At 38.6% G+C, this 115,269-nt stretch overlaps 2 protein-coding genes and 1 pseudogene across 2 annotated transcripts; 2 read left to right on the top strand and 1 right to left on the bottom strand.

Moving 5' to 3' along the window:
* Positions 1-10,966: 10,966 nt before the first annotated feature.
* RFTN2 (raftlin family member 2) lies at positions 10,967-71,261 on the bottom strand. The gene is made up of 9 exons (XM_060015608.1): positions 70,426-71,261; positions 57,504-57,687; positions 55,819-55,933; positions 51,830-52,109; positions 48,649-48,852; positions 39,851-39,972; positions 38,181-38,284; positions 24,375-24,453; positions 10,967-12,616 (listed from the first exon to the last, which is right to left on the bottom strand). The coding sequence occupies exons 1-9, from the start codon at positions 70,562-70,564 to the stop codon at positions 12,344-12,346; spliced, it is 1,500 nt and encodes a 499-aa protein (XP_059871591.1). The 5' UTR covers positions 70,565-71,261; the 3' UTR covers positions 10,967-12,343.
* On the top strand, positions 13,378-14,241 carry LOC132428071 (small ribosomal subunit protein eS1-like; annotated as a pseudogene).
* Positions 71,262-81,079: 9,818 nt separating the features above from the next.
* Positions 81,080-84,206, top strand: MARS2 (methionyl-tRNA synthetase 2, mitochondrial). Its single transcript, XM_060015607.1, has one exon. It carries the CDS (start codon positions 81,080-81,082, stop codon positions 82,859-82,861), a length of 1,782 nt encoding a protein of 593 aa, XP_059871590.1. The 3' UTR covers positions 82,862-84,206.
* Positions 84,207-115,269: the final 31,063 nt, after the last annotated feature.

Raw genomic sequence — 115,269 nt, 5'->3', positions numbered from 1 at the left:
GGGAAAGTAGCTGATTTTTAATAATTTATGTTCCCATGGGTATTACAGTTCTTTTGTGTGTGTACATTTTCTTTTCTCTGACTTGAGGTGTTAAATTTGTATTTCTAGAAACAAGTTTCTCAGTTATATATATATATTTGTGGGTTTTTTTGTTTTTTGTTTTTGGCTGTTCCACCCAGCCTGTGAGATATTAGTTCCCCAACCTGGGACTGAACCCGGGCCCTTGGCAGTGAAAGCGCAGAGTCCCAGCCACTGGACTGTCAGGGAGTTCCCTAAATTTTTAACGAGTTCCCTAAAATTTTAACTTAGTATCAGCATAAAATTTAAAGTCTATGATTAATTGCATTGTTAGCAAGAACTGTATTACGGTCTCAAACACATTTACTGACTGATGTCAAATTCACTGTAATAGAACTAATTAACTTTTCCCTGGGTACTCTGCCCTAGTTTTTCCTACAGGCTTCCTATAATTTTATTGCACAGTTAAATGCTACATTTTGTATACTTCATTTTTTAGCTACTTCTTGAATGTACTAAAGGTTTCTTGGTATAGTTCTTCCATGCTAGGCATGAAAGATTTTCATTTTTTGAATGCAGCTAATTGTTCACTAAGCAGAACTATGGATGTATCGGTACAACGTGTTTAGCAATTTATTTGAGGTTGTCAAAACATCCAAATTTTTTTTCTGAAAAAATATGCATTATTAGTGTAGGGTACACTATAAAACCAGGTAACTACTAAGTGAATTCACTAGCGGGTTAGATTACTCATCTAAAAGGTTTAATTAGGAGCCTCACTCCTAACATTTGGGGATGCATGGATATTTTCTCTGGGCTAAGAATCTGATTACAATACTTCATTTATTTGATTTTTTTCTGCTATTTACATTTCTTTTTATAGTACGCAACGCTTTATATCAAGTATGAGAACCTATTGTAATTAAGCAAAGAGATTACTGAGTTTTCATAATAACCCAAATTTCCAAAAGAGAAATACAACTGACATCCTGAACTTGTATCTATGAAGATAGTATGTCAAATGTTATGTCAGATAGAGTCCATGATTAATTACAGCATCACCATTCAAAAATTAGTAAAATATTTATTCATTTTTAAATGAAATCAGCATTTTATCCTGATCTGGACTTCTGCTATAAACCTTGGTAAAAGTAGTTTATAATTCCATAAATAGTGTATTTGCCACTTTATTTTGAGTGGACCTCATGAAAGCCATCTGTATCTTATATAACAATTGTAAATCTTCACTTAAAAATTGTAGTTTGGGGCTTCCCTGGTGGTGCAGTGGTTGAGAGTCCGCCTGCCGATGCAGGGGACGCGGTTTGAGCCCCGGTCCGGGAGGATCCCACATGCCGCAGAGCGGCTGGGCCTGTGAGCCATGGCCGCTGAGCCTGCACGTCCGGAGCCTGTGCTCGGCAACGGGAGAGGCCACAACAGTGACAGGCCCGCGCACCGCAAAAAAAACAAAACAAAAAAAATTGTAGTTTGTCACAGATAATAGGATTTTCTCTGCCTTTTTTTGTAACAATGTCAAAGAAACATTCTCATTTAATATGATACTTTATGTAAAAGAATTTTCTACATCTTTGTAAGCATTTGCTGATCTTAATATTTTTGGTTTTATTAGTGTCTAGAAGAAAATGTTAGTTTCTGTAAAAATAACAACAAAAATGCTTTATACCTTGTTCTAAAAGGGGGTAAATGAAGTAGGAATGATAGGATTTTGTGCTCCTAGTTCCCCTACCTCCCTCAGAGATAGATTGAGGGGAGTCCAAGGAACAAGGCAACCCCAGAGAAGAGGAAACATTGGGTATGGTCGTTATTGCACTAGCAATGAGATAGCCCCTTCATCCAATTCCAGAAATTCAAAAGAATCTTTTTTGAGGGTAAATCCTTATTTAACTCCCCTAAAAAATGTCATCATGGGGCTTCCCTGGTGGCGCAGTGGTTGAGAGTACACCTGCCGATGCAGGGGACACGGGTTTGTGCCCCAGTCCGGGAAGATCCCACATGCAGCGGAGCGACTGGGCCCGTGAGCCATGGTCGCTGAGCCTGCGCATCCGGAGCCTGTGCTCCGCAACGGGAGAGGCCACAACAGTGAGGCCCGCGTACCACAAAAAAAAAAAAAAAAAGTCATCATGTTTTAAAACCTGGTGTATATTTATAGAGAGAAATTGTTCTTGCCTTGATTTCGATTAGTATTTAAATCACTTAAAAAATATTTGGTGCTTTTATATTTTTAATATTTTACAGGGACTTCCCTACTGGTCCAGCGGTTAAGACTGCACTCCCAATGCAGGGGGCCCGGGTTCGATCCCTGGTCAGGAAACTAGATACCACATGCTGCAATTAAGACCCAGTGCAGACAAATAAATAAATATTTTTTTAAAAAAGAAAAAACACTTTACCAAAAAAATGCAGACCTTGGATTCTGATTATTGAGAACCATATTAGTGATGATATTAGTTTTCAGTGTCTGCTCTAGTAAATTACCACAGACTTAGCGACTTCAAGCAATGCAGCTTTATTCTCTTACAGTTCTTGAGGTCAGAAGCTCAAAATAAGTTTTACTGGGCTAAAATTAAGTTCCCGTCTCTTTCTGGAGGCTCCAGGGGAAATGTGCTCCTTGCCTTTTTTAGTTGCTGGAGGCTGCTGGTATTATTTGACTTGTGGCCCCATCATTCCAGTCTCTACTTCCATAATCTTATTGCCTTCTCTTCTGTAGTGATAGCTCTCTCCACCTCTCTAATTAGCGATGCTTGTGATTGCATCATTATGCCCACCTGGATAATCCAGGCTAATTTCCCCATCTCAAGATCATTTATCAGGGGCTTCCCTGGTGGACCAATGATTAAGACTCCACACTCCCAAAGCAGGGGGGCCGGGTTCTATCCCTGGACAGGGAACTAGATTCCACATGCTGCAACTAAGACCTAGTGCAGCCAAATAAATAAATATTAAAAAAAATAATAAAATCATTAATCATATTTGCAAAGTCCCTTTTGCCATATACAGTAGCATATTTGTCTTCGGGGGCCTTTATTCAGCCTACCACAGCAGTCTTCTTGAATTCATATTGTTAATGTCAAAAAGTTCTGCATGCTATGGACTTAACTTTTACTCTGATGGTGGTTCTTTTTATTTCCTGCATGTTATCTACTTCTTTATGCCTCCCAGTCACACATGCTTGATTTAAGTCTCTGACTGAAAAAGTTGAACTTGGAATCATTTTTTGTAGCTTACCATTAACTACATCCTTGTATTGATCCATTGATAGCTAAATTTTTGGCATGATCTTTTAGTTGACTCATAGAACTGACCATTCTGTGGTTCAGAAACCTTGCTTACCAGTTTGTGAAAGGCAGAGTAGGAGAGATGGAAGATGAAACATTTTAAGGAGTATGATTTTGGATGCAAATTAGAAAATAAACTTTAGGTAACAGCTTTCTAGAAGAGCTGTTAGAGCACTGCTTTCTAGAAGCTAGACATGAGACTACTGGAGAAGAAGGAAAATGTGATGTTTGTGACCTTAACAGGAGAGGAATAAGCTTTAAAAAAGTACATCTTTAACTATAGATTTTCAATTTCTTCCTAACTAAATTTGGAATATCTTACCATTTTTAGTTCTTCAATTCTACATTTTAGTGTTAACTTTGTGAAAACTGTCTCTAAAAAGTTAAAAACATTTCACTGGATAACATATAAATTGTGTTTTATAATAATGGCTTATATTAATGTCATATGTAGTTAGAGAAGCTGTTAAGTCTTGGCAACAACATCTGTGAAAACATCCGTTTTGCTTATTCACATTAATAAGTTTTTTTCTAAGCTATATTCACAACCTGTCTATTTAGTAATTAATGAAGGTTTTTGTTTAGTGCTGTATTTATGTGTAGTCATTTTGATTATCTGAACATAGTTAAATGTGTTAATACAAAAGGATTTAAAATAACTTCGTGATGATTTGCGGACATTAGGAGGAGAGGGGTTTTTCAAACATTGCTTGGGGCAGGGGAAATGTTATGGTGCATGGCAAAATGAGCTTAGTTGTTGGTGAGAGGATTATGGCTGGAATGAGTGGGGTTTGCTATTTCTGAATAAGATGCCAACTTTTAGGGCAAGGGTAGAGACTAAGTCCTTGTTATTTTAATCACTATGGGAAGAATCCATCAGTACAGAGTAGAAAGCTCAGATTTAGCAGGATAATACCAATTAAAATGTGACCATATTGATTGGTGTCACATTTCTGGGGTGTTAGGAGAGGCCACAGTCTGTGAAGTGAGGTCTTAAGTGTCAGAAGGAGAGGCCTCTCAAATGTGTCTTTCTGGCTCTCAAAGCCCTCCAAACCCAAGATATCATTTCCTTTGTACTCTTCAGACTCCACTCATGTGTGAGACTCAAGGGTTCATATACTCACTGAGAATTAAAAATCATTACTCGTGTAGAATCAGAATGGAGTGCGAAAAGGGGCCAAGATGTGACCTAGAAAGGCAGTGATGATGGTGAAAGGGAGGCCAGGTGGAGAGCGACAGATAGGATAGATTTCTCCTGACGCAGATGTTCTCTCGACCTACAGAAGAATTTTTCACCTTTGAGTTCCCTATTTCCTACTCTCTCCCAATGCCTGTGACACCCTAGATCTATTGATAAGAGCCCATCTGTACCCCCAATCTCACTCAGGTCCTGGCACACCATTTGCTGCTCTGCAAGGTTTGAGGTTTGAGATGCTTTGCCCCGAGCTTCCCAAGACCTTAAAACCAGACAATTTTCAGACCTTTGTGGGCAGTAGAGTCCACCCGCACATAAGACCAAATATATTAAAATGTATCCCCATTTCACATTAAATATTATTTGTATATTAAAAAATATAAATTTGAACAGCTTTTTGTAATTGATTTTAAGAATTTGTCTCGCCATTGGTCACTTTACAATTGGCTGTGTTTCTCATCCATCATCACATATGCCTTGGAAGTGAGAAAAGTTAATCTACAAGTTACGTTCAAAGTTAACGACATTTTTATGAATATGAAAGGAAATAACGTTTTTATATATATTACGTTTATTACAGCTATTTAAATATTTAAGTTTGGCAGTTTTCATATTTTGGAGCCAATGTATTTTTTATTTTTGTTTTTTTTTGTTTGTCTGTTTGTTTTTTGCGGTACGCGCGCCTCTCACTCTTGTGGCCTCTCCCGTTGCGGAGCACAGGTTCCGGACGCGCAGGCTCAGCGGCCATGGCTCACGGGCCCAGCCGCTCCGCGGCATGTGGGATCTTCCTGGACCGGGGCACAAACCCATGTCCCCTGCATCGGCAGGCGGACTCTCAACCACTGCACCACCAAGGAAGCCCCAATGTATTTTTTAACAGGTCTCAAATATTTTGGAGCACCCCTGAGAAGTTCATAGGTCCTCAAGTTTAAAATGATCTGCTTATGGGACTTCCCTGGTGGTCCAGTGGATAGGACTGCACTCCCAATGTGGGGGACCCGGTTCGATCCCTGGTCAGGGAACTAGGTCCTACATGCATGCCGCAACTAAGAAGTCCGCATGCCGCAGTGAAGATTCCACATGCCAAAACTAAGACCCAGAGCAGCCTAAATAAATATTTTTTAAAAATTCACTAAAATGATCTGTTTATAATTTTATAACACAAACAATCTATTACTAGAATATTATTATTTATCAAATATCATTTGCTCAGGGAAGCCTTCCCTGACCTTGAATATATTAGGTTCATCTGTTATATGCCCTCCTAGCAAACTTTGCTTCCTATGAGTATTTACATCAACTATAATTACATAATTATTTCTATTACTGTTCATGCACTATCTTTCTCCTCCGTTCGCCTATTGATTCCATAAGTGCAAGACTGACCAAGAGTTAAGAAATATTTGTTAAAGGAACGAATGGGTGAGAGAGTGAACCTGCGTCTTCTCACAGGGAATCTGTTTCAGGAGGAGGGTTTCATCACTGACAAGAGACTGAATGCTGAAAACTAAAAAGCATTCTTAAAATATATCCTCCCTCCTCTGCCTTTTGTTTGGGATATCTGCCTTTAACATGATCTGTACCTGTAGAGGTAGCAGCATGGTCTTCCGCAGACATAATGGCTGCTTAGCGTCCGGTCTTGGGTCTCTGGCTCTTCTGGAGACCCTGTGAACTACCTACTTGGCAAAGTAGTGGTGAATCTTTTGATTTACCACATAGAAATATATTTAAATCTTTAGCTGTTATATTCATATTTAAAAGATGCCCTGTATTTGTTCTGGAGTTTCCCCAAACATAGGATTGTTCACCTCACTAAAAAGAACTTTGCAAACTTAAAACTGGACCTTTTGAAAAAAAATAATGGTTTCAGTTTCTTGAGCACCTAACCAGGTGTCAGGAACTGTGGTACATTTCCCACATAATTGCACTAAATCCTCATACGATTAAATTTGTTTGTTTCTATCCCCACTTTACACATAAGTAAACTGAGCTTCAAAGTAGCTGTTCAGTGTCCACAGGAACAAGTAGCAGGGCCAGGGTCTGCACTCAGTCCTGGCTCCAAAGCTCAGCCTTCTCTGTTTTGATCGGCAATTTCATATGTTTCTGAATATTGCCTGCTACCTATGCTTGGGACACTTCTTTAATTCTTACGTTGAGTAGGATTGTGTTAGGCAGCATGTGTTGGAATGGAGTGGCTTAACCAAATAAGGTTTTGCTTTTCTTTGTAACAAGGCCAGAGGTCAGCAGTCCTGGGCTTGTGCAGTGGCTCCAGGGTCCTTCACTGGTGTCCCAGGTTCTTCCTGACTTTCCATCCCACCATCCTTGGGGCATGGCCACCTTCCTCACGGCTATTTCTTGGTTATAAGAAGGCTGCTCTCCTCCGGGCTGCACACACTGGCCCACACTGGGTATTAGCAATCTTTTGAAAACTGCTAACCCAATTTAAAACAAAAAAAGTCATTTTCTTTTTTTGTTGTTTTGCAATTTTTTATTAGTGAGTTTAAACCAGGGCATGTTTATTGGTTGTTTATGTTTCTTTTTAAAATAAACTACTTGGGAATTCCCTGGCGGTCCATTGGTTAGGACTCTGTGCTCTCACTGCTGAGGGCGTGGGTTCAATCCCTGGTTGGGGAACTAAGATCCTGTAAGCCGTGCAGGGTGGCCAAAAAAAAAAAAAAAAAGACTTTTAAATAAACTACTTATTTGTGTCATTTGCAGTTTTTTCTACTAGGTTGTACATCTGTTTTTTATTAACATCCTTTGTATACTTAGAATATTAGCCCTTTGTTATTTGATCATTTCTTGATTACAATTTTTTGTTTACTTTTTGATGATGTTAATGGAGTGTTTTTCTGTGTGCAGGTTTTAAATGTGCAGTCTTAGTATTTACACAGTCTTTTCCTTTATGGCTTCTGGGTTTTGAATTATGCTCTAAATATTTGCTCATATATTATTACAGTATTTTTATAGTTTTGTTTTTTATATTTAATTTTTAATTCATCTGTAAGATATTTTGGAATAAGGTATGAATCCCATTCATTTTAACTCAAGTCTGTGGCAGTAGCTCTTTACATGAAGAGGTGGGAAAAAAGGGAGAAACATACATAAAATGTCAGTCTGCAGCTATACCATAAAGCTGGAAGTTTTAAAAAATGGAATCTTAACTAATACTTTTGGAGGGGGTTAGACAAGGAGAAAAATCTTGAGTCACATGGTTTCCCAAAAGAACAAATTCAGAAGAATGACATGTGGCTAAGGAACTAATGTTTACAGGAAAAAATATTGAAATGTTAAAACCCACTTTTTGTGTGTGCTGTATAAACATTCAACTATGCCTATAGTCTGAGAAAGAATAAAGGAAATGTAAGTAAAATATCCAAATTTGGTGTGTCTCAGTTTTCTATTAATTTACTGAAATTAGAAGACATGCTATATTCTCTTGTGTTAAATAAAAAGTCATTTTACTAACCACATCTATTACAATGATGTGAGTGGTTCTACTTTTGAAACTTTAACATGTTGAAAACGACTGTCCCTGAGGATTAGTATCCCCATTAAGACACAAAGGAGTTGAAATGTGTGTATTTAACAGTTTTTCTGCATAACCAACCAAAGAAATTCTTACATTAGAAAGCCTGGACTTCAGATTTCCCAGGTGTCCGTGTGGGTGGTTCTTGGCTAGCCCGCCCAGAGTCAGGTCTCCTGGCAGCTCAGGCACAGCAGTGATTAACTGGGAGGAGAGAGTGAACACTTGATTGAAACATGGAGGGTCAATTCAAACTTTTTTCCATGTAGGCAAATCTTCTAATTCCCCCAGCTGTTTTATTTAGTGATTACATTTTTGATGAGAAGATAAGAATAACTTGATTTCCATTTCTTATTGGTTTGCTTCACTGGCCTTTTATGCCTTAGTGTACACTTTGGAACTTCATTTTCAGCAATTGAGATACTGTTTTGCAGGGAAATGACTCAACAGGTAAAGGAAGTTAAAGAAAAAAAATGTTACCATTTTACCAGAACTGACTTTCCTTTGAAGCTGCTGTCTAGGTATACAACGACAACGGATGGGGGTGAAGTCCAGACTTCTTACATGACCTCCACTAACTCTGTGCGGTGAGGGTGGGGAGCCTCTGACTGGCCCGCGGGGATGAAATCCCCAGTTCCCTACTGTCTTTCCCTGACACCACCCTGGCCGCGGTGTTGGGCCCCTTTGGTATAGCCTTGTGAGGGTGGAAATCTAGGCTTTCCACTCAGTCTGTGCTGGTGTAGGTCCAGGTGAGGTCACAGGTTTTTCTGTGGTGGTGTTTGGCTGGAGTAGAACAGTTATTGTCTAAATATGTGCCGTCTTTCTAGGCTTTTCTTAGGGTTTTCTTGGTCTGCAACATTGGCATTTCCTGATTGCTGGTTTCTTCAGCTTCCAAGCCTGAGATACACGAGGCAAAAAGAAAACCAAGAAACTCACCACTGGTCATCTTATGTTTATGTATAATCATTTGTCAGAACTGGCTCTATAAACTTTGGGTTATTGCACAAGTAAAACTCACTCTCAAGGTATGATAAATTGCTATAATTAATATTATTTAAATGGTTCTGATGGCTTGCATTTAGCTGGTTTTCCTACATACCCACCAGTGTATTTTGAATTAAAATGCTTAGTTATAGACTCTCCCCATTGCTAGCACCACTCCATTTCAGTGCTCACTTGAAATTTAGTCTTTCCATACAGGCGGCTGCTGGGGCCCTGAGGAGTCGAGAGAAGGAAATCCTTTTTAGTCTTAATGCTGAAAGAGCCACAGTCCTTCTAGCCTAGAGGGAATGGTAGCGAGGAGTTAAGGTAGTGAGGAAAGGCTGGGAAAAGAGACAGTTCCTTAGCTGTTCCAGAATGAAAGAAATGAAAATGCAACTGGTATATTTATAGTCAAATATACAAACACCTGCTCCTGATAAAACAAATGATTTGGAGATGATAGTTGTGATTCGGACTTACCACAGCCCTGCCTCCTGCTTCTATAGGTGTCTGAAGGCTCCTGGAAGCCCTCAAGTCTCTTAAAAAGAGTGATGTTTCTGTTGTCTTTAAGTGACATTGATAGAACTGCTCCCCAGCTCAGTGGCAATTTCTCTGGTAATTAGGTGCTAAATGCTGTCCATGGAGATAACAGGTGACATTCAACCCAAATGGGATGGAACTAACAGGTGGTTATGGAAACCTAAGACAAGTGCCATAGATGCTGTACCAAGGGGAATGGCAGAACCTCACACCCACATCTATGATCTGCATATTTTTTCATCATCATAATTTATAGGTATTAAAAATTCACATGCCAGAGCCCCTAAGGAATTACACAGCGTTATGAAAAGAACTGAATGTACAACTGGTAGATAATGATAAGGTTACTCACATTTAACTTCTTAGGCATATAGAGTCCAAATTTTGTTACTTTTTCTTTTTTAAAAGAGACTCAGAGTTACTTATATATAATTAAAATGCTCTAGAACCATTTGGTCATTGTTTATTCACTATCATACAAATTTGCCACATAACTTAAGGGTAACTGTTGGAGTAACTGTTTATAAAATAGGTTTTAAGGGTATGACCACTAAGTTTATCCTAATAAAAAGATTTTTTTAATAAGAAGAAATAACAGATTAGAAACAAATTGTGAAAAGAAAGTATTCTTATACAAATTTTTAAAAAATTAAAAGAGATTTCTGAGTTTTCCTTTAGTCGATATAAATTTCTTTCTCTGTTTTTTTTTTTTTTGGGGGGGGTGTTACGCGGGCCTCTCACTGCTGTGGCCTCTCCCATTGCGGAGCACAGTCTCCGGATGCGCAGGCCCAGCGGCTCACGGGCCCAGCCGCTCTGCGGCATGTGGGATCCTCCCGGACCGGGGCACAAACCCACGTCCCCTGAATCGGCAGGCGGACTCTCAACCACTGCGCCACCAGGGAAGCCCCTTCTTTCTCTCTTTTTAATACTTCAAATCCCTTCTTTACACTAACAATATACCAGAATCTCTGCCTGTTGTAGACCCTGGCATTAGGAAAAACTGTCTGATCTTTCTGAGTTCATTACCTGTGTTTCATAACTCATGGCATTTTGTGGGCTCCAGAAGTAGTATTTATTTCTACCAAAAGTTCACCAACTCATGAATATGGAACTCAGGTTCATCTAAAAGTCAAAACCAAAAGCACTTCTGCAAATACTGTTGATAGCTATTTCCATAGAATAATACGGAGCATAATATTCTTCAGTTCCTTTATACCTATAAAGGTAATGCTTCTGCACGGTAGAAGTAGAATAATTCCATGTCAATCTTACCAACAATTCATGGAGATCAACATAGTTTAGTTACACCATACATTTTTTTTTGAAGTATGGTTGATTTACATTTACATAACAGATTTACATAAAAACTTTATTTATTTATTTTTTTGGCCACACTGTGCGGCATGCAGGTTCTTAGTTCTCCAGCCGGGGATTGAACCTGTGCCCCCTGCATCGGGAGTGCAGAGTCTTAACCACTGGACCACCAGGGAAGTCCCTAGTTACACTATATATTTGATAACATGTAATACATATCTGTCATATGTGTAAAACATTAAGAGCATTTGTGTTCAATAAAACAATAGCCCAATTACAAATGACATTTTATTATTCAAATGACTTTATAATGTCAACACCAATGCTAATAAAAATAATATAATAGGCTGAACTCATCAATGGCACAGTTGTAATTCATTTGAAGTAAACCACATTTCAAAGTAAGCCTTTCGTAGATAAATGAAAATCCTCTATTTTGTAAAATTTTAATCTTTACCTGTTAAAGGCTGGGCAAGGCAAAGGCATCCCTACTAGCAGAGCAAGAAAAGCAGAGATGGAACAGATAAGTCACTGTACACGTTGCATGTGCTATGAGCACCTTTTTACTCCTGCAGGACTGAAAATTCTGGGTTTCCACATTCTTCATGCTTTAGCAATCAAAATAAAAGCGTAATTCATATCTAGGCTGATAAAAGACTTGTTTCCATTTAAAGTTGATGTTTCCCTTTTCAGACTACTTACAATTTAAAAGAAAGAAAATTAATTCTGTCTATTACGGTTTTTAAATATTGAGGTTGTGGGTTCTTCTCATATTGAATTTTAAGGGATGGTGCTTTGCTGTGTTTCTAGGCTATCAGACACAAGAAAGTTTAAACTCAATGAATTAGTACGAGGTTGGTAACATGGTGACCCTTTAAAACCAAAGACATACAAAAAGGATTTTTTTTCAAAGAATATTTTAACAAATAAGGGTTTGCTTTGTACATACCTACCATAGTTAAAGACAAAATTTAGATTAATTGTTATATTCAGGAAATAGGTACTTTATTAATTAGCCGTGTGTGTGTGTGTGTGTGTGTGTGTGTGTGTGTGTATGTGAAAGAGAGAGAGAGAGAGAGAGAGAGGAAGAATTTTCAGCTTAAGTAAGGCTCTAACCTGTGAATTTTCTAATTAAGTGAAAATACTGGTTGAGATATTTAGTTGTCTTACCAGGAATTGTAAGAAAAGTATACCTTACACATTCATGAGACACTGAAGTACATTGGTTAATAACCTCATAAGACATCTGCTTAAACAGATGTTTTAGTTGAGAAAACTGTAAACATGATTCTAAATTTACAAATATGTTGGTTATTCTTCCTTGCCTGGAAGGTTGAGCCAAAGTTTACGTAGATTAGAGGAAAGCCTGAGTCTGGAAAAATTCAAAGTATTCCATAAATGCAGATAAAGCAATACAATAAAGTAACTTGGCAATTATTTTAATAATTATTTACAAGGCCTCTGTTCCTTCTTTGCTCACATACAAGTGACCTGAGTTACTCCATCTTCCTGGTCAAACTGTCCATCATCTATTTCCCGCAGGACACTGTCACTGTTGCTGAACCCGGAGAAGCTGCTGTGCTGGGCCGGCCTCTTCTCCTTCATCCAGCATTCTCGAGAAGGAGCGAGGAGGCGCGCCTCGGGCGGGCTCCAGCCCTCTGCAGGGTGTGACAGGGCCGTGTCCAATCCGACGCTCCTACTCGTTACTTTGCTCCTGTCTTCACCTTTCACGTGCCGGCCGCCTTTCCTCTGAAACACAAGAGATTGGCAACCAGGAGTTAAAAGAATGGGCGCCGTCTTGTCCCGCTGGTCTAGTTCCCTGCCCGCTTCTCTTCAAGGGCCAGCTCGGGCCGCCCTTCACGTTCCCTCCTCCCCGCCCTCCAAGCGAAGGTGCGCTCCCCCCTCTGTTCACACCACTTGGTGGCTTCCTGGCCCATCGTTCTCCTCATCGGCGGGCGGGCTGTGTGCCCCTGTCTGGGTCCTCAATGACACCTCTGAGGAGAGGGACCTGCTGAGATCTTATCTGGGGGAGCAAAGCAGGTAGAGATACGCTAAAACCTCCATTTTCCTTCTAGGTGTTTGTCGGGATCTGAGCAGCAGAAAAAGTACCCCAGAGGCTACCTCTCCCCCATTTCTATAGGAATAGACTGCACAGGTGATTCACACTGAGATCATATTGGAATAAGGGGCACCTTTCTAGGTGGAGCAGACCCCTGTCCTTGTCCTGCTACAAGCCGCTTCTGCCTGACACAGTGGGATTGCTCAGCGGCGGGACCAGCTCCTGCAGACTGTCAGAGAAGCTGCGGGTATTTTCACTATGAAATATTGCTGAGGCCTGACCTCATCCTTGCTGCGGTTCGCAGTAGAAAGACGTGGTCTCTGCCAAGGTAACTTAAGTCAAACTAAGATATCTAAGTCAACAGACGGAGAGCTCAGGGAGAGAACTGTGGATCCTCAGACTCCTGATGAGCCTACAGGGGCTTCTTTAATACCGATAACATCCTTTTGGCTCTCGGAGCAGCGCCATGGCGGTAGGAAAGAACAAGCGCCTTACGAAAGGCGGTAAAAAGGGAGCCAAGAAGGAAGTGGTTGACCCATTTTCTAAGAAAGATTGGTATGATGTGAAAGCGCCAGCTATGTTCAATATAAGAAATATTGGGAAAACACTAGTCACGAGAACTCAAGGAACCAAAATCGCATCTGATGGCCTCAAGGGTCGTGTGTTTGAAGTGAGCCTTGCTGATCTGCAGAATGATGAAGTTGCATTTAGAAAATTCAAGCTTATTACTGAGGATGTTCAGGGCAAAAACTGCCTAATTTCCATGGCGTGGATCTTACCCGTGACAAAATGTGCTTCATGGTCAAAAAATGGCAGACCATGATTGAAGCTCACGTTGATGTCAAGACTACCGATGGTTATTTGCTTCGTCTCTTCTGTGTGGGTTTTACTAAAAAACGCAACACTCAGACTCGGAAGACCTCTTATGCCCAGCACCAGCAGGTCCGCCAGATCCGCAAGAAGATGATGGAAATCATGACCCGAGAGGTGCAGACAAATGACTTGAAAGAGGTGGTCAATAAACTGATTCCAGACAGCATTGGAAAAGACATAGAAAAGGCCTGCCGATCTATTTATCCACTCCATGATGTCTTTGTTAGAAAAGCAAAAATGCTGAAGAAGCCCAGGTTTGAATTGGGAAAGCTCATGGAGCTACATGGTGAAGGTAGTAGTTCTGGAAAAGCTACTGGGGACGAGACAGGTGCTAAAGTTGAACGAGTTGATGGACATGAGCCACCAGTCCAGGAATCTGTTTAAAAATCAGACTTTTAATGGTGACAAATAAAGACCTCATTTGTGCTAAAAAAAAAATACTGATAACATGACAGATATTAGATCATGATCATATACTCAGGCACAAAAGCTGAGTAAGGATAAATAAGATAAAGATAAAATTTAAAAAACATTAAAAAAGCCCAGTAATTTCCCAGATTACAAAGAGTTTATTTGCTTAAAGCTCATTTATATGTTAGTTGGGAACTAGGATTACATTTTCTCAAATGTGAGAACTAAATTTACTCAAAAAAAACTCAGAAAAATATATAGAAGTCAGATGCCTAGGCTAGTCTTACGAAAGTTTGTTAATCCATAGGTTTCTTGAACTATAGTGTATAAAATAGAAATGCATGGACTTCCCTGGCGGTCCAGTGGTTAAGACTCCATGCTTCCACTGCAGTGGGCGCGGCTCTGATCTCTGGTCGGGGAGCTAAGATCCCGCATGCCGTGCGGTGGGGCAAAAAATTAAAAAAAAATAAAAGTAAAAGGATTTCATACTGGCTTTCATGGCAAATATACCATGCAAACAGTGGTATTAAACTGAATTTTGCGGGCTACTGTGGAATGTAACCACGGTTGATGGCACTGTTTGTATAGGAAGATGCAGGCCTCAGTGTGTTGCATTGAAAGGAGTGTGTTGGCAGCTCATCTTTTTCTTGGCTGAGTTACTGGAGTCCTTGGACAAGTTGAAAGGAACAAGTCTGCAGTGGGTCCTGCCTCAATAAAGGCCCACTCTTACAGCCCAAGTCAGACATAGCTTGATGGTAGGGACATTTTCATTTGCATTCATCAAGTGCAAGTCTCAGATCTCAAATCTTTTCCCTTTTTATTCCCATTCACCAAATGTACTGAATTTAATACAAGCAGTGGAACCTGACAGACTTACTCTCAGGGTAGAGGATTTGAGAATGTCTCGTTCTCCCTGGCATTGGGACGCTGGTCAGTGAGGATATAGCCTTTTGGCTGCAGGCGGGGCTGACCGGTACTGCTCCTTTCTCAAGCCTAGCTACTGGCTCCTTTCCCACAGGCACAAAGGATGCATTCACTCCTGAATGACCTCTCCTGTTGACTGAATGAAATGGGAAGGAGGGGGAGCCTGGGAGCACTTGGCAGCCTGGATCTTTCCTTTTTCACCAGCCCCAGGGCCAAAGGTGAATTTTGCAATAAATTCCTTCTTGTACATCAGCCAATAGAGGCCAGCTCTCACATACTCAATGAGAATTTTCTTAATAAAAATTGGGTATTAAATAAGATAGTGACAGTAATTCACTTTTAAATAAGTATTAATAAGTAAACAGCCACCAAAATTTAAATATTAGAAGATGACAAAATACCTAACTCTATAAAAGATTTCAGAACAAACTCTATTCTTTTTTTACCAAGTGACTTTTAATAAATACATGTTCAGCAGTGATGTCACCTCCCTCACTCTACATGAAATAATAGCTTTTCCAACAAACCAAATTGCAATGTTCTTATAACTTAGAGTGTAGGAGACTGAAACATGACCAAGTCCTTGGAGATCATCTACTTTAATCCCTCATTGTACAGAGGTAAGACCCAGAAGGAAGATGGTATTTGTCCAAGGTCAGGGAGTAGCTGGCTTTGAACTGGAGCCGGAGTGTCTTACCTTATTTTTTTCACATTATCTGCTCTGCAAAAATATGAGTAGATTTGTGGTCAAAGATTTGTATGTTTCTCAAATAAAAGTTTCCAATTACAAAAATAGTACACGCTCAGTGTAGAAAACCAGGCAAAAATAAAGAAAAAAGCAAAACCCACCCACAAACCCATCTCACAGAGATACCACTGTTTAAATTTGGCATGTTTTACTATGTATTTGCATATGCACACATGGATGTGTACAGCTAGCTCACTTTTGCACTTAACACTCACTATATTTTGAGTATTTCACTATGTCAATAAAGAGATTTTTCATGCAACATTGCCAGACTTATTCATATAGGGTCTCACTTTCTTCTGATATTTTCACTGTAGAATGAGAGCAGATTCTACCAAGAGTTGCATGCAGATCTAATGCTACCCTTTGATAAAATCAATCAACTTCTTAGAATCATCCTCATTTACTAAAAATGAATGACCCATTTCAAATACACGAGACTCAGTGACAAACCAGTCTCAGGTAGGCTGTCCTACCAATGTATCTTTCATTTTCCACTGTTGACATCTTAAAAACAAAAGTAAAAGAACAAAGTCAGAATTATACCAGCAATCGTAAGACTTTGCATTGTCTTGGACAGTGTTATGATGGATAGAGTGGAAGAGTAGCTAAAAAATATGGTTTATAAAGTAATAAAAACATGGAGTGGACATTCAAGATTTCTCTTCCTTGTGTGTCTCAGGGTTGAAAGAGGAATAGGAAGCCACTGTAAGACTAAGTGTGACTCCAGTACCAGTTAGAAGAGTCCGAGCTTTTGAATCATGCAGAGAAACCCCAACCCTTCTTGCTCACAGAATATGTTCCTGAGTCATCCAAGCTTGGGGCTGTCAAAATCATTCAAACCTGGGAAGGGAAAAAGGTGTCGTGGACAACCATCTTTCCAGCTAGCTTTCCTATCCACCTTCCTCTCTACTGCAGTGTGGGCATGTGACCCAATCAGATCCAATCAGAGTCCTTCCCTGGGATTGCTATATTGACTCTAGGATAAAGAAGTTCTTTCTAAAAATTGAAGTATAATTGATTTACAATATTATATTAGTTTCAGGTGTACAACAGTGATTCAATATTTTTATAGATTATACTCTATTTAAAGTCATTATAAAATATTGGCTATATTCCCTGTGCTGTACAATATATCCTTGTAGCTTATTTATTTTATACATACATACATACATATTTTATATATACATTTTATACATAGTAGTTTGTACGTCTTAACCCCCTACCCCTATCCTGCCCCTCCCCCTCCTTTCCTCTCCCCTCTGGTAACCACTGGTTTGTTCTTTATATCTGTGAGTGTGCTTCTTTTTGTTATATTCATTTGTTTGTTTTATTTTTTAGATTCCACATATAAGTGATAACATACAGTATTTGTCTTTCTCTGTCTGAGTTATTTCAAGAAGTTCTTTCTTTTTGATGAGGTGGCCATACTCACCTCATAAGAAGCCCTCTGCACATACATACGTAGAAGCTGAAACAAACAGAACATCCTGGGGCTGTTGAATCTCTGGAATCAGTCCCTGAGGCACTGTTTTTGGTAGCTCTCTTTTTGATATTATGAGCTATGCCAGAATCCTTCCCACCTAGAAGCCAATAAATTCCCTTATGGACAGCGGCTAATCTGAGCAGGGTTTCTGTCCCTTACACCCCAAGGGACACCAATAAGTCATGTGGAAACAAGTGTGGGTGGCCCAGAAGAGGGCTACTCTCCAGCCTGAACACTGCTCTGTGGCTGCGGTTGAGCCCTCGTCCCTTCTGCACACACCAGTAAGAAGCCCATTTGCTTTGAGTGAAAAGCATTCCCTAGATGAAGGACTTCATTAATGATAAAAGCAAAATGCTTTCATTTTTATCTATACATGATGTTCTTTGAGGTACCTGACATCTTCTATTTATACTGCCACCAAATTAGATTTCACATAGACTTCAACTGAGGATACTAACAGCTAGTGAATGAAATATGACCCTATGACTTTCCAATAATTTCAAATGACTGGAAAAGTAAGAACAAAGTTTGATTAAATAATTATCTTACCATGCAGTAAGGAAAGAAGTTAATGTATATGTTAAACATTTCTTAGTATTCATGTGATTTTTTTTTTATTATTATTATTTTAATTTATGAATTTATTTATCTTTGGCTGCGTTGGGTCTTTGTTGCTGCACACAGGCCTTCTCTAACTGTGTCTTGGGGGGGCTACTCTTTGTTGCGGTGAGCGGACCCCTCACTGCAGTGACTTCTCCTGTTTCAGAGCACAGGTTCTAGGCACACAAGCTTCAGTAGCTGTGGCACATGGGCTCAGTAGTTGTCGCTCGCCGGCTCTAGAGCACAGGCTCAGCAGTTGTGGCGCACGGGCTTAGTTGCTCTGCGGCATGTGGGATCTTCCCGGACCAGGGCTCGAACCCAGGTCCCCTGCATTGGCAGGCAGCCTCTTAACCACTGTGCCACCAGGGAAGTCCCCATGTGATTTTATTTATAGTTACCGTCAAAAGATCTAATTCAGAACATTTCTGTGACTGCAGCTCCTTCACTTCTGGGTTTGTATTAGAGAAATGATTCAATAGATGTGCCCAAGAAGTCTTTACCACTTGAAATCATTCGTTTTGAGATACATTTTAAAGATAAGAAAATAATTTGAATGCAAAACTTCTCTAAAGGAGAAAAACAAATGTAAATTGGAACCATTTAAATTTAACTCCTGTCTCCCAGGGTCTATTCTCTCTATCTTTCTTTTAATAACAGAACTCTGCACCCACCTCACCACCAATGCCTTGCAATTTTTAGCTGGGCATGTAGTATTTCACTATGGTACCAGCACATGGTTGCCCCAATTACATTTCCCAGCCTCCCTTGCAGATGCTTGTGGTGACATAAAGTTCAGGCCAATGGGATGTGAGAAGAAATATGTCTGTGACTTGGGGGTCAGTGCCTTAGAAGCATGCCTGGAATTTCCTACTTCTTGCTGGCTGGACACAGCAATGAGTGAAGAAGCAGTCCTGGGTCCAGAGGCAGAAGCCAAATGTTGAGGGTGGCAGAGCTGACCAGTCATGATGCAGAGCTTTGCCCACCCTGGATTGCCTGCCCATCTTTAGATAATTATGAGAGAGACCCTTCTGTTGTATTTAAATCATTCTAATTGGTCTTTTTGGCATAGCATCTTAGTAACTAATTAGTTACCACTTAATAACTAACAAAAAAATTGTTGGCAACTAATTCTTTTTAGCTTAATTTTTCCCAACTTTCCAATTATGAAAAATTTCAAATATACAGAAAGTTTAAAGGATACTACAATGAACCTACTACCTAGTTCAAAACTTGTTAATATTTTCCATATTTGCTTTATATATATATAAATATGAACATATATATATATATGTTCATGTGTGTTTTTTTGAACGTCAAAAAGCATCAATGCACTACATTCCTACATATTAGCTGAAGGTAATTTTTAGCTGGAGAAAATGGAGGGTCAGTAGGAGTTTCTGGATTTTTTCTTCAGTTTCTCCATAGAGTTAGTGTTTAATCATCTAGTATTGAAAGAAAAACATTCCTATGAAAACAAAAGCAACATTCCATGTGACCAGGTGCTGTGCCCAGCCCCCTACGTGTTTTCTAACTGAATCCTCCTCCCAACCCTGTGGTAGGTACTAACATTGTCCATTTTACAGATGAGGACACGGAGGCTTGGACAGCCTGGCAGAAGCTGTTTGTACACACACACACACACACACACACACACACACGCACGCACACACACACACACACACACACACACACACACACCCATCCCCTGGAATCCCTTTCATGGTTTGTTGTCTACCCCTAAGAACACCACTGGATGGAAACCCTACTCTGAGTCAGGGGAAACTAAATACTTTTAAATGACCTGTTGTTTCTTATAAATAATTATCAAAGGGAAATGGGCTGAAGAATTTAACTGAAATAAAGATTTTTAGGTAATAGAAAAATCTGATGAGTTTTTTACTTGAGTCAAAGAAACAGAAAAGTTAAGAAAGAAGATCTTGGAAGAAAAATTGAGAACATTTAATAGATGGAGGTAAAATCCTGGTCAGAGTCTCTTACCCTGCTTAGCGTAGCAATCACTTCCTTGAGTCTATCAAGAGCCCTCCCCCCAAAATAAAGAAAAAAAATTTTAAATAGATAAAAGGAAGAGCAAGATAAAAAGAACCTTGCTTTCGGGGCTTCCCTGGTGGCGCAGTGGTTGAGAGTCCGCCTGCCGATGTAGGGGATGCGGGTTCGTGCCCCGGTCTGGGAAGATCCCACATGCCGCAGAGCGGCTGGGCCCGTGAGCCACGGCCGCTGAGCCTGCGCGTCCGGAGCCTGTGCTCCGCAACGGGAGAGGCCACAACAGTGACAGGCCCCCCCCCCAAAAAAAGAGAAAAAGAACCTTGCTTTATTTATACTACAGAGCCTCATGTAGAGGAAATGGAGGTTAACAATCTCATTATACTTCATAAAAATTCCATTATCCAAGGAGAGTTTTTACTGAAGGACAAAGGTATAAAAAATATAGCCTATGTGATTTATAAAGCATGCAATCTTTCATAACATTTTTATTTTATTTTTAAATTAAAAAAATAAAATTATAAAGCATACAGTCTTTTAAATTTTAAATTTAAAAGTAAATATGTAAAAGTGTAAAGTTCTATGAATTTTAATACATGTGTATAAATTTGTGTACAAATCATAATCAGGACACAGAACAGTCCTATTATCCCGCTCAAAACCCCCCATGCTATCCCTTTATCACACCCTTCCCCAAACCCCAAATCCCTGGCAAGCCATGATCTGTTATCCACAGTACAGTTCTGTCTTTTTGAGGATGTCATATAAATAGAATAGCACAGGGACTTCCCTAGTGGTGCAGTGGTTGAGAGTCTGCCTGCCAATACAGGGGACATGGATTCGATCCCTGGTTTTGGAAGATCCCACATGCCTCGGAGCAACTAAGGCCATGTGCCACAACTACTGAGCCTGTTCTCCAGAGTCCGCGAACCACAACTACTGAGCCCACACACCGCAACTACTGAAGTCCATGCGCTCTAGGGCCCAAGCACTGCAACTACTGAACCTGCGTGCTGCAACTACTGAAGCCCAAGCTCCTAGAGCCCGTGCTCTGCAACAAGAGAAACCACTGCAGTGAGAAGCCCATGCACCACAATGAAGAGTAGCCCCTGCTCGCCACACCTAGAGAAAGCCCGCATGCAGCAACAAAGACCCAATGCAGCCAAAAATAAATAAATTAAAAAAAAAAAAAAAAAGAATAGTACAGTCTATAACCTTTTGAGACTGGCTTTTTTTTTTTGGCTGCACCATGCAGCTTGCAGGATTTTAGCTCCCCAACCAGGGATTGAACCCAGGCCCCGTCAGTGAAAGTGCCAAGACCTAACCACCGGACCACCAGGGAACTCCCTGAGACTGGCTTCTTTTAATCAGCATGCTTTGTGAGGTTAATCCACGCCATTGTGCACATGAGAGTGCATTTGTTAGTGGTATTTCATTGTATGGAAGTACCACAGCCGTTTGTCCATACACCTGCTGAACACATTTGGATTTTTTCCAGTTTTTGGAGATTATGGATAGAACATATAAACATTTATGTGTAGCTTTTTGTGTGAACGAAAATTTTTATTTCTCTAGGGTCCATGCCCAAGAGTGGGATTGGTGGTCGTATGTAAGTGTATGTTTAACCCCATGAGAAGCTGCCAAACTCTTTTCCAGAGCGGGTGCACCATTTTGCATCCCCACCAGCAGCGTTTGATAGTTCTGATTGCTCCTCATCCTTGCTAGTTCTTAGTGTTGTCAATATTTTTTAATCTTAGTCATTCTAGTAGATGTATGGTAGTGCCTCATCATGGTTTTTATTCGCATTTCCCTTAATGACTAATGATTTAAATGTTTTTTTATGTGCTTATTTCTCATCTACATATCCTCATTGGTTAGATGTCCAAGACTTTTAACTATTTTTTACCTGCATTGTTTATTTATTTTTTAACTTTTGAGAGTTCTTGATACCTTCTGGATACAAGTCCTTTGTCATATACGTGATTTGCAAAGTTTTTTTTTCCTCCCAGTCTGTGGCTTTTCTATTATTTTCTTAGTGTTATTCACAGAGCAAAAGTTTTAAATTTTGATAAGGTCTAATTTATCAATTTTTTAAAATGAATTATGCTTTTGGTGTCATGTCTAAGAACTCTTTGCTTAGCTCCAGTTCAGAAGATTTTCTCCTATTAATTTTTTTCTAAAATTTTTCAATCCTAAAACAAACTATCTTTCAATAGCTTAAAGAAAATTGAGGCAGTAATTAGGAGTATAAATATTTTGAATTGATATTTTCCGTATTTAAAAAAATTCTCAAGCTATCTAGAATATTGTATAAAAACATATTTGTGGACTATAAACAAATTCCAAACGTAAAGGTCTTTATAACTTCAGAAGAAAAAATTCCAATCACATGATGTATTTCCACTAGAGAAAATTAAAAGAATTTACAAATTGGTTTCCTATTATAGCTATTACATACTTCAGCTCCAGACTGAACCACCTACATGTTCTGCCTTGAAATAATCTCAATATCCTGAGATTTCCTGCTAGGAAAATTAAAGATTTATCAAAGGAAGAAATAGTAAATCCCTTTAGAAGTAGAATTCTAAGCTATAAAATATATTACTCCTGGGCTTCTCATTGATGAAAACTGACCATTTATGTACTTCCTTACTATTATATAAATGAGCCAGAAATTTTATATTACAATGGATATAAATATAAAGATTACCCAAAGAAAAGCTACCACTAGACTACTGAATGGTATTTAAAGTTAAACAAAAAAAGCTCAAATATTTTCAGGGAATCAGAGAACTGATATCTAACCCTAAGAAGGGAGACCATGAAGCAGCTGAATTTGGGTCTTATATCTTCACAAACACCAATTCCAGGGCCCTCAGTTAGTCAAAATCCCATGAGGCTGTGAATTCTGTTGATCTTTCTCAAAAATGATGGCTGTTTGCAGAATATTTAAAAAAAAAAAAAAGAAAAGAAAGAGAAAAGAAAAGGCTGTAGCATGGTGAGAAGTTGCTTTGGGGAAGGAGAAAGAAGAATGAAAACCTTTTCTGGCCATTCTTTACATAGATCCACCTTGCTTCTTCTTAACCGAATATTTCTTAATGAACTCGTGAACTTGAGCCACTCTCACCGGGGTTGGGAGGCCCTGCTCACCTGTGGGCTCTAATTCAGTCTTTCTAAAATCTGTGTACTTGATCACTCTGCTCTCCTCCCATGGGAGGAATATCCTATCCACCTTTCCGCCTCTCTACCTGCTTACCTATGGAACCAGCTAGAGTCTTTCCAAAATTAATGTGAGACAACGTAGCATGGCTGCATTACATACACTGTCAGTCTAGCTTTGCTAGTTTAGAAAACTTGAAAGTTTTCTAAAACAATATTTTCTTGATATACAGAAAAAGAATCACTTCAAATAATTTTCTGGTCTATTTGCAAACTTCCTGTTTTGAAGGTTATGCTTTAATTAATTAATGCACAGATTGCTTCATTCAATGATACTATTCTAGGTGTGAATCTGGTAGGGGTCTATTAAGGATAAGGTGACTTGAGGCTCAGTAGAGCCCTTCAGCAAAGGGCTGAAAAATTATGACCTTGAGGAGACAATACAAAAGTGCTGTCAGAAGTCAAGATAGACAAGATCACACAGATATCACGCACATTCACTTATAAGGCTTATAACTGTGGAGAGGAAAAAACTTTTCCTCTATCATCTTATGTTCAGTCTCTCAGACCAACAAATTAAACTAAAAAAAAAGATTAATAGGAGAAAAGGTTTGTTTTGGGTGCACATGGCGGCTGCACAGAGAAGTGAAAACCCAAACAGGCAGTTAGACCGGGAGATTATATATCATTTTACAAGGGGTGATAAATTGTGGTGAAGTGACTAGACAAAGGAAAAGGGGTTTGGGCTTCTAGGGGCAGTAGATTGTGGGAAGGCAAGTATTTGGGGAAACTAAGGGAAAAGAAGGCTTTAGTAAGGTTTGTTTGTGGGGACTACAGTCTGTGTTGTTTCCAGTGATAAGAGTCATCTCTGGTACAGGAGAGGGAGGCAACTTTACAAATGGAAATTTCTTTCACCTTTTAAAAGGGAAATTTATGCTCTGCTTTTGTCAGAAAGGGAGAGGGTAGAGAGGTCCTCCTGTGTCTGCTGTTTTTTAATTGCCTTTAGCTCAAAATAGTAACCCTTATGCCCAAGTGGCATATTTTAGAGTAATATTCTGGTCCCCTTCAGAACTGTCTCACATGCCTGTTTGCTGGCACATTTCCCTTGTTATATGCTGGTTCAGAAGACTGTTTCCTTATCAACTCCACACTTCCTCATCTGTTCACCATTTAGAATTACAAAGAGAGTTTAAGGCTTAAATGCTTCAGTGTAACATTTAGTTCATAAAGCATCAATTTTACTCACTTCCGGTGTTTGAGTGGCTGAATTCCACATAACTGGTCTCTGAAGGAACACAACCTGCTTTGTAGCCAAATTCCCTTCACTGCAAATTAAAACAATAGCATTAGTATTTGTAAATTAGTAATTCTCTCTATATTTCACACTTGGCTAGAATGTTCCCCATGTGTCCTTTGTAGAATAATCTTCTGATCCAACAATAACTAGGAAATATGATTCTATATAAGTTGCAGCAGATAAAACAGGGGAAAAAAATCCCTAAAAACTAAATATGGTCGTTACAAAAGAAATTTTTTTTTTTTTTTTTTTTTTTCAGCACGCAGGCCTCTCACTGTTGTGGCCTCTCCCGTTGCGGAGCACAGGCTCCGGACGCGCAGGCTCAGCGCCCCCTGCATCGGCAGGCGGACTCCCAACCACTGCGCCACCAGGGAAGCCCCACAAAAGAAAATTTTAACGTTTAAAACTTGTCATCTTACTGTGCTAACATACTTAGTTTCATCTCTTTGTGTCACCTCCTACTCTTTTATCAACATGTGTATTTCTGCATGTCTATAACTTCTGCGTATTTGCATTCTGTATTCTATGCTTACCCTTTTTCTTGTTTGTACAGTAGGATGATATTCTTAATAGCTGCATGATATCCCAAAGAATTAAGATACCAAAATGTACTAAGCCTTTCCTTTATTATTGTAAAATTAGGCTGTTTCCAGTTTTCTGCTAATTATAAATAATGCTGTTATAAAAATATGTACAGTCTTCCTTATTCTTTATGACTTATTTCCTTGAGATAAATTCTCAGGAGTGGGATTATTAGGCCAAAAGGGTATGATTTAAGCTCCCTGGTATGCACTGTCAAATTTGTCTCATAAAAAGAAGAGACCAGTGTGGGCTGCCACGTGTGAGAAATTTTATATACACTTTCCATTGAGGGACTTCAGCCACAGCTATTTTCATTTTCAGATGCTTCTTTGTAGTCAGCTACTCAATATTCTCCTTATTTAACTACCATCATGGCAAATTACCCCTTGCCAAAGACTACTTGGGGTTTGGATTTCTCTGAAATGCTTTTCACAGAGTCTCCATGGATTTATGGGGAGGAGTGTCTGTAGTTAATGTTGCTCAGTTACGACTTTTATTATGCAAAAAACCCAAACAAAACCTCACTATTAGCTGCATTTTATGCTGAGCTCCTTTTCTGGAAAACAAATGCAACATTGAAACTCTGGCCTTAGTGGTCAACCCCACACCATTTGAAAACCCCAAACTTACTGATACTATTGAATTTTGAGAAACCGCAAATCTTCCCACAAAGTGGTAATGAGAGACTGCTACTTTTTTATCTTTATTTTAAAAAGACTGCGTCTAGTCTAATCTTATTTTAGTTTGACTCAATCTCTGATTAGAAGAAAAGACTTGTTGTGAAATATATCCTAACTTTTGGGAACAACTTGAATCATCAGGAGACATCAGTTATGACACAGGTAGGGACTAGCGGTGTATAGAACAGGCTGGTTTATTTGGGAGGCTGGGAGGATACTCGAAAGGCCAGTGGCTTTGGAACCAGATGAGCCCTGGGTTCAAGTCTCAACTCTACTGTAAAACAAAGAATGTTGCCCACCACCCAGTTCTACAAGAATCAAGTCATTAGTCACTGCAGCCACTAACCTACAATTCACCGTGAAAGGAATTCCGGTGAAGGCACTCGGTGCTCTGGAAAAACAAGCCCTTACATAGCTAGAAATATTTCAGGAGAAATTTTTTTATGAACCTGGATTCTTACATCTTCCCATACTTAGAAAAGATCTAACGTCATTAACTGAGATACCTGTTCCTCATGACTAACCTTCTACCTGATGTGTGTCTGATTGCACGTGACCCTTCTCCAAAACAACAAATATATACTGACCTGCCCGCCTCACCTCTTGGGAGCAGTTCCTCAGAGCTCTTTGAGAGACTGTATCCTGGGCTAGAGTCCTTAGTAAGTCCCCAAATAAAACTGAAACTCACAGCTCTCATTTCATGTTGGGGTTTTTTTTGCCATGACACTACAATAGCCGACGATACCACCTCATAGCTGGTGACTTTGGCAAAGTTTCAAAATTCTCTTACATTTCCTATCAGGGCCTTTGTGATGGTTAAATAAGTCAGTGTGTATGAAGAGCCTCTACCGTGCCTGTCACTGGAAGGAACACAGCAAATGGGATTTCCCTCCAGTTCCTCCATTCGTTTAATGAAATGTGGGGTGGGTTAAGTGGGAGGAAAATATCTCAGAATTAAGAATATCTTCCAGAGAAAATAGTCAAGGGAAAGGGGACACAAGAATAGAGAAGACAAAAGGCTTCCTAGGTCTTTTTACCTCTGCGAAGCTCATTGACACTCAGTATGAATCTTTTAAGATTTAGCTCTTCCTTCTCCTCCTCACAAAACGTATTACTCAGGCACATCAGCCTATAACAACTCTAGCTTACAGAATTTTATGTTAATTAAAAAAATTAAAATGTCCCATGTTATGCCCAAATTTAAAAACAATTCACTCCTTGCCTCCCCCCATTGCTTCAGTGAAGGGAGAGATTTCTTAAACAATACACCAAAAAGGGTAAAAATTGATATATTTGCATATTTTAAAATTAAAAACTTCTGCTAATCGAAAGACATCATAAAGAGTAAAAAGACAAGCCACAGAATCAGAGATCATTGCAACACACGTAGCAAATAAATTAAGTCTCATCCAACATCTATTTAAAAACTCCTATAAGTACAATTTTAAATGTGGGCAAAAGACTTAAGCAGGTACTTGACAAAAGAAAAATCTCAGTGGTCAATAGACATATGAAAATGCGCTCAATTTTAGTAGCAATTTGGTAAATACAAACTAAAACCACCCTGAGATCATACTATCTATACAGTTACCAGAATGACAAAATTTAAAAGTATGACCAATTTTTTGTTGGAGCAATGGGAACTTTCACATCCTGCTGGCGGGAGAGTAAGCTGCAATATTCAACTTGGAAAGAGTCTGGCATTTATATCTAATAAAGTTAAAGAAGTGCCCTGTGAGCCAGCAATTCCACTTCCTGGTCTACACCCTGGAGAAACTCATACCTACACACGACATGGATAAATCTTACAATGCTTTTCTTTTTAATTGAATTTTTAAAATTTTATTATTTTATTTATGGAAGTATAGTTGATTATATGACAATATTATGTTAGTTTCAGGTGTACAACATAGCAATTCAATATTTTTATAGGTTGTACTCCATTTAAAGTTACTACAAAACAGTGGCTGTATTTCCCTGTGCTGCACAATATATCCTTGTTGCTTATTTATTTTATACATAGTTGTTTGTAATCTTACAATGTTAAGTGAAAGAGGCAACATGTGGAAGAATATATATAATTCCATTTTTAAAAATTCAAAACAGGCAAAACTAAATCGTACTGTTTAGGGATTCAAAGGTGAGTGGTAAGACTATTAGGCAAGATAAGGAAGTGATTATCTTAAACGTTGGGGTAATATTGCCTCTGCGTGAAGGGAGTGGGTGTGATAGGGAAACACATGGGGTACTTCTAGGGTGCCAGCAATGTTCTCTGTCTTGCCCGGTGGTAATTACACAAGTGTTTGTAGAATTATAATTATGCACATTTGTGTTTTATGCACTTTCTATATGCATTTTATTAACAAAATTGTTTTAAGAGTATATGTAATGCTGATATGTAGGAGAATGGTTGTGGATTTATACATGATAAAAATTCTCCCTCCCCTTTTACATTTATTGTTTTGGTAAAATCTGTATTGAATTCTACTTTTTTTTAAATTGAGGTATAGTTGATGTACAATATTATGTAAGTTTCAGGTGTACAACATAGTGATTCACAATTTTTAAAGGCTATACTCCATTTATAGTTATTATAAAATAACTTGGCTATATTCCTTGTGCTGTACAATATGTCCTTGCAACTTATTTATTTTATACATCGTAGTTGTACCTCTTAATCCCCTACCTCTATCTTGCCCCTCCCCCTCCCCTTCCCCCTCGCCGTCCCCTCTTCCTACTGGTATCCACTAGTTCTCTGTATCTGTGTGAGTCTGTTTCTTTTTTGTGAGACCTATGAGTTTTAAATTAGGAGAGGTCTTTAAGAATTCATTCACCTGTACCTACTTTTCCTTGAATATATCCTGCACTTTGCTGACTCTGCTATGTGCTTATGGTTGCCAGAACGAGGAGATACTTTGTGGTATTCATACTTCCACTTTACATCTTCTGTGCTCATAGCAGACATCATTAACTGATCACGTTCTTTTCTGCTGATCCTGGTTTTAGAATCCTTGTTTTTATGGTGTTTAGGCAGCCACTACCCACAGGCCAGTGCTGCTGGTCTATTTATTGTTTGACACCTATTTATTGTTCCTGGTTAGCCCTATCTGCCACCAGAAATATTCGCTCTAGAACTACTTTTGGAAGCTCTATTCTTTCTTAACGGTGCCTGCACCTCAGACTTCTCAGCCCCCACAGACCTCCTCTCCTCTTTCACTAATGTCCTCTACCATGTTCACCTGCCTTACACTCCACTTTTTTCATTATTGCTTCCCCAAGGAAACTTTTTATACATTTTCTCCCGAATTCCTTCCCCTTGCCCCATTAAATTTTAATAACAAAGATATGCCATGTATCTGTCTATGTACTGTGACCTTTTGGAGAGCCACAAACCTTTGTAATATCTAAGATTTTTTCACCTCCCCCATAACCAGTTTTCACCCTCTTGTGGTAATGTCACCTCTATTGAGAATATATGCTCTAGACCACTGTTCCACATTCGTTATTTGTGACTGTATTGTCTCTCCAAGTAGATTATGAGTTCCTGGAAGCCAGGGTCTGCCCCTGGAGCAGGTAAAATATTGCCTTATACATACCAGGCACTCAATAAATATTTGAGTTGAACTGAAAGAACTTTGTTTAAAATAAAATGCAAGAATGTGAATCGGTTTGAATACGAACTGATCTGGTTTCAAATGAGTGGCTTATTTGCAAGTGCTTAGTCACTTGTGAAATAAAAATCTTGTAAACAGATTCCTTTATGGCTTCAAAATCCATTAGACTAGAGAAAACAAAATTGTTAGGTTAATTTGTATTTTCTGATTAGTTTTGCATCATCTTATACATTAATTAATTGCCATGGTTTAAAACTGAGTTCCCTTACTGAGTTTATGATTAATTTCTCTACACAAAACTTCATTCGTTTTCTTGTCCCAACCCTGTTCCCCTCAGGATTGAGGCATATCAAGGAAAGGGGCAGGGGGGCTTCCCTGGTGGCACAGTGGTTAAGAATCCTCCTGCCAATGCAGGGGACACAGCTTCGAGCCCTGGTCCGGGAAGATCCCACATGCTACAGAGCAACTAAGCCTGTGCGCCACAACTACTGAGCCTGTGCTCTAGAGCCCGTGAGCCACAACTACTGAAGCCCACGTGCCGCAACTACTGAAGCCCACGCACCTAGAGCCCGTGCTCTGCAACAAGAGAAGCCACCGCAATGAGAAGCCCGTGCACCACAACAAAGAGTAGCCCCCGCTTGCCCCAACTAGGGAAAGTCCATGCCCAGCAATGAAGACCCAACACAGCCAAAAAACAAACAAACAAACAAATAAATAAATAAAATCTGTAAAAAAAAAAGAAAAGGGGGGGTGAAACCAAGCAGGACCCCGTGGGGCCTTTTAGGTACAAAAGCCCCTCTGTGTCCCCTGTTTCTTGTTTGTAGAACAAAAGGCTTTAGTTTTCTAGGTCTTTCCTGAGTTCTAGAGATCAGACACAAGCAGTTAAAGATTAGGACAAGAGGCACAGGACTCTTAGTTCTTCCAGAAGGGATATCTGATGCATATCTTTAAGTTGTTCTGTAGAAATTAAGACCCCCCCACCCAGGTGGAGGATGGTGGCCACATGCTGACCACAAGCAGGGAGACCCCAAACTGGTTGGAACCAGAAGGTTGAGATTCCCAAAACATCGCCCTGTTACCTCACCACCAACCAATCAGAATGTCCATGAGCTGATCATGCACCCTACAACCCTCTCTCCTAACACTGTCTTTAAAACCCTTGCCTGTGGGCTTCCCTGGTGGCGCAGTTGTTGAGAGTCTGCCTGCCGATGCAGAGGACGCGGGTTCGTGCCCCGGTCCGGGAAGATCCCACATGCCGCAGAGCGGCTGGGCCCGTGAGCCATGGCCGCTGAGCCTGCGCGTCCAGACCCTGTTCTCCGCAACGGGAGAGGCCACAACAGTGAGAGGCCCGGGTACCGCAAAAACAAAACAAAACAAAACCCTTGCCTGAAAGCCATCGGGGAGTTCGGGTCTTTGGAGCATGTTCTCCTTGCTTAGCACCCTGCAAATAAACTCTTACTTTGCTGCAAACATCTGCTGTTAGCTTGGCTTTCTGCACCATGGGCACATGAGCCCTTGGCTCGGTAACGCAACTCAGAAATAAATGAGTAAAATCCTGCTTTTAAAATATGAAGTAGGGCTTCCCTGGTGGTGCAGTGGTTAGGAGTCTGCCTGCCACTGCAGGGGACATGGGTTCGAGCCCTGGTCCGGGAAGATCCCACATGCTGCGGAGCAACTAAGCCAGTGTGCCACCAACTACTGAGCCTGTGCTCTGGAGCCCGTGAGCCACAACTACTGAAGCTGATGCGCCTAGAGCCCGTGCTCCGCAACAAGAGAGGCCGTGATAGTGAGAAGCCCGCGCACCGCAACGAAGAGTAGCCCCCGCTCGCTGCAACTAGAGAAAGCCCACAAGTAGCAACGAAGACCCAATGCAGCCAAAAATTAAAAATAAATAAAAATTTATTTTAAAAATATGAAATAAACTTTACTTTTTAAAAGTAGAATTATAAAATTAAATTTTAGCTTGCACCTTTGTAAGCTAGTCCTTAGTCACGAAGTTCCTTTGCCTTATGACCTTCATTTGTTTCTCAGGTATCAGTGCACATGTTAAAGACAAAAAAAGGCACTTCCACAATTTAGCTCCTCCCAACCCCTCCTCCTGACAAAATGTTAGAAATTTAAGTTCAGATAAAGAAGTGTGGTAACTAGAAGTATATGTAATAGACAAATTGACTATTTCTAAAAAAAACGTGGGCCTTATAAAAATGCTGCTCACTGCAAGATTGCTACAAGCTTAACTCACAATGGAATTACATAATACTGTGTCCACAGAAGTTAAAGCAGAAAGGGAAGAGACTGTCATGAAAATGGACCAAACGTGAAACCCTCGACTCTCCCTCTACTGTATATAAATAAACAATTCCTGCCTTGGCTGCCACTTGGGACTTAGAGGAACTTATTTGTGCACTTAAGTGTCTCAAATAACTGCAAAGACTTCTAGTGCTTCTGAGCTGTGGTGACCACAGAGCTGTGGAGCCTTTTCCCTCAGGGGCTGCAGAAAATGGAAGAGGGGGCGGGGCGCCTGACACCACAGTGAGCAGAGGATTTTCTCTTTTTGTTGTTCACATCTTGTCCTTTATGACTAGAATTTTTTTTTTTTTTTTTGGCTGTGTTGGGTCTTCATTTCTGTGCGAGGGCTTTCTCTAGTTGTGGCGAGCAGGGGCCACTCTTCATCGCGGTGCGCGGGCCTCTCACTATCACGGCCTCTCTTGTTGCGGAGCACAGGCTCCAGACGCACAGGCTCAGTAGTTGTGCCTCACGGGCCCAGTTGCTCTGCGGCATGTGGGATCCTCCCAGACCAGGGCTCGAACCCGTGTCCCCTGCATTGGCAGGCAGATTCTCAACCACTGCGCCATCAGGGAAGCCCTATGACTAGGCTATTTAATATTCTCTGTACAGTGTAACTTGATTTATTGTACCAAAAGCCCCCGCCTTTAAATTCTGTCTTCTGAGATATAAATGAGCGTGTACACTTTTCTTCTATCTTGTGTTCTAAAATGCTTTCTTTTCCAATGTTAGGTTATAATTCCATATTTCTGCACGTGCATCAGAATCACCTTGTATTCTTGTTAAAATGCACATTCCCCATTCCCTGCCCACCCCAGATTATTACTGGGGAGAGGGGAGCTGATCTGAGGTGACCAAACAGAGGGAACTTTGGCTTCTCCTTCCATTTTCTTCTGGAGATTATTTTAAGGTCAGCAATATTAGCTGCTTGTTCAGCTAATTTGATCCTCTACCAGATTTGCCCTGAAGAATTTAATGTAAATTTTCACCTTGATTTTTTTGAAAAGGATTGGGCCTATTTGTATAGTTAATTATATAGTGATAAGGATTAAAAAGGGATTCTGGCAAGTTTTCAGGGCTGATAACAATAACCCTTGAATAAGGTAGTGGTATCAGATTACCACATCTTGATGTTTCCATGGTAACACAGCTTTAAACCTCAGTGGTATGGTCTTGCCTAAGGTAATGGAGCCAACAACCTTAACCTAAAGGACACTCTGGGAAAACAACTTTCTGCAATCTGATAACAGGATGTATTTGTTTGTTTTTATTGAAGTCTAGTTGCTTTATAATACTGTGTTAGTTTCAGGTGTACAGACAGTGATTTAGTGTTTTTGTGGATTACATTCCATTATAGGTTATTACAAAATAATGAGTATGTGAGCAGATAGGGTGGTTGGGGGGGGTCCCCAGAAAAAGAGAACCAGGCACAACTTTCTTGACATAAGAGAGGCCATTTTGTGATCTAAGCCTGGCCGCTATGCTTGCCCTTGAACAGGTCTCAGCAAATAATGACCTTAAGGGAAAAAAGGAATGCAGGAACAAATGAAAAGCATTCATGAAACAAGAATTCAGCAACAAAACAGTCCTAGGTCCTCCTCAAGGGATGTCCATAACAATCTTATACAGATCTTTGAGTTCTGCAGGAACTAAGGCCCCACCCAGGTGGAGTATGGTAACTACAGGCTATGACCTCAGCCTGGTCAGAACCTAAGGAATGATGACATTGACCTTTTCTGACTCTTGTGACGTCAATCAACTAAAGTTTAGACTCTGGTTAACCTTCCCCCCCAATTCTATGCAGAATTCTCCTCTGCTCCAGCCCCTTCATGAACACACACGTACCCTTAGCTTGAAACTCCCCTAGTTTTGCTGTTCGGGGGAACACTGCTTTGGGAAAGATCCCCCATGTTCTCCTTACTTGCTGCAAGTAATAAATCCTTCCTTCTCCTGATCTTGGCTTGGTTGTATATTTTGGCTTGACACCTACCAGGAGGCGAACCCAGTTTTCGGGTAACAGGTATAATTCCCTGTGCTGTACAGTATATCCCTGTTGCTTATCTATTTTAAATGTAACAGTTTGTATCTGTTAATCCCATAAGCCTAATTTGTTCCTCCCTCTTTCCCTCTTCCCTTTGATAACCACAAGTTTGTTTTCTATATCTAACAGGATACATTTGCGTAAGGAAAGAAATGAGAGGAAAATACATTACGTAGAGACCATTCAAGTTTTGGCTTAGGTGATAGAAGAGTAGAAAAAATTGAAATGACTTAAGACATTATGGTTTTATATGAGTCAAAAATATTTAAGGAAGAAAGTTTTCACTGGCAGTAGTTCTAAGTTATGTTTTAAGACATGTGGGCCCAAAAAGAAAGATGATAACATTAGTTTCTCTGGGTATGAGCATAACGTGTAAGCATGTATCTTTATAGCGTCATTATTTATTTCTGTCCCTTTTATTGGCTTGTAATACTCAGTGATGATTTTGTATACAGTGAACTACAGTATTGACATTTTCTGAAATATCCTGATTTAGGCCAGGCCAAGCCATCATGCTTTTACAATTGGCTTCAACTTCTTAGGGATTCTGGTTCTGCGAAAGGATTAAATCCTGTCTAATAGCTCTAATTTATTAGCCTAGTATGCACAGGCCCTGCATTATCTTGCTTAATCATCAAGATAATCCAGTGAAGTTGATATTGTATCATTTTCCAGATGAGGAAATTGAGACTCAAAGAGGTCCCCAAAATCATATGGCTGGTAAATGGTGAAGGTGTAATTCAAATGAGATCTGCTTAGCTCAAAGCCTGGACCATTCTTCTAGTTTCAGAAACTAAAAACTTTCAGGCAATATCCCCCACCTGGACCAAGATGAACTGCACGTAATTTTTTTTTTTTTTTTTTTTTGTGGTACGTGGGCCTCTCACTCTTGTGGCCTCTCCCATTGCGGAGCACAGGCTCCGGACGCGCAGGCTCAGCGGCCATGGCTCACGGGCCCAGCCGCTCCGCGGCATGTGGGATCTTCCCGGACCGGGGCACGAACCCGTGTCCCCTGCATCAGCAGGTGGACTCTCAACCACTGGGCCACCAGGGAAGCCCACACGTAATATTTTTATTTACATTTAAAGATGACCTGGCTCATGAAAGAATGCTGGTTGTGGTCCATGAACTCACAGAAATGATAAACCATCTTTGAGGAAGGAATCAGTCCATCTGAAGAGTGTATTAAAGGGAAAAATAAGACAAATAAAGACATGGAGCTGCAGCAAGGGAACAAAATGGATGAAGAGGAAAAAGAGAAGAAAACCATGTCTCAAACCCCAAATTCCGCAGGACAGGACTATGGTGCAAAAAAGGGTTTACCAGAAGTTGCCCTCGGTGTTCCTTTTTACCTGATATCATCTGCACGAAAAAGTTGTGGTGGAAAGTATTGTGGTACCTGCCCTATAGCCCTGCATCCTTGAGGGGTCCCCTGGCAGGACTCTTGCAGTTTACCAGAAAAATGTTCCATAGTTCACAGTATCAGGGTCAGTTCTTCTGGATGCTGGCTCTTAAGAATTCACAACCTTCTAGATTAGAAAAGAGTCTGGAAAAATATGTATCAGCCTTTTATCATTGGTTATTTTATAGTTATTATATATAGTGGTATTAAATGTTGAGAAATGTTTACTTCCCATGTTAAAAAAAAAAAAAGATGACCTGGCTGAAGGTGATTCCTATCCTGTGTGCACTGGAGCAGCTAAGACCAGCATGTGACTGTCATAGGGTCAGCATATTTGGACAAGAATAAAAAGGCCCTGCCTTGTGTGGAGGCTTGTGCCAGACACTGGTGGGTGGGGCTGGGTGACGAGGCTGCTAGCTGCAGGGCCTTGGAGGGTCCTGGTAGCCCCTTTGCTAATTTTTTTTTTCTTTTTTGGCTGTGCCCCGCACGGCTTTTGGGACCCAAGTTCCCTGACCAAGGATTGAACCTGGGCCACCACAGTGAAAGCGCTGAGTCCTAACCACTGGACAGCCAGGGAATTCCTGCCCCTTTGCTATTTTAATTGCACGTAAGATGAGCCTTCACAAGGAGGGCCTGAAAGGTCCAGTCTGCCTCCATGGTGTCTTGGTGGATACCAGGGGTACTGAAGAAGCTGGGAATGGTGGTGAGGCAGTGGTGCTACCTCTGCTCCAAGGATAACATACAGCCACTCCTCACTCCAGTGAGCCGCCTAATCACTTGGTCCAGCCTGTGACCTTACGCAGTTTGACACGCAGGACAAGGTGGTCAAGCCAAGCATGGCTCCAGGCTCCACCACCCTTCCCCATCACAGTATACTTGAGACCTCTTCCTTCCCACCTTTGGTCTCAGTCTTGTTCTCATTCCCAAACCAAGCAGGAGATGCTCAAGGAGTGCCAGCCCGTGTTCTATGGCTCAGCATCCAACCTATTAGTCTTGCCATCTAATCTAGTGCCTAGTGAGTCATTCTCGTCACTTTAGGAAATATTTAGACTCATGGGAACAGAAGCCCTGAGTGAATAGGAGGGAGGAATGAAAAATATATTTTTCATTGGGGAAAAAGGAACATGAAAGGTTCAGAACTCAGAGCACTTTTAGAAACGGTTAACTATAATGGGCCAATGAAACCCTAAATGTACACCTAGGAGAACCACCGAAAAGAGGTGAGGAGGCCAAATACACAAGTTATTCGGAGGGAGGGTAGGGAGTGGGATAGACCAGTGGCTTGGCAGATGGAAGATGAGGGGTGGCAGCGAAGTGGGATTTCTTTCTCTCTCTCCTGCAAAGATCCTCAAATGTTGATGAGCTTCTGAAGCTTGTGAAAATGGAGATTCATGGACCCTACCCTCAAAGCTTCTGACTGTCCCATTGGGATGAGCCTCTGGCATGGGTGTGTTCCTAGGTACTTCAGAGCATTCATATAGCTTGGTCTGAAGACCAGATCTTGAGAATTACTGCTGTACTGTGATCTGACAGGTATGTCACAGATTTTTAAAAGTTGGGTAATAATTCAGAGAGTTGTCACTCACAGTTTGAGAACAGTTACCAATAAATCTCTGAGAAGAAAAGCACATTAATTGCTTTGCTTACTTCTAACTCCTCCTTTTAAAGCTTGAGTGTCTTTACTCTGTATCCATTCTTATCCCTCTCTCCACCTGAAGAAGGTGTGGCTTTATTATAGAGCCATGTCCATCAAATGTTTTTAAAGTCTGTGGGGAGGTAGGGTTACTGGCCAGGGGTAAAGTTGCTAAACTAAAGGGTGGATGAGACTGAGGAAAGGGGAGCTGCTTCCCTTAGCTATACGTGACAATCAATGTTAAACCGTGGTCGACTCTGCTTAAAGGGAAGGCCCTTTATTGTCCTCTACTGTACTGTCCTCTACTATACTGTCCTCTGCAGGTAGTACCAGCCAGGCAGGGCAGCCTTGGCAGTCAGTCATTTTCTGGATGTTGCAGAGGGAACATTGCAGGGATGTTGCAGAGGGATGTTGCAGAGGGCAGAGGGAACATTTCTGAGCCCAAGGCACAGCAAAGCACTTTATACAGAGGGCTTAATTGGTCTCTCTCTCTTTCCAGACAAACAGACACAAAATAACAACTCAGTCTTTTCCTTTCTCAGGAAAAGGAGAAAAGAAAAAGCCGATATTTGTGAAGTGTTGGCATTTTGGTTCTAATGTAGGTATTTATTTTAGTGGAAATAGCTGACAAGTCCATGCTTCAGGGGAAAGCTAACCCCCCACACTGGAGGGGAGGAATGGAAGTGGAAGCACTGACGCCTCTCCATGCCACGCTCTGGGCCTTGCTGCCTCCCTAACCCCAGCTGCGTGCTGGCCTGAAGACAGTTTCACACAGGCAGGGCAGAAGAGCAGGACAAAGGGTCCTACAGAGGGGCTGCATTTTCTGTTTGCAGATTCACATCGGCCCAATCTTCACGCTAGGGAAGAATCGGAATCTCAAGTTGGAAAAAAGAAGGTATAGTAGTACAGTCTTTGAGGGGAGAGGCAGCTTTCTGAGTGCTGGAAGCAGCACTGAGTTGGGAGTTGGTCTACCTTGCCCCTGCTCTGGCTCTGTCCTCATGATCTCATATGCCCTTGGGAAGGAGATGCAATTAATAGCTTGTACATACACAGTCAGCCCTCTGTATCTGCAGTTCAGATTCAGCCAACTGCTGATGGAAAATATTTGAGAAAACAGTTCCAGAAAGTTCCAAAAAGCAAAACTTGAATTTTCCAGCAACTATGTACATAGCATTTACATTGTGTAGGTATTATAAGTAATCTAGAGATGATTGAACGTATACGGGAGGATGCGTGCAGGTTATATGCAAATACTATGCCACTTTGTATAAGGGACTTGAGCATCCCGGATTTTGGTATCCATGGGGGTCCTGGAACAGATCCCTCATGAATACTGAGGGATGTATAGAACTCGAGGGCGTTAGATTTGCTGATCTCCAAGGCACATGAAATCAGATTAGAAGTTCAGTGAAACGCTTTTTGTAGGCATTAAATGAGCACTGTTAGGTTGAATTATCTAACAGATGAACTCTATTTGACAAGGAGATGAGAGTGTGTCAGGATACTTTCGGCATTACCTGTCATGTCTCAGTATAGGTGTAGGCAACACGCTCGTCAGGAGCCATCCAAACTCAGCCAGAGTGTGCAGGAGAGGGCCGTAATCCGTTTTGATTTCACAGCCCTGTGTGAATAAGCACAGAGTTCATAGTCTAATGACAAAGATAACCAGCTACACAAGTGATGACAATGAGGGTGAGAAGTGTTAGGATAAGGGGAGTTCACGCTCCATTAAGTGCAATTTCACCGGCTGCAGTCTTCCTGGGCTTCTTTTCTGTTCCCTCTGCCTTCCAACCATTCAACCAAGTTAGAAACACTGGGGATCGGAGCGGAGAGAGGTTTCCATGTGGTTCTCTAAGGTTGGGGCCTACCTTCCCTCGGTCTTGCTTGGGCATCAAACTTTAATATGGGGGGGGGTCTGGGAATCTGCATTTTAAAAAGCTCCCTGGGTGATTTGGATCCAAGTAGAGGCCATACACTTTCAGAAACACTGGTGTAGGGGCTGGGAGTGAGGACAGGAATAGAGAGTGAGCACTGGGGAGTGAAAGGTGAGAAGAGCAGAGAATCTTCACTGCTTTTTACTCACTTGGAATTGATTCTTACTTGGAGCTTTATCTCTTACCCCAAATCCTTTTCTCCCCCTCAACGGGATTTCCAGTTTCTTTTTCTCTTTTTTTTTTTTTAAAATTAATTTATTTTATTTTTGGCTCTGTTGGGTCTTCATTGCTGCGCGCGGGCTTTCTCTGGTTGTGGTGAGCGGGGGCTACTCTTTGTTGCGGTGCGTGGTCTTCTCATTGTGGTGGCTTCTCTTGTTGCGGAGCATGGGCTCTAGGCACGCAGGCTTCGGTAATTGTGGCTTGCGGGCTCTAGAGCTCAGGCTCAGTAGTTGTGGCGCACAGGCTTAGTTGCTCCGTGGCATGTGGGATCTTCCCGGACAAGGGTTTGAACCTGCATCCTCTGCATTGGCAGGCGGATTCTTAACCACTGCACCACCAGGGAACCCCGGATTTCCAATTTCTTTGAAAATGACCTATGTCTCTCTAACCTTTGCAAGGCCAGAAAGGGCAAAAGTGTCCTTGAGAGAGGCTGTCAGTGAGGGCCTCGTGCACACAGCACAATATACCTGAATTCAGTCTGTACACCTCAACGGCAATCCATTCGGTGACATCTGAATTCAGAGTGCACAACAACAGCAGCAATGTCATCTCTGATTAGGAAGGACAATGCTGTGTGTACATATTTGGCCTGGTGAGAGAAAGAACACCTTTGGATATTTTTGCCTTTGAAAGTCAATTCACATGGTTAAAAAAGTCAGTCACATTGGTTGCTTGGGTATAAAATTGACTGATTTGTTTTTTTTTTTTTTTCAGTTTCAGCTAGTTGTCACGGCATTGTGTAAAGAGAATCTCAGTGCCAGGGGAATTTGTTTAGGACTAGAATGCTAAATCTTTGGGAATCTACTGTTATTTATGTATAGATAATTATTTTGCTATCTTTTAACAAAGCTGAACATTGAGTAAAACAAACCACCTTTAAATAAATTTGAAAGTTTGTGATGCATTCTGATGAAATTTTGAACATTGAATAAAAATGTGTTTGAAGAATACTGTATGTGTTAGGCAATGAAAACCTTTAACATGTAAAACTAAATGCAATAGTAAAGCCAAATTGTCAGAAAACTTCAGTTTACCTCAATAACCGTCCATTGTTCTACTACGATGGCATCATTTCCTTTCCTGCTGAATCCTGGAACTCCAGAGCCTTCTTCTTCATAGATAAAGAATCCTTCCAAAGATTTCGGCAAATGGTCCCCTGTGAGGAAAAACATACAATTAAGAAGAGTTGTAAATGCTCAGAGTCTCTTGGGATCATCTAAAACCTTAAATAACCCTTGTAGGAAGCTGAAGGAAAAACATATCACCTAATAAACACTTGTTTTAGGGGACTTCCCTGGCGGTCCAATGGCTGGGACTTTGCCTTCCAATGCAGGCAGGGGGTGCAGGTTCAATCCCTGGTCTGGGAGCTGGGATCCCACATGCCTCGCAGCCAAAAAACCGAAACATGAAAAAAACCAGAAGCAATATCGTAACAAATTCAATAAAGACTTTGAAAATTGTCCATATCAAAAAAAAAAAAATCTTAAAAAACCCCCCACTTGTTTTAGGTGAATCTATGACGTCTCCCTTGAAGGTAATTTTTTTTCAAAGATCAAGACAGTTTGTTTTTTTTAATATTTATTTACTTATTTTATTTTTAGCTGTGTCGGGTCTTAGATGCGGGCTGTCTAGTTGTGGCCTGAGTGCTCAGTAGTTGTGGCAGGTGGGCTTAGTTGCCCCGTGGCATGTGGGATCTTAGCTCTCCGACCAGGGATCAAACCTGCATCCCCCTGCATTGGAAGGCAGATTCTTAACCACTGGACCACCAAGGAAGTCCCTCAAAGGTCAAGATAGTTTTATACTTAACTGAATTAAAATTAAACTGTAAACATGAAGACTACTATAACAAAAACAAGATAAAATAATATCATACAGTGAGAAGCAAGTGGATTTCCTAAGCTTAAAAAGCATCTGGAAATGACCTTCACCTTGAAATCAAATTTTGGTTTCTGTTCTATATGCTGTATGTGTGTTAATTATACTATTAAGAGAAACAACATCAAAAATCTTAATCCTTGGAATTACAGGTGTGATATTAAAACCAAGGTGACGTAAGATTACTTAAAAAAATATAAACACAGAACAATTCTTTGCTTCAATGATGCTTAAAAAAAAAAAAAAAAAAAAAGAATGGTAACAGGAAGATCCTAAACAGAAGTCATTGTCAAAAGAATTCCTGCTGGGAAGGAAGTTTTAAGGGAGGGCCTCTCTGACATTTTTTTGAATAGCTGACAAAAACCAGCTGGCCAAAACTAAACTGATTTTATGGAAGTTCTTTTGTCTCCTATTTTGCAATAGGAGACAATTTCCCATGGTCATGTGCTGGTTAAGCATTCTAGTTTCATACAGCGTAAGGTCACATCAAAGTTTCCCTTGTTGACAATTATCTAAATAATAACCTACAAAGTTTTCAAAAGATCTATTAAGCTTAAAGATAAAAAAGACAAAAGTAATTTAAATGTAATTTTTAGTTTTCATTTTTATTAATGGGCTATAGGCTTTAAGAGAAAATCACTCTTATTAGTATTTTTACATCAGTTACAGTTAGGGCAGAATATCATGAAGAATTTACATTATTCAGAGCGGTCCCCAACAATCCAGTAAAGTTTAATTGACTTGTTGGAATTGTTTTTCTAATTACAGTATATGTTCCACTTCCTTTAATGTACTTGTCTACTGTCATACCAAAGTGACCGGTGGAACTAAATCTGTTTTAGATTGTAAGTTTAGAGCATCACAAGACCATCTTTAAAATTGTATATTTGGGGCTTCCTTGGTGGTGCAGTGGTTAAGAATCTGCCTGCCAGTGCAGGTTTGATCCCTGGTCCAGGAAGATCCCACATGCTGTGGAGAGCAACTTAGCCCAAGAGCCACAACTACTGAGCCTGCCTGCCACAACTACTGAAGCCCGTGCGCTTTAGGGTCCACGTGCCGCAACTACTGAGCCCACGTGCTGCAACTATTGAAGCCCACAAGCCTAGAGCCCGTGCTCCGCAACAGAGAAGCCACTGCAATGAGAAGCCCACGCATCGCAAGGAAGAGTAGCCCCCACTCTTCTGCAACTAAAAGAAAGCCTGTGGGCAGCAATGATGACCCAACGCGGCCAAAAATAAATAAATTTATTTAAAAAAATGTATATTTGCCTCAAGTCCTTTTTTAGAATGGGGGTATAAACTTTAAAAATAATTATATACTGTGATAATTATGTAGTTAATTGTAATCTGCTTCTTATTCACTTTAGGATTATATAATTGGAGAACTATGGGTTTTGTGGCTTTGTGTTTTTCTTGTTCTTGGTATTGAGAGTCCCTAGTACTTCTAAACTTCTTTTGGTTTAAAAGAATAAAAGTATGGTAGACTCATACACTGCAATACTACCAAGAATAAAAAAGAAAGACTCACCGGTATGCAACAACATGGATGAATTTCAGAGATATTATGTTGAGCAAAAGAAGTGAGATGAGAAAGAATACATACTGTATATTTCAACTTACATGAAGTTCAAAAACAGGCAAAATTAATCTATGGTGCTGGAATTCAGAATAATGCTTGTCGCTGTGTGGGAGGGTATTGATTGGGAAGGGCCATGAGGAGGCCTTCTGGGATTTTGGAAATGTGTATCTTTTTTCTTTTTTTCTCATTTTTTTCAATTTTTTTGAGATATAATTGACATATAAGGAAATGTTCTTATCTTGAACATTTGTGTTCTATTCTGCGGTACACATAAGATTAATGCACATTACTATATGTATCTTATACTTCTGTTAAAAACAAAAGACCTGCCTTCTCACTTTAGAGCTCCCCAGGTTCCCTGGCTAGCTTTCTTAGGGACCATGCCAGTCCTTAGAGCCACAGAAGAATGATACTTCCACAGGAGAGAGTATTTCTCTCTTGAGAAATTCTCCCTAACAGAAGTGGCAGCTAAGGAGGGTGGCAGGCAAGGCCTCATGGGGGCTGGGGGGGGGGTGACAATTTGGGTGTTTGATGTGTTAAATCTTCCAGGTATTGGGGTGAGGTGATAATTCTGAACAATTACTTAATAACTGTCCAGAACTAAGTCATCTCTTTTTTTTTTTTTAGATTTATTTATTTATATTTGGCTGCGTTGGGTCTCTGTTACTGCACTGGCTTTCTCTAGTTGCGGCGAGTGGGGGCTTCTCATTGTGGTGGCTTCCCTTGTTGCGGAGAACGGGCTCTAGGCGCACGGGCTTCAGTAGTTGTGGCACTTGGGCTCAGTAGTTGTGGCTCACGGGTTCTAGAGCGCAGGCTTAGTAGTTGTGGCGCACGGGCTTAGTTGCTCCACGGCATGTGGTATCTTCTCGGACCAGGGCTCGAACCCGTGTCCCCTGCACTGGCAGGTGGATTCTTAACCACTGTGCCACCAGGGAAGTCCCGTGAACTGAGTCATCTCTTAACATCACTTATCTCAGAGCTTCCCACCTTGTGTGCCTTGGCCCATTGGTGTACTTAGAAGGTGTACAGGTGTGCTAAGGCACAGGGCACCCCCTCCTGCCCAGAGCAGCCTTTCCGCTTGTACCCATGTGCCCTGCAATTTTACCATTTGCTATGGATGCATAATATGAAAAAGTAACAAAGCATTGGTCTGACCCACTGCTTCTCAAATTTTTTTTTTTTTTTTTGGCCAAATACCATCAATAGCAAAGGAAAGTACCCTTGTATCACTGAAGGATGGTCTCCAGGTACAGTTTGAAGTGACTTGGGGCAAAGCATAAGCTTTCTTTAAAGTCTAATGTTATATCTTAAAAACCCATGCAAATTTTGCATTCTATTCAAATATGTTCATATGACGTGAAAAAGCAATATTTCCTCTTCTGCTTTCTCCTACCCCCAATCTTAAAGGAATATTGACACTCTAGGAAGAGGTTTATCCTGTGAAGTTGTGTACTCCCTGGCACATAGCTGCATACCCCTAGGGTACTTTGACCCTGGTTTACGAAGCACAAGTTTGAAGAATTTCCAGGGAATGGTTTACTTGTCTGGAAATGTGATCTTACACATTCATTTCAGCTAGATGTGACATTGACATTTCTGTAAATGTGAGGAAATGTAACATCCCATTTTAGTATTTGGGGCCAAGTGTCATTTTTGGCATTAAACTGCCCAGAGGGTGGGCCTGGGACCACGTCTGAGAAGTGGAGGGCAGGCACATATGGGAACTCTCATTCTGTATCTCTTTTATGAGCATTCTGTCTCCAGAATGCATCTCAGTCTGTTTACTGCTGCCCATCCACCAACATCTCTCTGGATCACTGCAACAGCCTCTTAGCAGCCTCCCCACTTCCGTGCTTGCCCTCCATGATCCGTTTCCAAAAGTGAGGCCAAGTAAGTTATTTTTAAAATGTAGGTCAGGTCATAACTCCCTCCTTAAATCTTCAACAAATGACTTGGAATAAAAATCCTGACAGGATGGCAAGTTGGTTAAGAGCACACACTCCACCTACCTCCTACCCCTTCTAGCTGCTTGAACATGAGCCCATTATTTAAAATCTCTGTGCCTCAGTTTCTTCATCTGTAGAAGGGGAACAATCATACCTACCCCATAGGGTTGCTGCGGGGATTAAATGAGTGAATAACTGTGAAGTGCTTAGAACAATGCTGGCATAGAGTAAGTACAAATATGTGTTAGTGCCTGTTGCATCATTTATATTGTTAAAATCTAGGTGGCGTGGCTACTGCTCACCTCTCCTACTTTGTCGGGAGCCATTCTCTCTTGTACACCCTGCACCAGCGACACAGACCCTTTCCCAGTTCCTCTCTCGCATCCTAGGTTTTTTTACATTTGGGGGCGTTTCCTCTGGTTCCTGAACACCAGCCCTCTCCAGGCTTCCAGTCTCAGTGTGATTGTTACCCTGTCAGAAGGGACCTCGTGACCACCCATCTAAGCTGGTTCTTCCCAGTTACTCTCATTACAATATCCTGCTGGGTAACGTCACACACTATTCTCAATTTTGAAATTAGGTATATATGTTTTGATGTCCATTACAGCCTGATGCCATGTGACTTTTTTTTTTTTTTGGCCTTGCCCTGCGCTGCCTGCAGGATCTTAGTTCCCCAACCAGGGACCAAACCCATACTCTCTGCAGAGGAAGCGTGGAGTCTTAACCACTGGGCTGCCAGGGAAGTCCCGTGGCTAGCTTTTTGAGAGGAGGGAAGATGTCCATTTTGCTCATCAGTGTAAACCCCTCATGCCTGGCCTAGGACCTGGCATATACATATATGTGAAATGAACACATACATGTTCCAGTTCTAACTGCTCATTCTGATACATCTCCCCCGCCAACTCCACACAAGCATTTTTATAGGAGTGAAGAGATTGAAATGAATATCAATTGAAGTCTGAAAAGAATTCACAAAAAATGAAACTGTAGCCTTCAGATGTGGGTATACTAAAGGTGGGAAGAGGCTGTGCTCTGAGGGTGATGGGGGCATTGGTAGGCCAGTGAAGTGTGAGAACCTCAAGTGTTGTGTGTGTATGTGTGTGTGTGTGTTTTGTATCACCTGGCAAAGTTGCTTATCTCATCCCTGTCAGCTGCCCCCCTGGATCTCTATATGTTCTGGTAGAATAAAGTGTTTTGTCTCTGTTGGCTCAATTGGGTAAGCCTCTTGTAGCCTCCCTTGGGTTCATTTGGAGCTTTTTGTAAGTGTGCAGAGAATTCAGCTGCAGACCAGTTTGGTGAAGGCTGGGCAGTGCTGGAGAAGGTCAGGAACAGGAGGCCACTGCAGTGAGAACCCTCAGGCCATACGAACAGCAAAAGGGTCCCTGGGTGCCTCTGCCTATGGGACTTTTCAAAGCAGAAAAGGCTTTGAAAATGGGTAGGAAAGGGCACTGAAGAGGAATTTCACAAACCTTACAACTTTTCCACCATGACTTTCCTGAAGGAGAAAACTTTTAAAAGTTTTTTTCCCCCTCTGTCTCCAGAGAATTTTATAAAGTGAGATTTATAGAATGAGATGTGTGGAGTAATATGTTTAAATTTCTGAGCAACGTTTGGTTTTTTACTTCTATTCCTCATGGTGGGCTGACTTCTGACAATATTTTGGAAGAGGATGGAAGCAAGACAAAACAAAATATGCATTGTCCCCTATGTGCTTTAGATGTCAGGCATCAGATATCCCGGAACAAAGCGACCAATTCAGCCCTGCTTCCTCTGACTTGCTTCTCACAGTGACACAGGCATTGGTCACAATTTCCCCTCCACAGCTTCCCTGTGTACTCCCAGGAAAGTCTCGAGTGACACACCCAATTGCCAGACTTTACAGACCGTGGCTCGTGGCTTGTTAGGGCTTGGCAAGGCCTGCAGAACGTCTAATGAGACATTCCAGGGCTGCTGAGAGGGAAAGACTTTCCCCCGGGCTCTCTAAATAGCTTCTGAGGCTTTAAGAACAAAAGCCCTACAGAGCCTCTGGCTGGCAACTGCTGTGGCTAATTTTATTTTCATCATCAGGCAAGGCCCAAGGCAGGGGTGCCTGAAAGACACTGTCAAAGGAGGATTTTTTTGTCTTTCCTTCAGCAGTTAGTCACAATCCAAAATTTGGAATGGATGTTTTTTTTTCTGCGGTGCCTTGAAACTTGTGAGATCCTAATTCCCTTACCAGGGATCGAACCTGGGCCCACGGCAGTGAAAGTGCGGAGTCTTAAGCACTGGACCGCCAGGAAATCACCGCCCCCCCTCTTTGTTTTGAACAGCTCTAACTTAGAGTATTTGGAGTGAAGAGAAAGAGATGGGGCGGGAGGGAATATATGAAGCATAAACTGATCTTTAAAGAGATGATTCATACTAAAAGTAGTGTAGGGACTTCCCTGGTGGCTCAGTGGTTAAGAATCCGCCTGCCAATACAGGGGACACAGGTTCGAACCCTGGTCTGGGAAGATCCCACATGCCTTGGAGCAAATAAGCCCGTGTGCCACAACTACTGTGTGCTGCAACTATTGAAGCCCGCATGCCTAGGGCCTATGCTCCTCAACAAGAGAAGCCGCTGCAATAATAAGTCTGAGCACTGCAACAAAGAGTAGCCCCCGCTCTCTGCAAGTAGAGAAAGTCTGCGTGCAGTAATGAAGACCCAACATAGCCAAAAATAAATTAATTAAAAAAAATGGAAAACCTGCAGGAAAAAAACAAAAAAAGTAGTGTAAGTGCATCTAGCAAGTGGCAGGAGAAAAGATCAACCCCAGAAAATGAACTCTGACAGTGGGCAAGGCACGTGGGAGTTACTTTGTACGTACTATATCTTATTAAGTTCTCACAACAGTTAGTAGGAGTGTTTTTATCCCCCTTTTAGGAAACTGAGACTCAATGAGCTCAACTAACTTCCCCAGGTCACACAGCTCTAAGTAGAGGACACAGGATTTAAACCCTGGTCTGTCTGATGCTGAAGTCCATGCGCTTCATATCAGGTCTGGCTATTTCCATAAAAGATCAACTTGGAAGAAGTTTCCAGTAACCAAAAATACTAATAAATATTTACTGAGCACTTGCTAAGTGCCAAGCACTATGCAAGGTGATGTTTTTTGGGGTGCTCCATGGGGTGCTCCAATGAGCTAGATCCTTACTCTTGGTTGCTACTTAAAGGGACCTATTGGAACATGACTCGATAATTTTAAATAATCATCCAAAGTCTTTAGTTGTATTAGTTAAGGTATCACTAGGCTGATTTAATAATAATAGGGTTTATTGAGATCTCATTTTATTTTCTTTTTCATTCCTTCCTCTAACCTCGAGTCATGGTCCCTAACTATCCTGATTTTCATAACCTCCATCCTTCCTAATGCATTTTTCCAGAGTCCTTACTATCTTTGTTCTTTTTTTTTAGCACTAATCTCTTTTATTTTTTAAAAATAAATTTATTTATTTATTTATTTTTGGCTGCGTTGGGTCTTCCTTGCTGTGCGCAGGCTTTCTCTAGTTGCGGAGAGCAGGGGCTATTGTTCATTGAGGTGTGCGGGCTTCTCATTGCTGTGGCTTCTCTTGTTGCGGAGCACAGGCTCTAGGTACGTGGGCTTCAGTAGTTGTGGCATGCAGGCTCAGTAGTTGTGGCACACAGGCTTAGTTGCTCTGCGGCTTGTGGGATCTTCCCGGACCAGGGCTCGAACCTGTGTCCCCTGCATTGGCAGGTGGATTCTTAACCACTGCGCCACCAGGGAAGTCCCAGCACTAATCTCTTTTAAAAAACACTTTCTTTAGAAATAATTTTTGGAAAGATTTGTTTGTTTTTATGATAGACATGAATGATTACATATCCCATTGTAACTAAAAGAAGAAGGTTAGATAAAGATGAAAGATAAGGGGAAGGCATAAATAAATATAGATCAATATAATTTTCTGAACCAAAGTTTATTTTTCTATACGAATTTTAGAAGAAGTCAGGTTTAGACTGGAGGACATGGTAGGTAGTCTCCAAAATTGGGCTAGTGTAATAAATTTGGATAGTAATTGTCAAATGTCATCATAACCTCCTGATTGGGCTGCTGTAGTACATCTTACTTGGAAAATCCTACTAACTAATCACACAGGGGTTTGTCCATTTCTGATAGTCACAACCCAACAGCAAATATCACATTATAATAGTACCACATAGGATGGTTAAGCTTCTAAATTAAAGCTACAGAGTTGTGTAATAATTAGAATCTATTTTCTTAGGAATAATATCTGTCCTTTTAACTTGCTGTATAAGAAATAAGTAAATAAAATAAAATTCAAAAAAATAATATCTGTCCTTTTAGCCATTGAACTTGAGAGGCAAAAACATTTCCACCAACTCTGACACAAGGTCAAATTCTTTAGATATCAACATATCATAATATAAAACTTACCTTTAGATGTTTCCCAGCATACAAAAGAATCGATTAAAGACAAGCCTTGTTTATAATAAAATGTAGTTAACTCCAGCCAATCGGCATCAAGTGTACTAACGACAGAGCCTTTTCTCGTTACTTTCATTGACAAGATGCCTTCCTGATAGGTCCAGCAGGTTGATTCATCCTCAAAATCATTGAAGACTGTATACAACTTGTTATCTGAGGATAGGTGTTCAGAAGGAAGAAAAAAGGGGAAAACTATAATTTTATTGAAAAGATTCCTAAAATAGTTTCTTTTTTTTTTTTTTTTTTTTTTGCGGTACGCGGGCCTCTCACTGTTGTGGCCTCTCCTGTTGCGGAGCACAGGCTCCGGATGTGCAGGCCCAGCGGCCATGGCTCACGGGCCCAGCCGCTCCGCGGCATGTGGGATCTTCCCGGACCGGGGCACGAACCCGTGTCCCCTGCATCGGCAGGCGGACTCTCAACCGCTGCGCCACCAGGGAAGCCCTAAAATTTTTTTTTTTCAAATTAATCATGAGCTATTTCAAGCACACAGACAAGCATACAGAATAATAAAATTATCCACCGTTCAGCTTTATCAAATGTTAACATTGGGCCAGGTTTGCTTCAGATTTTTTTCAAGGAAATGAGACATGGATGTACTTGAGGCTCAAGATGTATCTCCCCTAATCCTATTCTCCAGAAAAAGCTACTGTAATGAATTTGGTGTTTATTATTCTCATGCAAGTTCTTTTATTCTTTTAATACACATTTCTTTACACATAAATGATGTTTTGCAGTTTAAAAACAATGTTTTGCAGTTTAAAAAGTTTTTAAAAAATGGTATTATACTGTATGTATCAATCTATAAGTTGATTTTCCTGTTCAACATTATGCTTTTGAAGTGTAATTAATACATATAGATCTTATTCATTTAGTTTAACTGCTATATAGCATTCCCGTTTACTTTTCTCCTGTTGATGGACATATACATTATTTCTGAATTTTTGTTATTACAAACATTATTCATTCCTTGGACACATATGTGAGAGTGACTCTAGAATGCATACTTAGACATGGAACTGCTGGATCCTATACTTTACAAGTTAGCAAATTCTTAACTTGGGGGTCTATGGACCCACATTTATGGTTGTGTTTTAGGAAGTCTAACACTACTTGTGTCACAGAGTATTAGGGGTATGTGTGTTATGTGTGTTTTTCTGGGTGAGTCTCCATGGATTTCACCAGACTCTCCAAGAGGTCTTTTGTTGGTCTCCCCCCAGCCCCCATTGCTATTGCTCTCACTCCTATCCCCCAGCACCAAAAGTTAAGAACCAACCACTGCCATAGAAAAGTTATGAAAAAATACAGGGTTTTAAAATAAATAGAAAGCAGAATCTAAAGACTGATAATTAAATTAAGTAGCATACTGGATTTGAAACTTAAAAAACTTGGAACAGACACCTGATCTAATCAAAGTTAGGATGGGAACCAGCAGGAGTTTATAGGTAGCTGTGGGTGGAATATAGTGGGTAGCTCTCTGGCCACAACTCCAACAACTCTTACATTCCTAAATTTACATTCCTAAATTTTGCACTCTGCAGGAAAATCAGCGTGGTTGGTAGCTAGGGAACTGGTAGAAAAATGGGAGGGTGTTGGTGGTGGTGAGGTGGTGAGATGATGAGTTGGGAAATGCTCTGGGTCCTTTCTTTTTGTTTTGCGGTCCGCGGGCCTCTCACTGTTGTGGCCTCTCCCGTTGCAGAGCACAGGCTCCGGACGCGCAGGCTCAGCGGCCATGGCTCACGGGCCCAGCCGCTCCGTGGCATGTGGGATCTTTCCAGACTGGGGCACGAACCCGTGTCCCCTGCATCGGCAGGCGGACTCTCAACCACCGCGCCACCAGGGAAGCCCTGGGTCCTTTCTTAAGGAGGCTGTGTTGACCGTGGTCCAGTGGGTCTCTGCCATGCACGAATATTGAGCAATCTCACCATAACCCAGAAAGCCGATGCCACCAGTGTGTGTGGCCTTAGCACCAACACTGATCAAAGGATCAGTTAATAGCAGCTAACTTAATAGTCTATTCTGTGCCAGGCACTGGGCTAAGCACTTTGTAGACATCTCATGTCTACTCACAACAACACCCTTTCTATTAAAGACACTGAGGCAGTCTGGCTGCAGACTCTTAACTCTAAGGTGTACATAATCTTTGATTTCCTTTATTAGTGCTTTTTAAAGCGTGTCTGTAAATGTATCAGAAAACTTAGAACAGTCCGAAATACATTAAAAAATACTCTCAACTTCTTGGAAGCCTTGCTAGCTGCAAAGAAGAATAAAACTATTGTTTAAAGTTATTTAAGAATGCAGGCACGGGCTTCCCTGGTGGCACATTGGTTAAGAATCTACCTGTCAATATGGGGGACGTGGGGTTCGAGCCCTGGTCCGGGAGGATCCCATGTGCCGCAGAGCAACTAGGCCCGTGAGCCACAACTACTGAGCCTGTGCTCTAGAGCCCACAAGCCACAACTACTGAAGCCTGCATGGCTAGAGCCCGTGCTCTGCAACGGGAGAAGCTACTTCCATGAGAGGCCCGCGTGCCGCAGCGGGGAGTGGCCCCTTCTTGCCGCAATTGGAGAAGGCTCCCGTGCAGCAACAAAGACCCAGTGCAGCCAAAATAAATTAAAAAAAAAGAAGAATGCAGGCACTATTGTTATATTAGTTGTTTCATCATGATGTGCATTTTAATATTCTAACTGGTGATCAAATAAAGCCAATTAACTTCAAAGGTGAAAAGTGCCCATGAAATGGGAAAGGCCAAAACTAAAATTCTCACACACTGTTTATAGGGAGAAACATAAATCAGAACAGCTTTCTTTACAGAATCACTTTTTTGGTATACATGCACACCCTCCATTTTACAGAGGAGTTGGTGTATGACTAAATGGGAACCAATTTTCAACACAAAGTTTCGTTATGTGGATGGTGTTGTATGACCATGCTAGGGATAACTGTTCGGAAAACTGCCCTACCTTATTCCAGGTGCAATAATTAAAAAAAATCAAGAAAAGTTTATACTAGTTTTTTCATCTTTATAATCATTAGAGATTTAATTTGCCTCATATTTGTTTAAAAACCCTTAAAAACATATTTGTGCTAAATTTAAACTAATATTTCTATTTCTACTCATCTTGTCTGTTACCTTCTCCCTTTCTTGATTTAGAGAAACTGGGGCTGCCATCTCGTTCCATTTGACACTGTCCACTTTCATGATGTAGTTCTTCCTCAATTCCACTTTCAGATGATTGCCCACTTAACGTTCCTTCATTCCAGATTTTACAGTTTTCCTCTGAACTGTGTCTCACATGTAGTGCTGATTCTGTATCTCCATCCTGGTTGGTTCCATTGCAGAATTTAAGTGGTGGACAGTGCTGTGATATGAATCCAACAAATTTCATTCCTCTTTTAGCACCTCCATTAATCTGAAGTTTAAAAAGACACGGTAGAACAAAATGTAAACTTCATTTGCATTGATCGCTTTATCAATTAACCTTCAGGCTTATTAAGGAAATCCATTAGAAAAGGAGTAAATGGACCAGTGAAGACCCATTCATAAACAAATTAATGACCTCTAATATAGCAAGAATCCTAAAACCCTGTCACACTGTGTTGGTGGTTTCTTCAAACAGAACTGATACATTTTAGAAACTGTGAAAACAAGAATTATATTTTCGGGACTTCTCTGGTGGTCCACTAGTGAAGACTCTGCACTCCCAATGCAGGTTTGATCCCTGGTTGGGGAACTAAGATCCCACATACTGCAGCTAAGCCCGCGCGTGCCGCAACTAGAGAAGCCTGCGCCGCAATGAAGAGCCCGTGTGCCGCAACCAAGACCCAGCACAGCCAAAATAAATAAATAAACGAACAAACAAATAAGTAAATTAATTAATTAATTTTAAAATTATATTTTCTCCAAGAGGTTACTATTTGGGAAGAACTGATAATTCCATAGCATGATTTTTGCAGCCTGTTAACAATGGTTTCTCTACTTGAAGCAAAATTCAAAACTACCCCAAGAAATCCTCAAAAATAACATTACTGACTGCTTCCTATTCCCCAGGGAGGGGGGCAGAGTTCTTGAGGCGCTAGGCTACTGTGTACCCTCTTTGCCGGCAAAGAAATAAAGCCACTCTTTCTTTCTCCTCCATTTAAAAAAAAAACAAAACCAAATACATCTTAATAATAAAGAAGAGACGTTAATTTAAAAGCAGAAAACATACAGTCTTGTTTGCTTGTGTGTAAAGAAAACTGTTAAAAGACTAATTCTTGACAAATGCATACATATAATGCATAAGCCCAATTCATACTACCACTCTTAAGAAGTTTCTGATTTGCTTATATCTTGGTACTATTATCTCCTTTCTGGGCCAAATACACATGATTAGATTCAGTCCTATCAGTTAAAGAATAGGGTTCGGAAGCACATGAAATAATGCCAGTGAAATAATTTGAGACCCTAAGAGTGATTATTTTCATGTTCAACACTTTTCTCTTTCTCTGCTTTTTCATCATTTCTTTGTTCTGTTTGTGTCCACGTCTTTCTCCTGTGTTAAGCTGACCATTCTTTTGAGGGCAGGCACTATCTTACTCACTTTTGTGTTGCAATGTTTTGTACCTACAGGTGCTCTATAAGTACTCGTTAAATAAGTTAAAATGAAGAAATAGCAACATCTTTCATACGGCCACTGTTTTAAACATTTTAAATGTTTTAAATTCACCTGGGAGGCGAAGAAAGAGTTATGATGGAGGTTGCAAGTGCAAACGTCTATAGTCAGCAATAAAATGGAATGAAAAAGGCCAGGAAGAAGCAGGGTGAAACCAGACAGCAATGGAGGCTGCTGTAACTTAGCTGAGACGGACAGAGGGTGTGGGTGTATGGAGCTTGGACAAACACTGCTGGCACAATATCATTTACTCCTATAAATTAACACATTAAGACTGTGACACTGCAAGAAGCCTTAAAAATAACCATAAATTGTCCTTTAATATCAGGTTTCCAGGGAGGGGAGAAGGAGGTGGTGAGGAGGAAGGTAAAAACCGGTAAATTTAATGTCAGTGTTTTCTCTAGGTCTTATTTGTTGATTTGGGGGGAAAATTGCAGAAGACTTTCTCTATTACTAAAAAGTTTTATCTGGAAAAGCTGGTATGATACAGAGTATTACTATCTTTTCCGTTTTTTAAGTTGCAAGATTGATGTTTTTCATGTGATTTTTATTTAAAAATCCTGGGGAAAACATTTGTAAATCTAAATTAAAAAAAAGAGCAAACTGACATAATGTTAAAATGACTTAAAATCTAGCTGTTTAACAATCAACTCTTTATATCAGGCAGCCGTTCAAAAATAATATTTGGCACTCCTCTATTGCTCTTGCTCATACACGGGGCAATGTTCAACTATTTCACGTGCTATTTTTCCTGAAGCTTTTCTTTTCATAAAATAACCCCATTACTCTAATTGCTGAAATAACAGTACTTTCCTGTTTAAATAGATCTTTGTGTCCAGGAAGTCAAATACAAAACGAATGCTCTCATGATGATCTATTAAGACTAAATTAGCAGTTAGATTTTTGTTTCTGGAGTGGATTTATTCCCAGAAAAAAAAAATTTTTTTTCCCAGAATAGTAGTAGTAAATAGTATGTGTACCTTGTTTATAAAAATCTAGTTTCAAAGGCTGTTCCTGTAAAACCTTATTAAATGGTGACTTTATATCTAAATGGGAAGTATCATTGGCAGCTCTAACTGGCTAAACACAAACCACAGATAATCTTACACACACGGTCATTTAAAGCTTGGGAAAAATAGAAACAGCGAACAAATTTCACAGTTTCTTATTTGACAGGAAATGCCTTAGGTTTTTGGCAGTATTCATTTAAATAAAAGCTAAACCTTACACATATGACAATGCAACTAAAATTTTAAAAAAACCCCAAACTTTCACCATCAAATCCTGTCAGTTTAGAATACTTATGAATGTACAATTCTTTTTTTTTTGGTTTTAATCAATATACATATAGTGTTCAATTTTTCATTTAAGGTTCAATTAAGTTATATTGAATAGACTTTTTTCTCTCAACAGTTAAGATAGTTGTCTGTGTTCAATGCCCATAAAATAGTCTATCATATTGATAGACCATTGCTTCCTTCTCAGTTTTCCACTTGTTGAGAATTTGGCCCCTATTCACTGTTGATTAAAATATCTTTGTATAAACATGATTTTTCCCTTTTCAATTAATTTCTTGGAATGGATTCCTAAAGAGGAAATTACTGGGTCACAAAATAAAACAAGATTTATGACTTTTATTACCAAACTGGTATTCAGAAACACTGTACTAATTTATTACAATGCCAACTGCATTGTATATGAATGTATATGAATGTTTTCTTAAAGGTCTTTCCAACATTGAATTTAATATTTTCAATTTAATTTCTCAGTTAATACTGGTAAATTGTTACTTCTCAGTTTTTATTTACATTAAAAATTATTAGTTAGGTTGAACCCTCTGCCAAATGTCTCTTTATTATTTGTGTTTCCTTTCTGTCCATGGATTCTGTCTGTCCATTCAAGACTGAATATACTTTCATGCGTTTGTATTCATTTCATATATATTCAGAAAATGAAGCTTCTGTAAGACACATTTGCTGCAGATTTCCCCCCGATTCTTTTTTTCCTAGTATATAACTTATATTTATATATTCAAACTCAAATTACTCAATCTATTCATAATTAAATATGTCCACTCTTTCATTTTCTTTCAGATTTTTTGCACTTGAAAAAATTACCTCTTTAACTCATGTGAAATGTGTGCAGTCTATTTTCTATAGAACAATTGCCCATTTTCCCAGCAGCACTTACGCGGTAATGGTTGTTCCCCCATTTTATTTCATCAGGTTTGTTATGAAACTTCTTATATATGTATAAATCTATTTCTGGCATTTCCATTCTGTTTCACTGGCCTGTATTTCTGTTTTTAACTCTACAATTTGGTACCTGTGCTTCAATTTGTTTTAAATTCTGGTAGACTAAGTCACCTATCATTTTCCTGTTCTTTTTAAAGTAGGAAAGGAAATTGATGAAGAAGAAATATGAAATATTTCTCAATATCCCATGAAAAAATGTATACTTTTAGTACCTTTTCTATCAGTTCTTTTGCTACGTCATTTGTTTGTGTCTCAAAAGTTAGAGGACATTCCTCAATCACAAGCCTTGGGCGTCTTTGTCCACTGGGTGCTGTCGAATGCTTCGTGCTGTAACAGAGAATATGTTTATGGTTGGAAGCCAATTGCTGATTTTCAGTTAATATGCTCATGTGAAAATGAGCGAGTAACTCACAAGTAAGTTCAAGGCAATCCTTTTTCTTTGTTATTTCGACTCTAATGGCTGTCTTCTTATGTAAAAATATTGGAAAAACACAATAACGTCTATTAATTTAGATTTCTTTAATTAAAACCTCTATTAATTTAATTTCTAATTTAACATGAAAGAAAAGCTCCGCGTCTGTTGTTTTGATAAGTTATGAGAAATGATTTTAGATCACTGTTATACCTCATTATTGTACAAAAGCACAAGTAACAATCCTATTTAAGTGCAGATAAATATTGTCCTGTCTTTTTCCTTTTTCTTCTTTTATGATCTTCACCCCTCGATTATTCTTAGCACTGGCAGGGCACTGCTAAATCTATTTGAAGTAATACGAAAAGAGAAAAATAATTTATCCTTGGTTTGTAAGATTTGTAATTAGGACATAAGTGTTGCTATGGTGTGGTAAATGGCATATTTACTTAGTAATGCTTGAACTAGTAAATATCTGATGAGGTGCCCTGTCATGGTGAAAGCTGCTTGTGTACACGCCCTCTCAGACATGTGTAAGTGGGCAGTTAGTTACTCAGTAGCAGACAGTGTCCCTAAAAAGCACATCTGGGATTTTTTAAAGCCTCTTCTTTTTTTCCCAATTTTCCTGTTTTCTCTCTTTTTCTCTTATTTCATTTTCCCTTCTCAGCTTAGCCCTTTCATAGTTAAAGTCGCTATAAAGAGAAAACACAGTTTTTACCCTGGTCTTTGAGATGATTTTGATACAGTTGGAGAGTTGTGTAAAAAAAATTTAATGTGTTAATCAAAGACATTGGTCTGGTTATTTTCATTCTTCACTGGAAGGAGTAACAGTATTTTGAATATTATGAAACATACAAGCTTGGTTGGCAAAAACGTTTGTAGTATTGTTTGGAAAAACAGCTATTAAAAAAGTTAAAAAAGAACCTAAAATGGATGGCTTTCTGGCTTTCCCATCCTATTTTTTGGAAAAAGCTGAAAAGAGATCTATCCAGTTTGTGAGAACTTGGCATGTAGGCCTTTTTGCTGTAAAAGTTTTGCAAGTTAGAGATAGTTTCTGTTGCCACTATTAATAAAGCAATACAGGACAGTTCAAAAAAAACGCTCAGTGAAAGTGGACTTGTTCAGTCAGCTCTTTTAGCCCAGTGATAGGATATAGCTAATTGATACCCCCTCATCCGCTGAAGTTGCTATATCAGCTTTCAGGTGCTTCTTGAGTCTATTTTCCTTTCCCATTTTTCATTGACATCCTTACCTAGGACCTGTTTGTCTGCAAGGGGCTAAATCTATGAGAAGTTTTAAGGAAGGAGATTTAAGTTTCCTTCTCCCAATCGAGGTTCAACTGCTGGAAAATGTGCCTTAAGCCAAAACCCCGAATTATCCTTTATTCTCCATCACTTTGTTCAAACTTGCTTTGCTTTTAGCCAAAGAAAACTGTCTCTCTCAACAGCTTCTTAGTATAACAGTTTTCTGGAGCGTCAGGCTTACCTTAATTTCAAGCGCGATAGCACCACCCTGTATAGGTAACTTGCAGGCAGGTGTTTTTGCTGCCCAACAGGTTGTATAACAGGATGAATAGCCCCAACAATATATCCTTTAAGATAGTAGTCTTCCACTTTTGTTACTATATCCAGAATTGAATTTATCTTGATTACTTCTGGGTTTGGTGAAGCTGAAATATCAAATGCAAAGAGAGATTTGCACATTCATGAAGTTGAATTACATATTATTTCTATCTACGTATGATAATACTAATGAATAGGAAACATATCCATATGATTTAATCTCAAATAAAGTTATACTAACAGGTATTATATATTTTCTAATTTAATTTCAGAAAAAGCAAAAGTAATCTTAGCAGCTGTCAGATATTTAGTATTACCAATATGTGTTAAAGTAGAAATACAATGCCCTATATATATTTTTCAAATAAGGCACTTTTATTTTATTTATTTATTTATTTAAAGACACATTTTAATTTTTTTATTTTAAAAAAAATTTATTTATTTTTGGCTCTTCGTTGCTGCACAATGGGCTTTCTCTAGTTGTGGTGAGCAGGGCTACTTTTCGTTGTAGTGCACAGGCTTCTCTTTGTGGTGGCTTCTCTTGCTGCAGAGCACGGGCTCTAGGTGTGTGGACTTCAGTAGTTGCAGCACGTGGGCTCAGTAGTTGCGGCATGCAGGCTGTAGGGCACGTGGGCTCAGTAGTTGTGGCTCGCGGGCTTAGTTGCTCCGCAGCATGTGGGATCTTCCCGGACCAGGGATTGAACCCATGTCCCCTGAATTGGCAGGTGGATTCTTAACCACTGCGCCACCAAGGAAGTCCCTGTCAAGTGCTTTCTTATTTCTAATTACATTTCAAAAAAATCGTGTTTTAAGTTTCTCTGGGAAACTAAAAATATGGTTTCTTATGGCACTTATATAAATACTTGGGTAAAGAAATTAAAAAAGTAAAGGCAACCAGAAGTTCTTCTTAATAAGTAAGAATTCTAAATACACAGGAAATTTAAACGCAACATTTATATGCAGTTGAAACATTCCTTTGAAGCAGGGCAAATCTGTAGAAACTGTAGAATAGTACAATCTGTATAGTTTTTAGTAAAAGGAAAAGGGTGTGTTATATGGGAAAATGAATGTTCTAGCAGTATTAATTTTAAAAACAACTTCATTTTCTGTGACAATATTTCTCATTTTCTGGAAAACAACCAAGACTTAATAACTAGAAATGGAGCTGCAGTTTGGCTATCTCTTGAATAACAAAACATATGAAATGAACTCCAGGTAGGGGCAGTGCTGGCTGTTGGCCTTCTGTCAGTGTGGTCAGTGCTGTCCAGAAAATAGCTGCTGTTAATTGCCCAAACACAGGAAGTAGGTTAAGAAGCAGACAAGGAAGAAGGGTCAGAGGAAATCCCTACCTCCTCTTACATTAATATCCTCGTGATGGAACAGAAATCCACCACTTGGATTCACGTGGGTTCATGCCAACTTCTCAAATGAAAATAAAGCACTCAAAGAAAAGTTATATAAACCAGCATGAATCCATTTACTCAAATTTTCATCCTCTTTTGGATTTAAACTAATCTACAATATATTTTCATCATTATGAATAGGAATAAAAACAAAGAGACTGATCCTGGTTTTGGAAGAAACAGCTGGATTTCATTGCAAAATGACCCAGTTCTGCATGGTTGTGTGGCAATCACTTCGTGATTCATTTGGTCTTACTTTTTTAGTATTTTAACTATCAACCCTGATTTCCAAACAAAGGAACTAAAAAACTATAAACTAGAATAAACTGTTAAGACTAAGGAATGAAACATAGCCTAAACTTATTTTTAGAACTATACACTAATCCTACAAAAATTTAAAGAAAATTTCCGTCTTTTAATGGATCTCATTGCTTATTGTAGAAAATGGAAATGCTTAGCATGATACGAAAGAATCTTCATAGTCTGGCCTCTGTCTACTTATTCAGCGTTCACTCTTGTCATCCTTTTCCTTGTACATCTTGCTTTGGCAGGACTGAACTACGGGAGCTCCTGAGCCTGGCACACTCTTTCATGTTGCCAGAACTTCGTTTCCTTTCCTGCTCCCCAAGTTGGGTTAATCATTCCTTCCTCTGTGCTGTGCATTCTACTAGTTCCCTTATCAATCTGTATTATAGATACTTGTTTATGTGTTTGTCTCTGCTGTTAGACTGAGAATTCCTTAAAGGTATAAAACCAGAATCACTTACCCTAAGTAGAAAATTACATACAAATAAATACAACAAAAAGAAAATACGTATCAAATTCTAGCTGGTTACTGTTATCTGCCAAGGACTGAGCCACAGCCCTGCTCTCTCTTTGTTGAAAGGGAGAATTAGCCATCAGAGAGGTGTTAAAGACGTAGTAACTCCAAACTGATTGGAAGGCTTAAAAAGAACTGAAAAGGGCACAGCTTTCCGACTATGAGATTCAATGTTATTAATTCTGTGTTTGTGTGTACAACTTAAAAGCATCTCAGGTCTAGAGCTAAGTCTTTTGGTAGAGGCTTGGAACCCCTATTGGGATAGAAGTAGCAAGGACACAGTGATGGCAGCAAGGGGGACAGATGACATCAGAGGGAATAAAATGAATTATAAAACTAGATAAAAGAACTGTAAAAACTTTACAGCCTGAGGTCTCTTAAAGGACTTTCTACACTTCATTGGCCCGATTGATAATGATAATGAAATCATTCCCTCCATTCTATTGTTTCAGAACAAGGTTCTCAAAGGCAGAATTTTGTAACACGTTAAATAGAATCACAAGAAGATAGCTATAACAGGAGGACATTGGTGTTTAAAGAGGTTCCTGTTCAGGTAGAGAATGTATTTCTAAGGAGCACCTTGTTCTCTGGTGATGTCAGAGAAATTTTGTGTCAGTGGAACAAATCCAGCTTTTCTAGTCTAATCTACATCCTCTTGCACTTTCAATAAAGTAAGGTTATTGTCTTGAGTTCAATGCAAAAGAAATGTTAATGCCTGAAACACAAAGACACACACACAGAAGTTTTGAGAAGAATTACAAACTGAGAAATCCAGTAAAGTTACAAAGGGAGAAAAAAAATTGTACATCAGTACTAATAAGCATATCTTACACATAAGTTTTTGTAAAGATCATGTCATTTTGGGCCCAGTGCTTTACATTAATTATTCAACTGTCTCAAATGTGCATGTTCTTCTATTTGGAGGTCTGTGTCTTTTGATAAATAGCACTCGGCATAGACATGATAATTATGATAAGTGCTTGAAAAACACTTGTTAAAGGACCCACTGAATGAAAAATTGGTTGTAACATTAACATATTCAGTGAACAGAGCTCCAGGTTGCTCATGGAGCAGTAGTTTAGAAAATAGACTCTAGGGGGACTTCCCTGGTGGTCCAGTGGTTAGGACTCCTCGCTTTCACTGCTGAGGGCCGGGGTTCAATCCCGGTGGGGGAACTAAGATCCCACAAGCCAAAAAAAAAAAAAAAAAAAGACCTTCGGACCAGACTGCCTGGATGCAAATCTCAGCTCTGCCACTTACTAGCCTGGCAAGGTACTTTGCACCCTCGTGCCTCAGTTTCCTCATCTTCAAGGTAAGAATAATAATAGAGTCTACTCTATAGGGTTGTTAGGATTAAATAAGTTTATATGTGTTCCTAGAAAGTATCTGGCATGTAGCATGTGCTATACAACTATTGACTGCTTTGTTAAATAAAGTCCTCCCCTGTGGAACGAGAGGCAGCACACTATTCTAAGAGCATTAGGATCTGGAAGCAAATCACTTGGGCTCAACTCATGCCATTTACTAGATCTGGAACAAGTTAATTTGCCTGTCTGGGACAGGGACAAACAATGGTATTAACTTCATAGAGTTGCTTTCATAGTAATTGTAAAACATGAGCCCAGGGTCTGGTACAAAGTAAACACTCAAATATCAGTGATGTGCCTGTCTGTTGGTGGCCCAGCTTAGAAAGATAGTTTCGAATGAAGTTGCCCTCCGAGATGTCATTGTCGGTTTAAAAAAATCTCCAGGAAGATCATTGTAGAGATCTGGATTTATTCCAAAAGCCCAGCCTGGCTCACCATCTGTAGAATTCTGTATCAGAGGCCCCTAACTCATGCTCTAGATCTCAGGTCCCTAACTCACCCTATAGATTAGGTGTCCCCCCTGCCAACTCACTCCAAATAACAGTCCCTACCTCACGCTGATCTGCTCCATTGAGTCCCAGACTCAAATGTCCAAAGGTATCAGCCTGATAAAACAAGGAAAGGGGCTGTGCTGAAGGAGGGACCTGCGGAAGACTTAATACCTTATCCAAGAGTGCAGCAGCCCTGGTCCAGTGCTGCCATGTGGTCATGTCGGCCCAGTGTTGCTGGATCTTCTACTTTTTTAAGAAAACCCCCAAATCCAGATTCTTATGTAATATCTCCCAACTTTAAAAAGTGACAGTTAATTCAAATATCTTAACACTATACACAACAAGCGAGACCTGTCTAAAAGCTGAATATGGCCCATGTCTTGTTGGTTTGCAGCTTCTCCTCTGGGTTGCCCCAGGGATTCTGCAGACCAGAGCCTGCCTAGGTCCAGGCCAGGCCACCCGGACCATCTTAGACAGTGCTCAGCATATCCTAGGGCACAGAAAGTGATCCAAATCTTCCTCATTAGTGGGGACAGGAGGATGATGGTGATAGGAGGGCTGGGGTTCGTTCTGTTAACAAATTGCCCTTCTTATCCTACATTGTGATTTATTTTAAACATGCCAGTGTCATTCAAGTAAGGTAAACCTAGGAGCAAGGAAAGGTGAAATAAATCTGGGAATTTTGTTGAGAACTTCCCTTCAGGTAATCCCCTCGATTCTTAATAATGTTTTAAACTGTGCTGAAAAGAGACTGGCAGCCTGACTCAGCTTAGAGATGTGAGGAAGGGGCAAGCTGTGCACACAGAGTGAGGCATTTTCATCAGTGCTCACCAGAGTGAATAATTATGTCTCCAAGATAGGCTTGGTGTTTGAAGCCAAGCCTTTGATTTGATGTCCTTACACTGGGGCAGTAATATCAGAGACTCTATTACTTTTTAAACACAGGAAATTAGGGGGGAGGTGTGGTTGTTTTGGCTAGAACTGAACAGCACAGGCAGTTAGCAGCAGCTGCAAGCCATCTTGCTCTTCTTAGCTCCTCAACCGCTGCGAGTTCCTTGGGAGAAGGAACAAATGGTGTTGTTGACAGCATTAATGGGTGGGGTTGGTTGCCGTTCAATCAATGCTACACGATTTGTAAAAGCTTTATGACACCTTACAAGGCTATTGTGAAGAACTGGTGAAGGAAAGTATTTTGTAGTTGCTTTGAAATCTATATACATGCAGCGTGGACTTTTCTGATTAAAACTGAAACGTGCTGAACGTTAAGCAAGTCTATCATTCATCCTCATAGTTTCCAAAATAAAATATCAGTAGAGTTTTTTATGGTCCTTTGCTTAAAAGCTTCATAGACAAAGATCAAATTTTAAAAATAGAAAAAAGTCACATTCTAGTAAAAAGCTAAGAACTTGTTCAATGTCAAAAGGTTTGCTCTGATGATGTAACTCTATGAAACCAGTCCAAGACATATATATGTTCTTTCCACCAATTTACTTCTGAAGATTGGTATGTATTTTTGAAATATTTATGAAACATTGTTTCCTCAGATAAAAGCACGATGTACAAACACTGGCAAGCAATTTTACCATATTTTCAAAAGGGAACAGACTGTCAAACCCCATATTATATCTAGCAATTATAGTAAAAAATAATAAGTAACATGTACCAAGTACATATTTTGTGCCAGGCACTATGCAAAGTGCTTTACATGCCTAATCTTAATTAGCCCTTACAAAAACTCCACAAGGCAGATATTATCATTATTCTCAGATGAGGAAACTCAGGAAGAGAGAGATTTGATAACTTGCCCAAATTATTAGTGAGCGGTAAGGCTGTAATTGAACCAGACAGAATGACTCCAGAGCCAGTACATCCGAGCACCGACAGGAAAGTAAAGCTTCATTGATTTGCATCACTGCTAATTCAGAATTTGTGAAGATTCAGACATGAGCTGAGCTAAAGCTTTTGACTACTATAAATTGTTAATCAATCTAATGTACAGATATTAAAAGGACTAACTGGTTTACTCTACTTATCAAAATGTTTTAAGTTACTTAGAAAGATAAACTACTATATAAATAACATCCAAATTACATAAAATTTTATGTTTTCAATAAAGGTGCCATCTTTGTAGTCACTCATTAATATATTTAATTGAAGTCATACAACTGTGGTTTTGAAATGCACTCAAACTCCAAGGGACGACAGAGCTCATAATTACAGGCAGATATGCAAAAGATTGCATTATGACCATGAAAACTCCTTGCAGCCTTGTGTTTCACCGCTGTCTCCTGCATGTGCTGCACTCTGCCTGTTCGGTTTTACTTGTAGTTCCCAGACAAACCATGAGATTTTCTCTCGTTTCTGAGTCTGTACAGCTTGTCTTTCAGCCTTGTTTGCCTTACCCCCACTTCCTTACTCAGCCTTTTTTTTTAAACTTTAAAAACATCTTGTGTGGGGGTAGAAATGTAACGTACAAACGGGGTGCACAAAACATACTTAAAACTGCCAGCATTTGGTAACCACCATCCATTCGAAAATCAGAAAATGGCGGGCACGCCATAAGCCTCACTTCCTGCCCGTTTCAATCACAATCCCCCTCTCCTGCTCTGTGCTACCTTGACTTTTTTTTTTAACCTTGACTTTTGTGGTCCTCACTCCTTGCTCTTTTTAGTTTACTATGCAAGAATGCAAGCAAACATTACAGTTCAGTTTTGCCAATTTTGTGAGCTTTATATAAATGGAATCATACAGTATTTTGCGTCTATTTTCTTTCACTGAACATTAAGGTCGTGAGATTAATCTTGGGCAGCTTGTGTAGTGGTAGTTTGTTCGTTTTCACTGCAGTGTAGCAGAGGACAGCAAAGTACTGCCTACGGCCTGTTTTGTTGCATGTGGTATGTTGGCACTTCACTGGCCGAGCTGAGTAGCTGTGACAGAGACCACACGGCTCACAAAGCCTAAAATATTTACTATCTGGCCCTTTTCAGAATACGTTGGCTCACTTCTGTGGTGCAGTGTTGCACTGTATGAGTTTACCACAATTTATTTTTCCAGTCTCTTGTTCGTGGATTTCTGAGTTGTTCACACTTTTGGGGTTATTACAAATAGCACTTCTATCAACATTCTTGTATGTGCTGCAGGGTGCATGCGTGTGCACGCTTCCACTGGGTATATGTATCTTCGCTAACTAGGTAATGACAAAGCATTTTTTGTTTTTCCAAAATGGTTGTACCAATTTACCAACACCTGGTATTAGCTTGACGTTTTAGCCATTTTGGATGATTTGTAGTGGTTTCTCACTGTGGTTTTAACATGAATTTTTCCTGATTACTAATGAGGTTGAGCACGGTTTCATATGTCTATTGACCATTTAGATTTCCTGTTTCATCAGCCACCTGTCCAAGCTCCTTGTCCATTTTTCTATTGGGTTGTCTTTTCCTTTTTTGATATTCAGTTGTATTTTGTATATTCTGGACATAAATCTTTGTCTAAGTCTCACTCATTCTTTAGATCAGATGAGGTGGCACTTCTTTTAAGGAGTCTTTCTGGATCCTACCAATCGGGTGGAGGTGCTCTTCTTTCTGCTTCTGTAACTCTCAGACTTCTAGCAAAGTTTGTATCACAGCATAGAGTGTAAGCACTGTAAACAGATGATTAGTCATCAGGGCTCCTCAGCAGCAAGCTCACTAGGATGCAGGTTCACAGAAGTCAAGGACTAGGCTTTATTCCTCACTTGGAGCTCAGTAGGTGCTCAGTAAGTGTTAGTTCAAAAAATAAATAGACGAATTGGGAGACTGGGATTGACATATATACACTATTGACACTATGTATACAACAGATAACTAATGAGAACCTACTGTATAGCACAGGGAACTCTACTCAATGCTCTGTGCTGACCTAAATGGGAAGGAAATCCAAAAAAAGAGGGGCTATATGTATATGTGTAGCTGATTCACTTTGCTGTACAGTAGAAACTAACACAACATTGTAAAGCAACTATACTCCAATAAAAATTTTAAAAAAGAATAAACAAATGTCCACCCAGATGTAAGAAAAACCCCCAATATAACGTAGATTGCCAGTAGAAATGTATTTTCTCCCAACATCAATATTTATTTAAGTGGGTCAACTGTTTGCTATTTTCAGAGATTCCCTATCCCCCAGGTCAGAATGGGATCTTTCTTTCCCCCAACAGTCCGAAATTGTGAAGTTTTATTATTTGCCACAACTACTGAGCCTGTGCTCTAGAGCCCAAGAGCCACAACTACTGAGTCCATGTGCCACAACTACTGAAGCCTGCTCGCCTAGAGCCCATGCTCTAGAGAAGCCACTGCAATGAGAAGCCCGCACACTGCAACTGAAGAGTAGCCTCCACTTGCCACAACTAGAGAAAGCCCTCATGCAGCAACGAAGACCCAACACAGCCAAAAATAAATAAAATAAATAAATAAAGGAAAGTCCTTATGTGGTTTTTTTTACCTGACAGAGATTATGTTGATGCTTGAGTAAATTTAGTCATCTTTATTATAAATTTCTTTTTACATAGCACTTTACATTTGAAAATCTTTTGACTGCTTGAGGAAATACTCAAGAACTTATTAGATTCAGACAGACATAGAAAATTTAGCTGGACTGACCTTCTTTCCTTCCTTCCCTCGTTTCTGATACTTTATTCATCTCTTGTTGATTTTTAAATGCATTCTCTTCAGTGCTGCATCTTCATTATTCTTGAAAGTTCTCTAGTATTTACGATTACTGACCATTTCTTGCTTTTTGAAACCCTCCTTTTCCTTGTGTTCTCTGGTGCTATACAGTCACAATTGTCCTCATTCTATTTCATTTTTGTTGAGTTGTCCTAAATATGGCTAAATATGCCTGATGATTCAGCCCAAGACACTTATGCTCTGCCCATATTCTCCTCTTTAAGACTTTATCTACTTCAATTCCTCCTGGAAGTCATCATCTCTGCCGTGCACCTGTAACTCTCTCTGCCAGGATGTTCCACTGCCACCTCACATGCAATGTGCCTGGAATGGAATTGCTGTTTCACCAACTGACTCCCTGTGGGACGCCCCTCCTACTGTAAGAGGCATCATTATTTCCACAGTTACTCAGGCTCAGAACAGGGAAGTCATCTTGGATTCCTCATTCTTTCTGTCCCTTCATATCCAGCCAGCCACAGGCTAAGTCCCTCTTGGTAATGTCTCTTACAGGGACGCCCCCTCACTTCTCCTTTCAATAGCCCTTGAAAGTACCTCAAACTCTTAATCTTTTTCTGATTATATAAACCCTATTTTTTTCTTCAGGTTCAGTTAAAGTCCTAATTTGAATTCCAACTTATCCTATTCAAAATTGATTTTTCCTTTTCCTGATACCTCTTGTATCTCGTATTGCAATTTTTCATTCATTACTTCAACACAACTTATTGGCCACTGGTCATGTGCCAAACACTGTGCAAAACACAGCAGTGCAAAGGTGGATGTGGCATAGTTCCTGACCTTGAGGAGTTCATGAGCTTGTCCAGTTTGACCAATTAGAATATAAAATATTGGAGGGCAGAAACTATGTCTTATTCCTTTTTGTGTTTTCACTACTTATCAGCATCTTCTACAGAATCCATACATCAATGTATTTACTACTGTTACAGTGATGGTAAAAGACAATGAGAGTTTCTTGTTCTCATAATAAGAAAGCAAGCTAGGGGCCAGGAAAATTTTACTCAATGTGTTTTACATGATTCTATTAGAAAGTCAAATAAGGAAGTTACCATCTGTCCTTCTATTGGGTTTTTAATACTGTAGAAATTTCTTTTTAATCATAAAGCTATACATGCTCTAAAAATCCTTAAGGCCATGGTTATTCAGATTGTTTTCTGGGATTGCACAAGAAGGTAAACCAACCCTTCTGGATTATTTGCAGAGTTAATTTAACTTTTCGCCAAGAAACTCGATGATGTACTCATATATATACTGACACACTCTCATACATACACATGTATAGATTACTATACAATAATCCAGAAAATTTATCACAAAAATTGTGCTGAAATCTCACTAGTGCGGTTAGTAGATCTGGCATAAAGCCAGGAGGGATAGTTAACTTTTATTAAGTGCTTACTAAGTGCCAGGTACCTTTTCAAGGAGATTATTTTGTATAATCTCCTTTAATCTTTAAAATAACTCTATTATGCAAGCACCATCAGAACCCCCATTTTATAGATGAGGAAACTGAGATACAGCAAAATTTATAAACTTGCCAAGTTAATGAGTGAAAGAGCCTAGATTCAGAACCCAGGAACTTGACTCCAGAGCCTTATGCAATTAATGATTAGGCTATTATTTCTCCCATAGAGATATATAAGTAATGGCTCAAAGTACCCCTACCAAAAAAAAAAAAAGTGTGGGAAGGGCACACACACACACACACACGCACACATGCACACATGCACACAGAGCATGGAACTAAATGGAAAATCAATAAATTGTTCAAGATAACTATAGCCACCATAACACAGGGCACTGGAAATTTCAAAGGGTCTCCTCTTGCCCCACTGGGACTTGTCCCATGTCCTCTGTTTGGAAAAACAGAGGAAAACAAGGTAAGAGACAGGCTCTTCGTGAGCACACACAGCTGTCACTAGACCAATTTGTTTCCTGAAAGGTTGCTCACTGCACGTGGTCTCTGAGAGGCAGGAGATGCCACTATTTAGTAGTCCTCACAGCAACCACAGGTCAGAATGGCCAGGACTATATGAAGAAGGCTGGCATATTTTAACCCCCATGTGACTCACTTCTCTACACACTGGAGGAATAGGTGGGCGTCAGAGACAACAGAAGAGAGGAAGGTGGTTTGTGGAGCTGGGCTGATACAGAGTCTTGGCTTCTGAGGCAGAGGCAAAGGCAAAGGCAAAGGCAAAGGCAAAGACAAAAACAAAACAGAACAAAAAACATGTGGAAGAATTGTAGAGAAAAGGGACACCAGGAGACTGGGCCCCTGGACCAAATAGGAACCAGGTGCAACTTTAAAATATGTGCCTGCTTGCTGAGTTAACATTTGCAAACTATGCCCATACTTACACTTTATAGTGTAATACTCTATTACCTCCTCCACACACCTAGAGTGGAAGGTAGAAATTTTACTCCTTTCACAGAGAGAAGGGCTTCTGTTAATAATAAAGCCAAAATGACTTCTGAAGAAAGTTGTAGATCCTTCTGATTCAATGATGGCTGCATTTATACAAATTTGTTTGAGATTGCTAACATGGTTGGGTGGAAATAAATCAAAAAAAAAAATTCAAGTTACTTTAAAACCTATGGGGGTTGTGCAGCAAATCTTAAAGCACAGATCAAAATGGCTCTGGCCTAAACTTTATGAATAGACAAGGTTTTGAGGTTAAGGAAAATATGTGTTTGCATCCTGTGGATTTACAAAAACTTGTCCTAAAAAATAATTGACAAGGACAATCAATGGAGAAAACATAGGACCACATCACAAATATTTTCTCAAATGATGTTTTTTGAAAAAGTATAGAAAAAATTCATTTGAGTGTTACTTTTCTGATTGTCACCATTATCTTAATCTACTTTTTTTTTTAAATCTACTTTTAACTTTCATAATTAAAAAGAAAATTAAGAATATTGACATTTTCCCCTTTGGTAGCCTTAGCCTTAGGTAAAAATGGAAATGTAAATATGTTAAAAGTATATGTACAGACTTTGTGTATGTCTCTGGAAGGGAGTTTGCTTGCTGGCTAGCTCAGTTTTTGACAAAGAAAAATGGGCTGCTCTTGCTTCTTGCACAAAGATGCACTGTTCACAGAGCAAACCAAAAAAAATGGAGAATTTGTGTTTAAGTTGAAAAGAAATTAATATCTAACATAATCTACTTAGTATAAATTTTCTATTAACTGATAAAACGTGCGGCTTATTAGAATTAAAAGCATAACTTTGTAATAAGAACTTAAAATACTGACATCTGGAAATTCTAACAGCAAGCAGGACACTCAATTTCATTTTTAATACCCTGTAATTAAAGATATAGTTCTGCTTTTTAAAAACTCAGTTTTATCAATGCGATTGTACAGTAAAGTTTCCAAAAGAAGTGAGGTAAAGTATTTGTGAAGTTGAGCTGCCTCTGTTCCTTACACAGGGCTGCCATCTGGGCTTGTTTATTTGTGTTTCCAACTTTCTGGAACAGGGAGTTTCTCTGTTAGGGACAGGGCAAGCAAAGGAAGTATCTTACAGAAGACTATCTTTTTTTCTGTATTATCAAACTTCAAATTTAGTTTGGTCAAAAATATCAAATGACTACCACAATCACAACATTAACACAGTTGGAAACCTCAGAATTGTCTTAGCAAATACTCTTCCACATGATGCAAGTAATATTTCCTACATGCTACCTTCTTGTGCCTTTCAGATCTTTTTCAAAACACAAACTGTCATTAAGGCTAGACCTATTTGGCTGGAAAGCGAACATTTTTCATGTGTCCTTCTACAAATAAGCATTTGATTTAAAAATGAAAGGACTATTTCCAAGCAGTTTTTCTAATTTTATAAAGTACATATGAACCAAATTTACAAAAACCAAACAGAACAAAAATCTTTCAGAGTGTAATTAAGAAACAAAGCATTATTGTTAGACTGATTGTACAATCTGATTATGAGGAACAGTTTACAAATCCACAAACCAACACTTAAAAAAACTAGAAGTCCCTTATCTCTGAAATCTTTCATTGAACAAATAAAATAGAAGCAAAAAGTACCTTGTAAAGTAAAATCCAGCAATACATATTCGTAAGCAAATTCTGTCTTTGTTTCCACTTGCGGTCTCTTCAGGGTAGAAAATATTTTTCCAGGGCTGCTATCATCAGGGTCTTCTAGCTTTCTAAGTCCGCACCCCATGGCAAAATCTGTAAGGAATTAAATTGCAGGATAGGGGAGGGAGACCAGCAAATTCTGTTGTTTAAGCTGCAAAAAGCAAGTTACAGACTTAACTGCTTTGATTTTTTCAGCTAAACCATAGATACTCAAAAAGAAAACATTTGAGTCCAAAGAAAGAAGCTGAAGACTTTTTCTATCCATTTTTCTGTAAAGTCGTTGAACCCATGATGATTAAGCTACAGCTCCGGGAGGCTGGGCTTGATCTTAGGAGAAACATGCAAGCTGCTACAACTTAGCGGAGAATTTCCATGCCACGTCAATTTACAGCCAGCCCCCTACCAGAGTTCTGTCGCTCAGGGCACCAACAGTGCTTTGTCTATCCCAGTTAGCTGGATGATAAAGGAGGTGTCCAAAAACGGAAATAAAAAGGCAAAAGTGCAAATCAGATGGAATTATCTACAAGTAGAGGCTATATTCAGACATAGTGGTGTGCAATTCTTTTTCTGTTTTCTCTTTTCCCTTTTTCCTGTGCCCACTGCCCCCCCTTCCTCCCTGCTATTACCAAGAAAGCAAAAGGAGAGAGAGAGACAGAGAGAGAGAGAGAAAATGGAAAAAAAAAAAAAAAAAGATTCTCAATATGGTTGGAAACAAAAATCATTTCCAGAAAGGAAGTCAGGAAACTGTTTCTGGAGTCTAAAAGGAGAAAAGTTAAAGTTAAAAAAACAACAACCCACTTTTAGTCTTTAGATAGCATTTTGAGGATTTCTTTCCAAATGAAGGGTTTTTCTTGGCTGGAAAAATCATGTACTAGTTAAACTGCCTCATATAAAATGTTTATATTTAAATATCATAATAAAAAGACTTTATTTAATTGCAAAGAAGAGACAGTAATGTGGATAATTAGTTTCCCTAACATTTATAAAGTTTAAAAAACTCTACCATTAGAAGGCTTATGATAATAACTAGTAACATTTCCACAGGTCCCAGAGTATCATTAATTAAAAACAACAACAATAACAACAACAAAACTGACAACTTGATTCACTCAGTCTTATAAATTGCTATTTACCTGAAGTCAAGAACAATTTCTAATGGAACAATTGTAATGAGTGTTTATTGTATTTTACTATTTACGCGTCATGTGGTGTGGTGTACCCATCAAAACTGTGAGCCCTGAAATCATACCGCCTGGGTTCAAATACTGCTTCTAATGCCTACTAGAGACGTGATCTTGGGCAACTTACTGGACCTCTTCAGGTTTCAATTTCCGCCCCTATAAAATGGAGTTAATAATAATACTTACCTCATAGGCTTGTTATGAAGGTTGAATGAGATAATCTTATCTCATATCTTAACATTATGCCTGGCCAATAGCATAAATTTGTTAATGTGCTTACATTATAAAACAGTGTTGAGAATAGTAGTAGAAGGGAAGTGATTCTGCCACCATTCCCATTATTTACAAAATAAATCTCACATTTCAGATTTTATAGAACACAAGCCTGGAAAGATTTTTCAATTACATTGAAGAGTGCACATGAAAACTCTCAAAAGGGTATGGATTATTTAGTTTGTATATCACTATGACCTCTTGTCTCTTCCTTCCACCTCCTTGTCTTTAAACAATTTACTTTTCAGAAGTGTTTTTTAACAGAGGAAAATTCCATAGTCCTTCATTCTCAAGGGTGAGCATGGCTGGTGGTAGCAATTTCTGGGTAAATTTGGCTAAAAAGACAGCAGACTCTGACCTAGTGTGACTCATTTGACTATTCCCAGTGCTTCCATGGCTGTCATTTTTCATGTCCTCTTTTGCTGTGAGCTTCTGGATGGCAGAAATAGAATATTTGAAGTTCACTAGTTCCTATTGCAGAGCCTGGAGTATTATTTATGAAATATTCATTATATTTATTAAGCGCCTGCTATTTTCCAGGCACTAAATTAGATGCTGTTTGGGTACACAAGTTGACTAAACATGGCCTCTGCCCTAAAGAAACTTAAGGCTTAATGAGGAAGAAGACAGACTTATAAACAGGTAATTTCAATTTGATTTGGTAGCTGCTAAGATAGAAGTATGCATAGGTTGCTATAGAAACCCTAGAAGGGGTCTCTAACTCAGCTTGGAGGATGATATCTGAGCTGTCTTGAAGGATGAATATGCATAAGATAGATAAAGAAATGTGGGGAGCATGTGCCAGGAAAAGGGAAAGGCATGAGCAATGTTATGGAATCATGAAACAGTATGGCATGAACTTGAAGGGACATGAAGCAGTTGAGAATTACTAGAACATAAAGAAGTAACATAATTACTAGAACACATCTAGTAACATAATTACTAGAACACGTCTCTAGTAGTCTTCTTTGAAAGAAGACTAAGCTATAAGGGAGGTAAGAGCCAGTTGTAATGGGTTGTATATGCTGCATAAAAGGAATTTTGACTTTATTTTGTAGGCAGCAAATGAGAATCAAATAATACAATGGAAAATTCAAACGAGGAGCTTGAAATAGGCAAGTGACATAAGTTTGTGTTTTTGATGGGTTACTATGGCTGCTTTGAGGAAGATGGTCTTAATAGGAGCAAGAATGGGGGGAGACTAGTCATTCAGGAGAGTATTGCAGTAGTCCAGTTGAGTTGATGACTGAACAAATGAATGAATAGGATGCATTATTATGTCCTTAAAGAATTTCTTTTATCTCTAGTGAAAGGAACTGTACTTCCTTTTGTTCACAACTAAGCCATCACTTAATCATTTTTCTCTCCAAAAATCCAACAAAATAAAATTTTATTTGACCCTTAATGATGTCTTAAAACACATTTCCATGTCCATATGGCACACATTCCCTCTATTTTAACAATTATATGGGATTTCATTGTATTAATATTATGTTTAATAAGCAGCATTTTGGCTATTTTCAAAGTTTCATGGTAAAGAATTTTATAAAGATTACTTTTTTCTCCACATTGGATTATTTCCTAAACACTTAGATTTTACTTCATAAATGGTCAAAGGAAAGAGTTTACATACAAGGAAATCAGTTAGAAAGTAATAAGCAGAGAAAATGTATTCTAATGGGTAAATAATTCATTTACATTACTTACATAAATATGTGGTTGGCCATAAACTGTTTAAGATATTAACCTTATTATTATTATTTTTTCTTTTGTCCACACTCTGCAGCAGGTGGGATCTTAGTTCCTTGACCAGGATTGAACACGTGTCCCCTACACTGGAAGCATGGAGTCTTAATACTGGACCTTCAGGAAAGTCCCAGATTTTTTTTTTCCTTTAAAACTGTATTTTGGGCAGTAAGATTTTGTTGGTTATCACATGTATTTGCTCCATGCCTCTTTAATGCTTGTACATTTTTAGACAAATACTTTTAGTCAAAAATTTTTCTGCATCTCCAGAAATATGTACATTTCTTCAATAACATATTTCTCCATTTGAAACAAATGTCTGTTTTCTGTTTATTTTGTTTTTTAAATAAATAAGCTTGATATTTTAGAATAATATTAGGTTCACAGCAAAATTGAGCAGAAAATACAGAAAGTTCCCACATACCCTCTTATCCCTACTCATGCACAACCTTCCACTAATATCCAGCACCATTGTGGTGCATTTGTTACAATCAATGAACCTTCACTGACACATCATTATTACCCAGAGTCCATAGTTTACATTAGGGTTCATTCCTGGTGTTGTACCGTCTATGGGTTTTGACAAACATATATTGACATACACCCACCATTATAGAATCATACAGAATAGTTTTCACTGTCTTAAAAAAATCTGTGCTCCACCTATTCATCACACCCTTACTTCTTGCTTAAATTAACTCTGATGTATCTGGCAATTGTAGTACACACGGTAAGATGTGGATCTAAGTCTGTTCTCTGCACCCCTGCACACTGATATCCAGCTGTCACAACTACATTTGTTTTCATAGAAAATCTTTTATTAATCGTGTGTCCCCAGGCTTGTCGTATATTGAGTACTTACAGTAATTAGGATAAATTTTTGGAATAAATGTTTTCTAACATTGGTCATTATTTCAGTATTGATTTACATTTGCTGCCAATTGTAGATTTCAGGGACAGCTTTCAGTTCTGTATTGTAAAGGGGGTTTCCCCAAGTGCAGACTCTTATGTGGCTGGATATGATGGAGATATAGTACCAGTTCTTATCTGTGTTCTAGTATGAGCTCACTTAGTCCTTGAATGAATGAATGAACCTTATGAAAACATTCTCCATAACTGGTAGCATATTATTCTCATAGTAACTACTCAAGTTTGGAACACTTGAGTTTACCAAAGTCTTAAAGCTTTTAAGAAATAATATGGGGCTTCCCTGGTGGCGCAGTGGTTGAGAATCTGCCTGCTAATGCAGGAGACACGGGCTTGAGCCCTGGTCTGGGAGGATCCCACATGCCGCGGAGCAACTGGGCCCGTGAGCCACAACTGCTGAGCCTGCGCGTCTGGAGCCTGTGCTCTGCAACAAGAGAGGCCGCGATAGTGGGAGGCCCGCACACCGCGATGAAGAGTGGCCCCTACTTGCCACAACTAGAGAAAGCCCTCGCACAGAAACGAAGACCCAACACAGCAAAAGTAAATAAATAAATAAATAAACTCCTACCCCCAATATCTTCTAAAAAAAAAAAAAAAGAGAGAGATAATATGTATCATTCAACCCATTCCCTACAGAAAAAAGTTTTTGCATAATAGTAATTTTTGAATCCAATCTATTTTATGTGGCTCTGATCCAAAAAAATAAATTAAACTGTGTTATGGAGTGCCTACTATATAGTAAGGCACTACATGGACACAAAGATGAAAAAGCCAGTTTATGCTCTCCAGAATTAACAAGCTAGCAAACCAACATTGAGTTTTAACTATTTAAAGTACTATTAGTTTCATAATGTAGTCAAACTTCCTAAGTAATGACTTATTGAAAGCACTACTTATTGAAAGGGCCATTCTTTCTTTAATAAATAGAAATCCTACACTCATCACATACGTAATAGTTATATAGACTAAGAATTATATTTTGACTTTTCATTTTGTTCTATAGTTGGGCTTCTCAGCATTACGTATTAAATTTTTTTTATGGCTTTATAATCTTTCAATGTCCAGCAGTTGACAATATTATTATTCTTTAAAACATGTTGACTATTCTTAACTTTTTATTCTTCTAGATCAGAAGTTTTGAAACTATGTATGACAGAGCCTTCTGATTCCAAAGAGGTGCCACCTTTGGTGAAGAGAACAGGCTTTGATCACGTGGGGAGACCGAGCAGGCAGGGCTCTGGGTCCCCCTGCCACTCTTTCTTCAAACAGAATATCTTAAGATTTTATCAGTTTCATATACCAGTAACAGACAATTAAGGAAATCATAATTTTCAGAAAAGGACGCCATTTGCATTATTGATAAACTATGCTGTTTCTAGGAATAAATCTACCAAAATATAAGCCAGACTTGCACTTAGAAAATTATAAAACTATAACAGCATTAAAGGAGTCTTAAGCGTATGGAGCGATATGCACAGTCATTTTTAGGAACCCTTAATACTCTAAGTATAGGGCTTCCCTGGTGGCGCAGTGGTTGAGAATCTGCCTGCCAATGCAGGGGACACGGGTTCGTGCCCTGGTCTGGGAGGATCCCACATGCCGCGGAGCAACTAGGCCCGTGAGCCACAACTACTGAGCCTGCGCATCTGGAGCCTGTGCTCTGCAACAAGAGAGGCCGCGATAGTGAGAGGCCCGCGCACCGCGATGAAGAGTGGCCCCCGCTTGCCACAACTAGAGAAAGCCCTCGCACAGAAATGAAGACGCAACACAGCAAAAATAAATAAATAAATAAATTAATAAACTCCTACCCCCAACAACAACAACAACAAAAAATACTGTAAGTATATCTCCCTCTCAGCTCTTAACACCTTTCACTGAGCTATAGATTTAATACAATGGTGACCTTAACCCCAACAGGCTTTTTTTTTTTTGCATGGAATTTGTCAAGTTGATTTTAATATTTATGTGGAAGATAAAAGGGCCAAGAAGGTCCAAGATACTTCTGAAGAAGAATGAGGAGAGGTTAGTTCTCTATATATTAAGACTTATTATAAAGCCATAGTAATTAAAGCTATTTTTAGCAAGGCATAGACAAATTAACCAATCCAACAGCATAAAGAGCCTAGAAACGGGAACATACATATGTGGAAATTTAACATATGATGGAGGTGGCATGGCAGATGGTGGGGAAATGGTGCTGGGACAATCGGCTATCTATATGGAGAAGAAATTGGATCCCCATCTCATATCATATATAAAAATTTTAATTCTACAGAAACAACTTGAACATCAAAAGCAAAACTGTTATACTTTTATATGAAAATATGAATATTTATTGACATCAGAGTACTAAGAGTATTTTTAAGGCAAAAAGATAATCATAAAATAGTCCTAAATGATTAATTGTAAGGTGACAACCATAAGATATATGTTGATAAATTCTATATTAAAATTAAGAACTTCTATTCATTAAGCCTCTTTAATGTGAAAAGACAAGATACAAAATGGTAGATGATATTTGTCAACCATTGAAGGAATAATATCAAGAATATGTAAAGAACTCCTGCAAATAAATAAAAAGACAAGCCAATAGAAAAATAGACACAAAATATAAATAGGCACTTCACCGGCAAAGAAACATATGTAGTTAATAAATATATGAAAAGATGCTCAACTTTACTTCTATTTAGGGAAATGCAAATCAAGACCAAAGTGAGATAACATTTTATTGCAGTAAAATTCAAGTAAAAAATTTACCATTTTAACTATTTTAAAGTGTACAGTGAGTTAAGTACAGTTAACCCTTGAACAACATGGGGGTTAGGGACACAGACCCTCCATATGATGGAAAATTCGAGTATAACTTTATAGTCAGCCCTCTGTATCCCCTCTGTATCAGTCGTTCTGCATCTGTGAATTCAACCAACAGTGGATTGTGTAGTATGTATGTATTTATTTATTTTTTAAAGATAATTTAAAAAAATTAATTAATTAATTAATCTTTGGCTGCATTGGGTCTTCGTTGCTGCGCGCGGGCTTTCTCTAGTTGCAGCGAGCGGGGTATACTCTTTGTTGCGGTGCACATGCTTCTCATTGCGGTGGCTTCTCTTGTTGTGGAGCACCAGCTCTAGGTGTGCGGGCTCAGCAGTCGTAGCACTCAGGCTCAGTAGTTGTGGCTCGTGGGTTCTAGAGTGCAGGCTCAGTAGTTGTGGTGCACAGACTTAGCCACACAATGGCATGTGGGATCTTCCTGGACCAGGGCTCGAACCTGTGTCCTCTGTATCGGCAGGCAGATTCTTAACCACTGCGCCACCAGGGAAGTCCCCAGTAATATGTATTTATTGAAAAAAATCTGCATACAAGTGGATAAACCCATGCTGTTCAAGAGTCAACCGTACATTCACAGTGTTGTACAATGATCATCATTATCTAGCTCTAGAACTTTTTTATTACCCCCAAAAGAAAACTTATATCCTTTAAACATTCACTCTCTATTCCAACCTTCCTCCAGCACCTGACAACCACTAATATTCTTTGTGTTTCTGTGCATTTGTCTATTCTGAATATTTCATATAAATGGAATCTAAAACATATGGTCCTTTGTGTCTGGTTATTTTCAAAGATTTATCTAGGGACTTCCCTGGTGGCGCAGTGGTTAAGAATCCACCTGCCAATGCAGGGGACATGGGTTCGAGCCCTGGTCCGGGAAGATCCCACATGCCGTGGAACAACTAAGCCCGTGCTCCACAACTACTGAGCCTCCGCTCTAGTGCCCGTGAGCCACAACTACTGAGCCAACGTTCCACAACTACTGAAGCCCACGCGCCTAGAGCCTGTGCTCCGCAACGAGAAGCCACCGCAATGAGAAGCCTGCACACCACATTGAAGAGTAGCCCTCACTCACCGCAACTAGAGAAAGCCCACGCGCAGCAACGCAGCCAAAATAAATAAATTAAAAAAATAAAGATTTATCTATGTGGTGGCATTTATCAGTACTTCATTCAGTACTTTGTATGGCTGAATAATATTCCACTGCGTGGTTATATTCAATACCACATTTGTTTATCTAGTCATCAGATGATAGATGTTTGGGTTGTTTCTGTCTTTTGGTTATTGAGACTAGTGTTTCTATGAATATTAGTGAGATAACTCATTTTATACTTAGTTGAGCTGACAAAAAATTAAGAAGTAGATGATATCAAGAATTAGGGAGACCTCTTTAAGGGTATCGCTGATGGGAATGTAAATTTGTTTAATCATGTTGGAAAATAGCATTATCTTGTGAAACTGAACTTTCACATCCTCTATGATCAAGCAATAGCACTCCTAGGTATACACCCATGAGAAATGTTAGCATATAAGTACCAGGAGATATATGTCGATGAGAAAGTTAATAGCAGTACGATTTCTAAGAGCAAAAAACTTGAACCACTCAAGTGTGCATTACCAGCCATTTCTTTTAAGAAGCTCTGCTATAAAGGAAAGGAAAGAAATGCAGCAGTAGTGGAGATTGAGAATTTTTTTCTTTTTAAGATGGGAGAAAAAATATCATGTTTGTACACTGAAGAATTGATTCCATGGACAAGGGTGAAAAAAAGAATTGGGGGAGAAAAAAAATAATTTCTGGAAAAACTGATTTCTCAGATACTTAAACTGGGTTTGTCTCGTAGTTCTGGAGGGTACTGTACATACTCTCCAGTTTTAAGTTTTATCTATCCTTCTCTTGCCCTTCTTAAACTGCTGGATCAAATAGCACATTAACTAAGTACTCAAAGGATATTTGTTGTATCTATTGTAACTCCTAAAGAGCATTTGATTGGTCTACTTTCTATATCACCACGGAAATCAGATCCAACTTACCATATGCCTCAATTCATAAATTATTATGCAGCAGTCAAAATGAATGAACTAGTTACAGGCAAAAACATGAATACACTATACGTGGTATGGTATCTTTTTTTGTTTTTTGGTTGTACTGCGTGGCTTCTGCAATCTTAGTTCCCGGACCAGGGATTGAACCCCAGCTACTGCCGCCACTGCCAAGTCCTAACCACTGGACCAACAGGAAATTCCCATGATATCCTTTTTTAGAATGTTTCATACAAGCAAAATTAAACAATATGTTGCTTAGACATACTTTATATGTAATAACATAAATGCAAAAGTACAAAATTCAGGACAATGATTACCTCTGGGAGGAAGACAAGGAGAAACAGAGAACATAGATCTAAATCACTGGTAATCTCCTAGTTCAGTGGTTCTCAAACTTTGGTGTGCATCAGAATCACCTAGAAAACTCATTAAAACCTAGACTGCTGGGTACCACCCCCAGAGTTTTTGATTCAGGAGGGGAGTGTGGGGCCTAAGAATATGCATTTCTAACAAGGTCCCAGGTGCTGCTAAGGCTGTTCTTTTGGGACCACACTTAGAGAACCACTTCTAGTTCTTAGGTTGGCTTGTGGGGTCACAGGTGTTCCATTCCATTTTATTATTAAATTTTATTATTAAATTAATCAAATAAAATTATTTTATTACTAAATTATTATTTTAATTATTAAGTTAAATGGGGGGAAAAAAAAGATAGACCGAAGATGAGAGTATGTCAAGAAGCAAGGATTAATATTAATCCAATTCTGGGCTCCCGAGTCATCCTTTTCGAAAAGAGCTAGGGTTCCCTTACTAAAGCAAACTTGAAAAACACTGCTCTAGAAGAACTTCAAGACCATTTAAAAAGAATATTACTAACAACAACATTGAGAAATAAATTTGAAGACTGCTTTTTTCCTTAGGTGCAGAGTGACAACGTACTGCATTCCAGCTTTCTGGATCTCAGTAATCTTTGCAAAGACTGGGAACATCACAAGCCTACCTCTTTCTCTAAACTGCGTTTAGAGAAAGGATTTCTCTTACTTTTTCAGTTCTTATCCTTCACTCAGGTGCTTTAGGTCATTGTTTTTCTTCCTTCCCTTCTCCCCCCTCCCTTCTGGATTTATTGTGCCCACTAGGCTCTGAGAGGAAACGTATATGATATTTCAGATCCCTACGTTTACCAGAGCCTACGTAGAGGGCACACTCCTTCAATGTGCCAGCCACTGGCTGGTGTTTCAGAAATGCCTGAATACAAAATTCTTGCCCACAAGCAACTCAGTCTGGAGAAAAAAAACAGATTCATAAATATAAAACTACAAAGCAGGACACGCAGTATGATGTAGAAAGATAAAGATTTATCTGCTTCATAACCTCTCCTTCAGCCAGTTCCTCTAAGCTACCGTTCTCGCTCGCTCCCACAATTCACAACCGCTGTAACCGAGGCCCCCGGAGGGGGGAGCGCGGGCGGAGCTGCGGAGGGCCGGCGCTCGGGGCCGGACTTCATTGGCTCTCTGGACGGAAGCGGCGGTGCGGCTCGGCTGCGCATGCGCCCCTCACACGTGCTTCCAGAACGCGCCCACCGCCGCTTCATCTCCGCAGGCATCATGCTGCGGATTTCTGCCTTTCGGCTGCTAGGACGCACGGGGGCGAGTAGGCTCTCGCTCCTGGAGGACTTTAGCTTACGCCACTACAGTTCTGACCCTCTCGGTGTCCGGGACGATACCCGAGACGCGCGCGCCTATTTCACCACACCCATCTTCTACGTAAACGCGGCGCCGCACATCGGGCACCTGTACTCGGCGCTACTGGCTGACGCCCTGTGCCGACACCACCGCCTCCGAGTTCCCAGCGCCGCCGCCACGCGATTCTCCACTGGTACCGATGAGCACGGCCTCAAGATTCAGCAGGCAGCAGCCGCTGCGGGCCTGGCTCCGTCCGAGCTGTGCGACAGAGTCTCTGCCCAGTTCCAGCAGCTTTTCCGGGAGGCTGACATCTCCTCCACCGACTTCATCCGCACCACTGAGGCCCGGCATCGGATGGCTGTGCAGCATTTCTGGGGGGTGCTGAAGGCTCGGGGTCTTCTCTACAAGGGGCTCTATGAAGGTTGGTATTGCGCCTCGGACGAGTGCTTCCTGCCTGAAGCCAAGGTCACCAGGCAGCCCGGCCCGTCGGGGGATTTGTGTCCTGTATCTCTGGAGAGCGGGCATCCCGTCTCCTGGACCAAGGAAGAAAACTACATTTTCAGGCTTTCCCAGTTCCGGGAGCCGCTCCAGCGGTGGCTGCGGGGCGACCCTCAGGCCATCACCCCGGAGCCATTCCATCACGCAGTCCTTCAGTGGCTGGAAGAGGAGCTGCCTGACCTATCCGTCTCTCGAAGGAGTAGCCACTTGCACTGGGGCATTCCGGTGCCGGGGGACGATTCGCAGACCATCTACGTATGGCTGGATGCCTTGGTCAACTACCTTACTGTAATTGGCTACCCAAACGCTGAGTTCAAATCTTGGTGGCCCACCACCTCTCATATCATAGGCAAGGACATTCTCAAATTCCATGCTATCTATTGGCCTGCCCTCCTCTTAGGGGCCGGCATGAGCCCACCACACCGCATCTATGTTCACTCCCACTGGACGGTCTGTGGTCAAAAGATGTCTAAGAGCTTGGGCAACGTGGTGGATCCCAGGACATGCCTTGACCGCTATACTGTGGATGGCTTCCGCTACTTTCTCCTTCGTCAGGGCGTCCCCAACTGGGACTGTGATTACTATGGTGAAAAGGTGGTTAAGTTGTTGGATTCCGAGCTGGCATTTGCTTTGGGAGGTCTCTTGAACCGATGCACTGCCAACAGAATAAATCCTTCTGGGACCTATCCGACTTTTTGCACTACCTGTTTTCCCAGTGAGCCAGGGTTGGTGGGGCCATCAGGTCGTGCTCAGGCAGAGGACTATGCTCTGGTGAGCGCAGTGGCCACTTTGCCCAAGCAGGTGGCAGACCACTATGATAACTTTCAGATCTATAAGGCCCTGGAGGCAGTATCCAGCTGTGTCCGGCAAACTAATGGCTTTGTCCAAAGGCATGCACCATGGAAGTTGAACTGGGAGAGCCCAGTGGATGCTCCCTGGCTGGGTACTGTGCTTCATGTGGCCTTGGAATGTTTGCGAGTCTTTGGAACTTTGCTCCAGCCTGTCACCCCAAGCCTAGCTGACAAGCTGCTGTCTAGGTTGGGGGTCTCTGCCACAGAGAGGGGCCTTGGAGAGCTCCATTTCTTGCCTCGATTCTATGGACATCCATGCCCTTTCGAAGGGAGGAGGCTGGGACCTGAAACTGGGGTCTTGTTTCCAAGACTGGACCAGTCCAGGGCCTGGCTGGTAAAAACCCATAAGACCTAGAAACTCAGTTCTTATTAGCTGTGGTAAAAAAGCAAACATCTTATTTTCTTATTTTTCATTTTCAGGAAAGTTATACTAATGCTTTCTGAAGTGTTGCATCAAATGAGCACATAAGTAATGTCCCTGTGAAAAGAGGTTTGTAGCCTTTCAGGAGCCTACTCCCTACTCTTCAGTTCTCTGTGTCCATTAACCACTGTCCTTTGCACCCCAGTGTCTCTAAGATGTCTCCAGGGGAAAGGTGGGTAAGAGACAACTTTGCTGATACTACTCCTTCTCATTGTGCCTCTGTCCAAACCACAGTTATTTGCCCAGACTACCTCTCATGGCTTGTTTGTCACTGGCCTGGCCTCTGCTGGGCAAATTAGTGCGTGTGGGGGTTGGAGGCCCCCTCCCTCAGCTTTTACTTTGTTATATATGTTGGGTCTCCTGTTAAAAAGAGGTTGTTTCATTAAACCTTTAAAAACCAGTGTCCTAGACTAGATGATTTTTGCCTATGTTTATATTCTCAATTCTTAACAACCATGACTCCCTGCTTTGCTAGTTAATAATCCAGTAGTTGTGCTTTGTAACATTACACTTTAACCAGTAGATGGCTCTAGTCTCACACATTTAATTACTTAACATTGAGGTTTCAGAATATTTAGAATAGGTTTTCTGCTTCCTAATTTTGCAAAATTTAAATTTAAAGAAAAAATTTTACTGCTTTCCTTAAAATAAGGATAACTGCAACCACTGCTGTTTTACAGTAAGCAATAGAAAGATCAGAATCCTTAGTTTTTTTCAGACTACTGAAAAAGGACATTTACTCTATTAAATGTTTAGTAAGCTAATAAGTAAAGGTATCACGTTTGTTTGGACTATGATGAATTATAAAGCTCTTTTTTTTTTTATGGTACGCGGGCCTCTCACTGTTGCGGCCTCTCCCGTTGCGGAGCACAGGCTCCGGACGCACAGGCTCAGCGGCCGTGGCTCACGGGTCCAGCCGCTCTGCGGCATGTGGGATCTTCCCGGACCGGGGCACGAACCCGTGTCCCCTGCATAGGCAGGCGGACTCTCAACCACTGCGCCACCAGGAAAGCCCCTATAAAGCTCTTTTGAGGTACTTGGTATGTTAAAAATTTTTTAAACTTTAATAACATTAGGTTTATAGGTATGATTTAAAAAATCTGTAGATAGTTCAAAAGGGCAATATTTTCTTTATATTTCTTGGTCTTAATTTTGTTATCCACATACATAATTTACCTTATATGATTTCTTTTGGTCAATCAGGATCTATAATACAATATAGAAATTGTGGAATAGCTAATACAAATGTTAATACATTTACTTTCAAGTAGTTTTTACTAATTTCCCTTTGCTCCTTTAACTTATTAAAGTTTAAAAGTTTCTAAGTACCTTATCCAGATCTCTTCTGTTGCATTTGTTGAAGGTGATGGTGAAGGGAGGAAATGATCAATGCTCCAGGAATCTCAAACTGGATTTAGGGATCTCTCCAAGGCTCCATAAGAGAACATCACAGAGAAGATGTTAAGGTATCAACTTATACAATGACTACAACATAGTAAGCCAGCATTATATCTCATAGGTGATTGGACAGCTAGGGCAAAGTTTAAAATGAGAACTTGCCTTGAGATATCCATTCTAAGCATGGTAGCAAGCAGAGAGGGCTCACCATGAAGTAAACTGTGCTGGTAGTTCCCCCAGATTTATTCTGGGTGCTACTGTTCAGCTCCAATTTTTGTTTATTAGTTGGTGTGGCGAAAGATTTCTGGTTACTTGGAAACATTGCTTAGAAAAGAATGCTTGAAGGCATTCTAAAGGTGGAAGGCCCATTTCTACCAGTTCCTTTAGATCCTCCTTATTCTTCATAATGGAATCCTGGGTTTTCCATATGACATATTCCAGTTACCTGCTGGGATTACTAGGGTAGATTACTGGGACCTAGGATGGAGTGTAATGTCTCAGGACTGGATAGCAGAGTAGTGAAAGAGATGGGATATGTTTACATGGATGAAGGAAAACAGACTTGGAAAACCAGCATTGATAACTTCTGCCTTCGAAGTGCCATTATAAGTCTTACAGTTCCTATCATGAACGGAGGGACAGTGTCTTCCACTTGAATGATCTTACCTATGGCCTAATGCTGGTCAGTACACTGGACATTGGCTTGCTGGGTGTTAATAGAGTTCCTTTTGTGCAGTCTGTCATTTGTGTAGGCACTTAACTTCTACCAGAGTATTTTTGGTACTGGAGGACACAGGAAAACAGGGAAACCAAAGAGGAGAGGGCATAATTTTTACAGAAGACAGGATATTTTGAGTGAAGAAGTGTGGTAAGTTGGATATGACTTATTCTGTGGTGATATGGAAGATGAACCAATTGGATTCTCTGTAGGAGGCAAAACAGGTAAAGCAAATACCCTTTGGGTACCGAGGTGATGTGTTATTTAATCCAGCAGTTTAAGAGTGGCAAGTGGAGGATAGGCGAGACTTAAAACTGGCAGGGATGCACTTCCAAGAGAGGACATCCTAACCACTTGTGGGAGAAGATGATGATAAACCTGTAGACATCTAAGAAGTCCCCTATTCCAGAATTGCTAACACCTTATCTGGCATCTTGTGGGTTCCTTGACCAGAAAGAAAGTTTCTCCCAAGTACTACCCTAAGGCTGTCAACTATTCATTTTCGAGTATTTTTGGAGGCAGTGTTGCATGAGTGATAGAGCACTGTTCAGGTGTTCATGGAATGTCACATTAAAGTAATAATAAGCTGTCAACCCAGTAGACTACAGTCTACTATGAAGTCATGCAAGAAGTTGTGGGCAATGTATATGTGTGGCACCATTGTATATTAGAGGGCTATTCCACAAGTGAACTCGTAGATTAGGCACCTCAGAAGTCAGAAGACCTATGGCTATGTGGAGGTCAAGAATAGGCAGGAACAAGAAATAGTTACGGTCTCATTTCATTGAAATCTCACACTTACTCTGGAAGTAGGCCTCATTATTTTTCTTAAGCACCTGTGTGACTCTATAAGGGCTGAGAAGAGCCTGATAAATTGAATTTTAAGTTGATGCGCTCAAGAAGGCATAGGCTGAGACATGGGCTCTGAGGCACAGGCCTTTTTTCTTTTTCCCCTATACCTGTATCTATGATTGGCACATAACTCTTTAGATCTGGGAAGTTCCGAAATTGAAGTAAAGTTGGTCAGGTTGTGGGCCTCCAACTAGGAAGACTTATAATCATGAAGTAGCTTGGGTAGCAGGTGGCAGTACCAACCATTCAACAGATTACTCCTTGGGGATTATGGTAGGGATGGTTTCCTGGATGGCTGTTTCACCCCTCAGTGAGTGTGTAGTTGCAGTGTTGGCCTGCATTAGTGTAACCTTGAGTTACAGTGGGGAAGCAGCCATGCCTCTTGACTAAAACTTGGTCTATAAAGCTGCTGTCTGAGAATCTATAATTGCCTCCTAGAGGCAGTCCCCCGCTATCCATAGTTCTACCAGATGGAGAACAACTGTTCTTGCTGGTAAGGTCTGGGACGCTGTAAACCTTGATGGGTCCTTGCCCTCATCTTTTGCCAGAATGAGTAATATCAGTGGATCTGAAAAGGTATGGACCTACTGGCAGTCGTGTGTCTATTTTTGCTGAGAAAGTTACCTAGTTCAGAGAGCCTGGGGGGAGCTAGGGCACAGGTCGAGGTAACCAAGAGTACAAGTTAGGGGGTTCAGTTCTAGAACAAAGCCTTGGAGCCCCTTGCAAAACTAAGACAGTATGAAATATGTAATTTCAGCACTACACAGCTGGCCCTGCCCCTTCTTGTAGGAGCTTTGGATAGGACTGGTTAACTTCTATCAATAGGAACACACTAAATTTGGAGGTTAACATTGCTGGAAGGGCCAGAATAGTAACAACCAAGTTAATTAAGGTTAATTAGTGGGGATTTTCGCCTTTCAAGAAGAGGGTCTTATTCTTTTTTGAGATAGAGGATAGGAGAAGCCCAGCCTAAGCTGCTTTCTTCTATCATCAAGAACTACTTTGAGCTGAGAAGAAGGGACTACCCAGTGTTGGCCTGCATTAGTGTAACCTTAGAGGTGAAACTGACTTATTTTTTAGGTAGTCCTGGGTTACCCAGTTATAGATCCTCTGAATTAAGGGGAACCATCTAACGGAATAGTTGACCATATGTAAAATACCTTGCTTAAGATTATATCACATTAATCAGTTTCTACTTAAATTTCCATGATGAGTAAAGGGGATTGGGAAGAGGTACACACCAAGAGGATCTTCCTATGGCCTTGACAACTACAAACAATATCCTCTCTACGGTGCCTCTTCTCATGAATAGCTACTGGGAGCTTCAGCCTTACTTGGAGCTTCACCAAAGTAAGGTGAGACTATATTATAGAAGTTCCATCCTTGGCTATGAACTATTTCATTCCCATTTGGTTTATGACACAGTTTACTCACCATAGATTTTCAAGTCCACACAGCTCCTCACTTAAGAACAGTATGGTATGAGATGTCAGAATGTTTCAGGAAACCAAATGTATGATCTGCAAGAAGAAAATAACTCCAAGGAGAGATGAGCTCTGCCTTCAATTCATTAAGGATTTTTGGATGAAACATCTGCAGAGGGCCTGGAAGGCTCACTGGGTAAGCTGGAGGGACAGCTCTAGGAATAACTGTGGGAATGGATGTTGCTAATTTTCTTAGTGTATGGTAGGGGTAAAATGGTACGAACCTCCCTATGCTACCACTCTTAAGGCCATGCCTTGTACATATACCCCCTCAGTGGTTGACAGTCACTGGTTTGTGGGATTGAACAGGAAGATGAACCTTCAAAAACTAGTTTATGGTTGACTGTTACAGATGGGAATCATTGTTCTATTCTCTTAATTCAATACATTCAATAAAAATATGACTCATTACACATTTTTTCCTGATTAAAATACTTTTAAAAGGGTAATAACCTTTACTCTGGAACACATTAAATATGATAGTTTCAGTAATCTGACTTCCTTTGAACTAATCTAGAAATGTCTACTGGTTAAAAGCCTGTAAATATTAAATAATAAATATTAAATAATTAAATAATAAATATTAATTGTGTAAATATTACACAATTTAGTTAATCACTAAAATAATACAACTAGAATGTATTTCTTCTTAGCCAGATGAAATGTTTAAAAAACTCAGTCCAACAGAAGACAGGAAGGTGAAAAAAAGGGCAAAGAAAAATGAAAAATATGGTAAAAGAAAACCCATAATAAGATGGCAGAAATGCATATAAATATATCAGTAATTATAATAAAACAAAATATCATAGGATGGACTTTCTGTCAGAAGACAGCAATATTCAAGCTTAAAGTTAGCTATATGTAGTTAAAAGGTATATACTTAAACATAACAAAATAAGACATGAAGAAACACTAGGCATATGTTAACCAAAAGAAAGCTGGTATCATAATATTAATAGTAGACAATCTATTTTGAGGGGAAAACCATTACTAAAGATGAAATGAGACTTAATATAAAAGGAATAATGTACCAATAAGTTATAACAATTAAACTTGTATAATCTAACAACAGCCTCAAAATATAAAAAGTTAAAACTGAAAATGACAAGAAGTGTTCAAATTTGGAAAGAAATGAGACTGCCATTTGTGAGTTCAGAGAAACCAGGCAATGAGAAAGTAAAAATTAATAACTTACACTAGACATTAGCATTTCAGTCTTTAATGCTCACTACCCAAGTGTATCATCACTGTTAAGGGTAGAAAAAAATGAAAAATTTATAGCAGGTAAGGTTTTGTGACTCTAAAACCTTATCTTTTCTATGCATGCTTCTGCGAAAATAATAACTTGCTTTTTGAATAGAAATGTCAGCAAATATACTTGTTCAATGAGTCCTCTCTAGATTATTAAAAGGGGAGGATCCCATGGCCATAATTCTGCCAAATTTCCTAATTGAAGAAATCTTCTAATTGAAGATAAATGAAGGTGAAGGAAGAGGACCAACCAGTTCTGTGTTCCTTATTTGTGTTCTCTCATTTACTTTTTCCATCAACCCTATGAAGTATTATTCTAACTCTGTTTAACTGATAGGAAATTGAGACACAGAGACATTAAGTAACTTGGCTAAGGTTATACAGCTTATAAAACAGGAGAACCTAGACTCAAACTTGTTATAGTGCCAGAGCCTCAGCACCATCCTTAACATCAACACCACGACAATCCCTGAGTGTATACTGAGGGAGCTGTACTGTGGGGAAGAGGAAGCAGTAAAATCAGATCCAAAGATCTGAAGATGAAAAGTCTAAATAAGAACACCTAATTAAAATACATTCAGTGTTTCAAGAAGAGGAATTGGTTCTTGATAGCTAGATTATGAAACATAAGAGTGCCAAAAATGAAACTTAGAAAAAATGCTTACCTTATCATGAAATATATTTCTTTTTTTGCTTTCAATAGTTTCCTTTGTATTTGAAGCCTGCTTATGTGTTCTAGTGAAAATTGTTAAAAATTTAAATAACTCTATAGTCTCTATTTTTCTTTTTCCTTAAGATTATTGTGTTTCTTATTTTCAGAAGTGTTCCAAATTTTTGAATCCAACAGTTCCCTAAGTGAAAGTATGTTGTCATAAATTCATAAATCTAAGTATTTAAAAATAACAATTTACTAATCAATACTTTATATATTTATCTCTAAACATGAAAACATATCAATATTTAAGAGTTTTATTTGAATTAATTATTAAAGTAACAAAGCCAGAGAATTTTATTAGAGGTCACAAACACTGAAATTTTTTCATTTCGTACATACAGTTTTAATACAAATGAACTAATTAAAAGACTCATCTATTTATTGACAATTTAAGTTCTATGAATTTACTGAACATTTCTTACTATATTCTTATGACATCTTTCCTAACAAGCTTGCAGAAACCAGATTAAATGCCCTTGACTCTAGTTATTACCAAAGCAAATACCACCCTGTTAGCTAAAATGCCACATACTGGATAATTCCTGGTAAATTATATCTGATATATGTCATATATGATGGTCAAGACATGTTTTAACTTCCACAGATTAGAGACTTTATTATGAATTGCATAAAAAATACTCTGTCATATTTTACTTTTTAAATGAAATGTAGCTAAAGTTGGACATGGGCTACACCTTGAAGAAGTTCAGGATGAAACCTATGTGTATATAGGTCTCTTAGCTATCATCTGAATTGTATATTTAAAAATGTATCAAAAGGTATTAAAGTCCTTGCTAACTTGGAAGCTAAGAACATCTACACCTTTATTTTACGTTTTAAATAATTTCTTCAGAACTCTGTTTAAATTCAAGCTATATAATCCCATAGTTAGCAAGGCATGATGGGTACTTTTCCAGTATTTTTTGCATGGTAGATTATGACTTGCTTATAGAATCAGACTGATGTATTATAAAAAATACCCTACATATAGCATTTTTAAGATTACCTTTAAAAATCACTTGCTGAAGGAATTTATATAGGCATTCCTAAAGCAAAGAACCTTCAATCCTGGTAAACTGAAATTATTGCATTAACTTTTTATATTTAAATTTCTATAAAAATTATTTTATGGAAACTCGCTACATTTTTAAAAAGCAAAACTTTTTAGTCCTGAGTTCAGTTTCATTTTACAGCTCATTACTGGAATGTAATTAAATAAATCAAGTTACAATGTGTAAGAAGCCCATTTTGGTGTTATAGAAGAAGATCATTAAGTACTAAAATACAATGAATTATTGAAAATATATATAGTTAAGTGCATGAAAGCTGATGGTTGGATTTTCACACCATTTTAAGATTTAGAAGGAGTATTTTTTGCTGAGTATAAAGGAAATATTTTTAACATTCATTATGACATTGACTCAGTTAAAAAAAAACTATTAGTTAATAATCAATCCTCAAAGAATAAAGTTTTTTCTTATTAAAATATTGTCCACATAAAAATCAGCTTCTAGAAGGTAGTTAATTCCTAACAAATTTTAAATAAAACATTTTTGGATGTAAATAATGTCATAAAATTGGTTTTCTAGCCTAAGGAGAGTATATAGCACTTCTTCCTTTTTCCATAGTTCATGGAGACCATCTAGAAGTGAAGCTATGAGTTATGGGGCACAAAAATCAGTATAAATATATAACTGTGTAGCTAAGTGTAAAAATTAGGAAATCAACCTAATCTCAGACAGAAAAACAAAGGAAAAATAATGAAAACTTACTGCTTAACATCTAATGTAGTGTGAAGGGGGCTAGCCAAGTTCAACTAAGTTATCAAAACCCATCATTGGTAAGTTTGTAGAGGTAGGTGTTTTAAATATTCAATATGTGAAGGCAGGTAAGTCTGAGCTTGAGTTTTAAACAAGTCTTTCTTTAAAGACAGACACACAGCTAGGGCACAGGCATAAAAATGTATTGGTAAACATAGGATTGTTGCTGAGTTTATTTTCATTTTTCCATTGTCACAGACATTAGGATATTAAATGTGTTATTTTATTGAGAGCCATTCTCACAAACAATTGGATATTGCCTGAATAAAATAACCCTAAGGTTGACTTTACTAGTCAGTATTTGGGTATGTATAGGGTAGGAAAAATTTACATCTATTAGTATCTTTTAAAAAATAGTTTGCATAATAGATCAGATACTAATAAGGATTTTAGGAAGTTTGCTCTATGTGTTGCTAAAAATATGTAAGTGGATATTGTGTAGCTTTCTTTGCTTTGGTACCAAAGTTAGACATGTTAAAAACAAAAATCCTAAATATGATTAGCAAGAAACACATTGAAAGTATTAAAAATAACCTCAAATTGTTAGTGTATACTTTAAAATTATTATCCTTTAGATGTTTTCTCCAAAATACCAAAGGAAAAAAAAAAGATATGCTTTCTTAGGTAATACTATTTCCTTTATGTACTGTCATTGGTTGTTTCAGAACTATATGAGGCTAAGCATGAGGGTTTAGTTTCCTTATCTTTGTTCATTTTTATATCAGGGCATAATAAAAAGGACCTTGATAATTAAAAGCTAAAACGTTGATCTCTTATTAAAGCTGTTTTTGCTATCATGGATATGTTATATTAGCTATAAAATAAGAGGAAAACATCACAATGTAAGCAGAACAGGTTTTTTTGGGTACATTAACTTTCATACTACCTCCATTTTTTCTGTATTTTATATCTGGAGAGAAAAATGAAGTAATATAATCTTTACAGAATTGAATGAATGCACTGTGGAAATACATCAAAACATTTTGGTAAAGAGCACAACTGCCTACAATATATTAGCTAAGAAAAATACCAATGTAAATCTTTTTTTGAAGCAAAATGCAATTATTCTTGGACTCTAGAAATTTATAAAAGTTTTAGAACAAAAATGCCTTGTTATATACTGAATAAGCCTGAATTATAAATATGGGATTAAAATGTATACTGAAAACACCAGACAGGTGGAGTATTATATTGTTTCATGATCTTTTTTTTTTTTTTTTTTTTTGCGGTACGCGGGCCTCACTGTTGTGGCTTCTCCCGTTGCGGAGCGCAGGCTCAGCAGCCATGGCCCACGGGCCCAGCCGCTCCGCGGCATGTGGGATCCTCCCGGACCGGGGCACGAACCCGTGTCCCCTACATCGGCAGGCGGACTCCCAACCACTGCGCCACCAGGGAAGCCCCTGTTTTATGATCTTTTTGACTAGGGCTCTAATTATAGAACACTGGACCATAACATACAGCATGCTACTTTCAAAATTAATGTAGCAAAATAAAATACTCTCAATAGGTGGACTGGCCTTTGGTTGTACCAGAATATTCTTTATATTATTTATTCTATAACTGTGCTATTACATTTTATTCCTCAACATAAATATTTTAGCCCAGAAACATTTTGGTGATATACTCCAAAAATATATACATCAATGGATAGTTCATTATTCTTTATGAGACAGGGTTAAAAAAAATTAACTCAAGTTATAACTGGGTTATCTAATATTGTAAGAAAGTTTTAAAGTATAATTAAAAAAAATAATTCTTATTCTTTCCTAACAGAAGTGCAAACCAACTCTAGTTCTTTGAGTGGACATGAAATTAAAATAGTGAAAAAAATAAGGCTCCTAGCATTGTGCAATCAAATTTAAATAAATGCTATAATTTCCATGTAGTCAATTTAAATATTGCTTACTTATATAACAATTTTTATTCTTTATTATTAGCCCAACCTTCTATAAAAGGAATATAATGTTTTTGCAGAAGAAAGTTGGGATATATATTAAACAGGTAGCATTTAAAGAAAAGTTGGCATGACCATTTTTTAATTTAAAAAGTTCTACTTAATGTGGCACTTTTTAAAATTATAAACTTTTCCAATTCTGTAAGAGCAGGCAATCAAGCTTTGTATTTTGTTTTTTTCAAGCTTTGTATTTAAAAGATGAAAAATAATGTTGTGGTTAAGTTTTATTTAGTCACAGTTAATGTTTTTAAAGTCTAAAGACCTCACAAACTAAGACCTGAATGAAAGATAAAAAGGAATATTGACAGTGTCACTGTGTTAAAGGAAGAAATATGTATTGAATCGGACATAATATGTGCAGTGAATGCTTATACTTGCTAAGATGCTATAAGAACCCTTATACTTCTAGTATGAATAACAAGAGGGCCAGAAATAAATATGGAGATATCTTTAAGTATATTTAAGAATTGTATCAACTTTGGCCATAGTAATTAATATAAAATAAATGGTCATAATATGACAGATTTCCAGATATTATATATACAAATTATATATATATATATATTAATATCTGGCAAAATTTCTAATGTAAACCTAGAATTTGAAATGTTTTATCAAAAACACTTAATATAAGTAAAATATACACAAACCTAGATATACTGAAAACAAAATACTGTGGAAGCTAGAATCTTCTATACATATTATCTCCCTAATTATCAAAATAGTGTTGTTTTGAATTTACCTTATTACAACAAATGGTTTGTTGCTATGTATATTCTGTATATGCCATGCTGTGTCTAAAAACTATAAAACATCTGGAATAAAACTGTAAAATCCAAACACCAAAGACGTTTTTAACTGGTTGTATATGACATTATCATGTTGATAAGATAGCCAGATGATGACCAAAGTTTTCAAACTTTATCAAGATACTTGTTTTATAGATATGACCTTTGTTCTATTTGTTACAGATTATAAATCTGTGTTACTTAAGTGTGTGTGAATTAATAAAGGAAACCATGATTTTATCCTGTAACTCCAGTGTTCTGGCTACTAAGATTTCTTTACTTCCCTTAAAAAAGCAAAAACATTTAACCTTAAGTACATTCAAAACCTCATACTTGTTACCAGACCACACATGGGGCTAGTTGTTTTGTATTATTGGATAAACTAGTTATCCAAGACTACTTAACAGAATCAGTAGAGGAAGGTGGAGTAAGAATTGAATCCTCTGCTCTGAAATCTTTTCTAGGATGAAAGTGTGGGCTTCGAGAATATCGAGGTTTCAAACCTACAGATGAAGGTTGAGAAAAGCTTCTTCTCACAGAATGTAACCTTGGTTCCTATTAAGAGATTTAAAGAAAATAATGGTTTTAATGCACTTTAAATGGCTCTTATTTTATTATTACCTAAGGGGAAGATTTAAAAAATAATATTAACTGGTCCTGCATTCTGAGGAGAGAAGGTGTACTTTAGGAAATTCCCACTAGGAAGAGTAGGTTACCTTATAACCTACTGCTAGACAGGGAGGCATCTTAGGGCTATAAAAAAGACTCACTACAAAGGATCTGAGAATAGCCACATCAAATGGTATTTCTAAATTATTAGGTTATACTTCCTTCTTTGTGCCAGCCCTGAACTTTGGTAAAGATTTGTTAAAAAAAGAAAAAAAAAGATGTAGGTACTTAAGTGATATACAAAATTAGAAGGCAGATCCTATGGTTGAGAAAGTGACTAACTAGAGAAAATCAGGTAATTATTAATAAACTTTTGTGTTAATAGAGTGACATCCTACTGTTAAGTAAAACTTCCATGAATAGAATAAGTCCCAACAAATGATTTTTATTTCATTCACTGCTGAACATAAGGATTGCTGGAGATACTGCTTTTCTCAATGCACTTGAGAATAGGAAAATGTTAGCTAAGGCATCTCTAATGACTAAATGCCTACTTCAGAGCATCAGTGTTTAGACAAATCCTTTTGTCTAAAAAAAATCTCATCATTTGCTCTGCCTGCTTTAGATGATTTGAGTTTAAATATTGTGATTCAAGAAGAATGTATCAAGGAGCCCAAGTTTATCTCATAAAGCTGAATAAAACACTGGAGGTAGCATGTAGGCTAAATCAATTGCCCAGCTTGAATGTGACAACAGAAATGGTACAAGTGTTCTAGTAGTTCTTCTAAAAACTAGCGATTTATATTTAGTTCAGGGAAATGAACTAAAGCTTCTAAGATAAGCCCCATTTCTCTAAAGAGGCATGGTTGATTACCTATTGTACTTTCCAGGATTTGGGCATATATGCCATTCTTTTGACTTAAGACTGAGCATGTCTACTAACAACTTAGTAGAAACAATTTACCAATGCTAGAATAGTTAACTATCAGGAGTAAGTCATAAAAACAATGGGTAATATTTTAATGGCATATCAGACCTAGATGCTTCTAGGGTTTAAAATGTTTTAAATTGTGCAGTTACACAAAGAGTTTACTGTATCACTTAAGGATACTTTGTGAAGGTACAAAATAGTCTCCTAACCAGAAAAGAAACATTTATAAAGTATTGTAAAATAAGTTAAAAGATAGTTACCAAAGTAAGTGTTGTGAGAAAATTCATTTCAGTGACATTAAGCTATATTTAACTGTGGGCACTGTTAGAATTTTTGAGCTGAGGAGACTTCAGTAGGCAATTATGATAGTGATCCATTTGTCTTGGAATCACACATTTTATCAGTATAAAAAGTAGCATGAGTTTGGTACTTGTCATTAGGATGTAAAAAAAGATAACTAAACAAGAATAACCCTTACCCCAAATAGCAAACGCTACATGGAGGGTCTGTACAAAGACTGATAAATGCCTATATTGCAGTTACTAGCAAGAAGAATGGAAAGGAAGAAGAAAAGCAACCAAAGTTTCATTTGTTTTTGTTGGTGGACTATATGTTCTCAAAAACATGTGGAAATGTGCCATGTTCCCAAAATATAGAGTAGATGGCACTGCCTATAGGTGGGTATCTTTCGCTCTCAGAGGGATTAAAGTTTTTCTGGTATACTTAGAAGGCTTTTCTCACCTTGTGTTCCTTATATTTCCCAGAGTGCTGAATTGCACAACACTTTTAAAGAAAAATTTTGACCAACAATCTAAAAAATTAAATTCTAGGGTAATTCTATTACTCCTGTTTTGGTTGGGAAACTGTTCACAGGTTACTTGATAAAAGCATGATTAAACAGTTTCAGGTTTATTACAATTTATTTATTTTAGAATTGAAATATTTTTTGATCCTGACTCCAAGATGATTAAGGGATTAGAATAGACATTTTATTTGTGTCTTAAGATTTAATTTTAGTGATTCAACGATAGATGGTCTATAACTCTTGAATAAGACAAAAATTATTTCTGAAAAATATTGTGTTCTCTAAGGATCTTCTCAGGTCCCCACCCAACCACTTCCCACTTGCCTCCTTACAGGTGACAATTAGTAATCAGAAGTTCGAGTTTCTATCACTTAATAGTAATGTCATCTTTGGCAATTTTCTTAACCTTTCTAAGCCTCACTTCTCTTGTAAAAAGCTGCCTGATTATGTCACAAAAATATTGAGTGGATAAAATGAGATTATGTGAAGTGCTCGTAAATTTTAAGGTGCTATATAAATATGAGGTGTTATTCTTAGAAAAATATAGTAAGCAAAAATGTGATATTCTAAGCACGATTTTATAGCAGATTATCATCAACATCAACAAAGTTAAGGCAGTTTTTATAAGGAATGTTATCATGGACTTTAAACAATCTTCAGTGACTAAACCGAAGCTTTTCTTTGGAACTACCTAGAAATTATATAGCAAATTTAGTTACACAGGTTAAGTTACCAATATTTTAAGACTAACATTGTAAGGCTATTCCACAGTTGTAGACCCTGTAGTCCTTAGGTTATATGATTCTATGATTTCATGTTTATAACACAGGGAAACAGGCTTATTATACCTAAACATAATTCAGTTTATTTATATAGCTGTATCAATGGCTAAGCCAGAAACCTTCAAGGGTTAAAGTAATAGAAGAGTTCACACCTATTCCTTATGGCTTAATGTCTTTCAGACTATATTTTTTGATCCTAGTTTAATATTACCTTAATTTTTTTAATGTATTAATAGGGTTACCTACATTCTGATTTCCTGGGGACAGTCTAGGTTTATGCCTTTTGTAATATTAGAATTTAAGTTTTGAAAAATAGCCTTTGAATAGAATGATTTAATGGATTTATTAATGTGATAAACTTCTTTGTTGGTCAATAAGTACATATTTAAAAAATTATGTAATTTAAATTATTTTTGGTGTCCCCTTTCAAGTGTCCTGATTTGAATGATAAACATATCATTTAGTAAGAACTTGGGGCAGAGATGAGCAAAGTCAAGAACTTTCTGACTACTACAAGGAGCAGAAGTGAAAATGGAACTTGATATGATTGATAAAACATCAGAGGATCTTGTCTATAGGTAAATGGCTTTCATTTGTATAAGATAATCAAATCAAGTCTGTCTGCTGCTCATCAATGAAGGTGGGAGTGAGATTCAAGAGGAAATAAGTGCTAGAGACAAGGACTCATAATTCTGAATCCATATAATCATATTTCAGAGAAGGTTAAGCTGATATTCATATTGGAACTTGACAAGTTGCTGAGAATGTAATTATCTCTGAGAAAAGATGAAGTTACATTCTTACACCTGACTCTATTCAGACAGACTCTAATGACAAGCTTGTCTTATTAGAACAGACTGTATTTATTAACAATAGAGACAGAGTCTTGAAACTGCATGACCAGAGATTAAATCATGTCAGTGAATACTATATTGTTGGCTACCTTTACCTAGAGTGTATAAAGATGTTTGGTTTGAAGGATGTCTAATAAAGAAACTAGACCAACCGGATGATTTACATGAAGAGATGATCTTTAGAGTGAATTTTGGATATTTTCCCCAATAATTCATCATTTAGAAGAAAATAAGGGAAGCTGAATTTTGTTCCTTTTTATGGCTGAGTAATATTCCATTGTATATATGGGCCACATATTCTTTATCCATTTGTCTGTCAATGGGCATTTAGGTTGCTTCCATGACCTGGCTATTGTAAATAGTGCTGCAATGAACATTGGGGTGCACGTGTCTTTTTGAATTATGGTTTTCTCTGGGTATATGCCCAGTAGTGGGATTGCTGGGTCATATGGTAATTCTAATTTTAGTTTTTAAAGGAAACTCCATACTGTTCTCCATAGTGGCTGTATCAATTTTCATTCCCACCAACACTGCAAGAGGGTTCCCTTCTCTCCACATCCTCTCCAGCATTTGTTGTTTGTAGATTTTCTGGTGCCCATAGAATGGTGCCCATTCTAACTGGTATGAGGTGATACCTCATTGTAGTTTTGATTTGCATTTCTCTAATAATTAGTGATGTTGAGCAGCTTTTCATGTGCTTCTTGGCCATCTGTATGTCTTCTTTGGAGAAATGTCTATTTAGGTTTTCTGCTCAGTTTTGGATTGGGTTGTTTGTTTTTTGTAATATTGAGATGCATGAGCTGTTTATATATTTTGGAGATTAATCCTTTGTCCGTAGATTCATTTGCAAATATTTTCTCCCATTCTGAGGGTTGTCTTTTCATCTTGTTGATGGTTTCCTTTGCTGTGCAAAAGCTTTGAAGTTTCATTAGGTCCCATTTGTTTATTTTTGTTTTTATTTCCATTACTCTAGGAGGTGGATCAAAAAAGATCTTGCTGTGATTTATGTCAAAGAGTGTTCTTCCTATGTTTTCCTCTAAGAGTTTTATAGTGCCTGGCCTTACATTTAGGTCTCTAATCCATTTTGAGTTTATTTTTCTGTATGGTGTTAGGGAGTGTTTTAATTTCATTCTTTTGCACGTAGCTGTCCAGTTTTCCCAGCACCGCTTATTGAAGAGACTGTCTTTTCTCTATTGTATATCCTTGCCTCCTTTGTCATAGATTAGTTGACCATAGGTGCGTGGGTTTATCTCTGGGCTTTCTATCCTGTTCCATGGATCTATATTTCTGTTTTCGTGCCAGTACCATATTGGCTTGATTACTGTAGCTTTGTAGTATAGTCTGAAGTTAGGGTGTCTGATTCCTCCAGTTCCGTTTTTTTCCCTCAAGATTGCTTTGGCTATTCGGGGCCTTTTGTGTCTCCATACAAATTTTATGATTTTGTGTTCCAGTTCTGTAAAAAATGCCATTGGTAATTTAAAAGGGATTGCACTGAATCTGTAGAATGCTTTGGGTAGTATAGTCATTTTCACAATATTTATTCTTCCAATCCAGGAACATGGTATATGTCTCCATCTGTTGGTATCATCTTTAATTTCTTTCATCAGTGTCTTACAGTTTTCTGCATACAGGCCTTTTGTCTCCCTAGGTAGGTTTATTCCTAGGTATTTTATTCTTTTTGTTGAAGTGGTAAATGGGAGTGTTTCCTTATTTTCTAGTTCAGATTTTTCATCATTAGTGTATTTCTGTGCATTAATTTTGTACCCTGCAACTTTACCAAATTCACTGATTAGCTCTTGTAGATTTCTGGTGGTACTTTTAGGATTCTCTATGTATAATATCATGTCATCTGCAAACAGTGACAGTTTTACTTCTTCTTTTCCAATTTGTATTCCTTTTATTTCTTTTTCTTCTCTGCCGTGGCGAGGACTTCCAAAACTATGTTGAATAATAGTGGTGAGAGTGGACATCCTTGTCTTGTTCCTGATCTTAGAGGAAATGCTTTCAGTTTTTCACCATTGAGAATGATGTTTCCTGTGGGTTTGTCATATATGGCCTTTATTATGTTGAAGTAGCTTCCCTCTTTGCCCAGTTTCTGTAGAGTTTTTATCATAAATGGGTGTTGAATTTTGTCAAAAGCTTTTTCTGCATGTATTGAGATGATCATATTTTTTTTTTTTTTTGCGGTACGCGGGCCTCTCACTGTTGTGGCCTCTCCCATTGTGGAGCAACAGGCTCCGGATGCGTAGGCTCAGTGGCCATGGCTCACAGGCCCAGCCGCTCCACGGCATGTGGGATCCTCCCGGACTGGGGCACGAATCCGTGTCCCCTGCATTGGCAGGTGGACTCTCAACCACTGCGCCACCTGGGAAGCCCTTTGCCTCCATTCTTTTTCCAAGGTCCTGGATCATCTTCACTATCATTCTGAATTCTTTTTCTGGAAGATTGCCTATCTCCATTTCGTTTAGTTGTTTTTCTGATGTTTTACCTTTTTCCTCCATCTGGTACATAGCTCTCTGCCATTTCATCTTGTCTTTCTTTCTGTGATTGTGGTTTTTGTTCCACAGGCTGCAGGATTGTAGTTCTTCTTGCTTCTGCTGTCTGCCCTCTGGTCAACTATCATCATTTCTAATTTCATCTGATCTTTAGGAATTAGACACAAACATAACTGTGGTTGATCATCATCTTTCAAAGTTTCCTTTTATAATGTTTATAATACATAAAGCAAAAGAAAGAAAAGGATAAAACATTCCACGTTCAAGCAAAAGCTGTCCTGGTTCTCTCTTTTTTTTTCATACTTCCAAAGTGCTCGCTCTGTTATTATTAGGAAGCATTATGAACAATATGGAGCTTTAAGAGTACCAATGGGGGGTGCTTCCCTGGAGGCACAGTGGTTAAGAATCCGCCTGCCAATGCAGGGGACACGGGTTCGAGCCCTGGTCCGGGAAGATCCCACATGCCGCAGAGCAACTAAGCCCATGTGCCACAACTACTGAAGCCTGTGTGCCTAGAGATCATGGTCCGGAACAAGGGAAGCCACCGCAATAAGAAGCCCGCGCACCAGAACGAAGAGTAGCCCCTGCTCGCTGCAACTAGAGAAAGCCCGCGTGCAGCAATGAAGACCCAATGCAGCTAAAAAAAAAAAAAAGAAAAAAGGAGTACCAATGGGAGCTTCCCTGGTGGTGCAGTGGTTAAGAATCCTCCTGTCAATGCAGGCGACATGGGTTCGAGCCCTGGTTCAGGAAGATCCCACATGCCGCGGAGCAACTATGCGCGTGTGCCACAACTACTGAACCTGTGCTCTAGAGCTTGTGAGCCACAAGTACTGAGCCCGTGTGCCACAACTACTGAAGCTTGTGTGTCTAGAGCCCATGCTCCGAAACAGGAGATGCCACTGCAATGAGAAGCTCGTGCACCACAATGAAGAGTAGCCCCCCCTCGCTGCAACTAGAGAAAGCCCGAGCACAGACATGAAGACCCAATGCAGCCAAAAAAAAGAAAAAAAGAGTACCAAGGGGTTCAAAAATGGAAGAAGGAAGGAAGCTGTGAAAACCAAGAATGACATTCTCTTAAGTATGAATTAGCTACTTGTAAGCTGGATTCCTTAAGCCAAAACATCGTTACCATATTGCCTGAATTTTTTCATGTTACATTATACTGTTGGAAATTCTACTAAATTGGATTGAGTGTTTGCATTAACTAACATTCTCTTTATTCTTAGGGAAGTCAAGGAGGAGAAAGATCCTTTTTTCTCCCTTTCTTTTATTCCGCAAATCTAGAATTCAGGTTAGTATTATTAGATTACGTACTTAGCCCAATATTGACATCTTTTCTGGGACTATCTTTTGAATTTAAATATCATCAGTAATATGGTTGGAATTTGGCAAAACTCTTCCAAAATTAAGTATGCTTGATTGCTTTCTTTTCTTTCATTTTAGAGCCATATTTGAAAATGAAAGCAGAGGTGACAGTGTACATATAATGGCTACATAGAAAATATACTTAAGCTCTATCATTTTCAGTCAATGAAAATTAATTGGGGGCTTCCCTGGTGGCGCAGTGGTTAATAATCCACCTGCCAATGCAGGGGACATGGGTTCGAGCCCTGGTCCGGGAAGATCACACATGCTGCGGAGCAACTAAGCCTGTGCACCACAGCTACTGAGCCTGTGCGCCACAACTACTGAAGCCCACGTGCCTAGAGCCTGTGCTTCGCAACAAGAGGAGCCACAACAATGAGAAGCCTGCGCACCGCAATGAAGAGTTAGCCCCCGTTCGCGGCAACTAGAGAAAGCCTACATGTAGCAATGAAGACCCAACGCAGCCATAAAAAGACAGGAGAGCATGCATTAAAAAAAAATGTTTGTCTGAAAGAAAAAAAAGAAAATTAATTGAATTGGGTGGATAAGAAAAGACTCAGGGTCCCTAAAAATTTGGAGAAATTCTATCCAAAATAGAAAATAGAGGTCCTCAGAAGGCTAAGAGCCAGAAGGGGGAAAGCCAGATGGAGGGGGAGGTCTTTCTCATGGCCAGCACACTCAGTTTCTTTTTTTTTTTTAATTGATTCAAACATCAAGGATATGGTACTTGGCAAACAAGTTGGAAAAGAGATATTCAGGTGAATAGACAGTGAATTGTTTCCAGATTGAAAGAGTACAACTGGTAGGCTTAGGGAATTCAAGGGACAGGAGGAATATATAGTTGACTTTTGAATGACACACAGGTTTGAACTGTGAGGCTCCATTGGTAGGTGGATTTTTTTCAATAAATAACTACAGTACTAATCCACCATAGGTTGAATTTACAGATAAGGAACAAGGGAGGAACCACGGATACAGAATGGTGGATATGGAGGGCCATAATTATGCATTATACTCAGGGTGTGTGTGTGTGTGTGTGTGTGTGTGTGTCGGTGTCCCTAATCCCCGTGTTGTTTAAGGGTTAATTGTAGTTTGATTTTTCACTTGTAATTTTCCAAAGGGAAAACTGCAAAACACTGAAACCTATTAAAGACAAAGGCCTAGAGAGAATGCAACAAAACCTGTTGATGGTAAGTAATGGGAGGAAAATAAATGCTAAGAACTTTGAGACATTTCCTTTGAAGCCTTTGTACTTGAGTCACTTTAAATAACAAAATAACACAAAAGAACTACCATTTCCTGAAAAGTGTTATTTTCCCCAGGAAAGAAAAACTCTCAGAGATGTATTTTACCCTCTCTATTCCACAAAAAAAGAAATGAAGAAAAAAGTTAGTCTAATAAAAAAAACCTCTTTTTAGAAATTCTCTCTTTAAGCCTAAGAGCATACTGGAATCTTGTAGGTACATACATCCCAAAGGAGTGTGAGGATCTAGGGTCCCCCCAGTTTTCTCTGATGAGGAACAAAAACCAACAAATAAGAGGGCTGAATTGAGGAAAAGACTCTTAGCAGGGGAGGAAGAGAAGGACTTTAGTCCCTGTGTATAGAGAGGTGGCTTCTTACACCCCTTCTTTCCAAAGGGGAGAAAGTGCACAATGATATTTATGACTTATATCACCTTTAGAGAAGTACTGAATGACCATTACTCATGGGTACACACCTTGACAGAAATGCAAAACTGAGGTTAACATACTAGCTTCACTAAGAAAATTATGCACCAAAATACGAGTAAATAATCAAGTATTGGCTTCTATTAACTAATAAATACATACCAAATGAGGAAAACTGACAAATCAGTAAATGGAAAATTTTAAAATTACATGTTTTAAAAATAAGTCAGATGTCAATATGGTATCACTCACTAGCCTAAGTAAAATGTCTTAATGACTATTCATACTGTTACTATGTATCTTTACTTTGATAGATTCAGGCTTGTCATTATATTCGTTGATACTGTTTTAAGCACCATGCCTAAAAAGAATGAGAAAATGGGAAATCCTTAATCTGTTATTTCACTAGTTTGAAATCTACACCTTCTATTTTATATCTGTGGATCCTCACAGGTCAGAAAGCAGGTAACATCAAGATAACCATGAATCTTGTATATAGAAAACTGAAGAAGGATTATGTCACATGGAAAGGAGAAATAATGACAATGTTAAATAAATGATCTTGAATGGTACTTGATTTCTGAGAGGAACCAGGAGGATGCAGAAAATATTAGCAAATTTATGCAATACATAAAAGCAGAGAGACAGAAACACACATAGCAGGTCCAACAACAGCAATAACTGTAGCTGTTAATCAGACAGTAGTACTCAACATGCAAGTACAGAAGCTGATAGCATAGTTTTAGGAATTTATATACAGGAATGAAAACACGGAATAGGGTTGAAAGAAACAGTACCAAAGATGAATATTATATCCATCCTTTGTGTATAATTTGGCTCTTTCCCCCTGAAGTCTATAGGGATTTCAGAGTACATTTTAGTCGAAGTATAGGTTCAGGGTCCAGCAATTTACTATTATAACAATAGGGCATGTTGAAGCATGATATCAACGTTGAATTCGATGCCCTCCTAAAATTTTTTCTAGTCCTTTGATTCTATATTTTAATACTATTGAAGCACTACTTCTGGAAAAAATACAAAGAATTTTTGTGTGACCCCGATTCATTATTTTATAGTTAAATATAGCATAAATCCAGGAAACACACTCCTAACATATGGGAGTTATCATGTATAAACGTGTTTGAAAATAATGTACTGCAATTATTGGCAGAAATTTATAAAGCAATGTTATAAACTAAATCATACATCTTTTTCTAAGCTATCCTGATAACTCAGCTGAGAGGAAGTTGAAGTCTTAATTTTCCAAGATGCTTTATCTTTTGACATGCTACCATCTTTCTATCTCTGATTGTATTAGAGGTTTTAGGAAAATAGGTTGCAAATTTATTACCTTGTGATTCTGGTACAGGGACTAATAATGTATTACCCATTTCATTCTAAAACAGAGTGAACTGCAGCTGTCTTAAGATTGGCTTTTCAAAATGGGTACTAAGTAAGTAAAAACTTCGTTTCAAATTTACCTATAGGAGATATACTACAGGGAATTCTGCCAGGGAATTAGGACTTGGAGCTTTCACTGTTGTGGCCCAGGTTCGATCCCTGGTAGGGGAAGTAAGATCCCACAAGCCGCACGGCGCTGGCAAAAAAAACCCCCAAAAGACAAAAAAACAAAAAACCTACAGAAAGGAAAAAAATAAAATGAGCTTTATGTAGTATATGTCGGGAGAATTTTCATCCTCCTAATCTGTCTTTAGAAAAACATGTGTGGGCTATCAAGCTAGGCCATGAAGAAGGTTGATGATATCCTCCATATATTTAGGTTTCAATAAATTCTACAGTTTTGATTAGCTTCTCAAAATAAAGCTAAATTCTAAGGAAGTCTATATGTATGAATTATATATGCACGTATATATATAAAATATGTACGTGTGTATGCATATTATGTATACATATTAGATGTGTGCATACATGTAATCTATAGAGCTCTGTAGAAACACGCCTGGGTATGCATAATTATCAAAATTCCTTATCCAATAATACATCATTAATTTTTATTAACAGTCCAGGATTTGTTTAGCATCATGTTTAACATTTTGAAAATCAAGACATTAATTTTTTTTGTTCTCAAGGATAGTACTATTAAAAGAAGATCTCTAACACTGGTAGTTAATAATTTTTCTTACAGAACAAAAAACTTGAAATTTCCTTGTGGGACTTTAGTCTTTTTACATTTCTAAAAACTGAGAGTAATTAATGTACATGGAATCCTCATATGCTAGTATATATTTCATATGCTCCTGCTGTTCTCATGAAACCATTTGACTGGCAAGCACATTCACTACGGTTTCAAAAGAAACTCCCTGTTTAACTCACGAGGAAAAACTTTGGGGTCCAAGTCTTATTATTTCTGTTGCTGAGCATGGAATATATTTGGGGATGGAAAAAGAAAGGAAGGAGATTTATTAGGGTAATGCCAATATTTATGGCTTTTCCCCTTCTTGCCTAAAATTAGGAGGTCAGTGAAAGAACTGCAAATGGATTGAAGAAGGCTTTTTTCATACTACAAATAAATTTTAGTGATAAAAACACTTACGATTTGTTCTGTAACTTTTGAACAACGGCTTCTCCTCCCCACCTATTTTCCAATTTTATAATAAGAATTGGCTTTAGAATCAGAATTTAAAGTTTTTCTTTGGTGTAAGAAATAATTTTGCTTTTTACGGAAATAATTAATTGTCCTTTTAAGAACTGATAACATATATAACTGAATATATTGGTAAAACATAAGGAAAGGTCAAAAGATTAAAACATTAAAAGAACACCAAAATATAGTAAAATATTAGTCAATGTTATGAGATCATGTCAGAGGTGAGCCTTCTTTTATCAAAACACCTCTACTAGGTGATCCATATTATATAAAATTTGGTACCAAATGGCTTATGTTATAGGAAGGCTGGAGCATTATCTCAAATATTAGAGAAAAATTTGACTATATTTACTATTTGACTAAATTTGACTATATTTACTATAGTCAAATTAATCACATGAAAAGGCAAGAATACTGATCATGTTGATGGTATTTCCAATGTTTGGAAATGTTATTTAAAAAGGAGTATAAGTACTATTCAAATTCTGAAAACCATGGTAAAAGCAAAATTAAATAAGGAGTAGCAGTAACAAATAAATAAAAAAATAGACAAAAAATGACAGAATTACAAAGTAGTAGAACTGATTCATTAAGATTAAATATGTGATAAAAGGCATGAAAGTACTAAAAATTCTATTAGAATTAGAAATGACTCTTATCCTAAATATTAAAATAAATATCAAAGAATATGAACCATAACTTCTAAAAGATTGAGAGGAAAAGAAATAACACAAAGCAGAGAAAATGAAAGATAACTCACTATTCCCAATGTGGTTATTGTTTATGGAATGGATAAAACATGTTGTAGAAAATGTCACTACAGTTAGATCAACACATTAAAAAACCAACATGCCACATCCACCTAAATAATTTTGTAGAACAGCTGAAAAAGCAAATTTCATCAAATTTAGACAGCTTATAGTGGAATAAATAAGTATGGCGAGGTGTTAACTAACCCTAAGTTTCACAACGGGCAGCATCTAGCCGGTTCGTTGAAGCTGGGTCTCGGCCACACAAGGATCATAGGACAAGAAATCAGTTGAGCTAGACTAGAGCTGCCCAGTTGTCTTAATAATGAATGCTCCACACTGTCTGTTAAGTAAAGAGAAAGAAAATATAGATCAGAAAACCTGAATGGGAAAAAAAAGAATAAGTTAGAATAGATGAGTGTAGGACATCCACGAACATTTACTAAATACTTGCAGAACATGTGGTACTAATAGTATTAGAGTGTTAAGAAGTGAGAGGGTAGAGATTAGGAGGGGTCCAGCACTCAGGAAAGGCTTGCTCTCTCTCTGAGAGCTTACAATCTATTTTACACACTTTAGTCTAGTGTTACAGCATAAATGTTCCATATATAAAAATGAGAAATAGGTCAACAGAGAAACAAGTGAGTTACAACATTCCTTCTATTTTGAAAACATTATGAGTTGAGTTTTAAAAACATGTTTCTAAAAAAGGGAGTGGAGATAGGCAGAAGGCTATTTAGAAAGTTGTCTAAAACCCCAAAAGTACTCTTCAAGCTGGCATTGGTAGAACAGGTACTTAGGTACCTATGTCATAGAATACAGAGTAATTCCATATATCTGTGTTATCCTGAGAATATTTTTGTGCTAATGCTAGTTTGGGCCAAAGAAACAACCTAGTCCCTACCACCTTTTTGGCACTTTGAGCATAGGTCCATTCCTAATTTAGGGAACCAAGTTGTCCTATGACATATGTTTACATTTTGTATAGGCTCAAAATTTTCCATATTCCAATTACTTTAGAGAAGTACTATCTGACAGAAATTTCTATGTTGATGGTAACGTTCTATATCTACATTGTCAAATATGGTAGTCAGTAGCCACATGGGGCTATTTAGCACTTGAAATGTGGCTTCAACAAGTGGTGCTGGGAAAACTGGACAGCCACATGTAAAACAGTGAGATTAGAATATTCTCTCATATCATATACAAAAATAAACTCAAAATGGTTTAAAGATCTAAATGTAAGACATGAAACCATAAAACTCCTGAAAGAGAACATAGGTGAAACACTCTTTGACATAAATTGTAGCAATATTTTCTTGGATCAGTCTTCCAAGGCAAAAGAAGTAAAAGCAAAAATAAATAAATGGGACTTAATTAAACTGAAAGGCTTCTGCACAGCAAAGGAAACCATAAACAAAACGAAAGGACAACCTACAGGATGGGAAAAAATATTTGTAAACAATGTGACAGATAAGGGGTTAATATCCAAAATATACAAATAGCTCATCCAACTCAATATAAAAAAGAAAATCTTATCAAAAAATGGGCAGAAGACTCGAACAGACATTTTTCCAAAGAAGTCATACAGATGGCTAATAGGTACATGAAAAGATGCTCAGCATTATTAATTATTAGAGAAATGCAAATCAAAACCACAATGAGGGACTTCCCTGGTGGTGCAGTGGTTAAGAATCCGCCTGCCAATGCAGGGGACACGGCTTTGAGCCCTGGTCCAAGAAGATCCCACATGCCACGTAGCAACTAAGCCTATGTGCCACAACTACTGAGCCTGCGCTCTACCGCCCACGAGCCACAACTGCTGAGTCCACATGCTGCAACTACTGAAGCCTGTGCGCCTAGAGCCCATGCTCTGCAACAATAGAAACCGCTGCAATAAGAAACCTGCGCACTGCAAGGAAGAGTAGCCCCTGCTCGCCACAACTAGAGAAAGCCCGCGCGCAGCGACAACCCAATGCAGCCAAAAAATAAATAAATAAAATAAAAAAAAAAATCAAATACTTTCTCATTAGAAAAAACAAAACACAGTGAGGTATTGCCTCACACCTGTCAGAATGGCCTTTATCAAGTCTACAAATAACAAATGTTGGCGAGGATGTGGAGAAAGGGGAACCCTCTTGCACTGTTGGTGGGAATGTAATTGGTGCAACCACTATGGAAAACAGTATGGTGGTTCCTTAAAAAAACTAAAAATAGCAGTACTATATGATCCAGCAATTCCCCTCCTGGGTATATATCCAGAAAAAAAAAAAAGAAAACACTAATTTGAAAAGATACATGCACCCCAATGTTCATAGCAGCACTATTTACAATAGCCAAACAATAATCTAAATGCCCATCAATAGACAATTGGATTAAGAAGATATGCTATATATATATATATATATATATATATATCACATTATACACACACACAATGGAGTATTACTCAGCCATAAAAAAGAATGAAATATTGCCAGTTGCAGCAACATGGATGGACCTAGTGAATATTATGCTTAGTGAAGTGAGTCCGACAAAGACAAATACAATATAATAGCTCTTATACGTGGAATCTAAAAAAAAAAAATACAAATGAATGTATATAAAAAACAGAAACAGACTCACAGACATAGAAATCAAATTTGTGGTTACCAAAGGGGTGAGGGAAGGGGGAAGGGACAAATTGGGGGTATGGAATTAACAAACTACTATATATAAAATAGATAAGCAACAAGGATTTATTATACAGCACAGGGAGTTATACCCATTATCTTGTAATAACCTATAATGCAATATTATCTGCAAAAGTATTGAATCAGTATGCTGTATACCTGAAACTAAAACAATACTGTAAATTAACTATACCTCAATTGAAAACAAAATAAATGTGGCTAGTTGCAATTGAGGAACTGAATTTTAAATTTCATTTAATTTTAATTAATTTAAAATTGGAATTAGCCTCATGTGGCTAGTGGTTACCATGTTTTGGGGACAGCATGACTCTAGGGGTTCAAACTTGTCTGGTTTGCTAAACTCTATAGACAGGCCAGGATTTCTCTGGCCTGTTCAATACTGTCTAATACCACTTAATATAACTCACTGCTGTATTCTCAGTGTCTTGAGTACTGGCTAGCAAATGGTAGATGCTTGACAAATATTTGGTAAATGAATGAAAGATACTGTGGTAATATATAGCTATTCATGCCTAATCAACTTTTACTTGCAATATGCCCTGGTTCTCTCAGAAGAAAATAAGAGAAGCGAAGTTAAACTGTTCTCTGTATGTGGAATTGCTTGACTGAAGCTCAATAAGCCTAGAGAGAACAGGAGCTAACTTCATTACAGCTCAAAGAAAAAAAATATAAACAGTTGCATATGAATAATTTAGGTCGATAATTATGGGAATATTGAAGGAAGAATATGCAATGGCAAGGAATTTGGCAAGGAAGTATGTGGATAAGAGTTGATGAGAATGATAAGAGGAAAAGAAACTACAGATTAAAAAACTAAATTCAGATTTTATGCATGACTAAAGGATAGAAACTGAAGATAGAGAAGTCTTGAAGAAATAAATATACAGTAATCTGGTTAGTCCATAATAGAGCTTAGAAAAGGGATTTGGCAGTGGAAAGAGAAATGAATATATTATTTTTAGCAAGTTAGTGATCTGAAAAAGGACACAAAACAGTACGAATAGACCATGTGGCTTAAAGAAGTCAGAAAAAGTCACTGGTATTGTTTTGATTTCAGGGGATAAGGGAGATTGGCAAACTAAAATAAAAGAGGTGAGGATTCTGAAAATAAAATGTATGAAATTGTGTATTCATGATTTTCAGTTTGAGGAGGTAGTGACCATCCATCCAGGTGTTGTTGTTTTAGAGTTAAAATAGGGACAGAATCAAAACACTAGGGTCAGAATCACTATTAAACACTACTAAAATTCAGAAGAAAACTGGAAAACTCCCTGAGAAGACAATTTAGAGGACAAAGAGAATCATGCCATGATTAGCTGGTAAAAAAGAAAAAAATATATTTTTTGAAAGAGATACTGAAAGATCAAACAGAGTGCAAGGAGAGTCACATATAAGAATGAATAAAATTTGAGCACAGGTTAGTTGACAGTATTGTATTAAAGAGAATCTAAGAGGACAAGCACTAGGACAAGACCCTTGCGGTTTGGGTAATAATCATCAAATCTTGGCAATAAATCTTAGATAAGTGCTTTGACTAGATCTCAGTACTGAAAGAACAGTAATTTCATGAGTGAAAAAGATACCCCTATATTCCTCCTTCATGCCTTTCCAAAACAGATAAATTTAAAATATTTTTAGTGAAGTGTGGAATACAAAATCCTATTGCTTATTATCCTGTGTCAAAGTGGGGAAAGATGTTATCCAAAAAATTTCAGGGAGCTTCCCTGGTGGCGCAGTGGTTGAGAGTCCGCCTGCCGGTGCAGGGGACACAGGTTCGTGCCCTGTCCGAGAAGATCCCACATGCCGCGGAGCGGCTGGGCCCGTGAGCCATGGCCGCTGAGCCTGTGCGTCCGGAGCCTGTGCTCCGCAACGGGAGAGGCCACAACAGTGAGAGGCCCGCGTACCGCAAAAAAAAAAAAAAAAAATTCAGGAAGCAATTCTGTAAGATATTAAGGTTTGACGAGTTCAGTCGTGAAAGTAAAATGCTCATCCAAGTAGTATGGGTGCTACGAGGAAAGAAAATAGATTGGGTAAAAGGAGGAAAAATGTTCAAATAGAGGGAATGACAGACTCAGAATGCAAGGGAAGTGAGTGCTAAAACTAAGAATGGGAATACGTAATTGGATTGTGCCACACAATGAGACAGAGTTCCCCCTCTAAACGAAGCACAAAATTTACTCAGAATACTGTGTCAATTAGTACCTATCCTTACACATTAATTAACAAATACCTCGAATTCTCTGGTGGCCTAGTGGTTAGGATTTCGGGTTTTCACTGCTGTGACCCAGGTTAAATTCCTGGTCGGGGAACTGAGATCCTGCAAGCAGTGTGGCCAAAAAACCCCCTAAAACAGAAAAACAACCCCCCAACCCCCCCCAAATATCTCAAATTATCCTTATTCACATTTCCCCCACATTGACTAAGTATTCTGACTGGTAAGAACTTATGGACAATGTGAAATTAAATCAGTCTAGAAGCTAAGGGTCAAATAATCCATGTTAGGTTAAACATAGATCAAAAACAAATAATTAAAAATGGAAATATAATATAAATATGTATATAATATATGATATATTTTCTATAATATAAAAAAGAATGTACATATGTGTATAACTGAGTCACTTTGCTGTACAGCAAAGACTGGCACAACATTGTAAATCAACTATAGGTCAATAAAAAAAATGGAAATATAACCAAAGCATTTGTACTACATTTCACATTACACTTTAAGACGGTACATGAACCTGACAGTGGGTTAGCCCAAGGGTTGTAAAACTATAGCCTATAGGCTAAATCTGGCCTATCATCTGTTTTTGTAAATAAAGTTTTACTGGAACATGGTCACAGTCATTGTTTATGTCTTATCTGTGGTTGTTTTCAAGCTACAATTGCAGTGAATAGTTGAGCTAGAGACCATGTGGCCTAAAGAGCTTAAAATATTTACTATTGGACCCTTTACACAAAGTTTGTTGACCACTGGGGTTTAAACTATTCAGTCTGGAAAAAAAATTTCAGGCTGAGAACTTCTGAAAATCTTTGAAAGAAAACATTAATAAGGTGCCTTAAGAGTGTATCTACTCTATTGTGGAAATAAATTATCACTACCCTCAAATATATTGGATTCACCTTAATTAAAGTCAAAATCAGAAATTACAAGTTTAATAGAAACTTAAGAGAAACTAAGAAGCTATTGATACTAATGCTTTTGAGACTACAAAGAACAGGGATTAACTAGGTTATATATTTAGGTATATAAGAAGTACCTAAAGCACTTAAGTATTGGGACTTCCCTGGTGGTCCAGTGGCTAAGACTCCACACACCCAATGGAGGGGGCCCGGGTTCAATCCCTGGTCAGGGAACTAGATCCCACACACCGCAACTAAAAGATCCCACAGGTCGCAACTAAAAGATCCCGCTTGCCTCAACTAAAAGATCCTGCGTGCTGCAACTAAGACCCGGTGCAGCCAAATAAATAAATAAATAAACAAACAAAAAAGGAGATAAATATTAGTGCTCTACTTACCACAGTGTTTAAGTTAAATCTATACAACAGTTATTCTATGTTTTACTGTCAGAAAGTCTTTACAAAAGCACAAAGAGCTTTCTTGTAATATTAAAAAGTTTAATACTTCTTAAGGCCTTGACTTTTTAACGTTGAGACTATTAGTGTTTTTTTAATAGAAAATTACGTTTGTTATAATGTTTGTTGTAGAAAGTTGTGTTTACTTAATGTGGTAAACTGTATTTGCAATATTTGGTTGGTATTATTCCTCATCAACCTACTTCCTATGTCACTGCTTATCTAATTGAATAACCTCAACTAGTATGGAAGACTAAAAAGCTCTCTTAGAATTAGGTGAACATGTAGCTAAAGAAATTCCTCCTGTTAAAATTTATGTTACAAATGAAATAAAGTGACTCTAACACAGAGGTTAACTGTTTTTATTTTTTAAAAATGTTTGTTTTCTATATACTTATTATAGGTACAATAGAGGTCTTCATAAATAGTTAATTGTTTTTGTATATTTGTGCCATGGACTTCTTTGGTAGTCTACTGAGGCCTATGAACCCCTTCTCAGAATCATGTTTTTAAATATCTAAAATAAAATACATAAGATTATAAGGGAAACAAGCTATACTGTAATACACATATCTACAGACTCTTTAGGAGGGGATCTTCGGAGCAGATTAACTTTAAAACTCAGTGCAGAATCTTAGTATCTCTTTTCCCTGAACTCAAAGATTAAATGTAAATGATTGGCATGGTGATTATTCTATAATATCATCAAGAATCAGTATATCACACTTTTTGCTGCAAAGGTACTTAATAACATATAGACCCTCATCTTGCATACTATCATCATTAACATTTCAAGTATAAAAAGTGACATAATATTCAGTTTGGCTCTCTTAAGGCAATCTTAGATTAGATTTTAATATTTCAGGAAAACCAAGGACAACAGTATTCAGGTCTATATATTTTCTTAAGAGCAGCAACTAACTTCTGAACTTAATTAAAAATGTAATTCCCTAATTGTTTTAGAGAATTTGATTGAGCTAGGATATACTACCATTGAAAATGTGTTAATAAGATAAAAAGTAAAGTGTGGTGATATAAATTGCCATTTATGTGGGAAAAAACAAAAACTCTCAACAATTATATAATATTATATATAAATATATAATATATACTGCATATATAGATACATGTAATATACACATATAAGGCATTATATTACCTTTTTTTAAAAAAAATATTTATTTATTTATTTGGCTGCACCAGGTCTTTTTTTTTTAAACATCTTTATTGGGGTATAATTGCTTTACAATGGTGTGTCAGTTTCTGGTTTATAAGAAAGTGAATCAGTTATACATATACATATGTCCCCATATCTCTTCCCTCTTGCGTCTCCCTCCCTCCCACCCTCCCTATCCCACCCCTCCAGGCGGTCACTATATTACCTTTTTTTAAAATTAATTTTTATTGGAGTATAGTTGATTTACAGTATTGTGTTAGTTTCTGCTGTACAGCAAAGGAATCAGTTATACATATAACACATATCCACTCTTTTTTTAGATTCTATTCCCATATAGGTCATTATAGAGTATTGAGTAGAGTTCCCTGTGCTATACAGTAGGTTATATTACCTTTCTAGAAGACAGGCGTATAAAGAAAAGATTGCCATAATTATTAGCTATGAGGGACTAATGGGAAACGATTATTGACACTATTTCAATGTTTTCTTTCACACTGGGCACATCCACAACTAACTGTAGTACTTAACGTATAAAATCAATAGTTAAAGGTTCTGGGTTGAAACCTGGGTACCTTAATAATTTAAAAAAAAATGGACTTTTTTTTAGAGCTGCTTTAGGTTCACAGTGAAAATTGGGCAGAAAGTAGAGAGTTCCAATAGACTCCCTACCATCATATATGCACAACGTCCTCTATTCACATCTGGTACCAGAATGGTGCATTTGTTACATTTGATGAACCCATCATTATCACCCAAAGTCCATAGTTTACATTAGGGTTCACTCTTGGTGTTAACACATTCTATGGGTTTTGACAAATGTATGATGACATGTATCTATCATTATACTAACAGACAGAATAGTTTCACTGACCTAAAAATCCTCTGGGCTCTGCCTGTTCAACTTTCCCTCCCCACAACACCTGGCAACCACTGATCTTTTTACTGTTTCCAGTTTTGCCTTTTCCAAAATGTCATATAATTGGAAACATACAGTATGTAGTGTTGTCAGATTATTATTTGTTTTACTTAGCAATATGCATTTAAG

This window comes from Delphinus delphis, chromosome 7 (genome assembly GCF_949987515.2).
Source record: "Delphinus delphis chromosome 7, mDelDel1.2, whole genome shotgun sequence".
In the NCBI taxonomy this organism is placed as follows: Eukaryota; Metazoa; Chordata; class Mammalia; order Artiodactyla; family Delphinidae; genus Delphinus; species Delphinus delphis.
The sequence above is the reverse complement of the archived record's forward strand: the minus strand, read 5'-3'. Positions and strand labels throughout refer to the sequence as shown.

Excerpts from the sequence above, each read along its gene's own strand:
- RFTN2 (XM_060015608.1), bottom strand. The coding sequence starts at position 70,564 with ATGGGGTGCGGACTTAGAAAGCTAGAAGACCCTGATGATAGCAGCCCT. Across the intron at positions 57,688-70,425 it reads GCTGGATTTTACTTTACAAG|CTTCACCAAACCCAGAAGTA; the intron begins GTACTTTTTGCT and ends TTGATATTTCAG. Across the intron at positions 55,934-57,503 it reads CTATCGCGCTTGAAATTAAG|CACGAAGCATTCGACAGCAC; the intron begins GTAAGCCTGACG and ends TCTCTGTTACAG.
- MARS2 (XM_060015607.1), top strand. The coding sequence starts at position 81,080 with ATGCTGCGGATTTCTGCCTTTCGGCTGCTAGGACGCACGGGGGCGAGT.